General features: G+C 36.2%; 1 protein-coding gene across 1 annotated transcript; it reads left to right on the forward strand.

Annotated features, from left to right (window-relative positions):
• Positions 1-12,327: 12,327 nt before the first annotated feature.
• LOC123528471 (rab GDP dissociation inhibitor alpha-like) lies at positions 12,328-72,767 on the forward strand. The gene is made up of 9 exons (XM_053522465.1): positions 12,328-12,464; positions 25,545-25,685; positions 27,906-28,113; positions 40,936-41,073; positions 51,586-51,757; positions 53,133-53,235; positions 65,193-65,337; positions 68,208-68,262; positions 69,344-72,767. Exons 1-9 carry the CDS (start codon positions 12,383-12,385, stop codon positions 69,485-69,487), a joined length of 1,188 nt encoding a protein of 395 aa, XP_053378440.1. The 5' UTR covers positions 12,328-12,382; the 3' UTR covers positions 69,488-72,767.
• The last annotated feature ends 65,134 nt before the right edge of the window (positions 72,768-137,901 follow it).

Here is a 137,901-nt window from a genome sequence, read left to right on the forward strand (position 1 = left end):
TCCCATGTGTAAGCCCTTTGGTTTTTATTGCCCCCCTTGGCGGCGCTCTTGTTGAAAATTTTGGGCCCCTTTTTTTGGGTTTTAAGGGGGGAAAATTTTACTTAATTTGGGGGTTTTTTTTTACCAACCCCCCCCTTTTTCCTTTATCCCCTTTTTTATTTTTTTTTTATTTTTGAAAAACCCCCCCCACTCGAGTTTTGTGCAATATTTCATTTCCCCCATTGGAGTCATTAAACACTCCGGGGACAGCTCCAACTTCTTCAGATTCCCCTATCCCAAAAACGAAAAAAGTCGAGCGCGCTGTTCCTGTGGGCAGTTCTTGGTTTGCTTACCTGGAAACAATTTTCTCATGGGGTTGGGGCTATTGTGATCACGCTTTTGTCTGGCATGGTTCCCCTCCATCTGTAAAAATTTTTGTTTGTGCTGTAACTCTTTCCCCTCATTAAATGGGTTTTTTGCTGACTATATAAAGTTAAAAGGGGGTATCCTACTGCCCCTGGGGTCGGAGGTTTTTCCGCGGGCCCCACCTTGGGGTTTAAAATTTTTTTTACACTTTCTCTTTTTTCAAAAATTTTCTCTTTTAAATTTCTTGATGGGTTTCCCTTCAAACTTGAAATTTTTATTCCTCATCCCTCTCCCATCTTTTGACTAAGGGGAAAACCTGGCACCAATATTTCCTTTAAATTATCCCCCTTTTCACTTAGATTTTTAGATTTTTTGTTTTGATGCACTTTCACTCTTCTTGTTTTTTCTGAATGGATTTTTTCAAACTTAAAAAAAGGGTTTAGCATATCCCCCCCAATTTTTATATGACAAAGGTTTCATAACTCTGGCCCAAATTTTTTTATGAAAATTTTTTCCCCTTTTTTTTTTTAGAATTTAGGTTAAAAATTTTTTTGCACTTTCACTCTATCTCTGTTATTATTGAATGGATCTATTTCCCCAAAAAAAAACAAATTTTTCAAAATCATTACCCTTATTTATGAACAAGGTGCATAAAATCTGGGACCCCTTTTTCATGAAATTTTTCCCCTTTTTATTTAGAAATTTTTGGGTTTAAAAATTTTGATGCATTTCCTCTTTTCTGTTATTACTGAAAAGGGGTTTGATTCAAACTTAAAAAAAGTTGTTTTAAACCCCCCCCTCACCCCCCATATGACGCAAGGTGCATAACTCTGGCACCCAAATTTTTTAAAAATTATTCCCCCCTTTTTACTTAGAATTTTTGGGGTTTAAAAATTTTTATGCACTTTCACTCTGTCTCTGGTTTTTACGAATGGATTTGTTTTAGGGTTAAAAAAAAAAAAGTTGTTCAACATCGTTTAACCCCTTTTCCATTTACACAAAGGGCATAAAATTTTTGCACCAATTTTTTTAATGATTATGCCCCCTTTTTTCTAGGATTAATTTTATAGTGTTTTGATACATTTTTTCTTTACCCTCTTTTTTACTTTAAGTTTATATTTTTGGGTTTGGCTAAGCTATTCAGGAAAATTCCCCCTACGTTAAAAAATACTAAAACAATAATAAAAATAAAAAATTTACGCAAGTATTTTTACCCCGGGGCGAGATCCGATGGGGTACGAAACTGCTGGGGCAGAATTTCCCCTTAAACTGGAATCCCACGCTATGTTACAAAAATAAACCTTGGAAAAACTTTCCCCAGTGCGTCTCTGCGAAACGATTTGGGTTATAGCTCTTGGTCAAAAAATGTAGGGCGAGTTGTATCTTTTTTAAAGCATTGGTAATTTAATGTTCATTTCTTAAAAGGTTACCCTTCTACATCCCGGGGCCCCGGGGGGAAATGTTTTGTTTTGCAAGAATGTTTTGTTAAGCTTTTTGGCGTTTGATTCACGGCAAAAGTGCACAAAAAAACGATGCTCGGCATGGGGAAAATTTTATTTTGAATTTTTTATACCCCCAAAATTTTTGTTTTACCCCCGTTTTTGTACCCAGGGGGGAAGTTTTTCCCCCGAAAAAAAAAACTGGGGGTGGGGGAAAACTGCTATTGTGCAATATCTTATCCCCAATTTGGGAAACGTTTTAAAAACTCCAAATGACAGCTTAGTTTCCCCAGATGGTTTCCCAGTTAGGGGAAATTTTTTAGAGCAGAAATTTGCAGGGGGCCCGCCCCCCTGCCCATTTTTAGCGCCGCCCTTCTGCCCGAAAACGCCACCCTTTTGCCCCTTTTTAAGCGCCCCTTTGCCCTTTTGCCCGCCCCCTTTTTAACCCCCTTTAAAAAGTATTTTAAACGAACTGCCATCAATCATCTGTCAAAATACCATTTCCCCGGGTAATTGTCGTCGATAAGTTAAGACAACCACAGACTATACACAGGGGCTGTGTATTTGCCCCAGGGATGTAGCAGTACGGTATTTCAGAGGACGATCGACCGAATGAAACAAACAACAATTAGATGGTCAGCAATTAAAACCCAAAAAGCAAAAAAAATTAAAAAAAAGGGGAAAAAAAAAATCTTAAAAAAAAGGGTTTCTGCTTAAAAAAATGCCGATTAATGGCCGTAAATTATCGGCAATTAGCATGGGCCCCCTGTGCAATTTTGTTGTTCACAGTTTGATCTCAGTTGAAGATAACAATCTACTTTAAATTGGGATCATTTCCCATCAGAAAATCTATTTATTTTGTTTTGTTTATTTCATCAAAAATACTATTAAAATTTTTTATGATATTTTAAACCTGTTTAAAAGAAAATAAACCCCTCGTTTTTACGGAACGTAACGGCAATCTCAGAAATTTTGTGTAGACAGTCAGCGCGTAGGGTGGTTTCCCTTTACCAAAAAGGGCGAAAATCCCTTAAAAAAAGTGTTTTGTTAATTTGTAGTTGGAAAAATTTTTCTACACCTTTGGGTTAAAAATGCCCCATGATTCCGGGGGGGGGGGGGGGGGGGGGGGGGGGGGGGGGGTTTTTCCCGGGGAAAAAATTTGGGCATTTATTCCGGGTATCAAAGGTACGTTCAGTAATATAAAAGGAAGGGATTTAAAGAAAAGAAATTTTTGAAATTATTCAATAGTAAACTTTTTTGGTTTATTTCTAATCAAGCAAACCCTTTTCCCGACAAAAAAAAATGTATGCAAAAAATAAAAAACCCAAAAGCATATTTTTAAAATTTCAACAAAACCCTGGAAAATTTCCTTATTTATTTTTGTTTTTGACTAAGGGGACGCAAAATGCAAAAAGCACCCTGCCCTTTTTTGCGCACCCTGCCCTTTTTTTCAGGTTTTAGAAAAAAACCCTATGCCCAGTTTCATTTCCAGCATCGAAATATTTTGAGCCGCGGGCTCCTGTGGGCAAACCTTTTTAAAAACTTGGCCCCATTTTAAAAGTTACCATAATGGGGACGACATGTCATGCACAAGGGCTATTTACCCCTAAATCCAAGGTCAAAGGGCAAAATTAGAGGGGTTTAAGGTTAAGAGGTCTGTTTTTTTGTCAAGTCTTTAATTCTGCCATTGATGAAAGGATGGCCCCAAATTTTTTACCCTTTAATTTGAGGATGTGTCATGCACAAGACCCAGACCCCTAGCTCCAAGGACAAGGTCACACTTAGAAGTCAGAAGTTAACAGGGTCTGTTTCGTGTCTAGCTCATAACTGCCCTCGTGACCAAGGTCAAGGTCACACTTAGAAGTCAAAGGTAAAAGGGTCTTTTTATTGCCCTTTATAACTTGCCCTTCTTCAATTGTTTTTTAAAAATATTTGGCAATTTTGTTCCCCTTAATGAGTTGATTTTGTCTTTCGTAAGACTCAGGGCACCCCTTTAAAGGGCAAAGGTTTTGTGAAATATTAATTTTCGTTGAGGGAATTATTTTTTTGGAATTTTGTGGTTGAGTCAACCCCCGAACAAAGGGAAAAATTTCCCTTCATTTTTGTTCTAAAATTGAAACCCCCGGGAAATTTAATCCCCATGAAATTAAAAGATTTCACAAATACCCTTTTTTTGTCCCCTGTCACATAGTGACAGGGTGAGCTTTTGTGATCGCCCTTCGTCCGGCCGTTTGTCCGGGCCACAATTTCTTGTGAACAAGTAGAGGCCACATTTGCAAGCAATTTTTTATCAAATTTTACAAAACTTTTAATTTTGGGAAGATATCCAGGGCCCCTTTTAAAAATTGGGCCCGGGTCCCATCATGTGTTCAGAAATTTTTTTTCCCTTTTTAAAGGGGCCCGAATTTGCTATTTTTTTTGCGTCAACCCAAATTTTTTGTTTTGCGCAAAAAGGGTTTCATTTTTTGAAATTTTTTTTTTAAACCCAAATTTCCCCACAACCCTTTTATCCCCATAAAATCTTGGTTTTCCCTTTTTTGAAAATGGCCAGAAACCCGGGTTTTGGGTTCCCGTGTTATGGCCCCCCGAAAACCAGAATGAGTATTTTGAACCCTTTTCTGCACAATGCAGTTTTATTTATGATTTGATTTCTACCAAAAATTTATTTCAAAAAAGTATCACCATAAGATCTTAGTTTTCCCTTTTTTGAAAATTTGGGCCCGATTCCCGTATGGGTTCCAGGAGTTTTTTTGGGCCCCGAAAGGGCCAGGGGAGTATTTTGACCTTGTTGCACAATAGCAGCTTTTATTTTTGGGTTTGAATTTTTAACCCAAAATTGCACAAAAAACTTTTTGTCACCATAAGATCTTGGTTTTTGTTGAACCAACCCGACCCACCCAAAGGGGGCCAGGTTATGGCCCCGAAAAAGGGGCCCAAAAATTTTTTTTTTGAAACCCTTTTCTGCACAATAGCAGCTTCATTTATGATTTTATTTTTTACCCCAAAATTGCAACAACTTGTATTTACACAAGATCTTGGTTTCTTTCTTCAATGGCCCGATTCCATTATAGGTTCCAGAGTTATGGCTTGATAGGACCAGAAATTTGCTATTTTGACCTTGTCTGCAAAAAATTTGGGAGCTTCATTTATGATTTGAATTTAATCAAACTTGCACAAAAAATTATGTCACATAAGGGCTTGGTTCCTTTTTTTAAAACCGTTCCCCTAATGGGTTCCCCGAGTTATTTGGCCCCGGGAAAAGGGCCCAAAAATTTGATTTTGCCCTTTTCTGCACAATAGAGCTTCATTTTTGATTTGATTTTAACCCCAAAATTGCCACAACTTGGATCAACCCTAAGATCTTTATTCCTTTTTTTTCGCCCCCAAGGGGCATATTTTGTTATCCCCCGGGGTTTTTTTTTTTTTTTTCCCTCTGTCTGTTAAAGTCTGTTGGTTTTGCAATTTTCCCTTCCCCTCTGTAACACCCGAACCCCCCTTTAAGGATTTTTAAAGAAACCCGAAAAAATGTTTTACCTCATCGAAACAATGTTTCAGAGGCTTTTTTCGGATTGTTTACTTCAAGGTCAGGGGCCCACTTAGGGGGCAAAGGGGTTTGATTTGTTTTTTGTATATATTGCTCTGCATTTGGGTTTAATTGCAATGTCTTGGTTTTTATTTGGCAGATCCTTTTGTTCGCTTTCAATAATTTTTTTTTTTTTAAATTATTCCCTTTTATTTAAGAAACTTTTTAGCTCATCTGATTTTTTGAAAAAAAATGATGAGTTATTGTCATCACTTGAGCGGTTGTCGGCATCGGCGTTGCCTGGTTAAGTTTTATGTTTAGGTCAGCTTTTCTCCTAAACTATCAAAGCTATTGCTTTGAAACTTGGAATACTTGTTCACCATCATAAGCTGACCCTGTATAGCAAGAAACATAACTCCATCTTGCTTTTTGCAAGATTTATGGCCCCTTTTGTACTTAGAAAATATCAGATTTTCTGGTTAAGTTTTATGTTTAGGCAACTTTCTCCTAAACTATCAAAGCTATTGCTTTGAAACTTGGAATACTTGTTCACCGATCATAAGCAGACCCTGTACATCAAGAAACATAACTCCATCTTGCTTTTTGCAAGATTTATTGCCCCTTTTGGACTTAGAAAATCAGTTTTCTTGGTTAAGTTTTATGTTTAGGTCAGCTTTTATCCTAAACTATCAAAGCTATTGCTTTAAAACTTGCAACACTTGTTCACCATCATAAGTTGACCCTGTATAGCAAGAAACATAACTCCGTCCTGCTTTTTGCAAGATTTATGGCCCCTTTTGGACTTAGAAAATATCAGATTTCTTGGTTAAGTTTTATGTTATGTCAACTTTTTCTCTTAAACTATCAAAGCTGTTGCTTTGAAACTTGCAACACTTGTTCACCATCATAAGCTGACCCTGTACAGCAAGCAACATAACTCCATCCTGCTTTTTGCAATAATTATTGCCCCTTTTGGACTTAGAAAATCATTCTCTTGGTTGAGTATTATGTTTAAGTCAACTTTTCTCATAAACTATCAAAGCTATTGCTTTAAAACTTGCAACAGTTTTTCAACATCATAAGTGGACACTGTACATCAAGAAACATAACTCTATCCTGCTTTTTGCAAGAATGATGGCCCTTTTTAGACTTAGAAAATCATGGGTAGGACAATATTTCTATTACACAAAAAAAATCAGATGAGCGTCAGCACCCGCAAGGCGGTGCTCTTGTTTATTATTGGCCGTAGGGAAAAACCGAGACCACTTTTCTGTGGTACAACATGGATGGTACCTCCAATTTTTAGGTGTATTTTGACATATCTGTACCTTGTAAGAATTTAATTTTGGTTAATTTCTTCCCTTTGTTGTTCCTGTCCTTTGGACTTAGATTTTTTTTTGAGGACTTAGATTTATTTTTAATTTCTTCCCTTTGTTGTTCCTGTCTTTTGGGCTTCATCAGTCAAAATTTTGCTCCTAACATCCTCTGAAATAATCCTTCAGGCATGAAACTACTGGCCTGATTTGAAAATAATTTTATTTAGAGTAACTTTAAGAAAATTTCAACTATATTTTCTCATAATTCTTTTGATTGATCTTGATTATGATTTTTTTACCTTCTTGTCCTTAAGTGCTTAAGGTGAGCGATATAGGGCCCTCTTGTTCTTTTGTGGGTCTGGTCACAAAATGATTCATACCTAAACTTTTTCTGGCTTATTTTGCGCAGACAACTGTCATTCTTGGGCACGCTTCCGGGGGGGGGGGGGGGGGGGGGGGGGTTGCATTTGTCACTAATAGTGACAGCTCTTGTTCTTTCCTTTTGTGAGGGGGGGGGGGGCATAGTTAGTTTCAGGAATATCCAACTAATGACCTTCAATCAAGAAAAGGTTACAGTGATTTAGAATGAGTGACTCCAACAGCTCGACCACAAATCAGTCCCGTTTTATATTATCAAAGCTAAACACAAGATACATTATTTAAAAGAAAAGTCTGCAGCGAAAGGCACTGAAAGTTAGGCAGGACAATGCCCATAAAGTATTAGAGGGTTCTATTTTTTTCACAGCCACAGGACTTAACTGTAGTGTGCATGCTCAACGTAATATTTAAATCAACCTTTTGTCTTGTAAAATCCTTAGTCGCATGGCCAATGTAAACAGGTTCATTCAGTGTATACCGACTTGTTGCGTAAATTAATCTTACCTTGTATCGGAAGAAAGTTTGCCGAAAGGGCCAAGTTTAACCTGTATAGACGAGATCCAAAAATAGCTTCAGCATCGCAGCTTTTGTGACGTAAAGGTAAAATTCTGTCGATTTAAAAAAAGGGAATGGGGCAATTTGATCCGCAAACAGTAGTATAAATTTCAGGGCTAACCGTAACCCTTTAGGGCATTTAGAATACTATTGCTTCAGGATAGGGGTGCATCGATAAATATTAAAAAAACATCTCTTTGTTTCAATCTCATTTAGAGCTTGCATAAAGAAATCTGACTGACCTTTTCATTAATTAGTAATTAGTTAACTGCTTTCAGACAACTTGTTAATTGCTCCTTTTGACATTAACAGAATCAATACTCTTATCATTTGATTTACATTTCATCAATATCTTACATCTTATATCTTAGAATTACATCAAGCTCTCCCGCTAAGCTCAGTAAGGAGAGCGCAGATCCATGGATCTCGGGGTTGTGAGTTCGATCCCGGGTGGGGTGTACGTTCTCCGTGACAATTTGATAAAAGACATTGTGTCTGAAATCATTCGTCCTCCACCTTTGATTCATGTGGGAAAGTTGGCTGTTACTTCTAGAGAACAGGTTTGTACTGGTACTGAATCCAGGAACACTGGCTATATATCTGAAATACTGCTTAAAAAACAGCATTTAACCTAAACCAAACAAACAAAGAATTACTTGTATCAGACTTTGTAGCATCTTGGCAAGGTGCTCTCTCAAGTTGGTTGAAATGTTTTTGCTTGAACTTTTTAGGGGCTGCTTGTACTAAAAATAGAAAAACCTTTAAATGATTTTTAGCTCGACTATTCAAAGATTAAGTAGAGCTATCCTACTCACCACGGCTTCGGCGTCACACCTTGGTTAAGTTTTTCGTACCAGTCCACATTTTGACAAAGTCTTTTGAGATAAAGCTTTGAAACTTTCAACACTTGTTTACCATCATCATGGCCAGTTATAGGCAAGAGCACATAACTCCATCAAGGATTTTGGCTGAATTATGGCCCCTTTTGACTTAGAAATCATGGTTAAGTTTTTCGTACCAGTTCATATTTTGACAGAGTCTTTTAAGATAAAGCTTTGAAACTTTCAACACTTGTTAACCATCACCATGGCCAGTTATAGGAAAGAGTACATAACTCCATCAAGGATTTTGGCTGAATTATGGCCCCTTTTGACTTAGAAATCATGGTTAAGTTTTTCGTACCAGTTCATATTTTGGCAAAGTCTTTTAAGATAAAGCTTTGAAACTTTCAACACTTGTTTACCATCACCATGGCCAGTTATAGGCAAGAGTACATAACTCCATCAGGAATTTTGGCGAATTAGGGCCCCCTTTGATTTAGAAATCTTGGTTAATTTTCTTACCAGTTTCATTTTTGACAAAGTCTTTTGAGATAAAGCTTTGAAATTTCAACACCTGTTTACCTCACCATGTCCAGTTAAGGAAAGAGTCAAAAACCTCAAGGATTTTTGGCTGAATTTGGGCCCCCTTTTGACTTAGAAATCTTTGTTAAGTTTTTGTACCGTTAATTTTTTTTTGAAAAGTTTTTGACAAAGGTTTTAAAACTTTTATCACTTTTTAGTAAAATGCTCTATTTTTGGAAAGGAAAATGATCTGTCATCTATTTGGTGAATTAGGGCCCTTTTTTTGGATTTTGAAATTTATTCTGTTTTATACAAGTCCATGTTTTGTCAAAACTATTGACATATGGCTTTTAAAACTTTGAACATTTGTTTATATTTGATTTCCATCTGTAGGAAACAGTACAAAAATATTTTGATGAATTAGGGCCCTTTTTGGACTTTGAAATTGCCTCATATTTCCCTTTTTAGGAAAGACTTATCGAAATAAAGTAATACAGGAACTTGTTTTTTAAATCTTTTTATTTTTTTGTTAAATATGGGGAAAAATTTTTTGACCCCTTTCTTCAATAAATTTCTTGAATAGACGAGCGCGCTGTCATCAGACAGCTCTTGTTCATGAACAGCTTGGTCAGTATTCATGAAAAATTTTTAGCTACTGAGCCGGGCTCAAAAGGGGGTTTGTGATCACCCTGTGTCCGGCGTCCCTGTTTGTCCCTCGTCCCCCCGTCCCTCCGTCCGTCGTCAACAAATTTTATGTTAACACTCTAGAGGTCCCCTTTTTGACCCCAAACTATGAAAATTGGGCAGAATGTTACCCCCAAAAAAATCTTGGACGGTTCGATATTGGGTCATCTGGATCAAAAACTAGGTCATCAGGTCAAATCAAAGGAAAAGCTTGTTAACACTCTAGAGGTCACATTTTTGGCCCAATCTTAATGAAACTTGGTCAGAATGTTACCCTCAATAAAATCTTGGACGAGTTCGATATTGGGTCATCTGGGGTCAAAAACTAGGTCATCAGGTCAAATCAAAGGAAAAGCTTGTAACACTCTAGAGGTCACAATTTTGGCCCAATCTTAATGAAACTTGGTCAGGATGTTACCCTAAATCAAATCTTGGACGAGTTCGATATTGGGTCATCTGGGGTCAAAACTAGGTCACCAGGTCAAATCAAAGAAAAAGCTTGTTAACACTCTAGAGGTCACATTTTTGGCCCAATCTTAATGAAACTTGGTCAGAATGTTACCCTTAATAAAATCTTTGACGAGTTCGATATTTGGTTATCTGGGTTCATAAACTAGGTCACCAGGTCAAATCAAAGGAAAAGCTTGTTAACACTGTAGAAGCCGCATTTATGACTGTATCTTCATGAAACTGGTCAGATTGTTAATATTGAATGATCTTAAGGTCCAGTTTGAATCTGGGTCATGTAGGAAAAAAACTAGGTCACCAAGCCAAATCAAATGAAAAGCTAGTTTACACTAGAGGCTACATTTATGACCATACCTTAATGAAACTTGGTCAAATCTTGATGATCTATAGCTCAAGTTCAAATCTGGGTTAGGTGGGGTCAAAAACTAGGTCACTAGGTCATATCAAAGGAAAAGCTTGTTAACTCTCTAGAGGCCACATTTTGACTATATCTTCATGAAACTTAGTCAGAATGTTAAACTTGATGATCTTTAGGGCAATTTTGAATCTGGGTCATGTCGGGTCAAAAACTAGGTCACCGGGTCAAATCAAAGGAAAGCTAATTAACACTGTAGAGGCCACGTTTATGACCATATCTTAATGAAACTTGGTCAGAATGTTAATCTTGATGATCTTTAGGTCAAGTTTAAATCTGGGTCAGATGGAGTCAAAAACTAGGTCACTAGGTCATATAAAGGAAAAGCTTGTTAACACTCTAGAGGCCACATTTATGACTATATCTTCATGAAACTTAGTCAGAATGTTAAACTTGATGGTCTTTAGGTCAAGTTCGAATCTGGGTCATGTCGGGTCAAAAACTAGGTCACGGGGGTCAAATAAAAGGAATAGTTAGTTAACACTTTAGAGGCCACATTTATGACCATATCTTAATGAAACTTGGTCAGAATGTTAATCTTGATGATCTATAGGTCAAGTTTAAATCTGGGTCAGGTGTGTTAAAAAACTAGGTCACTAGGTCAAATCAAAGGAAAAGCTTGTTAAGACTCTAGAGGCCAGATTTATGACTGTATCTTCATGAAACTTAATCAGAATGTTAATCTTGATGATCTTTAGGTCAAGTTCGAATCTGGGTCATGTGGGGGCAAAAACTAGGTCACCGGGTCAAATCAAAGGAAAAGCTAGTTAACACTTTAGAGGCTACATTTATGACCATATCTTAATGAGACTTGGTCAGAATGTTGATCTTGATGATCTTTAGGTCAATAGGTCAGGTGAGCTATACAGGGCCTTCATGGCCCTCTTGTTCTGTAGCATTGTTATAAGGTTCTCTCACAAATTTGCTGAAATGGGGACACTGCCCCTTTGATTGCGCTATAACAGCTGTCAACAGAAATACCTTGAAACAACTTCTTCTTATAAACTGCTTGATGGATCTTCATTAAATATGTTCCCGCTCGTGATGAAATAATGCACAGAGGGGCACATGGGGTCTTCCTCCACCATCAAAGCTGGAAGTCGCCATATGACCAATAATTGTGTCGGTGCAATATTAAACCCAAAAAAAACAAAAATAATAATTCATTAAATATGATCTGTAGCAACATTATAAGGCCCTCAGTAGACACTTACAAAAATGAAGATTATGAAAAGCTTAGCAGTGTTACATTGAACATGTTAGGAGCAGTCTCATGACCTTTGACATTTGGTTTTGCATGATCACGTCTAAAATATAAATAATGTTGAAGAAATTCCACCTAGCGTAGGATATGTTCTCAGCTATTCAAGGTGACTCAGTTACTCATGAATAATTGTGTGATGCAATGATAAATCAGTATCAATTACGGGTGGATGGATAGCTCAGTGGTTTGCACACTGGCCTTCCAATCCTGAGGTCGGGGGTTCGATCCCCGGCAGCTACTCGGGAATTTTCAGAAATGCTTTTCAGTGTTTCCCACCCAACTAGAGGTGTACTGGTCAGGAACCCAGACAATCCTAGCGTGTATCAGTGCTATACACTGGGCACGTTAAAGAACCAGGCTGTCTATTCGAAACGAGCTAGGCTAAGTTAGCCAGACAGGCCTGTATCTGATTTCTGATCTCTCTGTCATGGGGGCTTTGTCTCACTCTGTCCCTCTGGTCAGATCGCTCTGTGTCTGTACTAGTAGAGGATGAATTATTCGCCCTGTGTGGCTGCATTTGAACTATGTAAAGCGCCTTTGAATGTGAAATTGATCATGAAAAGGGCGCTATATAAATCTGGTATAATAATAATAATGATAAATGATAATAGTTTTGTTTGTTTTTTTCATTTAGGTCTACGAACATTTCGGTATGGGTACGAAAGCGCCAGAATCATTTGGTCGAGGTCGAGACTGGAATGTGGATTTGATTCCTAAATTCATTATGGCAAATGGTAAGTTTAAGCAGCGTGGTGTGTTGTTTTACCTGAAGATACTGTATTTCTTTACTAGGTCAAGAGGGTGAGGTTTCCTAAAAATATATTGAATTAAAAAGACATAATTATATTGTTATTGTATACCTGTACCTTGACATTGGAAATGAGGAAACCCTTGAGCAAAAAGCATCAGTTCTAGTAGTAGTTAATCAATCTGCACACACAGTAGGACATACATGCCATACGTCCCGGACTGTCCGGGATTGTCCCGGAAATCACATGCTCGTCCCGGTGTCCCGGACAGTGTTAAAATGTCCCGGAAAATTAAAAGTACAGAAAAACAAAAATAACCCTAAAAAAAAACTAGTTTTTCTTGCCTATAAATTGTTGAATTTTACATGAATAAAAGATAATAAACAGTCACCGGTGTCACATTGTTTATTCCTAATTATCCGATAATCAGTTTCATGCCCTCGAGCGGGACACATGTTGATTGAGCTAGCTCCGATCACCACTCATAATGCCACCGCCATCTTGTGATGACACAGATTAATTTACAGTCAGCTATTTTGATGACCCTGATTATGAATTGCCAAAATTATGCAATCAATAACAGTTTTATGATTATTTAATATTAGGAACAATAGCCGAAAATCTCGTTGTTTTTAGCATGTGGGCGGTGAAGCTACATGTAGCCTTGATTGGAAGAAATGGTTGAAAACGGTCAATTAAACGATAATTATTTTAAAAGGTTGTAATCTTTTAAAATGTAGATTGATTGTCACACATATTCTAAATTAAACTTCTGATTATTGAATGCCTTTGCAGGCCGATCCTTGAAAATTGACCCAACCCGAAATATTCGGAAAAATTATGGCATGTATGCAGTAGGATAATTATGTGGCTAGGACAACAATAGATAAATAGATTGATTTATTCTGTTATTTCTATGTGGCTAAATTGCTTTAATATAGGTAAAAAGAACAATAGAGAGTAAAAAGAAGGAGCAATAACAAATTTATTGCGCTGTGCATTTCATGAATTGCGCAGGCTTACCAAGCTTGCGTAACATCAAGAGAAAGACAAAATATAGTTCCAGAACATACTGCTAGTATTTTATTGAGTCGGATACCTCTGAAAGCATTGGAATGTCTCTTATCAAAGAGTTTACCACATCGGTGAATTTAAATTATGACAGCTTCATTTTAAATGACCCGAATAAGATATGTGCAGTACGTTAATTCTTTCGCGAGACTTTGCGGATGCATCCTTATTACATTCTGGGCACTTGTCGGCGAACACACGTGACCTGTTTATCACACTGCTTCTACGACTTTGCGCTTGAAAATACGGACTTCGGTTCACCAAAAAAATACTGCGAAGTTTGGCCATATCAAAATGATGCAAAATCGCAAGTGGCGAAAAATGCAAACGTCTACATACAACTTCGTTCTAAATCGTAACCTTTCTGGAATGTTGACTGGTTCGGATAATTTGCTTCGATTCAAGTCGCAAAAAAATGAAACCGTCACCCATTCTGCGTTTCATGATGACACATGGGTTGAATTTTGCAGTCAGTAAGCAGATAAATTATCGGGAAAAGAAGCTCTTACTGGTTTGTTTAATTACTACTGATTTTATTTCTTATTTTTCGAGAAATAAACAAATCAGCGAAACATTAAAGTGTAGTTTTTTGTAGTTTTTGAAATCGAAAGTAGATCGTCTATGTTAGACTGCTTTGACGAAACGAAACAATTTTTTATGCCCCCGGCATCTACTGCACTTGCATATAAGTTAAACTATAAAGAAGTATATATCTTTAAGGGAATTTCGTTTTTTAGCTCACCTGAGCAATGCTCAGGTGAGTTTTTCTGATCGCTCGATGTCCGGCGTCCGTCGTCTGTCTGTCTGTCGTCTGTCGTCTGTCGTCTGTCAACATTTGGCTTGTGTATGCAATAGAGGCTGTATTTTTCAACTGATCTTCATGATATTTGGTCAGAATGATAACCTTGATGAAATCTAGGCCGAGTTCGAAAATGGGTCATCTCGGGTCAAAAACTAGGTCACTAGGTCAAATCAAAGAAAAACCTTGTGTATGCGATAGAGGCTGTATTTTTCAATTAATCTTCATGAATATTGGTCAGAATGATAACCTTGATAAAATCTAGGCCGAGTTTGAAAATGGGTCATCTCGGGTCAAAAACTAGGTCACTAGGTCAAATCAAAGAAAAACCTTGTGTATGCGATAGAGGCTGTATTTTTCAATTGATCTTCATGAATATTGGTCAGAATGATTGCCTTGATGAAATCTAGGCCGAGTTCGAAAATGGGTCATCTCGAGTCAAAAACTAGGTCACTAGGTCAAATCAAAGAAAAACCTTGTGTATGCGATAGAGGCTGTATTTTTCAATTATTCTACATGAATATTGGTCAGATTGATAACCTTGATGAAATCTAGGCCGAGTTCGAAAATGGGTCATCTCGGGTAAAAAACTAGGTCACTAGGTCAAATCAAAGAAAAACCTTGTGTATGCGAGTAGAGGCTGTATTTTTCAATTGATCTTCATGAATATTGGTCAGAATGATTGCCTGATGAAATCTAGGCCGAGTTCGAAAATGGGTCATCTCGGCTCAAAAACAAGGTCACTAGGTCAAATCAAAGAAAAACCTTGTGTATGCGATAGAGGCGGTATTTTTCAATTGATCTTCATGAATTTAGGTCAGAATGATAACCTTGGTGAAATCTAGGCCGAGTTCAAAAATAGGTCATCTGGGGTCAAAAACTAGGTCACTAGGTCAAATCAAGGAAAAACCTTGTGTATGCGATAGAGGCTGTATTTTTCAATTGATCTTCATGAATTTTGGTCAGAATGATAACCTTGATGAAATTTAAACCAAGTTCGAAAATGGGTCATCTGGGGTCAAAAACTAGGTCACTAGGTCAAATCAAAGAAAAACCTTGTGTATGGAATAGAGGCTGTATTTTTCAACTGATCTTCATGAAATTTAGCCAGAATGATTACCTTGATGAAATCTAGGCCGAGTTCGAAAATGGGTCATCTGGGGTCAAAAACTAGGTCACTAGGTCAAATCGAAGAAAAACATTGTGTATTCAATAGAGGATGTATTTTTCAATTGATCTTCATGAAATTTGGTCAGAGTGATTGCCTTGATGAAATCTAGGTCAAGTTTGAATATGGGTTATCTGAGGTCAAAAACTAGGTCACTAGGTCAAATTAAAGAAAAATCTTGTGTATGCGATAGAGACTGTTTTTTTTCAATTGATTTTTATGAAATCTGGCCAGGATGATTGCCTTAATGAAATCTAGGTCGAATTTGGATATGGGTCATCTGAGGTCAAGAACTAGGTCACTTGGTCAAATCAAAGAAAAAACTTGTGTATGTGATAGAGGCTGTATTTTTCAGTTGATCTTCATGAATTTTGGTCAGAATGATTGCCTGGATAAAATCTAGGTCGAGTTTGAACATGGGTCATCTAGGGTCAAAAACTATGTCATATCTAAGAAAATGCTTGTTTTATCGCAAGAGACCAATTTTTTGGTCCAATCTTAATGAAAATTGGTCAGAATATTTGTTTCCATGAAATCACTAGGTCAAACATGTTTTACACTGTTACGGTGTGTTTCTTAGGTGAGCGACCTAGGGCCATCTTGGCCCTCTTGTTTTATAAACCGGAAAACCTTGATCAGAAATAGAAGCGTATTTTGGGGTGTATTGGTCGCGGTAATGTATAGTTTGCACCCAGTTTTTGCTCTGGAAATGGTCAGAAAATTTAGCTGCCAGTGTATAAATCGCTGTTAAATTTCGGATTTTTCCAAGCAATATTTACTGTCATGGTGGCGGCCATGTTGTTGATGCGGACTGAATTATTAACAGAACCTGATTGGTGGAAAGCATACAGTCCTGTCCAGATTTTATCCAACCTGGTGTACAAGTACCTGTCAATGGCATCCTGTAAAACGAAAGTAGATACAAACATAATTCAAACTGCAAGTACGGCATTGAATTGTAGTTTTTAATGGACTGTGTGGGATATTTATGATACACCTTATTGAAAATGACCACTATTCCTTGAAACGTCGTCGAAATTGATCTTTTTATACGCCCAAAGGGAGGTATGTTATGGTCCCGGTGTCTGTCCGTCCATTCGTTAGCAATTTCATGTCCGCTCTGTAACTGTTGAACCCCTTGAAGGATTTCAAAGAAACTTGATACAAATGTTCACCACACCGAGACGATGTGCAGAGCGCATGTTTTGGATATCTCATTTCAAGGTCAAGGTCACACTTAGGGGTCAAAGGTCATATGAGTGTGTTTCGTGTCCGCTCTGTAACTCTTGAACCGCTTGAAGGATTTCAAAGAAACTTGGCGCAAATGTTCACCACACTGAGACGACGTGCAGAGCGCTTGTTTTGGATGACTAGCTTCAAGGTCAAGGTCACACTTAGAAGTGAAAGGTCATATATGAGTTTGCTGTGTCCACTCTGTAACTCTTGAACTGCTTGTAGGATTTTAAAGAAACTTGGCACAAATGTTCACCACACTGAGGGATATGCAGAGCACATGTTTTGGATGACTGACTTCAAGGTCAAGGTCACACTTAGGGGTTAAAGGTCATATATGACTTTGCTTTGTGTAAATTGCTATGCATTGCAGTGCTCTTATTTTTATTTGGCAGATCCCTTTTTGTTCTCTTACAATAATTTTTTTTTAATTACTTTCCTTTTTAGCTCACCTGAGCAATGCTCAGGTGAGTTTTTCTGATCGCTCGATGTCCGGCGTCTGTCGTCTGTCTGTCGTCTGTCGTCTGTCTGTCGTCTGTCTGTCAACATTTAGCTTGTGTATGCGATAGAGGCTGTATTTTTCAACTGATCTTCATGAAACTTGGTCAGAATGATTACCTTGATGAAATCTAGGCCGAGTTCGAAAATGAGTCATCTGGGGTCAAAAACTAGGTCACTAGGTCAAATCAAAGAAAAACCTTGTGTATGCGATAGAGGCTGTATTTTTCAATTGATCTTCATGAATTTTGGTCAGAATGATAACCTTGATAAAATCTAGGCCCGAGTTCGAAAATGGGTCATCTGGGGTCAAAAACTAGGTCACTAGGTCAAATCAAAGAAAAACCTTGTGTATGCGATAGAGGCTGTATTTTTCAACTGATCTTCATGAATATTGGTCAGAGTGATTGCCTTGATGAAATCTAGGCCGAGTTCGAAAATGGGTCATCTCGGGTCAAAAACTAGGTCACTAGGTCAAATCAAAGAAAAACCTTGTGTATGCGATAGAGGCTGTATTTTTCAATTATTCTTCATGAATATTGGTCAGAATGATAATCTTGATGAAATCTAGGCCGAGTTTGAAAATGGGTCATCTCGGTTTAAAAACTAGGTCACTAGGTCAAATCAAAGAAAAACCTTGTGTATGCGATAGAGGCTGTACTTTTCAATTGATCTTCATGAATATTGGTCAGAATGATTGCCTTGATGAAATCTAGGCCGAGTTCGAAAATGGGTCATCTCGGGTCAAAAACTAGGTCACTAGGTCAAATCAAAGAAAAACCTTGTGTATGCGATAGTGGCGGTATTTTTCAATTGATCTTCATGAATTTTGGTCAGAATGATTACCTTGATGAAATCTAGGCCGAGTTCGAAAATGGGTCATCTCGGGTCAAAAACTAGGTCACTAGGTCAAATCAAGGAAAAACCTTGTGTATGCGATAGAGGCTGTATTTTTCAACTGATCTTCATGAAATTTAGCCAGAATGATTACCTTGATAAAATCTAGGCCGAGTTCGAAAATGGGTCATCTTGGGTCAAAAACTAGGTCACTAGGTCAAATCGAAGAAAAACATTGTGTATGCAATAGAGGATGTAGTTTTCAATTGATCTTCATGAAATTTGGTCAGAGTGATTGCGTTGATGAAATCTAGGTCGAATTTGAATATGGGTTATCTGAGGTCAAAAACTAGGTCACTAGGTCAAATTAAAGAAAAATCTTGTGTATGCGATAGAGACTGTTTTTTTTTCAATTGATTTTTATGAAATTTGGTCAGGATGATTGCCTTAATGAAATCTAGGTCGAATTTGAATATGGGTCATCTGAGGTCAAAAACTAGGTCACTTGGTCAAATCAAAGAAAAAACTTGTGTATGTGATAGAGGCTGTATTTTTCAATTGATCTTTATGAATTTTGGTCAGAATGATTGCCTTGATAAAATCTAGGTCGAGTTTGAACATGGGTCATCTAGGGTCAAAAACTAGGTCATATCTAAGAAAATGCTTGTTTTTTATCGCAAGAGACCAATTTTTTGGTCCAATCTTAATGAAAATTGGTCAGAATATTTGTTTCCATGAAATCACTAGGTCAAACATGTTTTACACTGTTATGGTGTGTTTCTTAGGTGAGCGACCTAGGGCCATCTTGGCCCTCTTGTTTGTTACTATAAATAGCTTATTTTGAAACATTTTTATTATTGGCAGTAGGGAAAAACTGAGACCACTTTTCTGTGGTACAACATTGATGGTACATCCAATTTTTAGATGTATTTTGATATAATTTTAAGAATTTTTTTGTGGACTTAGAATTTTTTTTTTTTTTTAATTCTTTTTTTTTTTGTTCCTGTCCTTTGGGCTTCAACAGTCAAGTTCTTTAAATTTTGCTCCCATCCTCTGATGTAACCCTTCAGGCGTATATTGCCCCGCTTGGCGGCGCTCTTGTTTACCCTTTTGTTCGTTCGTAACAAATGCACATAATTTTGGGAGTGCCATGGCTGGAAAATTGGCCCGAAAAAAATTCTACTGACAGTGTTCTGTAGTATAAGGCCCAGGAACTTTTTCAGGCAGCAAAATGAGTAAAAAAAGTGCAACCAATACACCCCAAAATGCGGTAGGTTAATGTATTTATTTTTTATTTATTAGGAAAACAACGATTTTGGACAGAATTCAATGAAAAATACATTGTTAGAACATTAAATATGCAACATAAAGCAGTGTGCGACATTAACGGTAGCCCGATCGCCAATGGCTACGAAAATTTGGTTCGTGCGACAGAAAATCGGCAGACCGTAGCCCGTTGGGCTATGAAAAATTCTGAGGAATAAATTTACCAAAAAGATCAATGCAAACGTGGGAGCAAAATAGTTGCTTTGAAGCTTCAAACTTCGCTCAAATCCAATCTCAAAGCGAATTCAAGTCGCCCGAATTTTTTTTTGGATGCGCACCCGCTAATCTTTTGACAATTTGCACCATGTCATAATGTGCGTTGAATACACATACGCACTCGCCGATAGCATAATTTAAGCTCCGCCTACTTCAGGTATTTGTGAGATTTTCACGAGAAGCGTGAAAGCAAATCAAATTATCGGTTTCACCAGAGGCAATTGTAATAGGCCAATCAGCGCCGCGGTTACGTCTTTGACACTTAGCATTTAATTGTCAACACGTGCGAGTCGTTTTCTGAAGAACTGTCAATTACATATGCGATTAATTGCAATTATAGACACAATTATTTGGTATCCATGGTAAAAGAACGACATGTAAAGTATTAACTTCGTAAAACTAACTTTGATGGATGAATTGATTTTAATACCGGTATGTATTTCTAGGTTTGACACAGTTTACTTTCAGTTTTATTCGAATGAGAAACTGTTCACACAAGTGACTCGGTAAAAATGTGTATGGTAAAATGATGTAACTAAGAAAATGAGTGGTCATTGAATCAACAACGTCGAGGTAGAAATATAAAAATTAATGGAGTCTTCCAACTTCTCCCTAAAGTCTCCCCACTTCTCCTTAAATCAGTTTGAGGGATAATTGACTTCTCCCAAAAAAATGATGGGCCTAGCGAGACCCCTGGTCAGTCTACTGCCAAGTTATTTCTTGTCTACCATGTCTACAAAGCTGTTTAGATCTCTTTTCATGACTGTGTCTTTGACTTTCTGCACAATTTTGTGAACACTATTTCAGATTTTGAAATCAGTTCTGAAAAACTCATACAAATTTCTAAAATATATCGATATTCACCAACCTACAGCAGTATATTGAAAGAAATTAAATATTACTAGAATGAAAGTCTTGTTCATTCTTGAGGGAAAAATTAGTGGGGCTACGAAAAATTCTGTCGGGCTACAAAAAATTGGAAGTCCGTAGCCCCATTGGCTACGGTGTTAAAAAGTTAATGTCGCACACTGATAAAGGTGAATATAGGTAAACGTTTGGTTTTATAACTTCTCTCACCACGATGGTTGGGTTAGTTGCTTTAAGACGAGTCAAGAAACTTGTTAGAACTTGATTTATGGACAAAATTTAAACTCTAATTGAAATTATGCACAACTCTAGGGAATTGTTAAGTAAGTAAGTAAGTAAAGACTTTATTTTCTGTGGATTACACATTTGGCAATACCAATTTACAATATGGTCCACAACATACATGTATACCGTATTTTGGTGTGTATAGGTCGCACTTTTTCTACCCATTTTGCTGCCTGAAAAAGTTCCTGCAACCTATACGACAGAACATTGCCAGCAGTTTTTTTTTTTTCGGGCCAATTTTCTGACCGTAGCTCTCGCAAAATTACGTGCATCTGTTACGAACGAACAAAATGGATAAAAAATATCAATATCGGCGGCTTTTCAACCAATAGCGGTTACTTTCAATAAAATATATCGTAAATAACCCATACAGACTATTAAAATTACGAATGACTTTAATTCAAAGATGTTTTTGCAGTCTGAATTACGTTTGTTTCTACTTTCGTTTTACTGGACGCCACTGACATGTACTCCGGGTTGGATAAAATCCGGACAGATCCGTCCTCCATTCCAAACATTGTTTATACTAATTCTTAGCGTATTAAAAAACTTGAATGATAATTTTTTACTTTTGATTTTTAGCTCATCTGATTTTTTGAAAAAAAATGATGAGTTATTGTCATCACTTGAGCGGTTGTCGGCGTCGGCGTCGGCGTCTGCGTCGGCGTTGCTTGGTTAAGTTTTATGTTTAGGTCAGCTTTTCTCCTAAACTATCAAAGCTATTGCTTTAAAACTTGCAACTGTTGTTCACCATCATAAGCTGACCCTGTAAAGCAAGCAACATAACTCCATCCTGCTTTTTGCAATAATTATTGCCCCTTTTGGACTTAGAAAAATCATTTTCTTGGTTGAATATTATGTTTAAGTCAACTTTTCTCATAAACTATCAAAGCTATTGCTTTAATACTTGCAACAGTTTTTCACCATCATAAGTGGACACTGTACATCAAGAAACATAACTCTATCCTGCTTTTTGCAAGAATGATGGCCCTTTTTAGACTTAGAAAATCATGGGTAGGACAATATTTCTATTATACAAAAAAAATCAGATGAGCGTCAGCACCCGCAAGGCGGTGCTCTTGTTAAATAAAAGAAATAAATCCAAACAGAGATATTTTGTTAATCTTTTTACTCAGAATCAAAAGAATGCGGTTAATTACATGACACGGAAAGGTGTTATAATTGCTGTGCAAACAATTCACACTTAAACTTGCATGATAACAGAATGTAAACGCAAACCGTCTGCTGCCAATTAGTGTCAAAAAGCCGCTTTTCTTTGATGTAGCCTGTTACCGATACTACTGTTGGTACGAAACGGTTGGGAACGAAAATAACACTGTCCGATTTCCACCAATCAGGTTCTGATAATAATTCAGTCCGCGGCATCAATATGGCTGCCGCCATAACTTTTTTGCCGGTAAATATTAAATATTGCGGGGGAAAAAATCCGAAATTTAACTGCGACTAATACGCTAGAAGTTAAATTTTCCGACCATTTCCAGAGCAAAAATTAGATGCAGACTATACATTACCGCGACCTATACACACCAAAATACGGTATACAAAATATAAAATAAATATTATCAACATAAGTCATTAATTACAATTATGTCTTTTGACAAATAATGCTGAAAAGTAGAAAATTGAAATAAGTAAACACAAGTACATATAAAAACAAAGTATACAAACTCAGATGTCTGAACAGATGAAGATATGATATTTCATCTGCTGTAGAGTGCTAATAATTATGTACAGTACACAGAGTTTTTCTAGGATACATAGTTTTATTCATTACTAAAATGCCATTTGAGATACTCTTGTTTGAATTTTTCCAAGGTGTCAGCTGATCTTATACGATTAGGGATATCATTCCAAATGACAGACCCAGAGTAATACAATGATTTTCGAAAAAAATCCTTTTTAGGTTTTGGTACAAGAAGTTCATTATTATCATTTGATCTAAGAGCATAAATTGATGAATTTTTGTGTTTGAATCTAGATGTAAGATATTCTGGACACTGATTGTTTAAAGCTTTGTAGACCATGATAGCTTTTTTGTATTTTATTCTGTCTGAGAACTTCATCCACTTAAGTTGTTTAAACAGATCTGAGGATGGGGCAATATAGTCTTGGTCTAAAATTATTCTTGCTGCCCGTTTCTGAAATTTTAGCAGTGTATCTAATTGCTCTTCGTTGCAATTTCCCCATATTGTGCAGCAGTAATCAAGATGTGGCAAGATGTAAGAGTTGAAAAATAGCTTTCGTGGATTTAAACTCAAAAAATGTTTTATTCTTAGAAACAGATAGAGATTTGTGTTGCATTTTTAGCTCATCTGATTTTTTGAAAAAAAAATGATGAGTTATTGTCATCACTTGAGCGGTTGTCGGCGTCTGCGTCGGCATTGCCTGGTTAAGTTTTATGTTTAGGTCAGCTTTTCTCCTAAACTATCAAAGCTATTGCTTTGAAACTTGGAATACTTGTTCACCACCATAAGCTGACCCTGTATAGCAAGAAACATAACTCCATCTTGCTTTTTGCAAGATTTATGGCCCCTTTTGTACTTAGAAAATATCAGATTTCTTGGTTAAGTTTTATGTTTAGGTCAACTTTTCTCCTTAACTATCAAAGCTATTGCTTTGAAACTTGGAATACTTGTTCACCATCATAAGTAGACCCTGTACATCAAGAAACATAACTCCATCTTGCTTTTTGCAAGATTTAAAATTATTGCCCCTTTTGGACTTAGAAAATCAGTTTTCTTGGTTAAGTTTTATGTTTAGGTCAGCTTTTATCCTAAACTATCAAAGCTATTGCTTTAAAACTTGCAACACTTGTTCACCATCATAAGTTGACCCTGTACAGCAAGAAACATAACTCCATCCTGCTTTTTGCAAGATTTATGGCCCCTTTTGGACTTAGAAAATCAGATTTCTTGGTTAAGTTTTATGTTTAGGTCAACTTTTTCTCTTAAACTATCAAAGCTATTGCTTTGAAACTTGCAACACTTGTTGACCATCATAAGCTGACCCTGTACAGCAAGCAACATAACTCCATCCTGCTTTTTGCAATAATTATTGCCCCTTTTGGACTTGGAAAATCATTTTCTTGGTTGAGTATTATGTTTAAGTCAACTTTTCTCATAAACTATCAAAGCTATTGCTTTAAAACTTGCAACAGTTTTTCACCATCATAAGTGGACACTGAACATCAAGAAACATAACTCTATCCTGCTTTTTGCAAGAATGATGGCCCTTTTTAGACTTAGAAAATCATGGGTAGGACAATATTTCTATTACACAAAAAAAATCAGATGAGCGTCAGCACCCGCAAGGCGGTGCTCTTGTTTTAAAGTCTGATCTACTTGGTGCCTCCAGTTAAGGTGTTCATCCACATGTACACCAAGCAGTTTCTCTGAAGTTGAGTATGATAGATTCTGGCCTTGCATTTGAATTGTTCTTGATTCTTTGTGATCATTTAGATGTTGATTGCTATAAGATGCTGTGATGTACATGGCTTTAGTCTTTGATGTGTTAGGGATCATTGAATTATTTTTGCACCACTCATCAACGGTTTGAATATTTGTCTGTAGTGTAGTATGTACTTGTGATACAGTTTTACCATAAGCAGACATTGTAGCATCATCTGCAAACATGTCGAGCGATGAGTTTGTTATATTTAGAGGAAGATCATTGATATATATGATAAACAGCACAGGGCCCAAAACAGAGCCTTGAGGTACCCCTGCGGATATGCCTTGTGCAGAGGAAAGTTGTTCAGAGATACTAACTCTTTGAGTGCAGTTCTCAAGGTATGATTGGAGCCACCTAATGCTTGATTCACAGAAATTATATAGTTTTAACTTTTCAATAAGAAGGGAGTGTTTCCCTAAATCGAACGCTTTTGTCAGGTCTAAGAATATTGTTCCAACAATAGAGTTATCATTAATTGCATTTATCCATTCATCAGTGATGCTAGTGAGTGCAGTTTCGCAAGAATGTTGTGATCTGAATCCTGATTGGTGTGAGTGAATAAGTGTATTTTTTTCTAGGAAAAGTTTCATGTGGTTTGAGACATGTCTTTCTATTAGTTTAGATAGTATAGGAAGAATCGATACAGGCCTGTAATTACTCTTGTCTGATTTAGAGTTTTTCTTGAAAATAGGTGTTATTTTAGCAGTTTTGAATTTGTCTATGAATTTGTTTTGTGAAATACTCAGATTGAATATTTTTGTTAAGGGTTTTGAGATTATGTCACAACTTAATTTAAGTATTTTTGAACCAAGCTCATCTAGACCTGTTGCCTTTGTTTCGTCTAGACATTTTAATTCCTTTATTATGAATTCTTCAGTGACTGGGGGTATCTCAAATGATGTATTTCCCATATTGGTTTTAACAAAGTCCTCAATTAGTTCCTCAACCCGCCCGCTTAGCTCAGTAGGTAGAGCGTCGGTCTACGGATCGCGGGGTCGTGAGTTCGATCCTCGGGTGGGGCGTATGTTCTCCGTGACTATTCGATAAACGACATTGTGTCTGAAATCAGTAGTCCTCCACCTCTGATTTATGTGGGGAAGTTGGCAGTTACTTGCGGAGAACAGGTTTGTACTGGTACAGTATCCAGGAACACTGGTTAGGTTAACTGCCCGCCGTTACATGACTGAAATACTGTTGAAAAACGGGGTTAAACCCAAAACAAACAAACAAACAAACAATTAGTTCCTTATTTTCAGGTTAATGTAGATATATCTTTAGAAAATTATCCTTACAGGTAAATTGGTGAAGCTTTTACTTCATACTAGTGTGACTCGATACCTGGAATTCAAGGCTATTGAGGGAAGTTTTGTGTATAAGGGACAGAAAAAGACAATCCACAAGGTCCCAGCCAATGAGAAGGAAGCTCTTTCAACTTGTAAGTAGTCTGAACTTGTTGTTTTAGTAGAATGACTTTACTTTTGTAAAATAAATGCGTTTTTAGATCGACTTTTCGAAGAAAAAGTAGAGCTATTGGTTAAAGTTTTTTATAAAGTCAAATATCTCTGTTACTATCAAAGCTATTTACTTGAAAGTTATAACAGTTATTTACTATCAAAGTCTACACCTGGAAAAACAATCCCCATAACTCTGATTTGAATTTTGAGTTATGTCTCTTTTTAACTTAGAATTTTGCAGTTAAAGTTTTTTATAAAGTCAAATATCTCTGTTACCAGGCTTGGGCTGATTACATGTGTCAGTAATTGATTACATTACAATTACTTTTATATTTTCTAATTACAGTTACATTTGATTACTCTAAATTTGCATCGGTAATTGATTACATTACATTACTTGCACTCAAGTAATCATGATTACATTTGATTACTTTCAATATAACCATTTATTTGGACGACATTGATATAGGCATATGTAACTGAATATATGGTTTCTAACTTTATTTATAGTTCAAACATCTTTTTTATCCAGTGACAATCGAAGGATTTTCAAAAAAGTAACCAACTTATTTTCATATTATTTTATAACTGAAAAAAATGATCCACTTAATCATGAAGTGGTACAAAATTAATTATTATTCATTGTTCCGCCTACTATGGACTTCCCACATTCAGGGAGATGGAGCAACTGCCCAAACAGGGACTGCATACAAAAAATAATTTGTCTATATAAATATCATATTGTGTTTTTTTTTTCTTTATAATGCAAGCTGTACTTTCATAGTTCAAGTTTTACCTTTCTGCATCTTTCACTCTTTGTATTAACTCCACGATTTAAATACAGCATTGACCTGGAAGTGCACTAATTGTTGCTATTTATACATATCCAAATTTTCCTGTTGTTCATTAAATTCAAATGTAAACCGGAGGTCAATTAACCTCTACTGGTCTAAACATAAACCAGAATGCATAAAGTTAAACCTGCATATTATATTTTCATTGAATATGAATGTAATATTGTGTTCTACAAACTACTGGATAAGTGAGTCATCTGCTATGTATTTATAACTACATCCGCATGATTTTGTGTACAGACTAATGTTGGCCACACCTCCCAGGGAATCTTAATAAATGCACCTTTTAACTTAGAATTGTTTGGTTAAAGTTTTTGATAAAGTCAAATGTCTCTGTTATTATCAAAGCTTTTGTCTTGAAACTTAAAATAGTTATTTACTATCAAAGTCTACACCAGGAGAAAAGCTCCTCATAACATAATTTTGACAGAGTTATGCCCCTTCTTAACCTAGAATTTTTTGGATAAAGTTTTATAAAGTTTTTACTGGCAAAGCTCTAAGTCAGAGTCAAGCTCTGAGAAAGTCGAGTGTGCTGTCATCAGACAGCTCTTGTTGATTACTTAGAAATTTTGATTAAGGGTGATCATAACCCCATTGTGTTTTACTTTGGTGGTCATTTTCAAATTCAAGAGGTAATTTGCAGCTTTACTTCTAGAACAAGGAGGGTGATTGTACTCACCCTGTTGCCATTGTATTCTGATTAAAGGTCTATGAGAAGCTTCTCAATTTTGCTATATCTTCCTCATAACAGCCCATGTTATCATCAACCTTCACATACCAGTGTAAGGGGCAAACAGTAATTTTTTTTTGTCAGGAAAAGGCATATCTAACCCTTGTAATTTGTTCTCTTCTTTGTTCACCCTACGTGGTTCTGGGACGAACTGTGTATGAAAAGAATTGGAACCACTGCCTTACCCTTGCATGATCGTAAGAGGCGACTGATAGGGTCTTGGCATTTGGTTTTGCAGTAACTCTTTGTGATTCCAGCAGGTATGCAAATTTTGATTCCATACCTCATGTTTTTATTTCGATGTAAATGAGATGTGGAACCAAAATTTGTAGTCCTGTTTGGTGCCATATAACCTATACTGTGTTGTTGCGCCGTAAAACCCAAATACATAAATAAATAACTTGTTCACCCTACACTGTCAGACCAGTAGCTTGTAATTTGTTAAACTCCAGGAGCTTTCATGGGGGGGGGGACCCTGGCCAGAGTTTTGCCCTGCACCCAGTGGGGGCACTAGCAGCCCCATGCCCCCAGCTCATTTTTCAGGTTTTTCAAAATTTTCAACTTTCACCCATATATTAGTGAAAGATACACATTTGATATCTTTATTATGATTTTAGCTTTGATGGGCATATTTGAGAAGAGGAAGTTTCGAAACCTTTTGATGTTTATCCAAGGATTTGACATTAATGATACAAATACATGGAAAGACTTCAAAGGAAAAGATCCAAGGACAACCACCACGAAGGAAATGTTTGATAAATTTGGTGTAGATGTAAATACACAGGATGTTTGTGGACATGCATTGGCCCTTTACAGAAATGATTTGTAAGTACATTGCAAGTTAGGTTAAAATAGTAAGTGTTTATAAGAAAGTTTTTAGCTCGACTATTCGAAGAATAGTGGAGCTATCCTACTCACCCCGGCGTCGGCGTGAGCGTCACACAAATGTTAAAGCTTGCGTACCACCCCAAATATTTTCAAAGTCCATTGAGATATTGCTTTCATATTTTGCATACTTGTTTACCATCATGACCCCAGTCTGTAAAAAGTAGGAGGCAACTCTATCAAGCATTTTGACTGAATTATGGCCCCTTTTCGACTTAGAATAAATGTAAAAGTTTGCGTACCACCCTAAATATTTTCAAAGTCCATTGAGATACTGCTTTCATACTTTGCATACTTGTTTACCATCATGACCCCAGTCTGTGAAAAGGAGGAGGCAACTCTATCAAGCATTTTGACTGAATTATGGCCCCTTTTCCACTTAGAATATGCTTATTGTAATGATAAAGTTTTACTCATAGCTTATATTATACTATCAAGCACTGAGAATAGTCGAGCGCGCTGTCCACTGACAGCTTTTGTTATTGTATCTCTTCAGTATGTGAATTTACCTTTGTCATATATCTTGTATGTATTTACTGTGAAATCATTATTATTTGTGGGGGATTAATTTTTTTGGATTACGTGGTTCAGCTCAACTACGAAATTAAGTCCCAACGAACAAATTGTGCCCAAGATAATGTAAATTGTACTCAATGTCACCAAAAAAAGACACCATAGCCGTCTGATCTGGTCAGTAGTTGTGTGCATGCGGCAGTATTGACCTGCAGCTTTTGTGTAGTTTATGGAGGCTCTAAAGCTTACTGTCACTGAGTGGCTGCTTTTTAATTTCTGACAGTTTGACCTGTCACAATATAAAACAAACTGAATTGACACTAGCCTTTATTTTTACTGACATATAGTAAACTACTAGTACTTTGGGACTACTAAATATTATAAATTAATTGCTAGAATTGCGTCCAATGCATTATTACTCAATTCACTTTACACGTTTCTTGGCAGGAAATAACACGTTGATAATGAACAAGCGTGTAATTTTAGATGCAGAGGCGCATTCATTTGGCAAAAAAATATTCGGATATTTGTTTCGATTATGAATGCTAATTGTGCAAGACTATATCCCAGGTGCTAGGGTTTTGACACTTTTATTTGGTGTCGTCTTCTCTTATTGAATATTTCACAGTTTCATTTTGTTTTGCAAATTAGTGGTCGTATAAGATAAGCGGTTGTTAATTGGCACATATCACTCGCTAATCTCCCGCGGCGTAGATTGCAAATTCGGTAACCATGGTAGTGCTGTTTGACACAGTCATGTAGGTTTCACATGTAAGAACAAAATGATATACTGGATCTAGTTGTGTGGAAATAATAAAAAAAATCAAAGATTTGAAATCCACGAATTTACGTCCCAACAAAACAGCCGTTTTGTCCAAAACCATGAAATTTGTGCCGACGAAATTAAATGGTTTCACAGTATTCATTATTGGGCACAATGCCAATTGATATGATTGAAGAACAAAATAATCTCAAACCACAATAATGACCAGTGTCCCAATCCTAACGGACCAGAAAAATGTCTAAATTCTAATTTATAAAAGAAGCGTATTTTGCAGCTGAACCTGAAACACAATAAATTATGAAGAAATTATCATAACTATATTTAGTTGTTGTCCAAAATTCTCATTTAGTGATTTTTCCCAGTTTACTAGAACTTGAACCCATTTCCAAATGGTCAGAAAAATTGTAGATATTTATGGTAAGGTGTGACTTGTGTAAGATTCAGACCCATTGCTTAAAGACGGGGCTTCCATTAGGATTCACTTTTGTGGAGTCAGGACTGCCTAACATTCAGATTTTGGAGTCCCTCAAATTTTCCTGGGAGTCCTAGTAAAAATCCATAAAAATCATGCAGTTCTTTTAAATCAGTAGTATAATACACAAATTGTACAAATCGAGTAGATATAGGTCAAATTACATCTCATACATCGCAACAGCTAGGTTCCTTTTCAGCCTACATCAAAGGACTAATGCGGAGCATCACCTTTTCTTTGATTATAAGTTGACCCGTGCCCGTGTGTATTTCAAGATGTTATCAATATTTTGTCACCAGATATGTCAGTTTCAGTTAACACTGGGACAAACAAGTTAATTTTTTTTTGAATATACAGGAAATTAGGATTTATGAAAAAGAAGACTAGGTTAGTGGCTTTATTACACTGCAGTGTTCCAACTGGCATTTAATGTTGAGGGTGAAAACTGAGTTTTTCTTGCACTTTTGCACCCCCTCACTAAGAGATATATAACAGCTGTCTCCAAAACTGGGGGTGCAAAGTACCATTCTGGGGGTGAAAAACACCCATTTAAAGGTTTCTGGAAACACTGCACTGTCTCAATTAATACATGATGAGAAGTTGCGGATTATTCCATTGCATGATCAAAAATGTTGATAGTGTGTTTTCTAAACTTTGAACTTTAAATGAAAAATGACAGCTTTTATACCGTAGTCCTGCTGACTGACTCATCGGTCAATTGAGGAGCGCCTTCCGACTTCGGAGCAAACTACTTACCAACTTAAGGTAATATGCGCCACCTAACGAAAGTCAATGGACCGTTATGAAATTTTGCCGAATCAATATTGACGATATTTCCGATTGACTGGTATTTTTTCTCATTTTTCTGTTATTCTCCATTTTGCTGCTGTAAATCATCAAAAATGGCCACTAACGTCATTTTTTCAGCAGAGCGCAAAATGACGTACTTGACTGGTTTTTCGAGTATCGTTTTTATATACAACTAAAAAACGGCAAAAATTCTTTATTTTCAAGTTTATATCAAAATTATCTTTCCAGTGATTTATAATTTGTCATGTTTATTTCAACGTCACATCAGAGGCAAACGATTTATGAACGCAAAATACGTAAAACTGACGTCGAGTTTCACCCGAAATTTCGCGTAAAAACGCCTATATCTTAAAAACTATGAGATAGTTTTTTGAATAATTTTCAACAGAAGTACAAAATTTCAATTGCTATCGATTCCTTAAAAGAAAAATGGGGGTCACCGATTTAGATTTCGCTCTATTTACCGTTGCGCTTCCCCTACCCCCATTAAAAATAACGACGTTTTCATACTTATTTCGTAAATTTCCATTAATTCAAATTCAGTTTCTTCTTCTGTTGGTAGATATAATGAAATAATATCGGTTTCTGCTGTTGGATATAATGAAATGATATCACAATAATGATAAAATGAAGACGTTTTTTTGTTTATTAAATTTTTCAAACAGATGAATGTTTTCTAGATAATGTTCTATACATGACAAACAGACATGCTTTATTACAGACAATTTTGCCTAAGTGCCTGTGCACTTTATATAGTTTTTCGAAGAGTGCGCAGTTAATGATTCCATCTTAACATAAAAACAGTTTACAGAAATTTAGATTACGCATACAGTACTCTAATGAGGAGAGAAACGGATTTGTTCCAGAAGTTTATTTAGGGTGTTAAGAATCACATGTACCTTCAAGACGTTCACACTGCAAAGTTTCGCTCATGCAGCGTTTTTTTTTTCACCAAAATATTCGGCGAAATTCGGCCCCATTCCCCCCTCGAAATAGTATGTTTTTTCCCCCTTTCCGATGCCTAAAATTCCCTCCGAAAATAAAAAATAAAATGCCAATTAATTAAATCATAATTCACTAGTTTATTTTATTTATTTTCATATAGAAAACAGTTCACCGCGGTATCTTGCGTTTTGTTTACATCGACACCGTTTGGAGTAACTTCCCTTGATAAATCAATATCATCGAAGCGCTTTATTATTCTGCACAACAACGCTGTTGAATGATAGTCTGTAAATGATTTGCATTCTATTTGTTTGGCCGGGTAGTGTTGAGTTTTCCATCTTCTAGTCAGTCAGGATTTGATTTTATGCTTTGGGAAGGGACTAGTCCAACGCAAATTTTTTTACAGTTTGTTTTTTATTGTGACAGGTCAAATGTAACAGTGACTGCAAATGTCAGAATTTGACAGAAATATAAAAAAAACGGCCACTCACCGACTTGTTTAGGAAGGGACCAGATGTCTGCTGTAAATTTTGGTAGTCTAATGGATGTCTTATCCTCTACATTTGAAAAATTTATTCAGATATTTGGTATTGATATGCTACATTGTGTTATATGCATGATATGTCATGTCACAATGTTCTTATGGGCCCTGAATTTATCAATAAACTTGAAACTATAGTTTATTTACACACAAATGAAAATTCCCATTTTCTTAGTTTTACGTCGTATTTTTCCCCCTCCAAAGGGCACCGACCCCCTTCCCCCAAAACTGAAAAAAATCACTGTCATGGTACTTTTGATTAATGTTGAGTACTTTAACAAAATACTTGTTTTGTTTATATATCCCGGTAAACAAATGTTACAAACAAAACCGAGGATAGTTTCCGCCTGATATCAGAAGACACAGGTTCATACATGTGCTATATATCCCAACAAAATTATAAACGTCTGCTGGAAATTAAGCAGTAAATCGAATAAATGCTCACTAAACGTGAGCACGGCTTTATATATTACCCTATTTTATAATTTAATTTTATACTACAGTCATGTTTTACAAATTCTCCATTTTATTTTCTGTTCACATTTGCTTAATTAAACTAACTACCATGCGCATGTTTTCAATGCCTTTAAAATGAGACATTTGAAATTGTGGTATTTGTTTGGTTTGGACCTACGTCTCCTGATATCAGACGCAAACTTTCATCGGTGTAGTCAGTCTAGATGACGATCTTAACATTTGAGCCAAGCCATGAGAAAACCAACCAAGTGCGTTTGCGACCAGCATGGACCCAGACCAGCCTGCGCATCCACGCATTCTGGTCATGGTTCATGCTGTTCGCTAACAGTTTCTCTAATTGCAATAGACTTTGAAAGCGAACAGCATGGATCCTGACCAGGCTGCACGGATGCGCATGCTGGTCGCAAAGCCACTATGTTGGTTTTCTCATGGCGCGGCTCATTTATGTTTTGACGTTTAAGTGACAGATATTGAACAGTCACTGTAGTAGTAGCATGAATGACAAAGCAACTAAAATATAAAAAAGAATGTGTAAGAACAAAGAATTAGTCTTTATATTTCCAAACTGCACTTTTAGCCCCGATAATCTATTGCTTTAATAGAACCTATGTAAAAACTGCACTCATTTATCGAAATAACTACATTTTTATTAAGACCGCACTGTCTTCTGCGTTTTCTTATAAACCATTTCATCTTGTTTACCTCACACAAACGGGCCAACTGAACTTCCAGCGGGGAAGTTCGAACTTTTACCTGTTTCCTCTCCAGATAACGGTTCGTGCACACAAGTCACGTGCAGTATTATTTTCTAGAACGGTTCCTTCTGTCCCTATCATGCGTTGGACAGAATACCAAAGTAAGATAAAAATACACTGACATGGAAATATCCAGTACTGGCATGAAGCATACTTGCGTGAACATAAATTTAAAACGAAGTCTTAGATGAACACCAAAATATCCGGTAATAGAATCTCTTTAAGATTGACTACAAACATTTTGCTTAGAACTTTAACATTTGATGTGCTTCACTTTTCTGCTAAGGTTTTAGCGTTTTGACAAATATTTTAATTTTATTAAATTTAAACAAAGTTTGCTTAAGAATTAAAGCTGCAACTACAAATAAAATTCAGCGTATTCTAGGTGAATACAACTTTCTGCTAAAATGCACTTTACCGATACGTATATCCTGTTTCAATAAAAATGACTCTTTGTGTTTCTGTGTCATGTATAGGAGAGCAATTTCCTGAAATCATTCATTTATTTCAATATTTTCATTTAATCATATCTTCTTTTTATCATAACTGGAAATTAATAGCATTATATCCACCAACAGAAACAGAAACGGAATTAAAATTTATGAAAACTTACGAAATAAGTATAAAAACGTTGTTATTTTTACTTGGGGTAGGGGTAGCGCCACGGTAAATAGAGCGAAATCTAAAACGGTGATCCCCATTTTTCTTTTATGGAATCGATAGCGATTGCAATTTTGCACGCTTGCTCAAATTTTTTCAAAAAACTATCTGGCAGTTTCTGAAATATAGGCGTCTTCACGCAAAATTTTGGATGAAGCTCGACATCAGTTTTGCATGTTTTGCGTTCATAAATCGTTTGCCTCTAATGTGACGTCGAAATAAACATGACAAATTATATATCATTGGAGAGATAATTTTAATATAAACTTGAAAATAAAGAATTTTTGCCGTATTTTAGTTGTATATAAAAACGATAATCGAAAAACTAGTCAAGTACGTCATTTTGCGCTCTGCTGAAAAAATGACGTTAGTGGTCATGTTTGAAGATTTACAGCAGCAAAATGGAGAATAACAGAAAAATGAAAAAAATACCAGTCAATCGGAAATATCGTCAATTTTGATTTGGCAAAATTTCATAACGGTCCGTTGACTTTCGTTAGGTGGCACATATTACCTTAATCCGAGCCAATTGCATGTAATTTTTAGCTCACCTGAGCACAAAGTGCTCAAGGTGAGCTTTTGTGATCGCCCTGTGTCCGTCGTTTGTCCGTCGTCAACAATTTGACTGCTAACACTCTAGAGGTCACAGTTTTGACCTAATCTTAATGAAACTTCAGAATGTTACCCTCAATAAAGTCTTGGACGAGTTCGATATTAGGTCATCTGGGGTCAAAAACTAGGTCACCAGGTTAAATCAAAGGAAAAGCTTGTTAACACTCTAGAGGTCACAATTTTGGTCCAGTCTTAATGAAGCTTGGTCAGAATGTTACCCTCAATAAAATCGTGGACGAGTTTGATATTGGGTCATCTGGGGTCAAAAACTAGGTCACCAGGTCAAATAAAAGGAAAAGCTTGTTAACACTGAAGTGGCCACATTTATGTCCATATCTTAATGAAACTTGGTCAGAATGTTAATCTTGATGATCTATAGGTCAAGTTTAAATCTGGGTCAGGTGGGGTTCAAAAACTAGATCACTAGGTCAAATCAAAGGAAAAGCTTGTTAACACTCTAGAGACCACATTTATGTCTGTATCTTCATGAATTTTAATCAGAATGTTAATCTTCATGATCTTTAGGTCGAGTTTGAATCTGGGTCATATGGGGTCAAAAACTAGGTCACTGGGTCAAATCAAAGGAAAAGCTAGTTAACACTTTAGAGGCTACATTTATGACCATATCTTAATGAAACTTGGTCAGAATGTTGATCTTGATGATCTTTAGGTTTATAAGTCAGGTGAGCGATACAGGGCCTTCATGGCCCTCTTGTTTTATTATCATCAACTAGCGCCTTCTCAACATGTCAACTGATCTGGATGACGGTTACAGACGGTCTCTTTATCAAACACGATGTGTTCACACTTCAAACATGACTTCTAAAGAAATGTTGACAGTCTTTACGAAGCTGTCAGTCATCAAGAGTTAAACCGCTTTGATTAGTTACAGGGCAGAGCTAATCACATCATTCTCGGTGAATCCTAGTTATTGGGAAAAAATTGAAGTTACGTCACGGTGTATTGATTTTGTTGTCCTTTGAAAATATTGGAAGTCCTTTGTACGCCTCCGACTTTGTGTATTGGCGTTCGGATCATAATTTTTGGGCGTATTTTACGCCGGGACGCCGCTTAATGGAAGCCCTGTAAAGATCGTAGGCTCAGAGTTTAAATATTTAAAGTCTGTCCGTCCATCCATCTGTACGTCAACATTTTCGTTTCTAGACTCTAAAATTCTTAGTGTTATAGCTACAGCTTTTAAACTTTTACATGATAAATAAAGACCACTTTAGGAGGGTTCCTATTGTTTTTATGGTAAATAAGTGAAGGTCAAAGTCACAGTGAAATGGAGACTGAAAATGGTTTCTGAACTCTCAGTCATAATATATAACCACTATGGCTTTCAAACTTGATACATTGACTGCATGCCACTAGAGGAAGATCCCTCTTGATTTTGGGGTCAGTGGCTCAAAGATCAAGGTCACAGGGACTTTACTCAATTTCTTGTATTTTTAGCTCACCTTAGCACTAAGTGCTCAAGGTGAGCTATTGTGACTGGTCATTTTCCAGCGTGCCTGGTGTGTCAACATTTGCCTTGTCAACACTCTAGAGGACAATTAATCTTTATGAAACTTGGTCAGAATGTTTGTCTTGATGATCTCTAGGTCAAGTTCGAAACTGGGTCATGTGGGGTCAAAAACTAGGTCAATAGGCCAGATCAAAGGAAAATCTTGTTAACACTCTTGAGTCCACAGTTTAAGTTTGAAACTCTTAAGCATTGGTCAGAATGTTTGTCTTGATGACCTCTAGGTCAGGTTAGAACCTGGGTCATGTTGGGTCAAAAACTAGGTCACCCGATCAAAAATCAAAGAAAAAGCTTGTGTGTACTATGGACTAGGGACTGCATTTTACTCATGTTCTTCATGAAATTTGATCAGAATGTTTGTATTGATGAAGTCTAAGTCAGGTTTGAAACTGGGTCATGTAGGGTCAAAAACTAGGTCACCCAGTAAAATCAAAGAAAAACCCTTTTGTATGCAAAAAGGGCTGCATTTTTGACTGAATCTTCATGAAATTTGATCAGAATGTTTGTCTTGATGAAATCTAGGTCAAGTTTGAATATGGGTCATCTGAATCAAAAACTAGGTCACCTAGTGGAATCAAAAAAAAACCTTGTGTATGTGATAGGGGCTGCATTTTTAACTGAATATTCGTAGAATTTGATAAGAATGTTTGTCCGTAAAGTTGGAATACATGTCATCTGGGTCAAAACCTAGGTCACCTGGTCAAATAAAAGAAAAACTCTTGTGTGTACAATAGGTGCTGCATTTTTCACTGGATATTTATGAAATTTGATCAGAATGATCTCCTTGATGAAAAATAGGTCAAGTTTGAATATTGGTCATCTGGGGGTCAAAAACTAAGTCACCTGGTCAAATCAAAGAAAAATCTTGTGTATGCAGTAGGGGCTGCATTTTTCACTGGATATTTGTGTAATTTAAACAGATTGTTTTTCTTGATCAAATCTAGGTCAAGTTTGAATATAGATCATCTGGGGTCAAAAGCTAGGTCACTGTCAGATCAAAGAAAATCAAAGAAAAACTTGGTGGGTGCAATAGGGGCTGCTTTTTTCATCTGATGTGCATGAAACTTGGTCAGAATGTTTGTCTCCAGGAAATCTCGAATGAATTTTTATCTGGGTCATGTCGGGTCAAAACTAGGTCATTAGGTCAAATCAAAGAAAAGGCTTGTTTAAACTCTAGGGGCCACATTTTTTATTCTATCTTCATAAAACTTGGTCAGAATGTTTATCATGAAGTCTTGGACGATTATGAATCTGGGTCATGTGGGGTCAAAAACTAGGTCACCAGGTCAAATCAAAGAAAAAGTTTGTTTACACATAGAGGCCACCTTTTTTTTGCTCCAATCTTCACTAAACTTTGTCAGAATGTTTGTTTTCATGAAATCTTGGACGAGTCGTAATCTGGGTCATGTGGGTTCAAAAACTAGGTCACCAGGTCAAATCAAAGAAAATGCTTGTTTACACTCGTTAGGCCAACATTAATGGTCCAGTCTTAATGCAAATTGGTCAGAATATGATATATCACTAGGTCAAACATGTTTACACTGTTATGGTGTGTTACTCAGGTGAATGACCTAGGGCCATCATGGCCCTCTTGTTAATATTTTCAAGTCACTTAAGTATACATGTCAGCTACAGCCTTCAAACTATACAGGATGGCTAAGAACTACTAAAGGAAGCCTGCCCACTTAGCTCAATAGGAAGAGCACAGATCTATGGATTGAGGGTTGTGAGTTTGATTCCAGTGTCAGGAAATGTTCTCCATGAAGATTTAATAACATACATTGTTCCTGAAATCATTAGTCCTCCATCCCTGATTCGTGGGGGGAAGTTGGCAGGTACTGACAGTGTTGTACTGGTACAGAATCAAGGAACACAGTTTAGGTTATCTGCCCACCATTAAATAACAAATACTGTTGGAAAAATGGGGTTAAAGGCAAAACAACCATATAAACTTACTATTTACGAATATTGTTTTGGGGGTCAGTAGATCAAGGGTCAAGATTATAAAGTCCTGGAGACTGAAAATGCAGGAACCTGACTAAATTTCTGGTAATTTTTAGCTGGACTATTCGAAGAATAAGAAGAGCTATCCTACTCACCATGGCGTTTGTATCACACCTTGGTTAAGTTTTTCATACCAGTCCACATTTTGACAAAATCTTTTGAGACTTTCAACACTTGTGTACCATCACCTTGTCCAGTTTTAGGCAAGAGTACATAATTCCATCGGGGATTTTAGCTGAATTATGGCCCCTTTTAACTTACAAATGTTGGTTGAGTTTTTCGTACCAGTTCATATTTTGTGTAAACTTGGTCATATGGGGTCAAAAACTAGGTCACCCAGCCAGATGAAAGGAAAAGCTTGTTGACACACTTGAGGCCATATTTGTGACCCTATCTTCATGAAACTTGGTCAGAATGTTCATCTTGATGATTCCTAGGCCAGGTTTGAAACTGGGTCCTGTGGGGTCAAAAACTAGGTCACCCATTTAAATCAAAGGAAATGCTTGTTAACACTCTTGAGGCCACATTTATGACCCTATCTTCATGAAACTTGGTAAGAATGTTTATCTTTATGATTTCTATGCAAAGTCGGAAATGGGGTCAAAAACTAGGTTACCAGGAAAAGCTTGTTAACACTGTAGAGGCCACATTTATGACCCTATCTTCATGAAACTTGGTCAGAATATTTATCTTGATGATTCCAAGGCCAGGTTTAACAGGTGAGCAATATAGGGTCATCATGACCCTCTTGTATGAGTTATATAGGAAAAAATACATCAAAAATTATCTGATCATATTTCCTAGACTGTTAAATTATAATAACCTGATGACACCAAGTAATTTGGGGGTCACTTGCTGTGGCCTTGACCTACTGACCTACTTTCTTGTTTTTTAAGAGTTTTGCACACCGACCTTAAAACTGACTTTCAGTGAATGTGACCTTCTGACCTCAGGGCCCTCACTCTACTTTGGGGGAAGGGGTCCGCAGCCCTTAGGCGGGGGAATTTTCGCGTCGTTTTAGCCAAAAGGGGGAATTTTCATTACCTTCAAAGAATAACATACTATGTAAGAACTATAACATGTATAACTCTCATTACACTAAAGTTGTTTCTTTTTGTCAACATACTACTGGTAACTGCAATTAAATCATGTCAAGGTCAGCTTTTAAGGGGACAAGCTATACTGTTATTAATGAAACTTCGACAAACTTTATCTAAAACAAGTACATTGATCATTACACTTTTTTTTAATCAATTTATATTTTAGTTGTCTAAAAGTGGGTGGGGTTTGGTGCCTTTGCATTTTATTATTAAAAATGCTTCAAAATAAGGGCTGCTTTTGCAACAGTGATCATATTTTTCTTAAATGCAGACTTTCAAATGGCTTTTTATTTAGATTGTACTAAAAAATCTTGTAAGAAATGATGAAACTGTCCGAAAATCACGGTCGCGAAAACGGGTGACAAATATGGAAAACGAAAGTAAACATTTAAAATTCTAGATGAAATACCTGTTTTAAATTTCTTTTTTTTACCATACCTATTCAATTCTTATAATTTCTGCTTATTAAAGCATTTAATTTATTTGGACCAAACAAAGCCTCGGCAATGATAATAAATTTTCTATAGACCGTAACGGTTGACCGGCTCACGTAATCGTTCAAGCAAACAAAATAATGATTTCAATTATCCAATTTGTGCAAAGACGATAATCTAAAGCTGCATTGTTTATCAATTAATTTTTACACATTGATCAGTAAACACCTTTGATAATGACAGGGATTATTGTACTAAATATAAACCGCGAGATGACCACGTGTCAATCGGCGCGTGGCGTGATTGACATCTGTTAGCAGCTAATTAACATATGATGCTCCGCCTACTGCCATACTTTCACGTATGACGGCGAACAATATTGAAATTGACTGTGATTCTGATTGACAAGGGGCAGAACTTTCGAACTCGAGACCATCAAACAAAATTTCCGCGAGTCAACCCGACGCACGGAGCATATTTTGTGCGGGTCAAATACGAGTTTTTCTCGATTTTCGCGGTTCAAAAACTCGGGTCAACCGAATGCCCAGTAAGGGGGAACGTATCAATCGGCGCGTGGTGTGATTGACATCTGTTAGCAGCTAATTAACATATGATGCTCCGCCTACTGCCATACTTCCACATATGACGGCAACAATATTGAAATTGACTGTGATTTTGATTGACATGGGGCAGAACTTTCGAACTCGAGACGCATCAAACAAAATTTCCGCGAGTCAACCCGACGCACAGAGCATATTTTGTGCGGGTCAAATACAAGTTTTTCTCGATTTTCGCGGATCAAAAACTCGTGTCAACCGAATGCCCAGTAAGGGGGAATTTTTTTCTCTGGAGGGGGGAAAAAAGGATACTATTTTGGCGGGGGAAGCAGCCGATATTCGGCGGCAAAAACGGCCGATCGAGGGCCCTGGACCTACTTTCTGAATATTCTAGCATCAGTTTGACATTTGAAACATGTAGCTCATATTACTCAAGTGAGCGATCCAGGGTCATCATGGCCTTCTTGTTAATATGTCAATTGATACATATTGGTACAAAATTTTCAAGCAATAATAACCCTAGTATATCTTGAATGCAAATGATTTGATGATATATGTTTTGTTTTTTTGTAGGTACACACAGTCTCCAATGATAGAAACTATAAATAGAATAAAGCTATACTATGAATCCTTGACTAGATTTGAAAACCAGAAATCCCCCTACCTGTACCCCTTGTATGGTCTAGGTGAGCTACCACAGGGATTTGCAAGGTAAGTCATGAAATTTTTAAAACCCTTATGGAGCAAACTGCTTCCACAGTTTTAAATAAAACTTCATTCACATGATCACCATGATTTTTGTTGGCCATAGCACAAAGTACTCGAAGTTCTTCAAATGGTTTAGAACATTTGTGCCTGGTGATTTTGAAATCCTTTTCTGAATGGCAGAGGTATGGACCAGACACGAAATAGACCCAGTTAACCGTTTACCTCCAAGTGTGACCTTGACTTTGGAGCTATCAGCCATTATTGGGAAAATGTGTGCCAAGTGATTTTGAAATGCCTTGAATATTGATGGGTCACATAGTGTGATGAACAGATAGATGCAGTCCATTTCAATGAAACTTTTTTTTAAAAATGGGAAGTCATCTTTTTATTCTGGTTTGTCCTGTGAAAACTAGTGAGCAATCTAGGGTCATCATGACCCTCTTTGTTGTATTGTTACTTTATTTTGTTTCTCAGTTCTTCTGCAACTGCTCCGATACCACTTGGAGGAATTACACCAGATTTCACATAAGTGATCATTGCCTAGCCTAGTTATATCATGGGCATGTTTAGGTTTGTTGTTTTTCAGCATAGTTATGGCCCTTGATTCATCAAATTTTATGGTGTTTAAGCTACTTCTCTAATATAACAGGAAGGATTTCCAACAAAGGTTGAGTGATCAGTGCCAAGTCTTATTATGCATGTTATCGGCATGTTTATTTGTCAAATTTTATGATATCTTACACCATTTGGCAGATGTTCACCAAACCTTACAGGAGTTATCAGTGCTAAGCCTAGTTTTACATAATATCGGCATCATGGCGCATGTTCTGGTTCAATAATTTTCAGCAGAGTTACGGCCGTTGATTTGTCATATTTCACAATGTTTACACTACTTGATGTATTAGGCTGAAGTTCACCAGACGTCACGAGTACCTTCAAACTTCATAGGATGGTAGGGCTTATGGAGTAGACGACCCCTACTGTTTTTGGGGTCACTCCATCAAAGGGGCCTGAACATGCAAAACCATTTCTGATCCATAACTTGAACCACTTGACCCAGAATGTTGAAACTTCATAGGATGATTGGACATGCAGAGTAGATGAACCCTAATGATTTTGGGGTCAATCTGTTAAAGGTTAAGGTCACAGGGGCCTGAACATTGAAAACCATTTCCGATCAGTAACTTGAGAACCACTTGACCCAGAATGTTGAAACTTCATAGGATGATTGGACATGCAGAGTAGATAACGGTTAAACCCCTATTGATTTTGAGGTCACTCAATTAAAGGTCAATGTTACAGGAACCAGAACATTAATCCATTTCCGTTCAATAACTTGAGAACCGTTTGACCTAGAACCTATAAACATAATAGGGTGATAGGACTTACAGAGTAGATGACCCCTACTGTTTTTATTAGCTCACCTGTCACAAAGTGACATGGTGAGCTTTTGTGATCGCGCGGTGTCCGTCAGTCCGTCCGTCCATCCGTAAACTTTTGCTTGTGACCACTCTAGAGGTCACATTTTTCATGGGATCTTAATGAAAGTTGGTCAGAATGTTCATCTTGATGATATCTAGGTCAAGTTCGAAACTGGGTCACATGCCTTCAAAAACTAGGTCAGTAGGTTTAAAAATAGAAAAACCTTGTGACCTCTCTAGAGGCCATGTATTTCTCAAGATCTTCATGAAAATTGGTCAGAATGTTCATCTTGATGATATCTAGGTCAAGTTCGAAACTGGGGCACATGCCGTCAAAAACTAGGTCAGTAGGTCTAAAAATAGAAAAACCTTTTGACCTCTCTAAATAGGGCTGTCATTGATTGGGTCTTAGGCGTATCGACGATACCGATATATCAGAAGACAAATATCGACGATACATCGATATATTGATTATTAAGTTAGATTAACGACCTATTTGTTCATATGCATACTATATACCTTCCTGTAAACATGGTAAATGCTATTTTAAGTTTTATTGCCTACTTTCCATATTTCTGTTTGATTGTGTTGTATTTGTATTTATTAAATAAAAGAAATACATAAAAATTAATAACATTTTTCATTTTTATTTTGCCTTCACTCCTTTTTTGCATTTATCCAAATTTACAACTTTGTGAACTTTAGTTGTTTTTTAGGGTCTGAGTGTTTATTTGGGTATTTTTTTCTCTCTGTAAAATATCGATTTTTGAAAATGGGAATCGATAATCGATCGAAAAGAAAATATCGTTGATACATCGATATCGTTTCTATCGATGACAGCCCTATCTCTAAAGGCCATGTATTTCACAAGATCTTCATGAAAATTGGTCAGAATGTTCATCTTGATGATATCTAGGTCAAGTTCGAAACTGGGTCAGGTGCCGACAAAAACTAGGTCAGTAGGTCTAAAAATAGAAAAACCTTGTGACCTCTCTAGAGGCCATATATTTCAAAAGATCTTCATGAAAATTGGTCAGAACATTCAACTTCATAATATCTAGGTCAAGTTCGAAAGTGGGTCACGTGCGGTCAAAAACTAGGTCAGTAGGTCTAAAAATAGAAAAACATTGTGACCTATCTAAAGGCCATATACTTCATGAGATCTTCATGAAAATTGGTCATAATGTTCACCTTGATGATATCTAGGTCAAATTTGAAACTAGGTCAACTGGGATCAAAAACTAGGTCAGTAGGTCAAATAATAGAAAAACCTTGTGACCTCTTTAGACCCTATAATTTTCATGGGATCTATATGAAAGTTGGTCTAAATGTTCATCTTGATAATATCTAAGTCAAGTTCGAAAGTGGGTCATGTGCCGTTTAAAAAACTAGGTCAGTAGGTCAGATAATAGAAAAACCTTGTGACCTCTCTAAAGGCCATATTTTTCAAAGGATCTGTATGAAAATTGGTCTGAATGTTCATCTTGATGATATCTAAGTCAGGTTCGAAACAGGGTCACGTGCGGTCAAAAACTAGGTCAGTGGGTCTAAAAATAGAAAAACCTTGTGACCTCTAGAGGCCATACTTGTGAATGGATCTCCATAAAAATTGGTCAGAATGTTCACCTTAATGATATCTAGGTCAGGTTTGAAAATGGGTCACGTGCTGTAAAAAACTAGGTCAGTAGGTCAAATAATAAAAAAACCTTGTGATATCTCTAGAGGCCATACTTTTCATGGGATCTGTATGAAAGTTGGTCTGAATGTTCTTCTTGATGATATCTAGGTCAAATTTGAAACTGGGTCAACTGCGGTCAAAAACTAGGTCAGAAGGTCTAAAATTATTAAAATCTTTTGACCTCTCTAGAGGCCATATTTTTCAGTGGATCTTCATGAAAATTGATCTGAATTTTCACCTTGATGATATCTAGGTAAGTTCAAAACAGAGTCACGTACCTTCGAAAACTAGGTCAATAGGTCAGATAATAGAAAAACCTTGTGACCTCTCTAGAGACCATATTTTTCAATGGATCTTCCTGAAAATTGGTCAAAATTTTTATCTTGATAATATCTAAGTCAAGTTCAAAACTAGGTCTCATGAGCTCAAAAACTAGGTCACTATGGGAAGAGGTGAGCGATTCAGGACCATCATGGTCCTCTTGTTAGCTCACCTGAGCAGTGAGTTTTTCTGATCACTCGATGTCCGTCGTCTGTCAACATTTAGCTTGTGTATGCGATTGAGGCTGTATTTTTCAACTAATCTTCATGAAATTTGGTCAGAATGATGACCTTAGTGAAATCTAGGCAGAGTTTGAAAATGGGTCACCTGGGGTCAGAAACTAGGTCACTAGGTCAAATCAAAGAAAAACCTTGTGTATGCGATAGAGGCTGTATTTTTCAATTGATCTTCATGAATTTTTGTCAGAGTGATAACCTTGATGAAATCTAGGCTGAGTTCGAAAATTGATCATCTGGGTTCAAAAACCAGGTCACTAGGTCAAATCAAAGAAAAACCTTGTGTATGCGATAGAGGCTGTATTTTTCAACTGATCTTCATGAAATTTTGTCAGAATGATAACCTTGATAAAATCTAGGCCAAATTTGAAAATGGGTCATCTGGGTTCAAAAACTAGGTCACTAGGTCAGATCAAGGAAAAACCTTGTGTATGTGATAGAGGCTGTATTTTTCAGTTGATCTTCATGAAATTTGGTCAGAATTGGGTCATCTGGGGTCAAAAAACTAGGTCACTAGGTCAGATCAAAGAAAAACCTTGTGTATGCGATAGAGGCTGTACTTTTCAATTGATCTTCATGAAATTTTGTCAGTATGATTGCCTTGATGAAATCTAGGTCTGATTTGAATATGGGTCATCTGTGGTCAAAAAGTAGGTCACTAGGTCAACTCAAAGAAAACCCTGTGTACGGAATAGAAGCTGTATTTTTCAATTGATCTTCATAAAATTTGGTCAGAATGATTGCCTTGATGAACTCTGAGTCAGATTTGAATATGGGTCATCTGGCATCAAAAACTAGATCATTAGGTCATATCAGATAAAATACTTGTTTAAACTCAAGAGACCACATTTTTGGTCTAATTCTAATGAAAATTGGCCAAAATATTTGTTCCCATGAAATCCCTAGGTCAAACATGTTTACACTGTAATAGTGTGTTTCTCAGGTGAGCGACCTAGGGGTTTGGGTCACATTTGATCTAGAACCTAGGGGCACCAATGGCCTAGTGGTTAAGGTCAAATCACTTGCCCCTCATCGATGTGGGTTCGAGGGTTACTCGGGGCGTTGAATTCTTCATGTGAGGAAGTCATCCAGCTGGCTTACGGAAGGTTGGTGGTTCTACCCAGGTGCCAGCTTGTGATGAAATAATGCACGGAGGGGCACCTGGGTTCTTCCTCCAACATCAAAGCTGGAAAGTCGCCATATGACCTATAATTGTGTCGGTGTGACGTTAAACCCAACATAATTAATGAACTTCATTGGGTGATAGGGCTTACAAAGTAGGTGACCCCTATTATTTTTGGGGTTACTCGGTCAAAGGTCAAGGTTACAGGGGCCTGAACATGGAAAACCATTTCTGATCTATAACTTGAGAACCACTTGACCCAGAATGTTGAAACTTCATAGGATGATGGGAAATGTAGAGTAGATGACCCCTATTGATTTTTGGATAACTTGATCAAAGTTTAAGGTCACAGGGGCCAGAAAGTGGAAAACTGTTTCTGATCAGTAACTTGAGAACCATTTGACCTAGACCCTTCAAACTTCATAGGGTGATAGGATTTACAGAGTGGATGACCTCTATTGATTTTGGGGTCACTTGAGCAAAGGTCAAGGTCACAGGGGCCTGAACATGGATAACTCTTTCCAATCAATAACTTGAGAACCACTTGGCCCAGAATGTTGGAACTTTATAGGAAGATTGGAAATGCAGAGTAGATGACCCCTACTGATTTTGAGTTCACTCTATCACAGGTCAAGGTCGCAGGGGCCAGAACATGGAAAACCATTTCCAATCCATAATTTGAGAGCCACTAGTCCAAGAATGCTGAAACTTCTTGGAATGATTGGACATGCCGAGTAGATGATCCCTATTGCAGCCAACCATTGGTGTCTCTTGGACTTTTGCTCCTGTCGCGTATTGACATCTTGCCTATTACTACTATGCATTGGGGAGACATGTGCTTTTCTACAAAAGCATCCTCTAGTTATCATCCTGTTCTGATTAAATGATTTTGAGTGGAGCCATGATGCTTGATTTGTCACATTCTTAGATCAATGCTTCAGAATAATAAAAAAAAATATGGGAAAAACCTCAATAAAATATTCTGATGATGAAAGGAAGACAATGTTTTCTGGCAAGATGAGTAGCGGTGCCAGTATATAGTCATTTTTAGCTCAACTGAGCACTGGTGAGCTCTTGTGATCCCTCACCGTCCAGCCGTCCGTCAGTCCACACTTCCCTTTAAACAACATCTCCTAAACCATCAGGCCAATTTTGATGAAACTTTACAGGGATGTTCCTTAGATGGTCTTCTTTAAAAATGTTCAAAGAATTGAATTCCATACAGAACTCTGGTTGCCATGGCAACCAAAAGGAAAAACTTTAAAAATCTTGTCCGAAACCACAAGTCATAGCTTTTTAATTCCTCGCCACAAGTGGTGGGGCGTTATAGGAATGGTCTCAGTCCTTCCGTCTGTCCGTCCGTCCGTAACATTTCGTGTCTGCTCTGTATCTCCTAAACCCTTGAAGGAGTTTCATGAAACTTGGGTCAAATGATCACCTCATCAAGACGATGTGCAAAAACCATGAGTCAGCCATGTCAGCTCAAGGCCAAGGTCACAACATGAGGTCAAAGGTTTGAGCCTTCCATTTCGTGTCCGCTCTGTATATCCTTAACCCCTTGAAGGATAATCATGAAACTTGGGTCAAATGATCACCTCATCAAGACGATGTGCAGAACCCATGAGTGAGCCATGTCGGGTCAAAGTCACAAGTCAAGATCAAAGGTTTGAGCCTTCCATTTCATGTCTGCTTTGTATCATCTAAACCCTTTGAAGGATTTTCATGAAATTTGGGTCAAATGATCACCTCCTCAAGACGTTGTGCAGAACTCACGAGTCAGCCATGTTGGCTTAAGGTCAAGGTCACAACTTGGGGTCAAATGTTTGAGCGTTCCATTTTTTGTCCGCTCTGTATCTCCTAAACCCCTTCAAAGATTTTCATGAAACTTGGGTCAGTTGATCACCTCATCAAGACGATATGCAGAACTCATTAGTCAGCCTTGTTGGCTCAAGGTCAAAGGTCACAACTCAAGGTCAAATGTTTGAGCCTTCCGTTTATGTCTGCTCTGTATCTCCTAAACCCCTTGAAGGATTTTAATATGAGTTGGCTGTAATATTCCCCTTATCAAGACAATGTGCAGAATTCAAAATTCACCCCTGCCAGCTTACGGTCAAGGTCATAACTCTAATGTTTAATGGTTCCACCCAATACCATCAACCCTTTCACTATCCATAACAGTGGTGGGGCATATAGCTGTCTTTCAGACTGCCTTGTATATTTGGTATGTAGCATCATCTAGTGGTGCTCTACCAAGATTTTTTTTCAAATTATATCCTTATGGTCAAATACGGCCCAGCCTTTGGGATCACATGGTTTACATAGACTTATATAGGGAAATTTTGAAAATCTTCTTGTCCAAAACCACAGGTCCTAGGGTTTTGATATTTGGTATGTAGCATCATCTAGTGGTCCTCTACCAAGATTGTTTAAATTATCCTGCTAGGGTCAAATATGGCCCCGCCCCGGGGTCACATGGTTTATATAGACTTACATAGGGAAAACTTGGAAAATCTTCTTGTCCAAAACCACAGGTCTTAGGGTTTTGATATTTGGTATGTAGAATCATCTGGTGGTCCTCTGCCAATGACAATTACAATTCTTTATTTGCTTCAAGGCCTCCGCCAAATCTCTACCAAGATTTAAGCCTCAAATTATCTCGCTAGGGTCAAATATGGCCTGCCCTGGGGTCACATGGTTTACATAGACTTACATAGGGAAAACTTGGAAAATCTTCTTGTCCAAAACCACAGGTCTTAGGGCTTTGATATTTGGTATGTAGCATCATCTAATGCTCATCTACTAAGATTTTACAAGTTATCCCCTAGGGTCAAATATGGCCCCACCTCGGGGGTCACATGGTTTATATAGGGAAAAACTTTGAAAATCTTGTCCAAAACCACAAGGCCTAGGGCTTTGATATTTGGTATGTAGCATCATCTAATGGTCCTCTACCAAGTTTGTTCAGATTACCCCCTAGGGTCAAATATGGCCCCGCCCTGAAGGTCACATGGTTTATATAGACTTACATAGTAAAAAACTCTGAAAATCTTCTTGTTCAAAACCATAGGGCTAAAAATTATTCTCCTAGGGTCAAATATGGCCACGCCCTGGGGATCACACGGTTATATAGACTTATATAGGGAAAGCTTTGAAAATCTTCTTGTCCAAAACCCCAGGGCCTAGGGCTTTGATATTTGGTATGTAGCATCATCTAGTGGTCCTCTACCAAGATTGTTCAAATTATCCCCCTGGGGTACTATATGGCCCCACCCGGGTGCTCGCATGGTTTATATAGGGAAAACTTGGAAAATCTTCTTGTCTTGGCGTGGGGGAGGTGGGGGGGGCATGGTTTAAATAGACTTGTACAGGGAAAAACCTTTAAAAAAAGTTTGTGTCTTAAACCATAGGGCCCAGAGCTTAGATATTTAGTATGTGTTATGCTCTAGTGGTTCTCTACCAAGATTGTTTAAATCATGACCATGGGGTCAGTATAGGCCACACCTGGGTTGTTTTACATAGACTTATTTGTTTTTGAAGCAGTAGCAGAGAAATTTGGACCACAAGCATAATGTTTGATCCAGATTTCAATATTCATCTTGAATTGTCTTAATCATGACCTACTGGCCTACTTTCTTGTTTTTGAAGGTACAGCATAGAAATTTGGACCACGTTTATAACTTTTGATACTGATTTCAATATTCATCTTGAATTAAACAGATTTCAGTAATTACCTTAAATAATTTTTACCATGACCTACATACCAGACACCTGATTTTTGTTAGTGAAGCTTAAGCAAAGAAATTTGTTTAAGCAAGCATCTAAACTCAGGTGAGCGATATAGGGCCATCATGGCCCTCTTGTTTTTAGCTCACCTGTCACAAAGTGATAAGGTGAGCTTTTGTGAATGCATGATGTCAGTCGTGCGTCAACAATTTCTAAAAAAAAATCTTCTTGAAAACCACTAGGCAGAATTACACCAAACTTCACAGGAATGATCCTTGGGTGGTCCCCTTTCAAAATTATTCAAAGAATTGAATTCCATGCAGAACTCAGGTTACCGAAAGGAAAAACTTTAAAAATCTTCTTCTTAAAAACAAGAAGCCCTAGAGCTTAGATATTTGGTATGAAGCATTGCCTAATGGACCTCTACCATTTTTGTTCAAATCATGACCGTGGGGTCAAAATTGACCCCGCCCCAGGGGTCACTTGATTTTACATAGGAAAATCTTAAAAAATCTTCTTCTCAAAAACCAGAAGCCTAGAGCTTGGATATTTAATATGAAGCATTGCCTAGTGGACCTCTACTAAAGTTGTTCAAATCATGACCCCGGGGTCAAAATCGACCCCGCCCCAGGGGCCACTTGATTTTACATAGGAAAATCTTCAAAAATTTTCTAAAAATAAACCAGAAGGCCTTGAGCTTAGATATTTCACATATAGCATTGCCTAATGGACCTCTACAAAATTTGTTCAAATCATGACCCCCGGGGTCAAAATTGACCCCGCCCCAGGGGTCACTTGATTTTACATAGGAAAATCTTAAAAAATCTTCTTCTCAAAAACCAGAAGCCCTAGAGCTTAAATATTTGACTTGTAGCATTGCCTAGTGGACCTCTACTAAAGTTGTTCAAATCATGACCCCAGGGTCAAAATTGACCCCGCTCTAGGGGTCAATTGATTTTACATAGGAAAATCTTCAAAATTTTCTAAAAGTAAACCAGAAGGCCTAGAGCTTACATATTTCACATGTAGCATTGCCTAGAGGGCCTCTACAACATTTGTTCAAATCAAGACCCCTGGGGTCAAAATTGACCCTGCCCCAGGGGTCACTAATGATTTTACATAGGAAAATCTTCAAAAAATTTTTTTAAATAAACCAGAAGGCCTAGAGTTAGATATTTGACATGTAGCATTGCCTAGTGGACCTCTACAAAATTTGTTCAAATCATGACCCTTTGGGTCAAATTGACCCCCGCCCCATGGGGTTACTTGATTGTACATAGAAAAATCTTCAAAATTTTCTAAAAATAAACCAGAAGGCCTAGATCTTAGATATTTGATATGTAACATTGCCTAGTAGACTTCTAAAAACTTTGTTCAAATTATGACCCCCGCCCCATGGAGTTACTTGATTGTACATAGAAAAATCTTCAAAATTTTCTAAAAAATAAACCAGAGGGCCTAGAGTTAGATATTTGACATGTAGCATTGCCTAGTGGACCTCTACAAAATTTGTTCAAATCTTCACCCCACAGGGTCAGATTGACCCAGCCCCAGGGGTTACTTGATTGTACAAAGGGAAATCTTCATAAATTTGCTAAAAATAAACCAGAAGGCCTAGATCTTAGATATCCAGACTTCTAAAAACTTTGTTCAAATCATGACCCCCGGGGTAAAATTGGCCCCGCCCCAGGGGTTACTTGATTGTATATCAGAAAATCTTCAAAAAAAATTCTAAAAATCATCAGTTTGACATTTGAAACATGTAGCTCATATTACTCGGGTGAGCGATCCAGGGTCATCATGACCCTCTTGTTATATTATAGCTGGCAGACAACAAGATAAATGTAGATGAATGCAAGATGCATACCTCTGTATCAGTATTTTCCATGCAGAAATTTTCTTTTTGTGACACATATTTCTGTTTTCTTAACTTTTGCAAATAAAAAATTTAAGCATTAATGTTACAGCCAGTTTGCAACTGTTTTTCTGAAAACCTTTAGATATCTGTTTTAGATTAAGTGCAATATATGGAGGAACATACATGTTGGACAAAAAAGGATGTAATATTCAGTATGGAGAAGATGGTAAAGTGATTGGTGTAGAGTCCGAAGGGGAAGTAGCCAGATGTAAAATGGTTATCTGTGATCCTTCCTATGCCCCAGATAAAGTGAGAGTTGCAGGAAAGGTAAATCTTTATTACCATAAATATTGTTGAGTGAGCCTAAGGTTAGTTTGGCATAGTCTGAATACTTTTTATGCTCTCCGAAGGGGAACCATATAGTCGTCGGCTCATCCGTTTGTCCATCCCACATTTCTTGTCCGAGATTTTCTCAGTGCTTTATTGTCCTTTGATTATTCAGCATTAGTAAGCTAATATTTCTCAGTAACCACTGCTTGGAATTCAGCAGAAATTCATAGGACGCTTCACTCTCAAGAGGAGGTGCGTATATTTTCTTCATTATCCATTGGTTTTCTTCATTATCCATTGAAATGAGTTTTTAGTGAGATATTGCCCTTTAAACTATATGTCAGTCAGTAAATTCCACTTTTGTTCCTTTAATATGCAAATTTCAGGGAGCATCCATCGGTTTTACCGATATTTCTTGTTTTTAGCTCACCTGAGCCAAAGGCTTAGGGTGAGCTATTATGATCGCTCACCGTCCAGCGTCCGTCCACACTTTCCTTAAAACAACATCTCCTCTTAAAGAACCAGGCCAATTTTGATGAAACTTGACAGGAATGTTCCTTGGATCGTCTTCTTTAAAAATAATTCAAAGAATTGAATTCCGTACAGAACTCTGGTTGCCATATGGCAACCAAGAAGTAAAAACTTAAAAAATCTTCTTGTCAAAAACCACAGGGCCTAGGGCTTTGATATTTGGTATGTAGCATCATCTAGTGGTCCTCTACCAAGATTGTTCAAATTATCCCCCTAGGGTCAGATATGGCCTTGCCCCGGGGGTCACATGGTTAACATAGACTTATATAGGAAAACTTTGAAAATCTTCTTGTCCAAAACCACAGGGCTTAGGGCTTTGATATTTGGTGTGTAGCATCATCTAGTGGTCCTCTACCAAGATTATCCAAATTATCCCCCTAGGGTCAAATATGGCCCCGCCTCAAGGGTCACATAGTTTATTAGACTTATATAGGGAAAAACTTTGAAAATCTTCTTGTCCAAAACCACAGGGCCTAGGGCCCTGATACTTGGTAAGTAGCATCATCTAATGGTCCTCTACCAAGATTGTTCAAATTATCCCCCTAGGGTCAAGAATGGCACCGCCCTGGAGGTCACATGGTTTATATAGGCTTACATAGGAAAAACTCTGAAAATCTTCTTGTCCAAAACCACAGTGCCTAGGGCTTTGATATTTTGTATGTAGCATCATCTAATGGTCACAAAACAGATGTTCAGCCTTTCTAAATCAAGTTCAAGTTACTGCTAGCTAAAGTATAATAACAAGAAAAATGCTTTGTGCACAATAAAAAATGATTATATGACTTGTGTTCAAGTTCAGTGATTATTGATGATAAAAACTGATAAATTGTGTACATTGCAGGTGGTACGAGCTATATGCATATTAGATCATCCGATACCAAATACAAATGATGCACTTTCTTGTCAGATCATTATACCCCAGCATCAAGTGTGTAGAAAACATGGTATGTTTCTTCAGTTCTTTTATTTTTGTGCCCCCCACACCATGAGTGGTGGGGGCATATAGATTTGCTCTTGTCCATCTGTCCGTGCCTCTAAACTGGGATAACGGGCCATTTTAGTAGCCCAGAGGTGACTAGGGGGCTGTTATAAACAAGGGGCCATGGCCCTTTGTTTTTACCTCACCTGTTACATAGTGTCAGGGTGAGCTTTTGTGATCACCCTTCGTCTGTCGTCCGTCCGTCTGCAATTTCTTGTGAACAAGTTAGAGAACACATTTTGCAAGCAATTTTGATTAAACTTGTACAAAACTTGTATTGGCATGATATCTCAGTTCCTTTCAAAACTGGCCAGATCCCATCATGGGTTTTAGAGTTATTGCTGCTTAAATGGCTAGAATTTGCTATTTTTGTGCGTCAACAATTTCTTGTCTGCACGATAGTGGTTTCATTTATGTTTTGATTTTAATCAAACTTGCACACAACTTGTATCACCATAAGGTCTTGGTTCCTTTCTTGAACTGGCCAGATCCTATTATGGGTTCCAGAGTTATGGACCCTGAAGGGCCAAAATTAGCTATTTTGAAGTCTGCATAATAGCAGCTTCATTTATGATTTGATTTTTACCAAACTTGCACACAGCTTGTATCACTGTAAGATCTTGCTTCCTTTTTTGAACTGGCCAGATTCCTTCATGGTTTCCAGAGTTATGGCCCCTGAAAGGGCCAGAATTAGCTACTTTGACCTTGTCCGCACAATAGCAGCTTCATTTATGATTTGAATTTAATCGAACTTGCAGAAAACTGGTGTCCCCATAAGATCTTGGTTCCTTTCTTGAACTGACCAGATCCCATAATGGGTTCCAAAGTTGTGGCCCCTGAAAGGGCAAACATTAGCTTTTTAGCTCGCCTGTCACATAGTGACAAGGTGAGCTTTTGTGATCACCCTTCGTCCGTCGTCAGTCCGTCCTTATGTTAACAATTTCTCGTTATCGCATCTCCTCAGAAACTACCAGGGTGATTTTGACCAAACTTTGTCAGAATGATGTATTGGTACCCTAGTTGTGTCCCCCTGAAAATCAGATTGGTTCAACAATTTTTAGCTCACCTGACAAGGTGAGCTTTTGTGATCGCGTGGTGTCCGTTCGTCCGTAAACTTTTGCGTGTGACCACTCTAGAGGTCACATTTTTTGTGGGATCTTTATGAAAGTTGGTCAGAATGTTCATTTTGATGATATCTAGGTCAAGTTCGAAACTGGGTCACGTGCCATCAAAAACTAGGTCAGTAGGTCTAAAAATAGAAAAACATTGTGACCTCTCTAGAGGCCATATATTTCTCAAGATCTTCATGGAAATTGGTCAGAATGTTCACCTTGATAATATCTAGGTCAAGTTCGAAACTGGGTCACGTGCCATCATAAACTAGGTCAGTAGGTCTAAAAATAGAAAAACCTTGTGACCTCTCTAGAGGCCATATATTTCACAAGATCTTCATGAAAATTGGTCAGAATGTTCATCTTGATGATATCTAGGTCAAGTTCGAAACTGGGTCACGTGCCATCAAAAACTAGGTCAGTAGGTCAAATAATAGAAAAACCTTGTAACCTCTCTAAAGGCCATATTTTTCATGGGATCTGTATGAAAGTTGGTCTGAATGTTCATCTTGATGTTATCTAGGTCAAGTTCGAAAGTGGGTCACCTGCCGTCAAAAACTAGGTCAGTAGGTCTAAAAATAGAAAAACCTTGTGACCTCTCTAGAGGCCATATATTTCATGAGATCTTCATCAAAATTGGTCAGAATGTTCACCTTGATGATATCTATGTCAAGTTTGAAACTGGGCCACGTGCCATCAAAAACTAGGTCAATAGATCAAATAATAGAAAAACCTTGTGACCTCTCTAGAGACCATATTTTTCATGAGATCTTCATGAAAGTTGGTCTGAATGTTCACCTTGATGATATCTATGTCAGGTTTGAAAGTGGGTCACGTGCCTTCGAAAACTAGGTCAGTAGGTCAAATAGTAGAAAAACCTTGTGACCTCTCTAAAGACCATATTTTTTTATGGGATCTGTATGAAAGTTGGTCAGAATGTTCATCTAGATGATATCTAGGTCAAGTTCGAAACTGGGTCATGTGCGGTCAAAAACTAGGTCAGTAGGTCTAAAAATGGAAAAACCTTGTGACCTCTCTAGAGGACAGACTTGTGAATGGATCTCCATAAAATTTGGTCAGAATGTTCATCTTGATGATATCTAGGTCAAGTTCGAAAGTGGGTCACGTGCCTTCAAAAAGTAGGTCAGAAGGTCAAATAATAAAAAAACGTTGTGACCTCTCTAGAGGCCATATTTTTCATGGGATCTGTATGAAAGTTGGTCTGAATGTTTATCTTGATGATATATAGGTCAAGTTTGAAACTTGGTCAACTGCGGTAAAATCTAGGTCAGTAGGTCTTGAAATAGAAAAACATTGTGACCTCTCTAGAGGCCATATTTTTCAATGGATCTTCATGAAACTTGGTCAGAATGTTCACCTTGATGATATCTAGGTCAGATTAGAAACTGGGTTATGTGCCTTAAAAAACTAGGTCAGTAGGTCAAATAATAAAAAAACCTTGTGACCTCTCTAGAGACCATACTTTTCATGGGATCTGTATGAAAGTTGGTCTGAATGTTCATCTTCATGATATCTAGGTCAAGTTTGAAGCTGGATCAACTGCGGTCTGAAACTACGTCAGTAGGTCTAAAATTAGAAAAATCTTGTGACCTCTCTAGAGGCCATATTTTTCAATGGATCTTCATGAAAATTGATCTGAATGTTCACCTTGATGATATCTAGGTCAGTTTCAAAACTGGGTCACATGCGGTCAAAAACTAGGCCAGAAGGTATAAAAATAGAAAAACCTTTTGACCTCTCTAGAGGCCGTATTTTTCATGAGATCTTCATGAAAATTAGTGAGAATATTCACCTTGATGATATCTAGGTAAATTTCAAAACAGGGTCACGTACCTTCGAAAACTAGGTCAGTAGGTCAAACAATAGAAAAACCTTGTGACCTCTCTAGAGACCATATTTTTCAATGGATCTTCATGAAAATTGGACAGAATTTTTATCTTGATAATATCTAAGTCAAGTTCAAAACTGGGTCACATGAGTTCAAAAACTAGGTCACTATGTCAAATAGTAGAAAAAACGATGTCATACTCAAAACTGGGTCATGTGGGAAGAGGTGAGCGATTCAGGACCATCATGGTCCTCTTGTTTAGTAAGTTATGGCCCTTTGTTTAGTTCTATACTTTACATAGATTTATATAGGGAAAAACTTTGAAAATTTTCTTGCCCAAAACCACAGAGCCTAGGGCTTTGATATTTGGTATGAAGCATCATCTAGTGGTCCTCTACCAAGATGATTCAAATTAATTCCCTGGGGTCTAATATGGCCCAGCCCCGGGGGTCACAGGGTTTATATAGACTTGTATAGGGAAAAACTTTGAAAAACCTCTTGTCCAAAACCACAGGGCCCAGGGCTTTGATATTTTGTATATGACATCATCTAGTGGTCTTCTACTAAGATTGTTCAAATTATCCCTCTAGGGTCAAATATGGCCCTACCCCGGGGGTCACGGTTTACATAGACATATAGGGAAAAACTTTGAAAATCTTCTTGTCCAAACCACAAAGCCTAGGGTTTTGATATTTGTAATGTAGCATCGTCTAGTGGTTCTCTACCAAGTTTGTTAAAATTATCCCCCTAGGGTCAAATATGGCCCCGCCCTTGGGGTCACATGGTTCATATAGACTTATATAGGGAAGAGCTTTTAAAAATTTCTTGTCAATAACCTACAACATTCAAATTTGGACCACATGTATGGTTTTGAGTGGCAAGATGAACCTTGATATGAGTTGACCTTGATTTTGACCTAGTGACCTACTTTCACATTTCTGTAGCTACAACCTTCAAATTTGGACCACATGCATAGTTTAGTGCACTGAAATAAACTTTGACCTTGACATTGACCTAGTGACCTACTTTTACATTTTTGAAGGTACAGGCTTCAAATTTGGACCACATGCATACTTTTGTGTTCTGAAATGAAATTTGACCTTGATTTTGACCCAGTGACCTACTTTCACATTTCTCAAGCTACAGCCTTCAAATTTGGACCACATGCATGGTTTTGTGTACCAAAACAAACTTTGACCTTTACATTGACCTAGTGACCGACTTCCACATTTTTGAAGGTACAGGCTTCAAATTTGGACCACATGCATAGTTTTGTATTCCGAAATAAAATTTGACCTTCATTTTGACCTAGTGACCTACTTTCACATTTCTCAAGCTACAGCCTTCAAATTTGGACTGCTTGCATAGTTTTGTGTACCGAAATGAACTTTGACCTTAAGATTGACCTAGTGACCTACTTTCACATTTCTGTTGCTACTGGCTTCAGATTTAGACCACATGAATAGGATTGTCAACCGAAAAAAACTTTGACCTTGACATTGACCTAGTGACCTACATTCACATTATTGAAGGTACAGGCTTCAAATTTGGACCACATGCATAGATTTGTGTTCTGAAGTGAAAATTGACCTTGATTTTGACCTAGTAACCTGCTTTCACATTTCTCAAGCTACAGCCTTCAAATTTGGACCACTTGCATAGTTTTGTTTACAGAAATAAACTTTAACCTTAAGATTGACCTAGTGACCTACTTTCAAATTTCTCAAACTACAGTCTTCAAATTTGATTCACATATGCATAGTTTTGTGTAAAGAACTTTGTCCTTGAAATTGATCTAGTGACCTACTTTCACATTTCTCAAGCTACAGCTTTCGAATTTAGACCACATGCATAGTGTTGTGTACGGAAATGAAATTTGACCTTGAGCTAGTCAATAAGTCTTGAAATTTGGAACACACAAAAATGGCGCATTGGTGGGCGCCAAGATCACTCTGTGATCTCTTGTTAGCTCACCTGTCACAAAGTGACAAGGTGAGCTTTTGTCCGTCGTCCGTCCGTGCTTGCGTCCGTCCGTAAACTTTTGCTTGTGACCACTAGAGGTCACATTTTTGATGGGATCTTTATGAAAGTTGGTCAGAATGTTCATCTTGATGATATCTAGGTCAAGTTCGAAACTGGGTCACATGCCTTCAAAAACTAGGTCAGTAGGTCTAAAAATAGAAAAACCTTGTGATCTCTCTAGAGGCCATATATTTCACAAGATCTTCATGAAAATTGGTCAGAATGTTCATCTTGATGATATCTAGGTGAAGTTCGAAACTGGGTCACGTGCCTTCAAAAACTAGGACAGTAGGTCTAAAAATAGAAAAACCTTGTGACCTCTCTTGAGGCCATATTATTCACAAGATCTTCATGAAAATTGGTCAGAACGTTCATCTTGATGATATCAAGGTCAAGTTCAAAAATGGGTCACGTGCCATCAAAAACTAGGTCAGTAGGTCAAATAATAGAAAAACCTTGTGACCTCTCTAAAGACCACATTTTTCATTGGATCTGTATGAAAGTTGGTCTGAATGTTCATCTTGATGATATCTAGGTCAAGTTCGAAACTGGGTCACGTGCGGTCAAAAACTAGGTCAGTAGGTCAAATAATAGAAAAACCTTGTGACCTCTCTAGAGGCCATATTTTTCATGGGATCTGTATGAAAGTTGGTCTGAATGTTCATCTTGATAATATATAGGTCAGTTTCGAAAGTGGGTCACGTGCCATCAAAAACTAGGTCAGTAGGTCAAATAATAGAAAAACCTTGTGACCTCTCTAAAGGCCAAATTTTTTCATGGGATCTGTATGAAAGTTGGTCTGAATGTTCATCTTGATGATATCTAGGTCAAGGTCGAAACAGGGTCATGTGCGGTCAAAAACTAGGTCAGTAGGTCTAAAAATAGAAAAACCTTGTGACCTCTCTAGAGGCCATACTTGTGAATGGATCTCCATAAAAATTGGTCAGAATGTTCACCTTGATGATATCTAGGTCAAGTTTGAAACTGGGTCTTGTGCCTTAAAAAACTAGGTCAGTAGGTCAAATAATTAAAAAACCTTGTGACCTCTTTTCATGGGATCTGTATGAAAGTTGGTCTGAATGTTCATCTTGATGATATTTAGGTCAAGTTTGAAACTGGGTCAACTGCGGTCAAAAACTAGGTCAGTAGGTCTAAAATTATTAAAATCTTTTGACCTCTCTAGAGGCCATATTTTTCAGTGGATCTTCATGAAAATTGATCTGAATGTTCACCTTGATGATATCTAGGTCAGTTTCGAAACTGGGTCACATGCGGTCAAAAACTGGGCCAGTAGGTATAAAAATAGAAAAACCTTGTGACCTCTCTAGAGGCCATATTTTTCATGAGATCTTCATGAAAATTAGTGAGAATGTTCACCTTAATGATATCTAGGTAAAATTCAAAACAGGGTCACGTACCTTCCAAAACTAGGTCAATAGGTCAGATAATAGAAAAACATTGTGACCTCTCTAGAGACCATATTTTTCAATGGATCTTCTTGAAAACTGGTCAGAATTTTTATCTTGATAATATCTAGGTCAGGTTCAGAACTGGGTCACATGAGCTCAATGACTAGGTCACTATGTCAAATAAGAGAAAAAACGACGTCATACTCAAAACTGGGTCATGTGGGAAGAGGTGAGCGATTCAGGACCATCATGGTCCTCTTGAAATTTGGGTACTAAACAAATTAATCATAAATCTACTAGGGTAGACCATTCACTGCTGAGGTGTAATAGAAAAATAATGAACAACTTGAATCATTATCTCATTAGTGTCTGCAGACTTTATGACCCTTCTACAGGTAAGGCCATAAAAAACCAATTAACTACCTGGAGGGCCACTGGATATAAAATTATATTAGTAATCAAAATAAACAAAGGGCCATAACTCACTCAAAAATTGTTGAACCAGTCTGATTTTCAGGGGGACATAACTAGGGTACAAATATATCATTCTGACAAAGTTTGGTCAAAATCCCTCCAGTTTTTTCTGAGGAGATGCGATAACGAGAAATTGTTAACGGACGGACGACAGATGCAGAGTGATTTGAATAGCCCACTATCTGATGATGGTGGGCTAAAAACTACAGAATTATGAAGAACTAGATGTGTGTCCATACAGGTGCACCCCCCACCCCCCTCCTGTCACTGTACATGGTTTTATGACTCACGGTTAAACATTTTTTAACACAAACTTTTAACTTTATGTGTATTTTTCACTTAGTGAAGGACCATAATTCTGGACTAGCTGAGTAAAATTCCAAAGAAAACACCCAGTGCAAAACTTCATAGGTTACTACTAGTACTAGAAGATGCTTTTGTAGAAAAGTGCACGTCTCCCCCAATGCATAGTAGTAATAGGCAAGAAGTCAATATGGGACAAGAGCCAAAGTCACCGAGACACTGGTGGTTGGCTGCAATAGGGATAATCTACTTGGCATGTCCAATCATCCCAAGAAGTTTCAACCTTCTGGTCCCTGGGATCATGACCGTTGATCAAATGACCCAAAAATCAATAGGGTTTATCTACTCTACATGTCCAATCATCCTATGAATATTCAGCATTCTGGGTCAAGTTATTCATCAGAAACGGTTTTCAATGTTCAGGCCCCTGTGACCTTGACCTTTGATCTAGTAACCCCAAAAATAGTAAGGGTCATCCACTCAGTAAGACTTATCCTCCTATGAAGTTTCAACATTCTGGGTCAAGTGGTTCTTAAGTTATTGATTGGAAATAGTTTTCCATGATCAGGCCCCTATGACCTTGACATTTAACAGAGTGAACCAAAAACAATAGGGGTCATTTACTCTGCATGTCCAATCATACTATGAAGTTTCAACATTCTGTGTCAAGTTCTCAAGTTATTGTTTTCCATGTTCAGGCCCCTGTGACCTTGAACTTTGATGTAGTGACCCCAAAAACAATAGGGGTCATCTACTTCATAAGCCCTGCTACACTATGAAGTTTGAAGGTTCTAGGTAAAATGGTCTCCAGTTACTGGTCGGAAATGAAGTGTGACAGATGGACAGGGCAAAAACAACATGTCTCCTCCAGAGACATAAAACAGTCCTCTTAATGTTTTATGACTCTAGGTCAAGTACATTTTGACATACATGCAGCACAAACTTTTATTTTTTTGACTAAGTCAAGGGCTATAACTCTAGTCTTGCAAAGTGAAACAGGAGCTATCACTATTAGTGACAATAGTGACAAATGCCCCCAAAATGTGCCCAAGAATGCTACAATTACTGTGCAAAATATGCCAGAATAGTTAGGTACGAATCAAAAAAAAAAAGGTTCTCCAAAGGTAACCTTGACCTTGGAGCTGTGGGTCTGGGTCTTGCGCATGACACATCAACTCATTGTAGGGAACATTTTTGCCAAGTAATTTTAAAATCCCTTGATGAATGGCAGAGTTATTGTCCAGACAAGAAACAGACCCTGTTAACCTTTGACTTCTAAGTGTGACCTTGACCTTGGAGCTAGGGGTCTGGATCTTGCGCATGACATGTCATGTCAGTATAGGGAACATTTATGCCAAGTAATTTTAAAATCCCTTCATCGATGGTCCAGAACACAGCAGATCAACTTTGTTGGTTCTGGTTTTCTGTCAAGTCGAGAACACAGTAGTCAGACTTCGTTGGTTCTGGTTTCCTGTCAAGTTGAGATCACAGCAGTCAGACTTCGTTGGTTCTGGTTTCCTGTCAAGTCGAGATCACAGCTGTCTAACTTTGTTGGTTCTGGTTTCTTGTCAAGTCGAGACCACAGCAGTCGAACTTTGTTATTTTTGGTTTCCTGTGAAGTTGAGACCACAGCAGTCAAACTTTGTTGGTTTTGGTTTCTTGTCAAGTTGAGACCACAGCAGTCAAACTTTGTTGGTTTTGGTTTCCTGTCAAATTGAGACCACAGCTGTCAGACTTAGTTGGTTCTGGTTACCTGTCAAGTTGAGATCACAGCAGTCAAACTTTGTTGGTTTTGGTTTCCTGTCAAGTTGAGATCACAGCAGTCAAACTTTGTTGGTTTTGGTTTCCTAACTTTGTTGGTTTTGGTTTCCTGTCAAGTTGAGAACACAGCAGTCAAACTTTGTTTGTTCTGGTTTCCTGTCAAGTTGAGACCACAGCAGTCAAACTTTGTTTGTTCTGGTTTCCTGTCAAGTTGAGACCACAGCAGTCAAACTTTGTTTGTTCTGGTTTCCTGTCAAGTTGAGAACACAGCAGTCAAACTTTGTTTATTCTGGTTTCCTGTCAAGTTGAGACCACAGCAGTCAAACTTTGTTGGTTTTGGTTTCCTGTCAAGTTGAGACCATTCTGGTTTCCTGTCAAGTTGATACCACAGCAGTCAAACTTTGTTAGTTCTGGTTTCCTGTCAAGTTGAGATCACAGCCGTCAAACTTTGTTGGTTTTGGTTTCCTGTCAAGTTTAGACCACAGCAGTCAAACTTTGTTGGTTTTGGTTTCCTGTCAAGTTGAGATCACAGCAGTCAAACTTTGTTGGTTCTGGTTTCCTGTCAAGTTCAGATCACAGCAGTCAAACTTTGTTGGTTCTGGTTTCCTGTCAAGTTGAGATCACAGCAGTCAAACTTTGTTGGTTTTGGTTTCCTGTCAAATCGAGAACACAGCAGTCAAACTTTGTTGGTTTTGGTTTCCAGTCAAGTTGAGACCACAGCAGTCAAACTTTGTTGGTTCTGGTTTCCTGTCAAGTTGAGATAAAGCAGTCAAACTTTGTTGGTTCTGGTTTCCTGTCAAGTTGAGATCACAGCAGTCAAACTTTGTTGGTTTTGGTTTCCAGTCAAGTTGAGAACACAGCAGTCAAACTTTGTTGGTTTCCAGTCAAGTTGAGACCACAGCAGTCGAACTTTGTTGGTTTTGGTTTCCTGTCAAGTTGAGACCATTCTGGTTTCCTGTCCAGTTGAGACCACAGCAGTCAAACTTTGTTGGTTCTAGTTTCCTGTCAAGTTGAGATCACGGCCATCAAACTTACTTGGTTTTGGTTTCCTGTCAAGTTGAGACCACAGCAGTCAAACTTTGTTGGGTTTTGGTTTCCTGTCGAGTTGAGACCTCAGCAGTCAAACTTGGTTGCTTGAACACTAGTGGTCAACAGTTGACCCTACTGTTTTAGGGGTCAATAGGTCAAGGTCGTAGTGAACCAGATACTGAAGATGCTTTCAGATTAATATATGCGGAACCCATTGACCTACAGTGGTATAACTTAATAAAATCAGGGATAAGATTTTTCCGCAGATTTCCTCAGTTTTTACGAGGCCAGGGACCATTTCTGAATTTCTGAGATTGGTGTAGATCCAAGGAGAAAATTTTGGCCGGGGGTGGGGGGGGGGGGGGGAGGTTTTACCATTTGCCGCTCTACGATAACGATATTTTCCTTCGCGGTAGCCTTATTTTACGCTATTCGAGCACCTGCGCGAAGGGAAACAACTCGTTACGCTTAGAGTTTTCCCCCTTCGTGCAGGTGCTCAACTGGTCCACGTTTCAGTACTTTTTGAACCGACTCATTGTTGAAAATAACTACAATGTTGCAAATCAATCAAACATTTTACGGACGTGAAAATTATCAGCATTTAATAGAATATGTGAAGAAAAACAAACAATCCTCCAAAATCTGGTACAAAACATTGATGAAGTGTGACGTAGTATGGATTAAAGAGGTCGAAAGCAGTGTTAAAAACAAATTTGCATGGGGTTGGATGGACAGTTTTGTTTTGTTTGTTTTGGGTTTAACGCCGTTTTTCAACAGTATTTCAGTCATGTAACAGCGGGCAGTTAACCTAATCAGTGTTCCTGGATTCTGTACCAGTACAAACCTGTTCTCCGCAAGTAACTGCCAACTTCCCAACATGAATTATCAGAGGTGGAGGACTAATGATTTCAGACATAATGTCGTTTATCAAATAGTCACGGAGAACAAACGCCTCGCCCGAGGATCGAACTCGCGACCCCGCGATCCGTAGACCAACGCTCTTACCTACTGAGCTAAGCGGGCGGGCTTTGATTAAAACATTGATTAAGTGTGACGTAGTATGGATTAAAGAGGTCGAAAGCAGTGTTAAAAACAAATTTGCATGGGGTTGGATGGACGGAGAAATTGATGTTGTTGTGAACAACGATCGGAAAAAAACTCAAACTGTCTGACTGCATTAGTTTTGCAACTAATTAAATTGAACATTTTCTCTAAAAAGGCAGGCTTGTGGATGTCAGGAGAAGCATTCTAGTGTGTTGAAAATGCCTATCCCCTTATGTTTTCCAGGGGCTTCGCTCCCTGGACCCCGATAGGGGGCCTGCGCCGCCCCCAAACCTCCGGCGAAAATTTTCAGGGATTTTTACTGAAAGCCATTCTCGTCCTTGTGAAATGATTACCTGTGGTCAGAAAATTATTCTCCTGTTTATGGTTCAAGAAGTTAAAGGTAAATGTAAACTCTAGACTGAAAATGTTTCTTGGCAATAAATGGAGAGCACCAGTTTAAGGCAGTCAAAATGCATAGGCTGATTAAATGTGATCAGTAGATGATCTTTATTTTTTGGGAAGCATGAAAATTATGGAAACATATAGGTGCTGCTTCTTCCACGCATCCAGCCTACCATTCCTGACTGCATTATTGTCAACAATGTATCTGTCAGCTACCAAGGACAGTTTAACCTCGGCTATCTTTAATTTACTACATGCAGTTTCCAAAAGAAACTGAACAGAAATGGTTTTCAGTTGTAAAAGAACATTTTCCTGAACTTTTGAAGGATTGTCCTATCCTGTATATAATCTAGAATGGTCCCTGGGTTATAAAAAAATGTGCCTTATAAACATGGGCATATACTGAAGAAATTTAAGATACTGTTAAACTTGGTACAAATATTAAAGGTAATTTATTTGAGATATATTGAAATAATCTTGTTTGTATCACTAAAATGCCTTTGTAATTTCTTTTCAGACATATATGTGAGTGTAGTATCACACACACACCAAGTGGCTGCTAAAGGACATTTCTTGGCTATAGTCAGTACCGAAGTAGAGACTGATAAACCTGAGTCAGAGTTACAACCAGGACTTGACCTACTTGGACCAATTGCACAAAAGTATACATGCTTGTATATAGTCACTACTAAATAATTCTATTTTTCCATTCAAATTTCTCTCTATTTGAAGAATAAGCTCACTATTATACTCGTATCCTGTTTGCTTCAAGGGGTAAGTTTTATAGCAAGCTTCTCAATTTCACTATATTTTCACAGCTACTGTCTATCATCACTCTTCACATAAAAAAGTTTAGTCTTGGTTTAGGGCAGACATTTGCATTTGAGAGTCAAGAATCTTGAAGGTCAAGGTCACTGAGGTCAAATAATTGTAATAGAGTAAGTTAAAACTTTCATGTTGGAGTTTTCTATGGTTCTTCTCAAACTCTTCCCCCACGCAAACCCCGCAATAGACATGAAATTAGTTTTTAACTCTGAGCACAAAGCCCTCAAGGTGAGCTATTGTGACCGGTCATTGTCTGGCGGCGTCCGTTGTGCATCAACATTTGCCTTGTTAACACTCTAGAGGCCACAGTTTTGACCCAATCTTTATGAAACATGGTCAGAATGTTTGTTTTGATGATCTCAAGGTCAAGTTTGAAACTGGGTCGTGTGGGTTCAAAAACTAGGTCACCCAATCAAAAATTCAAGAAAAACCTCGTGTATGCAATAGGGGCTGCATTTTACACCATATCTTCATGAAACGTTATCAGAATGTTTGTCTTGATGAAATCTAGGTCAAGTTGGAATATGTGTCATCTAGGGTCAAAAACTAGGTCACCGGTCAAATCAAAGAAAAACCTTATGTATGCAGTAGGGGCTGCTTTTTTCACTGGATCTTCATGAAGTTTGATCTTGATGAAATCTAATTCAAGTTCGTATATGGGTCATCTGGTTTCAATAACTAGGTCACCAGGTCGAATCAAAGAAAATCATTGTTTATGCAATAGTGGCTGCATTTTTCACTGAGTATTTGTGGAATTTGATCAGAATGTTTGTATTGATGAAATCTAGGTCAAGTTCGAATATGGGTCATCTCGTACAATGCCATTTTGATTATGCGTCTTCTGCTTGGTTCTATAGTTTAACTAAGGAGTTAAAACAGAAGTTACAGGTAACCCAGAACAAATTAATCAGATTTATTTTTAATTTAAACCCAGGTCACGTATTGATAAACAACATTTTGCATGCCTTAACTGGTTACCTGTGGCAGGTAGGGTCAATCAAATAACTCTGTCATGTCTTTAAGATGCACTCTAACATTGCTCCTGCTTACATGACAGAGCATTTTATTCCTGTTAGAGCAGTACATAAGTACCCCACAAGATTTAGTGTAAAAGTTTTGTTCTGCTTTTCCAAAAGTGAAAGGTTTCGGTAAAAATTCTTTCGCATATAATAGTTGTAACCTGTGGAACAGCTTGCCACAAACTGTTAGGGATGCAACAGAAATTTTGACGTTTAAGTCAAAGGTCAAAGAACACCTGATTAGTATTATCTGAATTTGTTTAAAATTGTTTTAATCATTTTTAAGGTTCCAGTACGATTTTATTCAGTTAGATTTATTCTCTGCTAGTCATTTTTGTCAGATGTTTCATGGCATGATTTTACCGTAGTAAGTTTCATATCTTACATTCATGATTTAGCTTAAAGTATTACAAAAGGTGCAGTTCTGTGCGCTTGGACTGCCCAGGCAGCATACTTGTTACCTTATTTTACCAAATAATTTAGCAATTTCAGTTATGTAGAATAATATATTAGATGATAATATATAATACTTATTTTTAGCCCACCTGTCACTAAGTGACAAGGTGAGCTATTGTGACCGCTTGATGTCAGTCGTGCATCGTCAGTCATGCGTCGTCCGTCAACAATTTCTAAAAAAAACCTTCTTCTTGAAAACCACTGGGCAGAATTACACCAAACTTCACAGGAATGATCCTTGGGTGGCCCCCTTTCAAAATTATTCGAAGAATTGAATCCCATGCAGAACTCTGGTTGCCATGGCAACCAAAAGGAAAAACTTTGAAAATCTTCTTGTCCAAAACCACAGGGCCTAGGGCTTTGATATCTGGTGTGTAGCATCATCTAGTGGTCCTCTACCAAAATTGTTCAGGTTATCCCCCTAGGGTCAAATATGGCCCCGCCCTGTGGGTCTCCTGGTTTATATAGACATATATAGGGAAAACTTTGAAAATCTTCTTGTACAAAATCACATGGCCTAGGGCTTTGATATTTGGTATGTAGCATCATCTAGTGGTCCTCTACCAAGATTGTTCAAGTTATCCCCTTAGGGTCAAATATGGCCCCGCCTTTGAAAACCATTTCTGATCAGTAACTCAAGAACCACTTGATACAGAACTGCATAGGATGACTGTACAAGTAGAGTAGATGACCCCTAATGATATTTAGGTCACTTGATCAAAGGTCAAGGTCACAGGGACCAGAACATGGAAAACAGTTTCTGATCAATAACTTGAGAACCACTTGACCCAGAATGTTGAAACTTCATAGGATGATTGGACATGCCAAGTAGACTATCCCTATTGTAGCCAATCATCAGTGTCTCTTTGACTTTCGCTCCTGTCCCCTAGTGACTTCTTGCCTATTTCGACTATGCATTGGGGGAGACATGCGCTTTTCCACAAAAGCATCTTCTAGTTTGTATAATATTGTTACTTAGGTCATGGTCACTTTTACGTAGACCACAGACAATTTTTAAAAGCCTAATTTTCATGGAATTTTAGCATGTCCCAACCCACACCCACACACTTCTACTTTAATTTTCAATTGTTAATATTTTGCTGTATTTTTTCTTGTTAATACCCAAGCAGCATTACACCCCTTCATAGACACTCGTACACATATAAAGCATTGAAAGTAACATGAAGCAGGATATATGAATTGTCACTTTTACTTCTTTTCTTTTTTTCCAGGTTTGTCAGTACAAGTGATATGTACGAGCCAGTAGCTGGCTCAGAGGATTCCAATGTAAGTTTTTCAGAATACTTTGTACTTTTATGCCCTACTTTTTAGCTCGACTATTTGAAGCAAAGGTAGAGCTATTGGACTCAACTGTGCATATGTGTCAGGGTCCTGATTTGGTTAATTTTTTGTATGTAAGCTGTTATCTCAGTAACCACTTGTGGAAATGAACTTAAATTCACACACTTATTAATTTTGATAAACTGACTTACACTGCACAGATTTTAATTACTGTTGCTTTTTAGCTCACCTGAGCACAGAATGCTTGAGCTGAGCTATTGTGGTCACCCAGTGTCCGTTGTCAACAGTTAATAAAACCTCAAGTTAATGGGTCATCTGGGGTCAAAAACTGGGTCACTAGGCCATGTTTTCTACTTGATCTTCATAAAACTTGGTCAGAATGTTTTTCTGTATGAAATCTAAATCAAGTTTGAAACTGGGTTACCTCACCTGAGGTCAAAAACTTCATAAAACTTTGTCAGAATGTACGTCTTATGAATTGTATGATAAGTTTAAAATTGGTTTCCCTGAGGTTAAAAACTAGGTCAAATCATACAAAAACCTTGTTAACACTGTAGAGACTGCATATTCCATTTGATCTTCATAAAAATTGTCAGAAGGTTTGTCTCTATGAAATATAGGTCAAATTCAAATCTGGATTACCTGAGGTCTTAAACTAGGTCACAAGGTCAAGTCATAGAGAAAAACATTGTTGACACTCTAGAAGCCATATTTTCTTTCTTGATCTTCATAAAACTTTGTCAGAACATTTGTGGGGCCTCTGTGGCCGAGTGGTTAAGGTTGCTGACTTCAAATCACTTGCCCCTCGTTGATGTGGGTTCGAGCCTCACTTGGGGCGTTGAATTCTTCATGTGAGGAAGCCATCCAGCTGGCTTAGGGAAGGTCGGTGGTTCTAGCCAGGTGTCCGCTTGTGATGAAATAATGCACGGAGGGGCACCTGGGGTCTTCCTCCACCAACAAAGCTGGAAAGTCGCCATATGACATATAATTGTGGCGGTGCGACGTTAAACCGCAAAAAAATAGATTTATTATAAGATGTGCATTTTCTTATTTTTACTTTCTTCAGGTGTTTATTTCCAAGTCATACGATGCCACATCCCATTTTGAGACAACTTGCGATGATATATTAGATTTGTATAAAAAAGTTACTGGTGCGGAATTTGACTTTGAGAAAGCAAGTGTTCAACAGGAACAGGCAGAAGATGAATAAAAAGGTGATTTCTGCTATCAACAGACTTGGAAAAGTGAAACAAAATACTGACTGATTTAACTTTGTCATTTATTGTTTGTATACATACATGTACTTTATTTATGGTTATTAATTTCATAAGCAACTTCAATATATAGGGATCATTAGAGTAAAGAGCTAGGTGCAAAAGTGTCATTTCCGAACTGAAGTGGGAAAAACCTGCTTGAAATATTCCAAAGAGCCACAGAACAATTGCAGGAGTTTTTTCAATTTCTGTAGAGATGATATTACCTTTCATTGTTGATTAATGCTTAATCTGAATCCCAGTTTTTCTCTTAGAGTGACAGTTTTGCACAGAGTTCTTATATGTGTTAAAAGTAGTTGAATAAGAATGCTAGGTGAAATTCATTTCAAGGGTTTGCCAGAATAAGAGTTTAAGTGCTATATGTCTAGTCGAGATAAATAATTTTTAATTTTCATGACATTGTAATCAGTTAAGTGTGCATTTTCAAACAGAGCAATAAGGCAACAATTAACCAATTTATTAAACATGGGCTTAAAAGATATTCAGTAAAATCATTTCATTTCCTTTTGTTGGCATAAACTTTTGTGGTTTCAGCCAAATGTATTATTTTGTGGGGGTTTCAATTAGTGGAGTTCAGGTTTATGGAGATAGAATCAATAGGAATTGTATTTATTGTCAGAGATTTTCCACAAAGTTCATTGAGATTTAATTTTTTAGATTGACACAGTGAAGTCCATGAAAATTAGTCTGCCACGAATGTTAATGATTTTTATGATATATCCTGAGAAACACAATACATTATGTAAAAAGTAGGAAATGAACTCTTTGAAATTACATCCTTTTTGAAATACACATTGCACACATTATAAAATGTTTGTGGAGAACAGCAGTTTAGATTCAAGCCTTCATAGTTGCAAATAATTTGTACTATTATTTTATTATCAAAACTCACCTAGGTAGCTGAGTAGGTTATGTGTTAAACAAATGGAGAGCTTATAAATTTGGTCCCGCTCCAGAGGCTTATGTTCTCCCTGACAATTTGATGGAAGTAGCTCGTGGCCCCCTGTGTGGAGGAGTTGTCAGTAACTTGTGAATAAGAAATCAGTATTGGTGTGAATCCAGTAACATTGGTTAGTTAGCTGGCTGCCATTGTGTACCTGAAATACTGTTGGAATATATTGTAAATTTCATTAGACAAACAGTACTAACTATAGTCTGATCATGAGTGTGTAATTTCTGTAGAGAAATTATGAACAGCTGACTGCAAGATTCTGGTTTTAATTTTTGTTGTGTAACATGTGGCATTATTCAAAAAAAAAAGTCCACAGGAGCTTTCTCGCAAGAATATAAGAAATAGCACGCAAATGTAGTTTCTGTCGTCATTGCAAGCTTATATGCATTTGCTTGATTGTTTCATAAGGTAATCTATGTTGTGATTTGTGTATGTGTAGTTATGTGTATTTATGCGAAGGATATGTTCTAGAATATGCGCTGAATTTCAACCACCGAAACACAAACTTGAATTTTTACATTTTTTAATAACGAAGTAGAACAATTATTGCTTGAAAATGATTTTAAGTTTTAGTTTTTTTTCTCCCCATTTGTATGAAAAGTTTAATCACTTTGTAAGAAATAAAAGTTTGCTTGTTTTTTTTGTTACTTTTTATCCCACATTTGAATTTTTACATCTCGTTTTACCAGGAATAACAACATTTCTTTAAAAAAATGATTAAAAGTTTTAGATTATTTTTTTGCTTGTACTTAATCATTAATGACTTTGAGAGACGTAGGACTTTGATTTTTGGTCGTACAGATTTCTTTTTTTTCCCAATGAAATATTGATTAAAAGAAAGTAAGAAAAATATTAACTAATTATGTATGAAATTTATTAATGTCACAAAAGCTGATCTGTGAACTGACATTTCAGTATATATTTTAATTGTTCCTGACTATGTATTGTCTTTAAAATAAATATATTATGGTGAATTTGTTGATAACCCATAGAATTATTTAATTAACTCTTGAACTTGAATCATGCCACAACAAAATGTGCTCCAGGAGGTGCTAAAGGATTTCTGCTTTAAGAGTAATTTTTTTTTTGATGAATTAGTGGTAGTATTAAGTTAGTAACATTTCTTGTGTACTGAAGTCTTGATACATCTGGATTGACCAAGTTGCAAAATCATATTGAAGGAAACAAATGGTGATTCTGATATAATGTTTAAGCTTTGTATAAATCTAAATACATGAATAAATGAATGAATATCTCAAGTTGTACTGAACAATATTAGATAGTATTCCATTCTGTGCTTATTTTTTCTTGATGAAAATAGAAAATCCGTTAAGATGGCCACAAGCTATAGATGCAAGTTATTTAATGAGTATTAACATAAACCTATATTGAACATTGTGTTAGGTCTTTGTTGACCTTGAATTCCATCCAGAAATGGTGTGCGTTTTTTTTTTTTTTGGTCAAGTTAACATAGGAAATTGTACGAAATATGGAATAAATATTCTTCGGTACGGAAGTTGTACATTTACACGACATTAATGGGATTTGGACACGAGAGTTGGCTATGAAAGAAATATTTGTATTTCTAAAGTACACATAAATTGGAGTTTATCTCAGTTAATATGAATAAAAAATACAGTTTATCTGTATTAATTTATAACAAATCCTTAGTAATTTTAAATGTTTATTTCTTAAAATCTTCAAAATATACCTCAAGGTCGTTTTGTAGTGGTGTGATTCTTTTTATTTTCTGTGCAATAAAAATGATATATCTGTAAGTGCTTGGAAAAATGATATATCTGCAAGTGCCCGGATGGGAATGAAATAAATGAACAGATGAATTTTATTGTTGCTTACTTACACCTGTTGAATTAGTTGTATTAAACATACATACTTTTTTGTTACGAAAATGTTATTGAAAATTTTTGATAACTTGACAATATAATTTAGTATAGTTGAAAACGTGTCATTTCTCCGAGGTTTAATGTAAAAGAAGTGGAGTATTTGGTTTACATGGTCACATGAAAAACATTGTATACCATGGTAATAGAGATTTCATGAAAAATGTTGCATTTATTTTCAAACAGAACTAACTGATAATTCATAGTGCAGCATTTATTTACTTGGTAATTTGTTGTTAAGAATGCTTTTGGTATAGGAATTCTGTTTTGCAAAACTATTATTGGAAATTAAATTTGGTTTGTGGTACTTGCCTGTAAGTGTATTTGTGGCTCATAAACTAATAAATTCTCTTAAGTATATAATAGGTGTTTGTTCTTTATTATTTTTATGCCCCCAAAAGTGGGCATATTAAAATAGCACTGTCCGTCCATCCGTGTAAATTCTTGTCTGGACTGTAACTGCCATCCATAAAGGGATTTTGAAATTACTTGGCCTAAATGTTCACCATAATAAGATGAGATGGAGTGTCATGCGCAAGACCCAGACCCCTAGGTCAAAGGTCACACTTGGAAGTCAAAGGTTAATAGGGTCTGTCGTGTCCAGTTCATAACTGCCATTCATCAAGGGATTTTGAAATTACTTTGCATAAATGTTCCCCATAATGAGACGACCTGTCATGAGCAAGATCCAGACCCATAGCTCTAAGGTCAAGGTCACACTTGTAGGTTAATGTGGTCTGTTTCTTGTCCGGTCCATAACTCTGCCATCGATGAAGGGACTTTAAAATTACTTGGCATAAATGTTCCTTATATTGAGATGACATGTAATGCAAAGACCCAGACCCCTAGCTCCAAGGTCAAGGTCGCACTTAAAAGTCAAAGGTAAACAAGGTCTTTTTCATGTCCGATCACTAACTCGGCCATTCTTCAAGGGATTTTGAAATTACTTGGCACAACTGTTCCCTATAATGTGTTGATTTGTCATGTGCAAGACCCAGACCCCTAGCTCCAAGGTCAAGGTAGCCTTTGGTAAACATTTTTTTTTTTTTTGAGAAAATGATTCATACCTTGACTATACTAGCATATTTTGCGCAGACAACTGTAGCATTCTGGGACATGCTTCTGGGGCATTTGTCAATAATAGTGACAGCTCTTGTTAAGTTTTCATGCTGCAGTACATGAAACAACTTAAAATGTTTTAGCCACTGTAACTTTTCACCAATTGGCTGTGAGAGCTTTTGTCATTCTGACATGATCTGTTCAGCTCACAAAAAGCTTCTATTTTTTTTAGCTTGACTATACAAAGTACAAATGTATATGGAGAGCTATCCTGCTCAACCTGGCATAGGCGTCCTGCGTTAAGATTATTCCTCATCATCATCGACATCACATGGCACAAGGGTCATAACTCTTGCACCATTATTTTATGAATTATCCCCCCTTTTAGTTAGAATTTCAAGTTAAAGTTTTGGTGCACTTTCACTCTATCCCAGTTGTTACTAAATGGATTTGATTCAAACTTAAAAACTAGTTGTTCCACATCATTACCTACATCACTTGACAAGGTCCATAACTGTGGCATCATTTTTTCATGAATTATTCCCCCTTTTTATCCCCCGCTGAAGGCGTAAGGATATTGTTCTGGTGATGTTCGTCCTGCTGAAATCAAAAATGCTTCTAATTAGTCCCCTACCGGTGGAACACTGGAGGGGACTATAGGATTGCCCTTCATCCGTCTGTCCATCCGCAAATCTGGATCCTGAGATAACTAAAAAAATAATCAAGCTAGGTTCATAAAACTTGGTATGTGAATAGAGGGCAATTATGCATGTACAAGACATATGCTTGTAGGTCAAGGTCACTATTAAAGGTGAAGTAAAAATTGTTTCTGCTCAGTAACTTGTATATGCATTGAAGGATTATCTTAGTATACAAACGTTCTCCATAATGAGACAATGTGCCAACGCATTATCTATGCTTGTCGGTCAAGGAAAATTTGTTTCTGCTCCATTACTTTTAATTGCATTGAAGGATTTTTTTAATACTGCACAGAAATGTTCCCCATTATTAGACTATGTGTCAAGCACATGACCCATGGTTGTCGGTCAAAGGTCAAAGTCACTATTGAAGGTCACATAAAAAAAATGTTTTCCCGGTAGGGGACTTCTGTATTGCCGCTGCAATATTCGGTCACTTGTTCAAAAAGTATTTCAGCTAGAATCACCAAACCTCATAATTATTATTTAGTAAATGGCATTTGCTCACACATATTATCCTCTTTGACTTAGTGAAAACAGAGTTTTCCTCCTTGATGTCTTTGAAAAAAAAAATGAAAATGCTTATAATTCAAAAAGTATTTCATCTAGAATCATCAAACCTCATATAATCATTAATTAGCATATGGCCTTTGCTCGCATATAGTATTATCCTCCTAGAACCAATAAAAGAAGAGTTTTTTCCCGTGATTTTTAGCTCACCTGTCAGGTAGGGACAAGGTGAGCTTTTGTGATCACCCTTCATCCGTCGTCCGTTCACAATTTCTTGTGAACACGATAGAGACCACATTTTGCTATCACTTTTAATCAAACTTGCACACAACTTGTATTTGCAAAATATCTCGGTTCCTTTCGAAAACTGGCCAGATCCCATCATGGGTTCCAGAGTTATGGCCCCTTAAAGGGCCAAAATTTGCTATTTCGGCTTTTGCAGCCATATAGGGACTTCGTTTATGGTTTGATTTGACACAAACTTGCAAAATATCTTTAACAACAATAAATCTTGGATTCCATGATGAATCCTTTAGATCCAATCATAGGTTCCGGAGTTACGGCCCCTGACTGACACCTGAAAGAGCCAGAATTTGTTAATTTTTACCTTGTGAACATGTTAGAAGTGACATTTTACATTCGAATTTAACCACATTTACATACAACTTAAGTCACAATAAGATCTCGGTTTCTTTCGAAAACAGGCTAGATTCCATTATGGGTTCTGGAGTTACTGGCCCTGAAAGCAGCAAAATTTTCTGTTTTGTCCCTTTCAGTCATATAGAGGTTTCATTAATGCTTTGATTTGATACAGTCTTGCATAGAATGCTTATCTTGATGATCTCTAGGCCAAGTTCAAAACTGGGTCATGTAGGGTCAAAAACTAGGTCACCCGCTCAAATCAAAGGAAAACCTTGTTAACACTTAAGGCCTCATTTATGACCCTATCTTCTTGAAACTTGGTCAGAATGTTTATCTTGATGATTCCAATGCCAATTTTAACAGGTGAGCGAAATAGGGTCATCATTACCCTCTTGTTTGAAAAAAAAACTGAAAAAAGTATCACCATGCCTCATATAATTATTAACTGGCACATAGCCTTTGCTCACACATAGTATTATCCCCATTGACCAGGTAAAAGCAGAGTTTTTCCCCTTGATGTTGAAATGCTTATAACTCAAGTCTAAATAAGTCTTTCAATTAAAATGCATATAGTGATCAATTAGCACATGACCATTGCTCACAGCTAGTATTATCCCCCTTGACCAAGTAAAAGCACGGCTTTTCCCCTTGATTTGATAAAAAATAGGCATTTTTGACTTTATTTAGGAAACGCTTTGATGGATCTTCATGAAACTTTACACAAATGTAAATCATCATAGGGCAGTGGTGCAGGTGCAGTTTTGTCGGGATCACTTCATTAATCAGAGTTATTGCCCGTTAATCAATTGTCTACAACAAAGTAACCAATGCATGATTCTTTTGCACATGACTTGTGAATATCTGGAAATTTAATATCTTTCAAAATATAGTCCCCTCATTCACAAAACAACTTATTCGGCGGGGGATATAAATTTACTTAAATTTACTTAGAATTTTAGGTTAATTTTGATCCACTTTCACTCTATCTTTGTTATTACCAAACGGATTTGGTTCAGACGTACGATAGTTGTACCACATCATCCCCAACATCATATGACACAAGGACCATAACCCTTGCACCTATATTTCATGTATTATGCCTCCTTTTTACTTAGACTTTCAGGTTAATTTTTTGTGCACTTTCTCTTAAATTTAGATAACGAAATGTAAGAAAGTGCAATAAACGGCGCATGAAGAGGGTCACGTATATTTTAAAAAAGAGATGCACTATTTCCACTTAAAGATTCGTAAAATACAGATTTGCGTCTAAGAGGCTCATGACTCGTTTGCCATTAAAAACTCCTAAACGAAAATGTTTTACAAATAATGTACGATGGACTGTCCTGACTGGACTGACAATGATACGATTGCAAAACGATTTCTGAAATGAGGTATTCTGAAGAAACTAAAGAATTTTTTCGGACAGGCCAGAGATTATTGGGAGGATTATTGGGAGGACAATTTGACAGATTATTAGAATATTTCCCATCCCGTACCAAACGTGTCAAAAATGAAGTCGTCTCATTATTTACTTAAAGTTTGTTGATATTTTTCACTTTTATCAGTGCTGGTATATGTATTATTGCTTGCTGAAGATACATTATTAATTGTTACAATTTCTTCTTCTTCGATTTTATTTGAATGATTTTCGCTTCCAAAATATTCTTTTGTAGTTTCCACTGATTCCATTTTATTAGTACCACTTAAGGTTTAGGCAGTCCATGGTATATTTTTACTAAACATTTTCGTTTTGTTTTTGCGTTATTTAAATGGCAAAAAAGTCGTGTGTCTCTTAGGCAAAAATCTGCACTTTATAAAACTAAGAGATATAACAGTTCATCTTTTTAAAAAAAAGAAAGAAAATGTATATCCGTCACCTCTGCATTGCGCCGTTTATTGCACTTTTTTGCTTTTCGTTTGCAAAATTAAGGACATTTTTATATTTTTGCACGTTAGAAACTCGTCTTCAACCTCAATTATGAAAAGGACACTAAAATTATTTTCAACTTGTTGTGTTTTATGAGATTTATGAGATAATGTGAATTATTGAGATCGTCTTTTAGAGTTTAATAAAATAGAAAAAGTGGAAATTCTACAGGTCGCTCAACATGATTCAATAAAGTCGGTGCATTCAATTGTTAGTCGCACATTACACTCTAATTTAATGAAAATATGACAAGCTTTTTATCAAAACAAATTTATATTTCAAAACATCAAAGGGCCACGTGACACTGCACAAAATGTATTACCCCAGTCAGGACAGATTGTGTACATGTAACATAACCGACAGGTTATGCCATCATGTCTTTATATAATATACGACAGAAGTAAAATGACTCGAAATATTCACTGCTTTTGGAATTTTCACGTTACTGTACCCGATGAAAAACACTCGCAAAATAACAATATTACACATTTCTTCGCAAACTGGGCGTGGATGTGTTGGCAAGATACAACTACATCCCGCTTCATTCCCCGATTTCTTAAAAGTGTTTACTGTAAAAAGAAAATAACCAAAAACATTCAATTTCACCTCACCTGTCAACATCCTGCTCATTGACTGCGCCGTCGGAATTTCAGCGGGGCACCTTTTGTGCCGCAGGCAACGTTTCATACCCGTAACTCTCGGAACATATCGATTTTGTTACATGTACAAAATTTGTCCTGATTGGGGTTGTTCATTTTGTGCAGCGTCACAGATAACGACTGGTTATATATAGAGTTATCTGTAGTGGTACTGGGTCCAGCCCCAGATAAACATAGAATAATCCACAAGGGCATGAAATTTTTACTACTGGCACTTGTAGAAACATATTTTTCCTTTTATCGGTTTGATGTCAGCAGCCTGGCGGGCTAGCGATTTGAAGTTGGCAGCCTGGTGACCTGGCATACTGGTGTATTACTTGTAAAAGAATTATTTGTATGATAAGATAAATATAACGAACACTATGAATACAAACGTTAAAACTCAATAAAGCATAAAATGAATATTGCTGAACATTGAAAAAATTGCAACAGTCATGTTTGTGGTTAAGCTATGTTCAATTAAATATACAAAACAACATTTTAATTACTCTGAAATATCCAATCCAGCGGCCTAGTGACTAACTGCCTAATTTTTTTGCGGTTTGGCGGCCCAGCAGACTTCGGTAATGATTTGGAATATACGATAAATGTAACGAAAGATATTAATAGACGTTAAAACACAAGAAATCATAAAAAGAATGTTGCTTAACTTTGAAAATATACAACACAGCCATTGAGAGCACACTTACTACAGAGACACTGAGAGACAGTCATGTTTTTGGTTAATCTATGTTCAAAGAAATAAACAAAAAAGCTGAAAATTTCCTATCCAGTGGCCTGGCGACCCGACATACTCATGTATTTATTATAAAATAATAATTTGGAATATACGATAAGTATAACGAAAACTATGGATACAAACGTTAAAACCCAATTAAAGCATAAAAAAGAATGTTACTGAACATTGAAAAATTGCAACGCAGCCTTTGATAGTAAACTTACTACACATTATCTATGTTCAATAGAAAAAAAAAACATTTTTAATTCAGCTGAACATTTCCTGTTTCTTTTTAACACTTTAAGTTTATTTAATTCAAAGTGATTTGCCGTTAATAAAACAAATGGAGCATGACTCTGCAAACAAAATTAACTTTAATACTACAATACACTGAAACTACTTCTGGTGTTAATGTTTTGAGTAGCATGTACAAGGCAGCCACTTTAAGGAGATTTAAATAGCACTGTTTCGAAAAGTCTAACCAGATTACGAGGACAAATGACATTGAACTATCAGACTTTTAAACAAAAGGGTCATGATGGCCATTTATCGCTCAGCCGACTCAAATTGGTACATGATTTAACAAACTTGGTAGAGGATCTCTGCATAATGTTAAATGCCAAATATCTAAGCTCTAAGCATTTACGTTACAAGAAGTTTATTTTCCTATAGGCCATGAGCCAAGACCCCAAATTTAAGAAATTGGTACCAATCAGACTGGCAAAAAGTTTTGGTGTTTTTTGGAGAGATACATGTCTGTAGCCTATGAAAAAGTTGGCGGGGGGTGGGGGGCTCTCATCGGCACAGCTTAGTGACCGAATTTAGTGTTTCTATGACAACCATAATTTTGCTGAAATCTTGAAAAAAATCTTAATTTATATATATTAGAATATGTTTGTATAGACTTGCAGATATATGCAATGGCTGTTATCAAATCATACTAGAATAAGAACAAAGACCGTAAAGGATGTAAAATAACAAATTTAATTCAATTTGTTACAATATTATAATTTACGTGACTTATGTATGTAACGTTACTTTTAGAAATGATATACAACATTTGAATATATCTTTTCATGACAATTTTCTTTTTAATTTGCACATAAACTTTCAATTGATATAAATACATTTTATCAAAGAACATAGAACACTTCAAAAAGTAAAATAACAGCTTTCTTCTTGTTTACAATGTAATTTACGTGTCATTTATCTAATAAAAAGAACTTAGATAATTGTCTTAATCAGTGTTTTCACTGTTGTTCTTCGTAATAGCAACAAGAAAGATGTTCATATTTCCCTTATACATTTTATCATTTGCTTACTACAAAAATATGTTTAATTTTAGTTCATAGTTATACTTCCATCAATGTAACTTACGTTACATACGTTACATTTGCTCATTTTCTAAATACAGTCTCAAAACTTTAGAACATTTTCTTTGTTCATATAATTGTCATTCCAAAGCATCTATAATAGTCATATCTTCAAAACAAAATGATAACAATGAAAAATGGTATTTTAATATGTGTAACCAACAAATAGACAAAAATAAAAAAAAACTGACAATGTGTGCTTTTCCCAAAACACAACTTTGTTGTTACTTAAAAATTCGTTACCAAATTGTGTAACATTTGATTAGTTGTTTGGTAAATTTTGTATGTCGGATATATAATCCATATAATCAAAATGTAAAAGATACTTATAAAGATACACTATGTACATATTTCATTTAAATATTTCATCGTTAGGTTGTGAATTTAAATATATTAACATCAATATCATATGTTCGAACATAACGTTGACATACAAAAACCAAATGTGTATACAGAGTTCCACCACAATTTAACATATTGTAGCAAAGTCATTTCTTAACAAAGCTGTTCAATTGTATATGTCAAAGTATAAATTCATACTTTGGATGTATATTGTACTAGTTTGAATCAAACACAATATACCGTATATATACAGTGAAACATGTTTATTTTCTATTTACATGGATGCTGTATGATACTTGTTCATTACTTAGACATAATCTAACTTTAAATTCAATAGTCATTTATCGAACAGAAAATGATAATGAATTATACCTTTACACAAATGCGATCATGAAACTTCAAATTGAACAATAACAGTAACAAACTGGACTTGTTTAAATGCTTAATACTTGTAGAACAAGGGCCTGTTTGTTAGTAGCACCCATTCAAAGTAATGCTATATTGCTATTATTAACACATGGAATAAGATGTCCTATATGTATGTATATGCATTCATATCTATTTCCTTCCATACATTTCCTGATACTACATTTGAGTTACTTGATGGACAATGATGTTAAATAACATCATCAGCTGCATTATTTTCTTCATCAGAACTTTCTCCGTTAACGGATTCAATTTCTTCCTCATACATGTTAGTACAATTCTGGATTTTGCAAGCCGGTGAGCGTTTCAGGGAATTTCTAGGGACACTGACAGGTTGGTAAGCTACATTCTTTGGCACACCTGCATGACATGAATTCCATAACAACCTGAGGAGCAGGTAGTCCCTTCATCCATTCCACTACCAGGTTTCCATCTTTTATGAACCAACCGTGATTTTCAAGACTTGGAATTTCTGGGAAATTTATTAGACTCCTTCGCCAAATACATGTCTGATAATTTGCTCGTAATGTATGCAAATACAGTGTTTCTTCACATGGTGGAAGTTGTACAGATTCAACATCACCCTTCTTAGCCCGAAACATCTGGTAGCGCAAATCATTGACTTTACTTTCATTAGTGTTGGCTGCGTACATTCTACAAGTGAAGTCTTGAACAGATAGGAAAAGGTCATGAGGTACTATCCAATCTTCGCCTAACTTGATCATAGTTGACTGGAATACACCTGGTTTCATAACAAGGCGCAGCGCAGACATTTTTCCACGACCACTGAAAGCACTGACTGAATCGCATCCAGTAAAGGCATGAAGAGCTAACAATGCTTTGCATACACTATCATCAAGGGAGTCTCCAACTTTATTGACATCAATGTATCTCAGTCTGTTCTTTGTTCCACATCTGATGTTTATCTGGCCTATTTCCTTGTAAAATGCCAAACATAATATAAAAACATCAGTATCTTCCGATACAATAACAATTGAGTTATAGTGTTGACTTGCATGTTATGTATGAAGCAGCATCCGAGTGTCTGCTTCTTCGTGCGAACATGCCAGCTCTTCCACCTCACAAAATGAATCACTGGCTAGTTTAAAACATTTGTTTTCTGACGTCACATACATCTCCTTTTCACCAAGTTTTGTTAGGAAGGATGTATCTTTCCAGTTGTCAAGGAGGAATTTGATCAATATCGTCTTACTGTCTGCAGAGCCTAAGAGACGTCTCCACTGCTGAACCCTTTGCCCTCTGCTGATATGGCAAAAGCGTAATCCATTGTCTGAACCTCTGTTTCCCCTTTCTGCATTTTTATTGATATGTTTCTGTAGGTATCAAACACCACGTCAATTCTAGAGCAGTTCTTGCCACATCGTAATACTGTGTCAAATACATTCTCCGACAGATCTTCAAATGTTCGGTTCCCACCATTGATTTTGTTAACAATCATCATAGCATCAACAACGCAAGCTGACGATTGTGGGACAGTATCTCCTGAATCAGCCCTTTTCTCAAGCTTTCGTGCAAGTGAAGATTTGTTTGTTTTCTTCAGGGTACCACCACAATTTGCCAGAGTCCAGGGTAATGGTCCCTGTGGGTGGCGAAGAACTTCATTCATGTCCAAGTGTCTGCTAGATGCTACCAGAGCCATATGTCCAAATAACTTGTTATCAGCCTTAAGAATATACACGTTGCCAGAGATTTTAGTCTTTTTCGTTTTTTGAATGCTGCTGAATGTTTTAAGCTGTTGTCTTGGTAATCGGTCATAAAACATCTCTGATGGCTGTTCTGTCAAAACTCTGTTTTCTTTGAAAGCTTGATATGCATTCTCTCCCTTTTTTAGCACCCAAAAGATCATTGCATATGTCCATAGATGCTGTCATACCTGTTGACAGAGATACAAGTTCACTGTTTCCAACAAAAGGGTTTAACCATTTATCTTCTAGGAGATCTAGTATTGCCTGTACAGCACACTCGTCTTTCTTTACTCGCTCTGGCTCAAGATCTACATGAGATAAGCCTGTCACCTTGATGTCTGTCATCTCTCTAATGTTTCGGAAGCATATGCTTCTGTATTCTGCTGTAAGGTAATACCGGCTTATAGCTTCCGGATTCAGACTGAAACCTTTAGTCCCACCTTCTGTCTGTGTGTCTCTATTGACAGTTTCTTCTATTGTTTGGTCGGCAGGAATTCTATTCAGTGTTCCATTCGCCTCGCTGTACAGAAACTCACCATGTAGGAAATGATCATATGTGTCAGGATGGGAAATATGGAGTCTTGTCATATCTGTAGAATATACTGACAGGTATCGTGCATAATTCTGTCTGTCATAGGAAAAACACCAGAATATAATATTTCTCGAATCATTGCAAGATGAAGCTGCCAATGTCCTTCCCTTGTTGCTCTTATAAGCCCAAGAACTACTTTTACTATGTCAAAATAGCTCATCCAAAATGCTGTAAGCTGACCGCAATCCTTCTGTAAAACATTCTTGTACATCATAAACAGTTCGTGTATGTGCTTGAATGAGAGGCTGCTGACAAATTCATGCAGCTGTTCATGGCAAGTATTTGCATGTAGTTTATCAATATTCAGAAATGTGTCATCCATGTGCTGCATTTCTTCTGGGTGATTCGCTTCTATCCATGAAAGAAAGCATTTCCATACTAATCGCATCATTGCTTCGTAGACAAGTTTGTGAGTTCTTACTGCCCTATTGTATTTTCTGCCTTTCAGTACAGCATCAACAGAACCTTCTGCTACTACAAGTAATTCAACAGCAAGGTATCTTAATCCAGCATCCTTGAACGTTTCCCAATTATCCCCATGAAATTACAAATGATGTGGAAAACTCCCAGTCGTATTATTACTGACTTGAATGTTTCCGCATTCTTCCATATAATCTCGGCTGCCTTGGCATACAAAGCTTGGTCAAACACGCAAACAATTTCCTTCACATCTAACATTGCAGTGATCTTCAGACATTGCTGCAGGATCTCGTTAACTGTTGACATATCTGTTGCTGGAGCATTAATGGTAGGCAAATAACCAACCTTGTCTTGCTTGATGTCAACTGTGTCCCTGACTTGTATACCAAAGCCTGTCCATGAGCTGACCTTCTGGTTTATTGGATCTTTCTGTCTCAACATACACCAAATCAAGTTTTTTGTATGAGCCGCTTCAACTGCATCAACTAGTTCAATGTTATTGTTATCATCCATTTGATAAGATGCAGTTTGAGGGCCAACCCTCTTGGTACTTGTTATATATGGTTCAACTGGTGTTGATAGGACATGACTTATACTTCTGCGTTTTGTTGTGTTTAACACTGTTCTAGTTGTCTTACACATGGTAACTGTTGGAACCTGCGGTTGAACAATTATACCATTGACTCTGTGTGAGGCACCCTCACCACTTAATGTTTCCTCAAATCTATCAATTATTGTCAAATGCTACTGTAGTTGGGATACATGGCAATATATTGGCTGGTAAAGCTACATTGCTTTCGTCAGTTTCAGCTAGTTTTTGTAAACAGAGAGCTGTGTCCAGTTCCTCGAGGACACTGTATGATATTCCATGGCCTAGTCTGGTCAGAATTTTGATCAACTCGACATTTCCAGCCATCGCTTTAACAGTCCAGGGTAACAATATATGTTTCAGAGGTTTCTGTCTGCCACCAGATATAGTAAACACACAGTCCTGAGCAAAAGACTTAGCTAGACTTTTTACTCTTTTGGATGTCTGGCCTGTATCAATATTACCTGATATCATCACTTCGAAGAAGCCAGTCAAAGGCTCGATAAATTTTCTGAGGTCAAATTTTCGGGATTCGGTGGCCATTCCTGTTCTGTATCATGACTCTTGACATCGTTGCGAATTTTCAAAGCTGTCTGTTTTAAGTTGACTCGTGGATATTCCGTTTTCAAATTTTCTAATTCAGACATGATCCTCACATTTTCTTGTACCAACATAGATCTTGACATATTACTAGGTAAAATATAAAGCCTTCCATTACTAGCTTTCACAATTTCAATACTAGAACCAAATTCTGCCTCTATCATTCTCCGTAAATGCTTTTTAGTTTGTGGCTTTACTTCTTTAATACCAAATGATATCATACTACTTACTAAAGTATCAGTAAGACTTGTCATTGCAACTACACGAGGATTCTTAAATACATCATTTCTTATATAGTCAAACAATAAAGAATATGAGTCTGCTTCTTTTACTGAATAGACATCAGTTTCTCTGTACCTGTTTGACCGGACTTAGCAGATTTGGTACTACCTGTGCCTTGTAACCTATGGTAGCGTGCTTCAGCAGCTACAAGTTCCTGTGAAGTTATTCTTGATATCTCTGAGTCCATCTTTGTCACTGCTGCATTTCTCACTGCCATATTTGACCTTAAGTCTACAGATTTACACAATATTTCTCTTGTATGTGTACCTTTTTTATATTTGCTTGTCTTGTCACAGAATATACAAATTTCGTTTACTGACAATATTCCCGAATGGACAGTTTTTTCTCTCCACTTTTAAGTTTATATGAAACACGATCGTTAGTGTAAGTGTTTGACGATGTCGATGCATGATCTTATATGCGTTTCAGTTTTTTCTTATAGGTAAATAACTTTCTACACTCAATATGATGATAAATATTTGGAATACTTTGCGAATTCCTGTACTGTAATATTTTATCATGATTACGAATCTCAGCTTCTGTCAGTAATATTTTCCAAGAATTTTCATCCTTTGGTTTAAACATGTCACTGCATGGTCCATTTGTGTCAAAATAACACAATTTTCTGATGAAGTCATTTTTACGCTTAGGTGGTGTTTCTGAATCAGAGTCTGTATCCATAGCTTTTTGTAATGTAAATTCTTTCTTAAATCTTACAAGAAATTACATATACTTAAAGTTAAATACTGAAAACATTAACACTTTCTTAGTCTATGTCTCTCACTAAAACTAGTAGCCATGACTTTCAATAAATTCTTTCCTTTTCTTCCATTTGTTCATACCATGAAGGGATACTTGCCAACACTGCAAAAAAAAAATGCACTCCTAAATACACGAAAACAAACAGTCTAGGTTCAATTTTCGCTGATGTTCATGTTTTAAAATCTTAGTAATATATATTATCTGACAGTTTACATCTTATGAACAAATATTTACTATACATGCTTAGTGCCAGTTAATTTTCTATTTCAATTAAAGAGACATCAAGAACAAAATTATAACCCCTTATAATAATATATTAATTTATGATAATTCATTTATTTAGTAAAAATAAGCTCTTATGATAATATATTAACTTGGTATAAATATATGTTTGTATGTCAGTGAAATATTTTTTTTCTGTTTACCTTTATAATCCATCTGCATAATTTTTTGATACGGCAACCAATCTTGATGTCTTCTTGCACAGTAGTCTACTACTCTGAAAAAGGTAATTGTTTACACCACTTCTAATATCAATGGCAATTGGCTGATACTAAGCAATTAAAACATATGTGTATAATATTATATCTGTAAGTATACTAAGCAGTGTCTAGTAAAATTAGATTCTACTAAAGGTACTTCAACAAATTAACAATATTACATTTATTTTCATGTCGCAATAAATAATTATTTCATTGTGATAAAAATGTTATATACTTAATATTAGTAAACTTACTTATGTTAAAGTGGTTTAGCGATTTCTGCACACCATCACGTCTGTTTAAATATCGGTCCATTTGTTCTAGATGAGTATATCTGAAAGAAACAAACATTTATAACAACTTTGTATTATTAAACTACTTATATTGCATTTGAAACTTCTACTTTGTTTATGGGATCACAATTTTAAAAACTGACCAGAAGGTTTTATTTGAAAAAAAAAGATGCATGCCTCCATTTGCACTTGCTTTTTATCAACGGGCTTTCACGCTGTTCTGAAAATATTTTATGCATCCCAGGTAAACAGTCAGATTGTAAGATGGATGAGTAAGACGGAATTGATACGTTTATTACCAGACATGTGTTTTATATTATACAGCCATGGTCGGAAGAAAAATAGATTGAAATATTTCAGTTAGTGTAAACATATATCGAAATACCTTCAAGAAAATTCTCTTTCTTCAGCTGCCATTCAATCCCTCAAAACAGCTAAGTTACCACATCTGCAAATACAATATAAGGTAGTGTTTATATTTTATTGTAATAACAAACTAAATGTGAGTGTTGGTAACTGTATTTCAAAGTATAAAATGTTTAGTTACCACAGTTTTTAAGTAGCCGTCTCCATTAATCATGATATATATCCGGTTATTAGTGACCATCCGAAGACTATTACACTTTTACTTTTCTTTGAGCATAGCTCTGTTACATTCTATTATTTTCATATTTTGACAGTTATTTACTATCAATCAAATCTAGTTATATTTATACATATCAACTCGTTTACATTTTAAATATCTTAATTATAAATAGTGTTTATTTTATATGGCTTTGTTGCTTTTTACACAACACTTAATTGTTTTCTTCGTATTCTGACTTTTTTATTTAAATGTATGTAAGTATGTATTATCAAACTAAAGCACCAATTGTAATACAAAATATTACTTACTGTTTTGGTCACCCTAAAATCACGACAATCTCCAAAAACAGTAGTAAAGTTTACGTTTGTTTTGGTGTGACATTGCTGTCTGCTAGAGTACAAATGGCGTTGAATAACAAAGGGGAGTAACTATTGTAGCAAATTATTATCAAGCTATTAAAAACCTAATAGATCTACTTGCCTTCTCATAATAAAGCTTTCTGTAAAACCATTTAATTTGAAATAAAATGTGAACAGCTCAAATCTTAACACTTAATTATTATACATATGTATTAGCCTACAATAAATTAGAAACTGTATTTTACCGTATTTTACTCCCACCAATTCATTTTGCATGATTCATGTAAATGAGATTTCTTAGGCTTATCTAAGGGAGGAATATAACCTCTTGTAGTATTTTTTGTAAAAATATTAACATTTATTCAATTCCAAATATATAAAGAAATTAAAAAATACATTAATTCAATGAAAAAATCTGTTGTTGTTGTTGTTTTAGTTTGTTTAGGCAGAAATTCATATTGTTTAAAGCAAAAATACTATTTTCTTTAATTAAAATGCAAGTTCTATGTTTTCAAGTGAAGAAATGTTTTACAACTATGTGCTTAAAAATCTAGAAGAGGTAGAAAGGGTATATATAACTGTTATGTGCATTTTCAAAAAAAAACTGCGCCGCCATCTTGGACACCATTTTGAAAATCGCCCAGTTTCAAGCCTTAAGCAGTGCCCGAGACAGCCCCCCACCCCCCCCCCCCCCCCCCCCCCCCAACACACACACAATTTTTTTTGAGGTACACATATTAATGTTTCAAACAATGACAGTGAGAATTTGCCAGAAAATTGGTACCAATTTTTTGTCCTGCTCATGGCCTACTATACAAGTTTAAACCCAGAACACATTTTGGTAAACAATCACTACAGAAAGCTACATGCCAAATACCTAAGCTCAAGGCCTTGAGATTTTAGACAAGAAAAGTTTTTCCCATATAAGTCTATATAAAACAAGTTGAATAAACTTGGTAGAGGACCACTATATAATGTTCAAGCCAATTAAATATCTACGCTCAGAACATTATGGTGTTGTGTGTGTGTGCGTGCGTGCGTGTGTGTCTGCATGCGTGTGTGTTGTACAGTGTAATATTAGCATTTACAGAGTTTGAAATAACCATACAAATAAATGTTAAACAATTACTACTTTTTTCAAAGTGCAATCTAAGGTAATATTTCATCATTCTAATTCGCCTTATCAAATGTAAGGAAAATATACCAAGTTTACCGTACACTGCTGAGTTACTTGTAGAATTTGTAACATTTAACAATGACTTCAAATGTTTTCTATGCACACGCCCTATGTTTCCAGCTTTTAGAAAGCCACATACTTCACAAGAGTAATTTGATATTGAAGCTACATAAGCATCAAACAAATTTAACATAATGTTACTTGGTATTTCTATTGTTTTAGTAACCGAAAATAGTGCACTCATTTCTCTAAGAGCCTTTACTGAAAGAGTTTTTGCAGCATTCATAAATGAGCAACCGTTAGAAAGAACTATGCCAGGGTTAGGTTAGGGTTAGGGTTTAGAGGGTTAGGGTTAGGGTTTAGGGTTTAGGGTATTAGTGAGAGGAAGATTCCGTGCATAAAAGCGTTCACGGAAGTATGTTTGCGCATGCGCGAGAAATGCATTATTGGTAAAATATGTCATCATGCGATGGCGTGCTCTGATTGGCTGAATTCAAAGTTGTTGATAAAGAAGACGCCATTTTTGTTACATAGTGAATGCAGTAGGAATATAGAAGCGTAATATTTTTGATATTTTGCATTAATGAAAAGGTATGAAATGTATAATTAATTAGAATTTTACGAGCAAAGATGTTTCTGTTTGTCCGCTGCATTTATTTCCGAAAGAAATATCATAAGCAGGTGTTATTGAATGTACATGCATGACGGGTGGCAATGCTGATTTGGTTGTTTTAATCATTTTTATATAGGAAATCAGTGCTCGAACCCGTTTTTGGGACGAAAATTGCACTTGTGGGACCATTGTCCGTCCGTAGGTCTGTCTGAACGAACTCGCCGTGCGTTCGTGCGTTCGTACTAGTCTCATTGCATATAGAATACGTCATAAGGTCACGTGAGTTACGGAGCTATAAATAGATGCCATATGTCACATGACGTGTGATACTACACCATATTCTTAAACCCTGAAAGTGAAAGAAAACCCAAACCCATGACTCTTACCCAAGACCGACAATTTTGCTCGAACCTAAGTCGGACTCAAATCCCAACCCAAACCCAAACCAAACCCAAACGTTTACCTAATGTCAAACCCAAACCCAGTAGTCAATTGAGGAAGACACCCGACCTTTTGATATTGAACCAGTTCAAAACAACCCCAAAGAGAAACCCCCCACTCTCGAACCCAAACCCAAACTTTAATCCTAACTTTAAACCCACCGCAAATTCAATCACAAACACAACTGAAACCCAAACAAAAACCAAAGCCTAACCCAAACTCTCAGATCCAAACCAAACCCGAAGTAAACTTAATTCAAACCCAAACCAAACCCGAACTGTGAATTGACAGTGACCTTTACCCCAGACCGACTATTTTGCTCAAACCAAAGTCAGACCCAAACCCTATCCCAAATACAAACTGGAACGAAAACCCAAACCCAAACCCAACCGAAAGTCAAACCTAAACCCAAACCTTGTAAACCTTTTGATATTGCACCAGTCCAAACCAACCCCAAAGAGAAACCCAAACTCGAACCCAAACCCAAACTTTAACCCTAAACTTAACCCACCCCAAATTCAATCCCAAACACAACTGAAACCAAAAACAAAAACCCAAACTAAAGACCCTTACCCCAGACCGACTATTTTGCTCAAACCAAAGTCAGACCCAAACCCAAACCCAACTCCAAACTGGAACGAAAACCCAAACCCAAACGCAAAGTCAAACCTAAACCCAAACCCTGTAACCCAAACCCAAACCTAATGTCAAACCCAAACCCAAACCAAATAGTCAATTGACTATTACCCCAAACCCAAACACAACCCAAATTCAAACCGAAACCGAAACCCAACCCCGAACCAAACCCCAAACGGAAACGTAATGTCAAACCTAAACCCAAACCCAATAGTCAATTGACCAAGACACCCGACGTTTCGACAATGCACCAATCCAAACCAAACCCAAAGACAAACCCAAACGCAAACCCAAAACCCAAACGCAAACTTTAATCCAAACCTAAACCCAACCCAAATTCAATCCCAAACACAACTCAAACCGAAACCCTCAAACCCAAACCCAAACCAAACTTCAACACAAATCTAAACCTAAACACAAACCCAAACCTAAACCCATCCCAAATTCAATCCCAAACCCAAACGAAATCCAAACAAAAACCAAAGCCTAACCCAAACTCTAAGATCCAAACCAAACCCGAAGTAAGCTTAATCCAAACCCAAACTAAACCCGAACTGTCAATTGACAATGACCCTTACCCCATAACGATCCACTATTTTGTAGAAACCCAAGTCAGACCCAAACCCAAACTCAAATCCAAACCGGAATGAAAACCCAAACCCAAACACAACCCAAAGTCAAACCTAAACACAAACCCTGTAATCCAAACCCAAACCAAACACAAACGAAAACCTAATGTCAAACCTAAACCGAAACCCAAACCCAAAAGTCAATTGATCAAGACACCCGACCTTTTGATATTGCACCAATCCAAACCAAACCCAAAGACAAACCCAAACCCGAACACAAACCCAAACCCAACATTAAAGCCAAACCTAAACCTAGGCAGAATTAAATCCCAAACACAACTGAAACAGAAACCCTCAAACCCAAACCCAAACCCAAAACCCAAACCCAATAGTCAATTGACCAGGACACCCGACCTTTTGATAATGCACCAATCTAAACCGAACCCAAAGACAAGCCCAAACGCAAACGCAACCCCAAACCTAAACCTAGGCAAAAGTCAATCCCAAACACAACTGAAACAGAAACCCTCAAACCCGAACCCAAACCCAAAACCCAAACCCAATAGTCAATTGACCAGGACACCCGACCTTTTGATAATGCACCAATCTAAACCGAACCCAAAGACAAGCCCAAACGCAAACGCAAACCCAAACGCAAACGCAAACCCAAACCTAAACCCAACCCAAAATCAATCCCAAACACGACTCAAACCGAAAGGCTGGAACCCATACCCAAACCAAACTTCAACCCAAATCCCAACCTAAACACAAAGTCAAACCTAAACCCATCCCAAATTCAATCCCAAACCCAAACGAAATCCAAAGAAAAACCAAAGCCTAACCCAAACTCTCAGATCCAAACCGAATCCCAAGTAAGCTTAATCCAAACCCAGACTAAACCCGAACTGTCAATTGACAATGACCCTTACCCCATATCCACTATTTTGCTCAAACCAAATTCAGACCCAAACCCAAAACCCAAATCCAAACCGGAATGAAAACCCAAATTCAAACCCAACCCGAAGTCAAACCTAAACCCAAACCCTGTAATCTAAACACGAACGAAAACCTAATGTCAAACCCAAACCCAATAGTCAATTGATCAAGACGCCCGATCTTTTGATATCGCACCAATCCAAAGACAAACCCAAACCCGAACACAAACCCAAACACAAAATATGGGCAGTCGTTCGGATGCGAATATTAAACCGCTCCTGCTACGCACTCGTGATTTAATTATTACGCATCCGAACTCCTGCCCGTATTTTATTAACTGATAAAATATAGGCACATGTTTATTATTTCTTAATTAAGACGCTTTAAAACGTCTGTGTTGCTATGGGGTCACTTCTTGTAGTGTAAGGAAACACGCTTACTTCGGTAAGAATTCTAGGTTCAAATCCTAGCAGGAAGCCCTGGCATACAGACAGAATAGTACTTACTTATTTCTGTTTTTGATAAAAATTAATAAAACGTTGCACGAGTCTTTATCATGACATGAACTTGCACAACTCCTACTTTTCATCTAGCTTCGTCCCATGTTTCACTAAGCCTTACAGTAGAAATCGGACCGGATTCAAGTTGGACTTTACCACAAGATTGTAGCATGGACCCTGCCGAGTCTAACGGTACCTCAGTCTTACCTCTAGCACAACCGGTTGTGAACTTAGAGCCTTCTCAACACGCTCTCCTATATAGCTTAATGTAGACAAATCAACGACAAGTCCGGTAAGAGGGTTCCATGTTCGAGCCTATTTTGTTAGAGCTTGTTGGATGTGAACGAGGCGTCGGAGCCGAGGGTTCTCGATACCGTTGGATAGGTCTTGGGCTTCGCTTTCCAAAGACACCAAAACCATCTCGCTGCGCCCAAAGACGAACGCTCTAGAGCCGTTTTTGTGTTCTAGAGGTAATTGTAGCAGTTGCGTCCCTTGGACCAGAGTTATAGGACTCTGGAAAATGATAGGCAACACAAAAATAGCCATAACTCGGAAACGGGAGGTCGCAGCGGGCTGGTTTGAAAAGTCTCCTCAAGCCCTATCTCATGGCATAGGATACGACCTGGTGGGGGACCATGCAGCCGCTACAGCGGGCCCAAAACCTCTGAGAACCGTTCTCTAAGGGTTATAATCGGTCGCCACGGGCAAACGACACATCGCAGCGCCTTGGTTATGGTACCGTTGGAAAGGTCTTTGCAAGACCTACAAGATGGCATCGAGATATCTTCGCCATCCTGTCCGGTTCTCGCGCAGTGGCCGGCCGTATACTTGAGCCTCGGTCCGACCCCACTTTGCCGGTACCTAGAGCGGTGGTCGGGTGTCTCAGGCCGTGTTGCTTGGTACCAGTGGACAGGGCATGCCGAGACCTTTCCAACAGTATCAAGATCATGCATTTGCGACCTCTGGTTCGGCCTTGATTGCCGTTTATCTGCATTTCTCACACGTTTCCGCGATTATAAAGCACTGAATCGGCTGTGGAGCGGCCGTACGGCGGCCCAGCGACATGGTTCCGGTACCGTTGGACAGGTCTGTTCAGGCACCGTCTATTGGGACCTAGGTTGGCCATCTGACGGAACAGGAAGTGCATGCAATGCGGCGTAATAAGGGGCTAAAATTGATCCGGCTACCACGGCCGAACCGGAAATCGCAGCGGCATGGTTCAGGTATCGTTGGAAAGGTCTCTTTAAGAGCTACAACTTGAAATCACACATTTTCAAACGGTCCGTCCAGGGTAGAAAACGTGCAAACCGGAAGTGGACCAAATGGGTGTGGAATCAAGTTTCAGATCTGCCCGAGCTCTTTCCAACAGCACCACATACATGTGGCTGTGCCCACGAGTTAACAATCTACAGCCGTTTATTGTGCTACGGCTTCGCGAAAACTAGTGACATACTACTGTTCATACGGCGTTAAGCCTTGTGTTTCGGCACATTATTGGCCATTGCGGGTGTTCTCGATACCGTTGGATAGGTCTTGGCCTGCGCTTTCCAACGACACAAAAACCATCCCGCTGCCAAGACGGCCGCTCTAGAGCCGTTTTTGTGTTCCAGAGGTAATTGTACCAGTTGCGTCCCCTTGACCATTGGCCTCTTGATTTATCGGACTTTGATAAATGAAGAGTCAACACATAAATGGTCATAACTCGGGAACGGGAGGTCGCAGCGGGCTGGTTTTGGTACCGTTGGAAAGGTTTCGTCAAGCCCCGTCTGTTGGTGTATAACACATCCTAGTGACGGGCCGTCCAGCTGGCACAGCGGGCCCGAAACCCGAAAACACATAATCAGTAGCCACGGGCTTACGACACATCGCAGCGCCTTGATCTTGGCACCGTTACACAGGTCCTCTCATGTGCTTTTCAACGGTATATAAACCTTGCCGCTGTAGTTAGAGACGGTCGCTGTATAGGCATTTAAGTGTATACTTACTGTTATTCTTAATCACGTAAAGACATCGCTGCTTGATTATACCCACAGTAAGAAAGTAGAACGAATGTTAATCATACCCACATAAAGAAAAAGATGCATTTTCGTACTTTGTCATTTCTGGGACCTTTTCTTGGCGACATTACCCACATGAAGAAAATCATGCATTTCCGTACTTTGTCATTTATTACACATTTCTTACGCCAACGGCCATTTTAGCCTTAGCGACAGCGCATTTTACATTCATTGCCGCCAGTGCGATGGTGATATCATATAATGTAATATGTCTTTGTTTGCTAAACAGACTTGCCTACAAAGCGATACTATAAACAGCTGCGTTTGCATGCTTTCAGTGAGCACAGGGACAAAAGTTCGAGACCCGTCCCCGCCGAAACCGCAAAAAAGGCCATTGGACACTTATTAGCAGCGCGATTTATCTTCATGACTGGTTATTTCACGGTGATATCATACTTTGTAATACGTGTTCTTGTAGGTATGGGAGTCAGCTAAACAGTCATACAGAAAACAGCCAGATATTCGTTGTGCCCGCTGATAGAAGAACAAAAGTTATAGCCCCTTGCCTTCCGATTAGGCAAAAATAGCTATTTCAGACTTATTTACAGCGCGTTTTTATCTGATGGCCGCTTATATCTTTCGGATAGCGTATTATTCTATACCTGGATTTGTAGGTATGGCACATAGGTAAACAATCATACCGTAAACAGCCAGAGATCCGTTGTCTCCGTTGGGAGAGGAACAAAAGTTAAAGCCCTTTGTGTTCTGAAAGTGCGAAAACAGCTACCTTGTTCAACTTCTTATAATCGGCAATTCGCTGGTTGTATCGCTTCAACAACAAATAAAATGCACTAAAATCAAGATCAAGGCAGTCTCTACATACATAGAAAGTCTTGTAAAAGCTTGTTTCCGTAGAACACAGGGTATATAAATTTAACTTCCCGATCAGGAAGCTCATTATTCAATTTATATTGAATTGCCTGTCTAAAACACCTTTTAACATTGCCCTGATATATGATTTCTAAAACAAAATTTCCAGATGGTTCAACAATTACCTTTCAAAGCAATTTCAAAGCATGCAGTTCTTTTCTTTTTTTAATCATTTAAGTTGCTTAAAAGTTTACTGGTCCAATATGACTTTATGAAATAGTAGTTTCATAAACTATGAAGCTTGCTAATTGCAAACAAATGGCAGCATCTCTCAAATATTATTGTTTCAGTTATTGGATACACGTTAATATCACATTTCGGGCAAATGTACCCGAAATACTATTTTGATGTTTTCGGAAAACGCAATGTGATGAATTGTCCAAAATGGCTCAGTAACCCAACATAGTTATGATAACTGAGCCACCTTTATCATGTGGACTAAGATGAAGAATAATAAACTAATATATCCATTTGGACTTAAATACAGTGCCTCAATCGGGCAATCGGGTATTGTTACAGTCCATCAGCTTTCCCAGAAAATATGCGTTTTATATTTGATTGTTTTCAATATTTATTATACATATTGCAACAAAGTTAACATCTGTTAATTTTTTCAATAAATGAGTTAGGATTTAGAAAAAAATATACTACTTGTTAAGACATTATAATCAATTATTTTGATATAGTCTGAAGAAAATTACCATATATATGGCTACTAATTTGGTCAGTGAGCCTCCCATTAACAACATGATGCTGGGATTCTGCCTCTTTCAATCTGTTAGCGAGAAACTGGTTCCTGATATTATCATAAAGACTGTCTGCATATTTCACATCTGAATATATTTTTTGTAACAATTCGTTGTTGTTATGAATGTTGTACAACCAGACATTTGGTGATAGATTTTCTATCATTTGCAAGTTTGTGCCATCAGATGGGTTTATATGAATAAGTGTGGTAACTACACTTGCTTTACATTTATAATTATATGTAATCCGCCAGTTCCTTACAACAACTTGATTATTGTCAAAAAAGGTAATGACATCTTTATTAGAATCATCAGCTGGTAAAGGGTTCAAAGAAGTATCAGTCAACCAAGATTTCAAGCAAGAATAACTTCCTGCTGCAGAGTAGGTGCAATTTAACCTTGTCAGGTAACTACTACCGCTTATATAATAATTAATGATGCTTTTAAAAAATGGGATGGGAGTTACTAGATTTAAAAGTCTGGCCTTGTACAAAGAGTCAACTGCGCCCGTTATACATACATTCGTTTTCTTGTTTCCTAAATTATCAATATCAGCACATGCCATGAGGAAACATGACAGTTTCATTTCGGTTAAATTCTCATGCACAGACTCATCTTTGTATAATGTACTGATACTATTTGCATCTTCTAAGATGTCTTTAGATAACTTTTTTCCAATTGCTTGAACAATTTTTTTTAAAATACCGCCAGGAACTTCACCCCATTTTCAATATTATCGATTAAAACTCCATACTCATCAGATTTAAATCTTTTGTTTTGGAAATTTATCATTGTTTCTGCATACTTTCTACAATCTTCACAAATTGCCATAGCATGGTTCGGAATAAAACCTTCTTTTTTCATAAAAGTTATTGTATCAACTTTTATGTTTTTACTTGCTAAGCGTACTATTTTTACGCTCTCGCCAGTAGATATCTGTCTATGTTCCACACATGCACAGAAAGGTCCTATCTGCAACAATGAAGTAAAAACTTTCAGGAGAAAAAAAAAAACAAACAAACATGTACTTATGTCAATAGAACAAAATATTGCGAACTATATTTTTGCAAGTGAGGTTACAGTATGTTTTATATATGTTTTAAAAATGGACATAACTGATTTATCACAAATGAAACCTATAACTATATTCACACCACTTGATACTTTAACTATATTGAAAGTTTCATTTGAATTTGACAGAAACCAAAATATATGATAAACATACTGACATTGTAAATTGATCAGGACCCTGGGTCTTCAGCAATTAACATATAAAGGCAATTACATGTTGGATCACAAATTGTAACAACATGTCATTAACTAAAACAGAAATGATAGGGTTGGGGGCTTACTTTCGACGCCATATTGAAAAATGCACTGTCTCTCTTTCATACACAACCTTGAAATGACATCTATAAATAATAACGTAACAAGAAGTATACGTTGAAAATTCACGAAGTTCACGGGACTTACACAATCAATAAGTTAAAGGTACTGGAATTTAGATATACAACAAAACAGGTTTTAAATGCTATAGTTTATTTCATAAAGTAAAGGTGTCTACATAATATACATATGTTTATTTATATTCCTATTTAACCAGCACTCTCGCTTAAAATGGTCAGACATGTCGGACTCATTACCTTCAAAGTAAATTTTAATTGCAGTAAATAATTTTGGCACAGTCCGTACTAATTAGTAAGACGATACATGTAGATTACAATAGTCGTAAAGGTTATCAATAAAACCCGGTCCAGCCCGGTCCGGCTGACGGAAGGCTAATATAATTATGAATGGTGATACCGTCATCTTAATCAAGGCAAGTTTATGTGTATTTTATTTCATTATTACAAAAGTAGAAGCAAAGTATTTAATATTGATGATACGTATGTTTGATGAAGTATTGCACTTGACATAAGCAAAGACCTAAAATTACAATATATTTGAATCACACTCAATCAAAGAAGTAATACGTTCGGCAGTCGATGTGTCATTTTGTGTACCGGACAGACACGAGACAGCAGTTTGCAGGATACTTTCAACAGAACTGGACAGGCTAGTTAATGGTACGTCGTTATTTCACACCTAACGATGTGACATTAGGTTGTGTAGTACGGCGAAGGGGTCTATACCGTGCTCTGGAGGTATTTATAAAATTTGGTTGCCCGACCAAGATGGCGTTTTGGCATATTAAGTATTAATTTAATGAAAATATCTTGCCTTAGGGAACATATGAATATAAACACTCTTATATTAAGGTTGTCAAAAATACGCATTGATAAGTACACATTTTGCGAAAATTAACTAGAAATGTAAGTTCATGAAATTATTATTATACTCCTTTTGCCTATCTCGGTTGCGCAACCAAGATAGATCGAAAATAGATGAACTTCGAAGCTATGCGCTGTTTTCATACTTGCCATTTGTTTCAGGTTGTTGAAGTATTCAAATTTGAATATAAAACTAAATAAACTAATAAATTATATCAAAAGCTAAAAAAATAGTCCACTTTTTACATTTTTTTTTTCATATTAAAGGGAAGCAATTGCAAAATTTCATAAAAAATATCAAAGTAAACATTTCCAGAAGAGGTATTACTCTATGTAATAGGTCTTTGTTCCTGAAATACAAGAAAACTGAAAAAAAACAACAACAACATAAAATGTTGCTCAAATGATAAATCATATGGTTTAGCTTTAAACAAAACCGGGTGATATGTATGGAGATGATACCTGGTGTTACTGTAAGTTGTAAAAGATGAATGAACTGGAGTATAAAATATAAAAGATCGGTCGCAAAATTTCGAACTCGGACCCCGCTCTCCCCCCCCCCCCCCCCCCCCCCCCCCCCCCCCCACACACACACACCCCGAAACATGTCCGCTCAGTCTGTTTAAAACAAAACAATAAAAAAACGGTAAATATCTAATATGGATAAATGGGAGGGTAGTGATAGCAATGAACTTCCGTGTTTTAACAATTTACTGCTATCGTTATTTTTGTTTTTAGATTATTTAATTTTTGATTTCTCTTTCTTTTATATTTGAAATAATACTAGCATATCTTTTTAACACAGAATTAAAAAAAAAATTGGTCCGGTCGGACTACGAACTATGCTTATGCTATTCTTATACAACTATTCACACAATGTTAACTTTTTTGTTTTAAAATGAACATTTTTAAGCATGGATTACCAATGTGTGCAATTCAGATGTTAAATTATTATACTACACACAATGTCCAATGCAATTTTCCCATTAGTTTAATTTGAATAATATATCAAAAGCATTTTTATATCTCGTGCGCAAAATCGTTATTTTCAATTTCTGCGCATGTGATATTATACAATAATTGCCTTTTGGTGAGGTCGATATGAGCCGCGCCATGAGAAAACCAACATCCGCGCAGTCTGGTCAGGATCCATGCTGTTTGCTAACGGTTTCTCTAATCGCAATAGACAATGTTGGTTTTCTCATGGCGTGGCTCATATGTGGATTTATCGGCCTGATAAAAGCAATATCAACCTCGGGCGAATTTATCGACTTGATATCGCTTTAACAGGTCGATAAATCCACATATCGACCACACATAAAAGGCGACAATTGTTTTATTATTAAATCCAGCCTACTCATAAGTATAAACATTAGATACAGATGTCTGCAGCCTTAGGTCATCTTCCGTGTTTAATTGTATATGACGTCGCATTGTTTTAACGTAATAACGTGTGGACGTCACAGCTGGAGGTCAATATGTGTGTTGGCTCCGCCTTCGAGAAAATACGACTTTTCAATCAGGGCTGTTATATTTCGATCTTCTCAGATTGTTCAGCACGACTTTTATGTCGTGTTTTGGTACTGTTTAGTTTCTCAACATTATCATTTCGGCCTGAGTGGTTCCAATACTCCGACTTTCATAACCTTGGGTATTGTTTAATCACCCCTTGGATATGGTGCCTGCCTTTTAAATTTGTCTTTTGGCAGTTCCTGTGATACGCAGGCTCCATAACCTCAGATCCCCTTCCTAAATTCCAGTTTGTTTAGTTCTGCCCATTTGTTTTCTCGTTTGGGGCAAAGCCTTTACTTTATCTGGGGATCAAACGCCGCTCTTCATGGAATTACACGCCTCAACACGTGTATCATTGGAGGTTCCATGTTCACCGCCGTTTGAATACATCTGTGGATGCCTCTAAATTGCTTTTTGTACTTTTAACATGTGTAAATGTTGAGTTCTGCTCAACCCGGGGCTAGAGGGCGTGGACGGTAGCATGCATTTCCACTACCGTCCATGAACAGGCTCAATCAAACCGAGCCTGCAACATTTTCGTTTTTGTTGTGTTGAGCGACCTGTGAAGTTTCTACTTTTCTTTATTTTTTAATCGTTGAACGTGTGACTACCTCTAGAACAATGGAAAAGACTATAAATATAGATTTAATGATAAAAACAATAATTTCATATCACATGCGCAACAATGCTATTTTGTTTTTCTGCGCATGTGATACTAGTATTACATTTTCATGTCTCCCTATAAGAGATCGATACTTTCGTACTGATTAAAAGACGGTACGCTTATTTATACATAGGATTAAATTACTTTATCCTGTGTTCATACATGTGTGAACCCGGCCTATTTTTTTCTGCTTTTGAATGATTTGTTCTACATGCAACATTTTGAAAACAATTTTTCATCAAATATTAAACTGAAACTATCACCATCAGATTGGAAATTAACTAACTACTAACTACTAAGAAAATGAGTGCTCTCATTATATGTTCCGTAGTTATCGCCGTTTTTCGAATGTTACTGCTGCTGATTTTGTTGAAGTATGCCTATAAATACAGCGTTATGTAACCTCAAGACCATACCTATCAAAAAGTATTTTTATACAGCAAAGTTGCGACAATTTCTAAGTGCTTACTAGTAAAGCCTCCTTAATTCTGTCTTCATTATTTGGTAAGTAATAACTTTTTAAATGTTAAATAAAACCATTTCATTAATTTTTTGATATAATAAAAAAAATAATGTATTCCTGAGAGGGTGATCCCTCGAAATAACTCTATCCGTGACTAATATTTTTCAATGCGACAATTGTATGTTACTGTAGAGAAAGAGTTTAGTATTTAAAATGTAAATGTATAATAAAATGTTGACGAAAATGGGCTTAAAATGCTAAAAGGCCACAATAGGAAATAATTCTTCCCGGCTAATTCTGACTTTTAAGTTGGTCGGGACTTTGATATGCACAATCAAACAAAATTTTCCTAGCACCGCAGCATGAAAATGAACCCGGTAGTCATTTTATAATTTTATTTTATTCAAAAACATTTCAGGAACATTTTCAAAAAATAAAAGATACATACTAAGTGGCGAACGATCAGTAAAATGTTTAATAAGAAGTACTATATTATGTTTTTCATTACGCCGCTTTTGTGTGTAACATATGTATTCAGGGATACACGCATAACAATAAAGATCGGAAAGAAATCGAAAATTGCTAACAAAATAAGAATATAATTTAAATGAAATTTATGCTGTTGTAAACTTTTTGTGTGATTAACTTATTTTTCCCTTAGATACAAGCATCGGTATGTGAAAATTGAGTGTGCAATAGCTGCGCGTGAAAATAGGGTAGGAGAAAATTAAGACAATACCGCGAAAACGAAGAAGGAGACCCCTGTTTATTTTTCGCTCATATTACAATTCAATTTTTTTTTTATCATAATTGTATTTGTGAAAAAAAAGAACACACTACTTAGTCATTCCATTTGAAAACATATAGGTTTCAATGGGCCTGTTATACCAAATGAAACATAATTACTTTTTGGATATAATGGACAACCCAAAAAATAAATTAATCTTCGTTAAAACAGAAACGTCACAACTATATATATTTAGGGTTGAGCTAAAATGTGATTCCTCGACGCGATTTGCGTAAGGAGTACGAATTTTACCTTTTCAATACAATGCAATATCGGGTGGAGATCAACTTTTACTATCATTTAAACAAGTTATGAAGGATGCAACTTGTTTTTGGAAAATCCCGCTCAATACACTTTCTTTACCGTAAAGCTGAAAAAATTTGTAAGGTTAAAACTTTTCTGAGATGCTTTATGGATTTGGCCACACATGGGCAGTTTAACAAACCATTTTAGCTGGAGAATTACACTCAGATTTTTCGTAAAAAACTGCAAACCATCGTACAGTTACTCTGTATACAAAGGAAGAGCAACAGTTTTATTTGCATAATTAAAATAGGTTTGGTTCTACGAATGAAAAACTCACAAAACGTAAGGTCTCAGAATGCGACAGCATTAAAGCTCCAAGTACAGTTCACTTTCGGTGTGGTCACGTGACCATAATAAAGTAAGCAATGTTAGAGTAAATCGTCTGCAGTATATTGTGATATTGATAAATTTACAAAAAGAAATCTTAATGAAGAAATTTGTGAGATTTGAAGAAACAAGATTCATTCAAAGTTTTATTTTGCTTTTTCCAGGCTTATTTGTAAATTATGATTAGCGGGCTCAAACGATTCTTCAGTTGTTATGTATCAAAAATGCCGAGCACTAGCAAACTGACTGAAAAGGCATTCTGTATACAATAATATATCAAATCAACCTAAATAAATAGCAAAGTTTTGCAAGATATGTCTAACCATTGAAGTTTAATCTTGAAGTATCTAAATTCATAATCTGAAATTGTAGAACACTGGTAAATATCCAAACGAACCTTAACAAGTTTTTACTTGGTATTTTTTCACGAAACAGTGTGAATCGTTCTGTATATTGAATGCAGTTACATGGTAATTTTGTTCCCATTTAAAAGATTTCTTTTTCTCGTTGAGTTTTGGTTCACTAACTAATGTGAAATACACTCGATGACTGCTTCCTGGAAACCAACCAGTACTCGTACCGAAAGAAGGGACTGTTGGAGTCACGGTCAAAATCCGCTGACAGGATTCGATCCGGCGACCTCCGGTTTACGAGACATATGTACAAAAATGAGAAAAGGTAAAATTTGTATCTCGATTCTACTCTATATAGTTTTGAACTAAATTGAATATAACTTAAGTAAGTCAGTTTATACAGAGATTATATGCAAACTTGAAAAAAAAAATAAAAATATGTTAAAACATCATAGCAACCTGCCGAATATGAAATCGATTATCGAAAGTGCAAAGGCTATGCCACAAACTGCAATGTACCACAATATATTCAATTTGTGACTTTCATCGTACGTCAGTTAAGTCGACTAAGTTCAAGAGAATAGTTCAAGTTCAGAATACTGCGTGAACAAACCTATCTCAGTATTTGTTTCTATATATTTATACAGGAATATTTTAAAAATATGGGATACCGTGTATAAAACTTTTCAATATTCAACGCTGCATTCTTCGTGCGTAATCGGTATCCCGACCTATCCTAAATTTTTTACATGACCCTAAATGTTTTATGGTCTTTGAGATTTTTTAAAAACTTTTCATTAAAAAGTTTTAAAAAACTGCTCATTCTATTCTTTAAAACTTGTCAGTGATACTAGAAATTATTCGTATTCATTTTTTTTTTACATAAAAATAATTTCCGTAAAGTCTCATTGAACAAAAAAGTATAAAAAATCCTGCCTATTTACTACCTATCTTTTAGGCATGTTACCAGACACAAAGAATTATTTAGGCTTTGGGAATGCACAGGTGAAACAAAAATTCTTTGAGGCCCGAGAGGAATTCCTTTCTTCGAAATATAACAACTTTTTGGACAAAACGTGATTATAAAATAGTATATAATGATAACGATAAAAAATTTCGGGAACTAATTAGAAGGCTCGTCAAAACAACGCTATGTATAACGACTTCCTGTGTACAAGTTTACAAATTATATTAAGACGTTTTTGCAACCAGAAAGAACACGCAGTTTTAACCCATTCATCAAAGAAGATCCTCGCGGGCATCACAAAGTTCAGTGTTTTTTTTTACTAAATTCTAAATATGTAAGTTGATATCGACACCATATCATTCGTAATTATATTAGCCTTCCATCCGTAAGTTTCCGGTGGTTTCCGTACAATCGGAATCGGCTTTTTCCGTGGTTTGGGCCGGGCCGGGCCGGGTTTTATTAATAACCAAAAAAGGTTAAATTTTTTTTTAGCATAACTCGGAAGTCAAGATGGCGGCCTCCTGAAAGGTTCAGAATTTTCAAAGATATCGTTGTTTAGGTTAGTTGCTATATGTTTATATGGATTAAAAGGTAATTTTCAAGCATAGCTGCGCATCAAACAACATATTTTTTAAAGATACTTTTTTCATAAATGTACTCATTTAGTCAAAATGTACCAAGTTTAGGACTTTGAAGGATCGCCGTCAAAAAAAAAAAAAAAAACAAAGAAAAATATCAAACAGGGAATGCCACGCACCAAAAACGTAGCCTCCTCAAAACGAAACCCCCAGCGTGAGACGCGTGCCCCACGCCATTGTATGTGATATGGACATAATTTCACACTTCCTTTCATAAAATTAAGCCCGATCGGGCAATAATAGGTCGATTTGGCTTATAAGCCCGATCGGGCAATGTGACCAGCCTGTTATAATAAAAACAAAGGGACTTAATTCAAAAAACAATGGTGTCTCACGGTGGCGAACATTTGTGCCAAGTTACATCAAAATCCCTCCATGTATGAGGAAGAAATGCTCCGAACAAGGTCATTCTTGTATCTGACATTTTGTCTCTATGTGTGACTTTGACCGTACTGGGTGCCTACCAGTCACCGGATAGGAATATATACCGGACAAACGTAATTACGGCTTTGCTTCGATTATATCGGAGTAATCGGCTAATCGGAAACATTCAGCACTATGTTTACATTTTCATATATCGACATTGACTGGCAAATAAGTATAAACGAGGAATATCGTACCAATTCTCACCCGTGTTTACAAAACTGCTGTCCTCTGACCTTGGGGCATTGAAATGGCAGCGCGCATGTGCAACTTGATTTATTTTTTTTGGGGACACCAAGTGGGTCTCAAACAATTACATGTATAGCACTGACCCCTAGAACTGCAGACGACAGTTTTCTTTCTGATTCATTTGCTAGGTCATGTGTTAATACCGCAGGAGTGAATGCCCTTGCATATGAATATATATATTTACATCCATTCCGAGCCTCATTTCTATAAAAATATATTTATAGATAGCTTGGGTTTTCCGAATTTAACAAAAAACGGAAATAGATTCGATTGTTGGCTCCTTATGGTTGCATAAGCACCGAGGTATTTTCTGCAGACAGTATTTCATTTAAAATGGTGACATGGGTAATTCACTGCTGTTATATAGTTTGACCCCGAGGATAGTTTAACACTTTGAATGTGCATGTAAACATGTTTCTAGAAGGCGTAGAAGTCTGATGGACATAATCAGTCTTTTTCGGTACAATTGTCATCGTCAAAAAAAATCAGTCTTCGAAATATTTGTCCGGTGACTATTCCACCTTGTTGTTTGATGTAGTGCATTTCATTATCCCTTTTGAGCCTCAAATTATCCGATGTTTTACGTCCGATTGTTAGAGTTTTTTATATTTTCGGAAGACAAATGAGCTGAAGTTTTATCGGGGCAAATTTCATGTTTTTGTGTTCATTTTTTATAAAACGGCAATGGAAAAACTACGATTTCTTTCCGGTGACTGGTCGACACCCAGTATACTTATGGGCCAGGTTCTTGCCAGTGATTCTATTTGCCCTTTTGGGAAAAGGTCCTGTACCGGATAAATTGGGAAAAATAGCGGGGTTTTTACTCAGATTGGAAATTTTTATAGTTAATTAATAACCACATTTAGAATGCTTCTTCCTTTAATTCCATGTAAATAGCATCAAACAAACTGTTTAAATGGTTAAATTATGGTGGATGTCAATGTAACTAAGTTTTCCTTCTGCAATCATCAAAATGCAAACTTAATTTTGTCATTTGGGGAATTTTTGGATGATAATTGGGAACAAAGATTTTAGGGGTACTTTATAAAGAAGGAAAAAAATCGCTGCTTACGCATGACACTCCATCTCATGACGTTGGTGAATATTTGTGCCGAGTAATTTCAAAATCCCTTTAAGGATTGCTGAGTTAGACTGGACAGGAATAAAACCCTTTTGGCTTTTGATTTCCAAGTGTTACATTGACCTTGCAGCTAAGGGCTCGGGTGTTGCACACAACACATTGTCTCATCCAGGGGAATATGTGCAAACTGATATTTAAATCCTGTTTTGCATGACAAAGTTATAGACCGGACAGGAAAAGACGCCATTGACATTTGATCTTAAAGTGTGACCTTGACCTTTAAGCTAGGGTTCTATATATTTTATCTAATATTAAAATCCTTGGTGGATGACAGAGTTCTGGATCGGACAGGAAAAAAAACCTATTAACCTTTGACCTCCAGTTATGACCTTGACCTTTGAGTTAGGGATCCGCCGGTTTTGTGTATGACACATCGTCTCGTCATGGGGAACATTTGTTCCAAGAAATATTAAAATCCTTTAATGAAAGACAGGAGTTATGGACCGGACACGAAACAGACCCGGTTCATGCTTTGTAAACATTTCACTGCCAAGTGTGACCTTGGTCTTTGAGCTGGGGTCTGAAAGTTGTGCATGACATATCGTCTTATTAGCTCAACTGATTTTTTGAAAAAAAAAATGATGAGTTATTGTCGTCACTTGAGCGATTGTCGGCGTTTGCGTCTGCGTCGGCGTTGCCTGGTTAAGTTTTATGTTTAGGTCAGCTTTTCTCCTAAACTATTAAACCTATTGCTTTGAAACTTGGAATACTTGTTCACCATCATAAGCTGACCCTGTATAGCAAGAGACATAACTCCATCTTGCTTTTTGCAAGATTTATGGCCCCTTTTGTACTTAGAAAATATCAGATTTCTTGGTTAAGTATTATGTTTAAGTCAACTTTTCTCATAAACTATCAAAGCTATTGCTTTAAAACTTGCAACAGTTTTTCACCATCATAAGTGGACACTGTACATCAAGAAACATAACTCTATCCTACTTTTTGCAAGAATGATGGCCCTTTTAAGACTTAGAAAATCATGGGTAGAACAATATTTCTATTATACAAAAAAAAAAAATCAGATGAGCGTCAGCACACCCGCAAGGCGGTGCTCTTGTTATGAGATACATTTGTGCCAAGTAATATTGAAATCCCTTCAAGGATGGCATAGTTATGAACCAGACAGGGAAAAAGCCCTGTTTTACCTTTGACCTCCAATTGTGACCTTGACCTTTAAGCCAGGGGTCCGGGTTTTGCATATGACACGTCGTCTCGTTATGGGGAACATTTGTGCCAAGTAATATTAAAATCCCTTCATGGATGACAGAGTTACGGACCGGACACGAAATTGTGGATGGACGTACGGAATGACGGACAGAAAAGCGCATTCCTAGAGTCCCCGAAACTTTTTTCAACCAACAGGGGACTAATAAAAAGACAAATTTATCTCCCCTGAAACACTAAGATCAGGCCATGGAACATAACAGATTAGACCTGTAAATACAGGTTTGATGATTTCACCCTCATTACAGTTAGGCCAACGTTTTTTTGTGATTTTTACTCAGACCCTCCTGCCCTATTTTCTGTCATTTTCAAGAAAAAAGAAAAAGTGAAATTTCAAAAATTGCAAATATTTTTAAGAACAGTGATTGATGTTTTGCTGAGTTCTGATGATGACAACTCCCTTATCTGTCCGTGTCATATAGGCGAGATCGATTTCCTCTCAAATGAAAGCGTCTTCCACATGTAAAACAATTGTGTGAAATTTAAGTTTACCTTCGAACCATTTACAATATGCAATGAAAAAGCGAAATCCTGTATATCGACAATTAAACAATGAAACGCAAGTTCTGTAAAGGCCATTCCAAGAAGATGAAAGCATAAAAACTTTACGGTGTCTCAGATATATGCTAGATGTAAGCGAATGTAAATAACAATGGCAAAACTGAATGTGAATTTGACATGCATTTGGAAAATAAAATATGACATGGGAAGAGGTATATTGAGGTGACTCTAGGAGCAACAAAGTGTTGCCGAACAAAGGAGTCATCCAATAAAGCTTTTGCTCACTTAATGTCTGTTGTTTTTCTGCCTTTTTCCCCCCTCCTCCTGTCAACATATTTGTGCCCAGAATCCCAGTAACAAAAAATTGAAAATCTCTGGCCTTATGTTATCAGTTCAAAGGTAGTAAAGCTTTTGGCTCATTCAGTGTTTAGTCTTGTTTGACACTTTGTTAATATTTTGAGTAAAATACGTCTGTCATAAAATTTTAATGGTAGTCTTTCTTATATCACTGCCTCATTTTCTATAATTTGCACTATAAACCAATTAATCTTTTACAGACCTCTAACTAGATCAATGAGTATCTGTGCTGTGCTGTACTGTGCTTAGATATTGTTATGAAGTAATGCAACCTGGTAAGAATAATTTACATTTTTAACCTAACCTGGTAGTGTAATTAATTGTGCGTAACTATGTACATGTAAGTTTACACACTACCTCAAGTATGCAGTAATATGCCACTAGGCCCACTACACACACATGTATGTTTGAGACTGAAATGTTAATTATTATATGCTTAATGTGAACTGTACAGTATTATGTGTAACAACTATACAGGGCTCCAAGTAAGATGCGTATTAGCGTAAATTACGGTTTGAAATAATGCATATACACATGTCTGCTAAATTTTTAGCGTATAAAGACGTACATGATATTACAGAAACGCATGCAATGACTTTTTACTAGCGTAAACAAAATCTGAATCGTCTGGATGCTTTACATAACAGAGCACGATCGGCATTCATTCTGCCACATCGAACGTATACAGGCATTGAATGGTACTCTATAAACCTAAGTTAAACTATATTATACACTCAGTTCGTGCGTAAATCAAATTGTTGGGAATTAATATTGATGGTAAGGTAGTGTATTTTAAAGCGGTGTCGATTTAAAATATCAACTTCCGGTGTGGAGTAAACAACAACACGTCTCTTTCAAAGAATGTATGAAGTGAACAAACGTGCTATGTATTCTTTAAACCAACAAAAAATGATTCCCAAAACATTGTTAAAGGTATATTGAATAATCTATTGGATTTGGCAGTGAGTGTGAAGCTAAAGCAAACCAATGGAGAAAAAGAAGCAAAAACTTGAATGCTGAAATGAAACTGAACTGCAAACAAATTCATGGGTGTTACACCCAATAAATACGCTATAAAACTCATTTCTGTTTTTTTTTCTCATTTAAAAATTTTCAGGAGTAAAAATACTCCTAGTCAATTTCAGATTTTACCATTTTACTCATTCGCAAGAATTACGATGAGTAAACACTCGTAGGCCAAAAGAATTATCTGGAGCCCTGACTATAGATGTATCTTACAAGTATTAATTTTTATATTATTGAGTATTGTTCATATCGCTTAGGAAAAAGGAAGGCAGTAAAACCAGTTTTCCAGCATTATATTTCAGAGCATTCAAAATGCAGTTTTTAGCTCTTATTTGTCTTCAAAATGAACTAGCAAGCAGGAATTTTACTTTTTAATTATTCCAAATTAAATGTAACTACAAGTTACCGTGTCCGAACGTTTAAATGATTCTGCTTATTTAGTTTATATAATTTCATTTAAGTTGAGCACAACCACACTCATGCACCAAGCATCATCACAATCTGACAATTCATCATACAAAATTTTATTCAGAAATAAAATTTCCATGAAGTCTGTATTTACTGTATTCTTAAAGGCTTTTCAACAATGTATTTACATCCTTGAATAATTATTATAAAGATGTATCAAGCTTGAAACAGAATTTTATGTCCTGTTACTAGAAGCTTTTTACCTTAACATTGTTTTTAGGTAAATGCTTTATTTTAAAGAAGCCATACTAAGGCAGCAATTTGTATATATTTCTAAAGTATCAATTTTAAAGGAAAACAAAATAATGTAAAATAAGGTGGCATGCAACCTTAGTCAGCACTGTGCTGGCACATCCAAAGCCTGTTATATGACATTATACAGTACATGTGAAAATGTACTAGTGCTTTAAACATGTTTTATTCAGCTGAAACATTCAGTACTTTAAATTTCACATATTCTTAAAGGTCCAATACTAAGGAAAGTGAACATTTTAATTTCTTTTAAAAAGCACAGAAACTATTTCATTTTATTGGAAAATGAAAGTTGGTATGTAGAAATTCAAAATAAATCGCAGTATATGTACAATTATTTTTCTATGAAGTATGAAGAAAGTTAAAAAGACCTGGGGGTCATTCTGTCGATTCATTGAAATTTCAACATAATACACATACATTTCTTTGAGTTCCAAAGACCTTCTGTAAATTTTGACCTGCCAATCTTCATTATTTAGTGTCTTGCAGAAGTCTATGCACTGGCTATGAAAAAAATTGCCAACTCACTTTCCCTTAGTAATGGACCTTTAATGTAATCAGAACACCTGACATCACTGACTAAGGAGAAGACACAAACAAAGGATAACAGAATCTGTTTATTTCATAGATCAGGGCTCCATATAAGATGCGTATTAGCATAAATTACGCTTTGAAATAATGCATATACGCATGTCTAAAAAATTTTAAGCGTATAGAAACGTATATGAAATAACAGAAACGCACGCAATGACTTTTTACTGGCGTAAAGAAAGTCTGAATCGTCCGGATGCTTTATGTAACAGAGCACAGTCTACATTAATTCTCCCACAGTGAACGTACACACGCATTGAATGGTACTCTATAAACTAGGTTAAACTATTTTTTACACTCAATATCTGCGTATATCAAATAGTTGTGAATTAATATTGTTGGTACGGTAGTGTATTTTAAAGCGGTGTAGATTTTAAATATCAACTTCCAGTGCGAAATAAACAAAAATGTCTCTTTCTAAGAATGCATGTATAAGTGAACAAACACTCTACGCATTCTTAAACCAACAAGACTGATCCCCAAAACATTGCTAAAGGTATATTGAATATTCTATTTTATTCGGTAGCGAGTGTGAAGCCAAAGCAAGCCAAGGGAAAAAAGAAGCAAAAACTTAAATGATGAATTGAAACTAAACTGCAAACAAAAGCATGGGTGTTACAACCAATAAATATGTTACAAAACTTATTTTTTTTTTTTTTTTTCACATTAATAAATTTTCAGGAGTAAAATTACATCTAGTCAGTTTCAGATTTTACCATTTTACTCATTCACAAAAAAATATGTTGAATATTGGCCAAAAAAATTATCTGGAGCCCTGATAGATTTAAGCTTTTTATATTTATTTCAGCTGTAATGCACGAAGTACATTGATAATTTCCTTTAATTTCAGTTTCCATGTGTTGGGACAATTACAGAAAAAATATCTATCTATATGGTTAAGTTTCTCTATGTGTAGATGTAGATGGTGTTTTTCTATAATTTTAGTTTCCATTTGTATGGGCAGTATCAGTTGACATTTCTATTTACATCTGTTAGTTTCTCCGTTTATAGAACGTACTGCATTCAATACAGACAATGACCTTTACTATTTAGTATCTCTTTGTAAAGGTAGGTCAGTTTTTAGAAAATTCTAACTATATTTTTACCTCACCTGAGTTTTTCTGATCGCTCGATGTCCGGCGTCTGTCTGTCTGTCGTCTGTCCGTCAGTCAACATTTAGCTTGTGTATGCGATAGAGGCTGTATTTTTCAACTGATCTTCATGAAATTTGGTCAGAATGATTACCTTGATGAAATCTAGGCGAGTTCGAAAATGGGTCATCTGGGGTCAAAAACTAGGTACTAGGTCAAATCAAAGAAAAACCTTGTGTATGCGATAGAGGTTGTATTTTTCAATTGATCTTCATGAATATTGGTCAGAATGATTGCCTTGATGAAATCTATTCCGAGTTCGAAAATGGGTCATCTCGGGTCAAAAACTAGGTCACTAGGTCAAATCAAAGAAAAACCTTGTGTATGCGATAGAGACTGTATTTTTCAATTGATCTTCATGAATATTGGTAAGAATGATTGCCTTGATGAAATCTAGGCCGATTTCGAAAATGGGTCATCTCGGGTCAAAAACTAGGTCACTAGGTCAAATCAAAGATAAACCTTGTGTATGCGATAGAGGCTGTATTTTTCAATTGATCTTCATGAATGTTGGTCAGAATGATTGCCTTGATGAAATCTAGGCCAAGTTCGAAAATGGGTCATCTCGGGTCAAAAACTAGGTCAAAAACTAGGTCAAATCAATGAAAAACCTTGTGTATGCGATAGAGGCTGTATTTTTCAATTGATCTGCATGAATATTGGTAGAATGATTGCCTTGATGAAATCTAGGTCGAATTCGAAAATGGGTCATCTCGGATCAAAAACTAGTTCACTAGGTCAAATCAAAGAAAAACCTTGTGTATGCGATAGAGGCTGTATTTTTCAATTGATCTTCATGAATATTGGTCAGAATGATTGCCTTGATGAAGTCTAGGCCAAGTTCGAAAATGGGTCATCTCGGGTCAAAAACTAGGTCATTAGGTCAAATCAGTGAAAAACCTTGTGTATGCGATAGAGGCTGTATTTTTCAATTGATCTTCATGAATATTGGTGAAAATGATAACCTTGATGAAATCTAGGCCGAGTTCGAAAATGGGTCATCTCGGGTCAAAAACTAGGTCACTATTTCAAATCAGAGAAAAACCTTGTGTATGCGATAAAGGCAAAAAATTTTCAACTGATCTTCATGAAATTTTGTCTGAGTAGTTTCCTTGATGAAATCTAGGTCACGTTCCAATATGGGTAGTCTGGGGTCAAAAACTAGGTCACTAGGTCAAATCAAAGAAAAACCTTGTGTATGTGATAGAGGCTGTATTTTTCAATTGGTCTTCATGAAATATGGTCAGAATGATTGCCTTGATAAAATCTGGGTCAATTTCGAATATGGGGCTTCTGGGGTCAAAGAGTAGGTCACTAGGTCAAATCAAAGGAAAAGCTTTTATATGCGATAGAGACTATATTTTCCAACTGATCTTCCTGAAATTAAGCCAGAATGATTATCTTGATGAAATCTAGGTCATATTCAAATATGGGTCATCTAAGATCAAAAAGCAGGTCACTAGGTCAAATCAAAGAAATCTTTATGTATGCGATAGAGGCTGTATTTTTCAACTGATCTTCATGAAATTTGGTCAGAATGATAGCCTTGATGAAATCTAGGTCAAGTTTCAATATGGGTCATCTGGGGTTAAAAACTAGGTCACTAGATCAAATCAAAGAAAATACTTATTTATACTCAATATTTTTGCTCCAATTTTAATGATAATTGGTCAGAGTATACTTTTCCATGAAATTACTAGGTCAAACATGTTTACACTGTTATAGTGTGTTATGGTGTGTTTCTCAGGTGAGCGAACTAGGGCCATTTTGGCCCTCTTGTTAGTTATTCCCTCTGTAGGATGTTGAAGAGAATGAAACACCCATGCATTGTTTGTCTTGATATTTCTGCACACACACATTCAAAGACTTGCCTAAATAACCACATGAAGACCATTTTCATTGTATGGGTTATTAGATGCTTTAGACAGGGCGTCCACCAGACTTTTGGTGTGGCGGTTTTTATACCCTCTAGGTTATCAAGCTTGGGGTGGAACTTCAAAAGTTTGGGGTTTTGATATAAAAATTTCAAACTTTATTTCTACTATAGACTTTATTATAAAATTTAAGGGTTGGTGCAAAACTTGTTTATTTCATACTTTATCCATAAAAGTTTTGCACAAAGCTCTAGAAGTTTCTACTTTTTCTGTTGTAATATTAAAATGCAATAAAACTAATATCAGAAATATTTAATTAGAACTATTCAGGCCTCGATCTTGACGGTAGCCGGAGGCTACCAGTTTTTCAGACAGACTACCGAATTTCCCAAGCTGGGTAGTCCATCAGGCTACTAAGTTTTCAAACATGTTAATAACAGAAGCGTGAAATTTCACCGATTTATCTGATGTTTCCTTTTAAATGACGATATTTTCGGTCCAAATAACACTGGTCGGCCATTGTTGTTGTTGTTGTTGTTCTATACCTGCAGCTGTTGCTTCTCCTTACGATTCTAGCAGCAATTTCACGGTACAGAACGGGTTGGTAGAACAATTATCGCAGTCCTGATAGACGCTTGCATTTTAGCGCACACCTAAAACGAGTTTGTTTACATCACGAAGGTAACAACTCTGGCGAATGCGACAGCAAACAAGCTGTTATATATGCAGTCATGTGGCAATATATAAACATTAATAAAAATATTGTAAAAATAAGGTAGTAAAAAGATGCGCATTAATATATTTTTCTCTTTTTCAAAACGGGACTACCAGAAACCTGGTCGGGCTACTTGATTTCACAAGTTGGTAGCCCTACTAGCTACCAGCAAAAGTAGCTTAAGATCGAGGCCTGCTATTAGATACTTTTTCTTTGTTTACATGCTATGCAATTACTGTTATTTGTTGCCGACGTATCAGTCTTTGATATTAAGGATTCAGACGTAACACCCCTCGGCTCGGCTGTTGACATCGCCTGCCCTCTCTGCTTATTAAATAAATCAGTTAGTACAGGGCACTAGACAACTTTTGGGGACAGGTACCCATACCCTCAGGAAGAGGAATTTTTCGACGTTTTAAGACAAAAAGAGGAAGATTTTAGCCATATATATGTTACTACTTTTCACACTTATCAATACTGTTTTCAATCATTTCTAACTAATGTAACTATATTGCAGCAGTAACCTTCCTTAGAGTAACTAAATATAGCTTGATAGAGAGTTCATATTTAGTTGTGTCAAACAACCTGTTATCAGGGGAATTTTCTTCTGTGAAAGGGGAAAAAAACATATTATTTTATGAGGGGAATGGGGCCCATATTCGGCCCCAAAAACGGCCAAACGAGTGCCCTGTAGTAATTTAGTTCGGTTCATTTTTCTCGCATATCATTATGCAGACAACAATCGATTACGTCACTCAAAAATTACCACATGCTAGACTGTCTCTATAATTTTCCATTGATAACTTAACTTGCGCGTTAAATATTTTACACGGAACCAGTCGAGTAATACCCAACACAACTAAAAATAAACACTGGAATTCCACAAACTGTTCATGTTTAAGCTACTTTCGGATTGATTGCTTGTAAGTTCGCCGTCATTTTGATTTAGAACATTTTAGCATCTTCCTGTTCGGCAATTTGGTTGCGTGAAAATATGTACCGGAGCAATTTTCTGTACGTTTCAGATCATTATATTTATATGTGAAAAACATACATATTTACGTGAACGGGAACCCTGTTAGATCTTTAAATGCCCTTTTAATAGCAGGAAGGAACACTTTCAATATCCTCATCCTTTTTTTTATTTTGATTATTGAAATTCTGCTCTTAAAAAGAAAAATCGTGCTCACAAGAAAGAATAAGTCAGGAGTGTAACACTTTGTAACAAATCAGTTAAATGCCACCTTTAACAGGTTCATACCTGGTATATTTAGTTATTTCATGCTCTTAAAATCTCTTAAGACTGTACCATTTGTACAGTAATACATATCAACAATTCAGATAATAATAGTACTTAAGGTTTTATAATATTTCTATCAGCAATTAGAAAATTTCCCATTTTTCCCCAAAATAAGAATTATTTCAACCTTACTGACATTTAATTGAAGTAAAAAAAATCATTATCATTTCCTATTCCAACAAGAGCACCGCCTTGCGGGTGCTGACGCTCATCTGATTGTTTTTGTGTAATAGAAATATTGTCCTACCCATGATTTTCTAAGTCTAAGAAGGGCCGTCATTCTTGCAAAAAGCAGAATAGAGTTATGTTTCTTGATGTACAGTGTCCACTTATGATGGTGAAAAACTGTTGCAAGTTTTAAAGCATTAGCTTTGATAGTTTATGAGAAAAGTTGACTTAAACATAATACTCAACCAAGAAAATGATTTTCTAACTCCAAAAGGGGCAATAATTATTGCAAAAAGCAGGATGGAGTTACGCTGCTTGCTGTACAGGGTCAGCTTATGATAGTGAACAAGTGTTGCAAGTTTCAAAGCAATAGCTTTGATAGTTTAAGAGAAAAAGTTGACCTAAACATAAAACTTAACCAAGAAATCTGATATTTTCTAAGTCCAAAAGGGGCCATAAATCTGGCAAAAAGCAGGACAGAGTTATGTTTCTTGCTGTACAGGGTCAACTTATGATGGTGAACAAGTGTTGCAAGTTTTAAAGCAATAGCTTTGATAGTTTACGATAAAAGCTGACCTAAACATAAAACTTAACCAAGAAATCTGATTTTCTAAGTCCAAAAGGGGCAATAAATCTTGCAAAAAGCAAGATGGAGTTATGTTTCTTGATGTACAGGGTCTGCTTATGATGGTGAACAAGTATTCCAAGTTTCAAAGCAATAGCTTTGATAGTTTGGGAGAAAAGTTGACCTAAACATAAAACTTAACCAAGAAATCTGATATTTTCTAAGTACAAAAGGGGCCATAAATCTTGCAAAAAGCAAGATGGAGTTATGTTTCTTGCTATACAGGGTCAGCTTATGATGGTGAACAAGTATTCCAAGTTTCAAAGCAATAGCTTTGATAGTTTAGGAGAAAAGCTGACCTAAACATAAAACTTAACCAGGCAACGCCGACGCCGACGCCGACGCCGACAACCGCTCAAGTGATGACAATAACTCATCATTTTTTTTCAAAAAATCAGATGAGCTAATAAATGGTACTGCAAAACTAATATCAAACTGGAATTTACTTGTGACATATTCAAAATCAGACCATGGTAAAACAATAAAAAAAAATAGTGTTACACTCCTGACATAACTTATAATCATGTTTGAAGAGCACAAGTGTAAAAAAACAGGAACTTATGTCACTGATGATATTTTCTTGGCAAGCACTTCTGAAAAAGACAGCAAGTAGTATTCATAAATGTACGATGAGTTAAGCAGATATTGCTAAATGCTAGTTCAAGACATCAAGTTCTTTTATGATTACTGAAGTCATTTCCTTTCCCTAACCTTTCAAATGATGCAGAGCTTTTAAAATGTCATGCAAAAAGTGATACACTCCTGACAAACCAGCTCAATTTCATTGATACTTTACAAAAAGTTTAACACTAGTAGGTACACTATTTAGCTCATATTGAACATTTAAATATAGATCTATTAAAATATAGGCCCAAGAAGTCTTGATATATTTTGACTCATTATTTTTTACTTTACCCAAATCTAAAATTTCAGTTCAAAGAGTTGAAAATTCACAAAACATTTGAGTCTGAAATTGACGTATATTGAAGGAAAGCAGGCAGAAATAAGTTACACACTAGACTTGCATAGTGTCTGCCTTTCGTCATTCATTGAGTATAAATCATCATATCTGAATTCCTTATTTTAATACTTTATATTTATTTACTCTGTTGCATTTCTTACATTTTCAGTATCTAAAAGAATGAAATGAGAGTGCTCCTGCAATGCTCATATAGATGGAAATTTCAAATTGGCTGCCTCTGTATACATAGCTGAGATTTGTTGGTGTGCTTTAACTAATACTCTTTACGGACGTAACTGTGTACAAATGCTTATAAATAAATTCCAGTTCCAGATTGTTATAAAATAGTCACTTAAATCACAATAAATACATTTCGTCTCTAGTATGTCATGATATATGCATGCAGTTACGCCATTTTCTTCGATTGTTGCAACAAAAATCGGATTTATTTCATTGAAAATTGGATGAAAACTCTCACTAATTTATTTCATAACATCAGTCTACATTATTAGTCCCCTACTGGTTGAAAACCAGTTTCGGGGACTATAGGATTGCGCTTTTCCGTCATTCTGTCTGTCCTTCCGTCAGCAATTTCATGTCTGGTCCATAACTCTGTCATCCATGAAGGGATTTTAATATTAATTGACATAAATGTTGAGACGACATGTCATGCGCAAAACTCGGACCCCTAGCTCAAAGGACAAGGTCACATATTGGAGGTCAAAGGGGGCTTTTTGTCCTGTCTGGTCCATACTCTCCCATCTATAAAGGGATTTTAATATTACTTGGCACAAATGTTCCTCATAATAAGATGATGTGTCATGCACAACTTTCAGACCCCTAGCTCAAAGGTCAAGGCCACAATTGGCATGGGGACTGTTGCTCCCGGTGTAGACTTTAATAGTAAATAATTATTTTAAGCTTCAAGTCAAAGCTTTTTATTTTAGCAGAGATATTTAACTTTATCAAAGCTTCGAAACTGGAAAGTGGAGCTAAAAATGCTACATTTTCATAAAAGTAAATACATATATTCAAGTCACATATCTGTTTCATGATTATGGGTTTAGGTTATGCAGTGTTGTATATTACATATTTTCTATCAGCATTTTCAAATGCATACATTAATTGATTACACTGTTACTGTACTGTATGCCAATGTTATTAACTTATTACCTTTTTTCACGAGTTCGCTTTGTTGTGTGCCTTCAGGTCAAAACGTACCCAACCCAAAATGTACCCATGTTTTCTCAATCCCTGTGAATTATTTCTAATGTAAAAGGGCTGTACATTCTATTTCAAGGTTTTTATTAAACGAGAGAAAAAAAAACAAGACAAATATATTTCTTCACTCTTAAAATTCACTCCCTGCTGATTTTCTCCAAAAAAAATTTTTTTTTTCTCTTGCCGCATAATTTTTTTTCAGACAAAAATCCGATGAACAACTTTTTTTTTTAATTTGATGTGGCCTAAAACCTTAATTTTGTACTTTTTGTGATATTGTAAAGTTTAATAGACTTTGTTTAGCTGCAACATCTACTGTCAGAAAAAAACAAAAGCAACCCAGATTATTATTGTAGAATAACATTAATTCAGCCAGTTAAAATGTCATTTATAAGGGGCTGACAATTTGATATGAGGGAGGTTGGTACTTTCTTGGATTTGTTTTAATTCTGAGTAGCTTTGCTTGAAAAAAGTATTCTAGCTTCAACATAATGAAAACAAGTCTGGACTTTCAAATCCCGGAAGAAACTTTAATTTTTTGAAAAGGTCAGAGTAATTTATGATATAAATGTTCATGGTGAAGTTGCTGTGAAAGCCAAAGGCACTTTTTAATTATGTATATAATTTCACATTTTCTTGGCAGTCAGATTGTTTTGACACTATTGTACAAACATATGATCATTTAAGATGTTCCTTTATTTAATGAAAGATAATAAGACTGGCTTCCATCATTTTTCAGATGTACAACTACAGGACTCTCAATCTCACACAAGTTGATGGGTCAGTTGCACGAATGGTAACTGTAATTCACACTGGTCACGGGAAAAGGTGCCGCTGTGTGGGAATCAATTGTAGTTTCTCCGGTTTGTATTTCGTATGTTTTTACAGCAATGTAGCGAGTTTGAAAAATTCTGCGTTCTGTATAACACTTAATTCATACCTTACATAGACAGGAACTGTTTTTGCCAGAAAGTTCAGCTGTGTTACACAGTGTAAGAATTTGTGCAGGGTGAATGGTGCTGCCATGGTGCTGGAGATTTATGACATAATTTTGCACTTAATGTCTATAAGTTCTGTAGATTTAGGTATGACTATACATGTAGGAGAACAGTCTATTCTTATATTTAAATAATATATTATAAAACCAGTAAGAGGGACAACAGGTCAAAGGCAACAGTTAAATATGAATGATTTTAATTTCTTATATTTGCACAATTACTAGGCTGCTTAAAAATGGCAAGATTGACAGCTACAGGATTTTTTTATAACCACAGTGTTAATGATATGAAAACTATCAGTATTACGGGGCGTCAAATTCAATTGTCCGTATTGCCCAGGTTTGTCCCAAAGCTTGTACGGACAAGTGAAATTTGACAAGAATTTACTATATACTATTCATACGGACAAGTAAAAAAAAAGCAAATGACAAAACAAAGGAAAAGCAAGTTAAAAATCAGATTTTGCCGCCCCTGTATTAGTGTTCAGTTATAAAAATGAAACAACTGTCCTACATCAAAAACTGTTTCAGACATAAAAAAGTCATGAGGCTTTTGTAAACAAATATAATGATTAGATAATGATTGAATAATCTTTAAAAATTTTGAAATGTATGGACTATAATTATGTCCTTGATGTAACAACTTTTATGACCTAAAAAGTAATACTGGCATTACCTCAGGTACCAAGTGTGACATATTTTACCTAAATTTTAGATAATATGATCTTAACAGCTAGGTAATTATGAATCACATACCATTATATATGATAAAATAAATAAAGATTGATAAATAGTAAAATAACCAAATAAAATACAGTTTGTAAATAATGGTTATAGTAATGTAAAGTATCAAATGTCGAGGATCTGTATGTTGTGTGTATGAATGTTATTAGCTCGACTATTCGAAGAATAACTAGAGCTATCTACTCACTACGGCTTTATAGAAATGAAAATTTAAAAATCTTCTTTTCTGAAAGTTCAAGGCTAGGACTTTAATTTTTGGTTTGTGTAGCATGCCTTATGAATCTCTTAACAAAATTTATCAGATTATGCCCCTGGGGTGAAAGGGCCCAGCCCTGGGGTCACTTCTTATGACTTATGTGGGAAAAAAAAGTAATCAAACATTATCAGATCATATTTCCTAGACTTTTTAAATTTAAAATTTCCCTGATGCCCCCAAGTGTTTTGGGGTCACTTAACTGCGACATTGACCTACTGACCTACTTTTTTGCTTTTTTAAGATACAGCCTTGAAATTTGGATGACTTGTACAGTTTAGCACACTGATCTTAAAACTGACTTTCTGTGACCAAGAATGTGACCTAATGATGTACTTTCTTAATATTTTAGCGTCAAATTGCCATTTGAAACATGTGGCTCATATTACTCAGGTGAGTGATTAAGGGTTGTCATGACCCTCTTGTTTTTAATGTACTAAAATGTTTGAGTCATTGAGGTGGTTTGTCCACAAGTAACAGGCTCAACATTATAGTACATGTACTATTTCTATCCAAAGGGATATTAAATGTTTTTGATATCTCGGTATTGACATGAGTTTTCAACTGTTTACAAAGGATATTTTGCAACCAAAATGTTTCAAAAGAAATAGCTCGACTGTCAGGAAAAAAAAAAACGCTTTTTAGCTCGACTATTCGAAGAATAGGGGAGCTATCCTACTCGCCTCAGTGTTGGCGTAACGTGAGCGTGAGCATCATCTTCGCACAAATGTTAAAGTTTGCGTACCGCCCCAAATATTTTCAAAGTCCATTGAGATATTGCTTTGATATTTTGCATACTTGTTTACCATCATGACCCCAGTCTGTAAAAAGAAGGAGGCAACTCTATCAAGCATTTTGATTGAATTATGGCCCCTTTTCGACTTAGAATAAATGTTAAAGTTTGTGTATCACCCCAAATATTTTCAAAGTCTATTGAAAAATTGCTTTGATATTTTGCATACTTGTTTACCATATGACCCCAGTCTGTAAAAAGGGGGGATGCAACTCTATCAAAGATTTTGACTGAATTATGGCCCTTTTCGACTTGGAATAAATATTAAAGTTTGGTCCCACCCAAATTTTTTTCAAAGTCCATTTAGTTTATTGCTTTGATATTTTGCATACTTGTTACCATCATGCCCCAGTCTGTAAAAGGAGGAGGAAACTCTATCAAGCATTTTGACTGAATTATGGCCCCTTTTCGATTGGAATAAATGTTAAAGTTTGCGTACACCCAAATATTTTCAAATTCCATTGAGTATTGCTTTGATATTTTGCATACTTGTTAACCATCATGACCCAGTCTGTAAAAGGGAGGAGGAAAACTTATCAAGCATTTTGACTGAATTAGGGCCCCCTTTTGGGACTTGGAATAAATGTTAATGTTTGCGTCCCACCCAAATATTTTCAGGTCCATTGAGATATTGCTTTGATATTTTGCATATTTGTTTACCATCATGACTCGGTCTGAAAAAAGGAGGAGGCAACTCTATCAAGCTTTTTGGGACTTAATTTGGCCCCTTTTAGACTTAGAATATGTTATTGTAATGTTATACTTTTACTCATAGCTTATATTATACTATTCAAGCTGAGAATAGTCGAGCGCGTGTCCTGACAGCTCTTGTTTATTACTGTTGTTGTACTTCTATTTTTAATGTTATTTGTTGGCTTGTGTTTTCGGGGAAAAGATGTTACAGCCAGTGTATAAAGACTGAACTTTTGATAGGTCACAGGTGCTCTTGCAAAGATGATGGCTGGCAGCAAAAACTATTCTATGGTAAATAGGGCCTGACATAATTTGTGTTATGTTTTCAGCTTTTTATACACCGTCTCTGGAAGAGCGGGGCGTTATTATGTAAACACCGTGGTTTTTGAAATAACTTGGCATAAATGCTCACCATAATGAGATAATGTGTCATGCGCAAGATTCAGCCCCCTAGCCCCAAGGACAATGTCACAATTAGAGGTCAACAGTTAACACGGTCTGTTTCGTTTTCCAGTTCAGGGATATAAACTAGCTATTTTTAGCTGACTATACGAAGTATTGAGGGCTATCCTACTCGACCAGGCGTCGGCATCCTTCCGCGTCGGCACTTTGGGTTTAAAAGTTTTGATGCACTTTTTTTATCTTTGTTATTACTTGATGGATTTACTTCAAATTTAAAAGTAGTTTTTCCTATCATCACCCACTTTAATATGGACAAGGGTCATAACTCTTGCACAAATATATCATGAATTATCCCCCCTTTTTACTTAGAATTTCAGGTTAAAGTTTTGATGCATTTTCACTTTTCTCAGTTATTATAAATGGATTTGATTCAAACTTAAAATAGTTTTTTCAACATCATCAGTCACATCTTTATTACACATGGCCATAACTCTTGCACCGTTAATTCATGAATTATCCCTCCTTTTACTTATAATTATAGGTTAAAGTTTTGATGCACTTTCACTCTAACTCTTGTTATTACTGAATGGATTTGATTCAAACTTAAAACAGTTGTTCCACCTTATCACACACATCATATGACACAAGGTTCATAACTCTAGCACCAATTTTCATGAATTATGCCATTTTACTTAGATTTAAAGGTTAATTTTGATGCATTTTCACTATATCTAGGTCTTTTACAAAATGGTTTGATTTAACATGACACAAGGTGCTTTCACTGTTGCACCAATATTTCATGAATTACGCCCCTTTTTGCTAAGAATTATACTTAATATTCAGTGTTTAGATACACTTGATCCTTATACCTCATATTACTTAATACCTTTGACACAGACTCGAGTTGTTATCCAATGTTTCATCCACGTTGGAGTCATTAAAAACTCCAGTGGGCAGCTCCAGCTTCAACAAATGTGCCCAGTTTCATATCCAGCAGCGAAATGTAGAGTGGGTGTCTCCGTGCGCTCTTGTTATTTAGGGCAGACTGTCAAAAATAATTGTTTAACGGGTTTGGTATATGGGCATTTTTTCAACAATTTAGGGGCCCCGCCCAAAATCAAGGGGCCCTGGGTATTGGCTCCTGCTAATTTATATCCTGCAGTCTATAACTTGCCAACCATGAAGGGATTTTAAAATAATTGGATAATGTTTACCATAAAGAGACAATGTGTCATGCACAAGAACCCGGGCCCAGGCCCATGCTCCAAGGCCAAGGTCACAGAAGTCAAAGGTTTAACAGGGTCTGTTTTGTGTCCCGTCCATAACTTGCCATTCATCAAGGGATTTTAAATAACTTGGCTTAAATGTTCCCTTAATGTCAGTGTCGTCCCTAGTTCTAAGGTCAAGGTTTACGATTATAGGTTAAAGGGTTTAAAATTGTCTGTTTCTTGTCCAGTCCTTTAACTTGCCATTGATGAAGGGTTTTTGAAATTACTTGGCTTAAATGTTCCCTATTTATGAGATGACGTGTAATGTACAAGACCCAGACCCCTAGCTCCAAGGTCAATGTTACACTTAGAAGTCAAATGTTTATTTTGTCTTGTCCATTGAACAGCCTATAAAACAGGTATGTTACTCGACACAACAACTGACAGTTTGAATTCTGGAAAAGGGCAGCATAAAGGGGCGACACTTACAAACAGTTCAGCGCCTTTGAAAAATCAATAATATCAAAGAACTGTTACATATCTTTGTTTCAATGCATTTGCAATAATCACCCCTTGCTGAAATTTCACATAATAAACTTGATGGGAAAATAGTTTTATTTTTTATTTCTTTACAAATGGTATTCATTTTTTTTTATTTGGGAACAACTTTTTAGCTCATCTGTCACTAGTGACAAGGTAAAACTTTGTGATCGCCCCTTTGTCTGTCATCGTTGTCCCGCCCCAATTTTTTTGAACATGATAGAGACACATTTTGCAATTGATTTTAATTTAAACTCGTACATAATTTGTGTGAGTATAACAACTTGGTTCCTTTGTTTTGAAAACTGGCCAGATCCATCATTGGTTCCAAGTTATGACCCTTAGAAAAGGGCCAAAGTTGCTATTTTTTCTTTTGCAGCCATTAGTCACTTCATTATGTTTTGATTTTATACAAACTTGCAAAAAAAGTTTTCACTAATATATCTTAGATTCCATGATGAAACTGTCAGGGTCCAATCATAGGTTCCAGACTAACAGCCTGAAGGAACCCAAAAATTTTTAATTTTACCTCAGGGAAATCGATAGAAATGACATGTTACATTCAATTTTAACCACACTTATATACAACTTGTCAAAATAAGATCTCAATTCTGTTAAAAAAAAATGACTAGATTCCATCATTGGTTCTAGAGTTAATGCCTCTAAAGTTTGGCCCTTCTAGCCATATAAAGGTTTTTGATACGCCCGTTAGCTCAGAAGGTAATGCGTTGGTTACAGATCCTGGGGCATAAGTTCGTTACTCAGGGGGGGGCTATTTTCTCTGCGGCAATTTTTATAGAAGACGTTGTGTCTAAGATCGTTCGGCCTCCACCTGATTTTGTGGGGAAGTTGGCAGTTACTTGCGGGAGAATGGTTTGTACTGGTTACGAATCTAGAAAAACTGGTTAGGTTAAACTGCCGTCGTTACAGGGAATGAAATACTGTTGAAAAAAATTGCGTTAAAACCCCCAAAAAAACTTTCACAAAATGTTTTCTTGTGATCTCTAGGCAGGTTAAAAATGTGTCATATAGGTTCAAAAAAATAAGTCACCCAGTCAAATCAAAGGAAAAGCTTGTTAACAATCTTGGAGAAAGAATGTTTATCTTGATGATCCCTAGGCCAAGTTTGAAACTGGGTAATATGGGATCTTAAACTAGGTCACTACTCAAAGGAAAAGCTTGTTAACCACTGTAGAGGCAACATTTATGACCTTATCTTCATGAAACTTGGTCAGAATGTTAATCTTGAATATTCCAAGGCCAAGATGTGGATTCAAAACTAAGTCACTTATTCAAATCAAAGGAAAAGCTTGTTTATACTTTAGAGTCAACATTTAAGACCCTATATTCATTACACTTGTTCAAAATGTTTATCTTGATATCTCTAAGCCAGTTTCGGGTCATGTGGGGGTCAAAACTAGGTCACCTGCACATTCAAAGGAAAGACTTATTAACACTGTAGAGGCAGCATTTACGACCCTGTCTTCATGAAACTTGGTCAGAATATTTATCTTGATGATCCCTCGCCAGGCAATTGTTTGAAACATGGTCATTTGGGGTAAAAATCAAGGTCACACACTCGGGTCAAAGGAACACTCGATAACATTCAAGGGGCAACATTTATTACCCTATTGTCATGTAAGTTGATCAGAATGTTTATCTTGATGATCCTTTATGTCAAGTTCAAACCTGGGTCATGTGGGGTCAAAAACTAGTTCAAGTGCTCAAGTCACACGTTTATTCAAATCATGACCCCTGGGGTCACATAGATAAAGTACCAGGTAGTAGTAAACTTAAAATTTTCTGCAACCACAGGGCACAGACCTTACATATATTGCATTTAGCATATTTAACAGGTGGACAATACAGGGACATCAGTACGGTATCCATCGTATGGGACAGCACAGCAGAACATGTAATGGTCAGGTAGATTAATTGTAAAGATATTGTTCCTTTATCAAATATTTCTGTGTTTTGAAGATACAATTTAAACCTTAATTAATAAGCATTTATCTGTTTGTTAACCCTTATCAGTGTGATTTAAAAAATACTTAAACATTTTATTTCACTGTATTTTTGCTGAATTAAATGAAAACTTAACAGTTTCATGATTGTGTATTGAAAGGGTGTTTAGGTCACTACTTGGCTGTTTTCAATGAAAATTTTGTTTAAACAATGATATGGAACAATGTTTTAATTATTTTTTTTATTTTTAATAGGTTATAGGGGTAATGTCTTTAAACAGAAGCATGCTGTTGTGGAGTGAAAGTGCACAAACCATTGATAACCCTTTGGAGAATCAGTACCAGGTAATGAGAAACCAAAACAATAGTCTAAATGTTTCAGTGAAAAACAATATAATGAATTATAGTGCAGGCTGTCAGTCTGAATTCAGGATTAAAACTATCTGGCTAGTAAAAGGCCTTGCTTAATTTTCTATTGGCAAATTACATTCCACAATGGTCAATCTTTTTAGCTCGACTATTCAAAGAATAGGTAGAGCAGTTGGACTTACCCATGCGTAAGCCAGTATCTCGGTACCAATCAAGGGAATGGATTGAAATTCACACATGTTCACTGTGATGATCTGACATGCAGTGCACAGGTTCCATAACTCTACTTTGTATTTTTCAAAATATTATGCCCCTATTCCAACTTTGCAGTTTCTTGGGTTTTTGTATGTAAAGTTAAAACTAGTCTCTTAGTACCCACTAGTTGGAATCATGGATTGAAACTTAACACAAATTTCCATTGTTATAAGCTGATATGCATTGCACAGGTTCCATAACCCTGTTTTGCAATTTTACAAAATTGTGCCTCTTTTTTTATTTTCAATATTCAATTGACAATATTGTTGAACACTAGTAGTCGAGCGTTGCTGTCATCTGACAGCTTTTGTTAAGCGGTTAGGCCTTTTCTTTGCTGTGATATGAATGCATTGTCGGCTTGTTGATGTATATTGCATAAGTGGCTGTGCTATCCTTAAACTTGGACACTATGTTAATGGACATAATATCTTGGCAAATTTCATTTTCAATTAAATATATGGGCTTTTCACCATACAAACAATATAACTAGGTTGTTTAAATGGAAATTTTAAATGGAATTTCAAAAGTGTAAACTGATTAAATATTTACGTATATATACACAGTATGATAATACGATTTTTTATGATTTTATATTTTTAGATGTCTTTTCAAATGTTTGCCATACTGAAGTTTTTTTGACTGAGCAGTATCAAACAGTCTCGGATCCTAGAGAATCAGTCCCTCCAAATGAACAAATCACCACAGTCATAAAAATTATGGGCAGAGATATTTCATGGAAGAGAGATAACATGACAATACAAAAATAGGTACGGTATATAAAGTATAGGATGGCAACCATTTTCTATACACAACCTTTTCATAGTTCATAATGGGCTTCTTTTGTTATACCCTGCCGAAGGCGGAAGTATATAGTTTTGGCTTTGGCAGACCATCTTTTAAGCCGTCCTTCCATAGTCATTTCTTGTAGTATAAAATGCGGTAGTACTGTTTACTGCTGTAAAGAAATATGTTCCTGCATGTTTCAGTTGCATCAAACTGATTGAGGGACCAAGGACCATTTGGTCTTCTTGTTTTTGTACCCCCCCCACCCAGAGTTACGGGACTTTGTTTTTTGTTACTATACTATATACATAGACACAATCTTTTGCGCACCAACTCTCCTCATCCCCTTGAAACAATTTAATGAAACTTCACACAAGTGATCAGTAACAACAGTAGTTGTGCATGGGGCATGTTAGGTTCTTTCAGAAAAAAATTTTTGCAGAGTTACGGGACTTTGTTTTTTGTTACTATACTATATACATAGACACAATCTTGTGCGTACCATCTCTCCTCATCCCCTTGACACAATTTAATGAAACTTCACACAAGTGATAAGTAACAACAGAAGTTGTGCATGGGGCATGTTAGGTTCTTTCAGAAAAAAAAAATGCAGAGTTACGGGACTTTGCTTTTTGTTACTTTACTATATACATAGACACAATCTTGTGCACATCATCCCTCCTCATCCCCTTGACACAATTTAATGAAACTTCACACAAGTGATCAGTAACAACAGTAGTTGTGCATGGGGCATGTTAGGTTCTTTCAACTACAAAAATTGCAGAGTTATGGGACTTTGTTTCTTGTTAACATACTATATACATACAGTCTGCATATGCAGTCTTGTGCGTGCCTAATCTTCCGAACCCTTGTATACAGTTTAATGAAACTTCACACAAGTGACCAGTACTAACCCTAGTTGTGCATGGTGCATGTTACGTTCTTTTAGATAAATATTCTGCATACTTGTGGGACTTTGTTTTTGTTACTATACTGTATACATACAGTGTATATATTTACAGTCCACATAGTCATGCAATCTTGTGTGCGTCAAATTGCAATGTACTGTGTCAGTGCATGCGGGGGTACATTCATCACCTTTAGTGATAGTTAGAGGTAGCTCTAGTTAGAATTACTGCCCTTTGTTATTGATATAAGTAGCTTATATATTGTAACCTTTTTATTTCTGGTCTTAGGGAAAAGCTGAAACCACTTTTCTTTAAGTATAACTTGCATTTTACATCCTATTTTTAGCTCACCTGAGCACAAAGTGTTCAAAGGTGAGCTTCTGTGATCGCCCTGTGTCCGTCGTCGTCCGTCCGTCCGTTGTCAACAATTTGACTGTTAACACTCTAGAGGTCACAATTTTGGCCCAATCTTAATGAAACTTGGTCAGAATGTTGCTCTCAATAAAATCTTGGACGAGTTCGATATTGGGTCATCTGGGGTCAAAACTAGGTCACCAGGTCAAATCATAGGAAAATCTTGTTAACACTAGAGGTCACACAATAAAATCTGAATGTCAAAATGACTGGAAATGCTTAGACTGTGGTGAAACTGGACATAAACGCGGTCAGTGCGAAATACAAAGCACACTACCGGAACCCCCACGTACCGATAGTGAACCTTGCCCAAATACTGGCGATACACAAACTTGTGTAACGAATAACGCGGAGTCCGAGAATAACGGTCCATCAAGTGACCACGAGGATGTTCCCGTTATAAAGAAACGGCAAGGAAAACATAATCGTAAAGCCAACAAAGAACCCATGAGTGGTCAGAAACAAATCGAATGCTACATGAAAAGCATGGATAGTAATTGTGAAACGCCGAACAAGGGTAAACAGGGTCATGCAGTAGATCGGTCACCTCCCACGCCGGCGGAGGTTTTAAATGACGATGCTAAGAAAATCAGAAAGGACCCAGATACTCGTCTATGATTAAAATGACTCGCAAAACTGCCTTCATTTCATTCCTTAGACACATGTATGTGCCTTTATGGACTATGAGTAACGTATTAACGGACATGCATTACGTAACGGATCTTCATCGTGACCTATATGATAGGTACGATATATTTAAAGCTATGGTATAAATGAATTATCTATAGTTATATAAATGGACGGTATATAAAAAAATACGTAGAAAATATAAGTACATTTGTATCACAAAATATAAGAACATGTATTGCACTAATAATGAAAATGGCGCAAATAGATAAAGATTTTGCTTTACACTTGTTAACAGTACTGATTTTCACGATTACATCGTGCTTTGCTATACATAATCTTGTCAATTATGTGGATCTATGTTTTGAAAGAGTACTGCTATCTTTATTAACTGAATGGTCAGATATTAAACTTGACAACTGCTTGAAGTTTAAATCACGTGTTTTATATACTGTGGTTCTATTCTTTGCTAAATACTGTTGTCGGTCAATGTGTTTATATAAGCAGGACAATAGAAAATTATGCTATATACTTTGCACGGAAATTTTAAGACTTCGTGTGGATATAAGACATGTACTTATCATATGAAATTTATATGTTATAACACACGCATGTTACTTTATTAAAATTTAGTATGTATTTTATAAATTTAAACGGTATGCAAAGAAGTTGATATGTGTTTGTATAATTTTTTTGCACATGTGTTTTTCTTTATATTATAGTGCGCGCATGTTACTTCTTAAAAAATACAGATGTATCTTTTTTTTACTTTTTTTTTATTTAGATGGTTATATAGTTATTTTAACTATTTTGTTAAAACTCTGTGTCACAATTTTTTAAAATCAATTACACAAACATTATGAATAAAAGTACTGACACATTACACATGATATCTCTAAACTGCCAAGGTCTTAGGGATAAAAATAAACGCAGTCGTCTTTATACAATGGTTAAATCATCAAAAGTGCAAAGTTGTTTTTTTGCAAGAAACACACTTCACAGTAGATTTAACTAATAGTTTAAAGAATGAATTTGAAGACTGGGAATTTTATAATTCATATGGAGAAAGTAATGCTAGAGGTTGTTCAATTCTGTTTCATAGACAGCTTAATTATAATATACTAGACAGTTGCACAGACACAAATGGAAGATACGTTTTAGTTAATGTGGATACGCATTGTAATATATTTTGTTTTTAAACATATACGCTCCCAATGACAAAAAGTCACGTACTCTTTTCTATACTAACTTAGCTGATGAGTTATTTGTAAAAGCGCAAGGCATTAAAATAATTGGCGGAGATTTTAATAATATATTGCAGGCAAATGATAGAATAACAAATGCTTCGAATTCAAACAAGTTTACAATTAATTCAGGTTTACTTAAACTGCTAAAAAGTCATAATCTAATAGATTATTGGAGAAAATTACATGAAAATATAAATCAAATACGTGGCGAAGAAAGAATGGTACAGAAAAAAGTCGTATAGACTTTTGGTTAGTTGAAAATAACTTTTTCCACTTATATTCTCATGTGATATTAGACCAGCAGTTATACAAAGTACTGATCATTTAGCAATATCTATTAAGTTAAAATCACCATTTAAACGAGGTCCTGGTTATTGGAAAATGAATAATTCATATTTGAATGATAAAGAATATTGTGAAATTATTTCAGAGATTATCGAAAAATGTGAATGTTTAGAGGTCGACAGTATTCTAAAATGGGAAATATGTAAATATGAAATAAAAGAAGCATCTATAAAGTATTCGATACAAATGTCACGTAAAAGGCATAATAGATTACATCACCTTCAAAAACAACTCACCCAACTCTATTCTGAAATAATGAAACTTTAAATAGTAAAATAGCTGAAATAGAACATGAAATATCTCAAATATATGATTTCCAAACCCATGGAGCCCAAGTTAGATCAAGGGTACAGTTTTTAGAAGAAGGGGAAAAAAATTCCAGATATTTTCTAAATCTGAGAGATCCGTCAAAATAGGAAATTAATTTCATCTCTAAAGATTAATGGAAAACACGTTACAGACATAAATTCGATATTACATGAACAGGTAATTTTTATGAAAAGTTATACGACACAATCTAAGACATACGACGAATCAAATTATTTAAATAATATTACACTAGAAAGCAAATTAACACCGTACGAAGCAAATTTATGTGAAGGACCTATAACCATTCAAGAATGTACTGACGCTATAAATAATATGAAACTTAATAAAAGTCCAGGGCTGGATGGACTCACAGTCGAATTTTACCAAGCGTTTTGGAACAAAATTGATAAACTGTATTAAATTCCTTTACACAGAGTATGAATGCAAATAGGTTATCAAGGAGTCAAAACAGTGCATTTTTTCACTTTTATATAAGAAAGGTGACCCAGAAAACCTAGAAAACTGGCGCCCTATTTCTTATTAAATATCGATTATAAAATACTGCAAGAGTTTTGGCAATGCGTCTACAGAAAGTATTGCAAAAATTTAAACCTAGATCAACAAGGTTTTTAAAAAATCGTTTTATTGGTTACAATATTCGCCAAATTCAAGATGTTATTGATTATGTGGAGTTTTTAAATGAAGAGGGCATTGTTTTATTTCTCGACTTCAAGAAGGCTTTTGATACAATAGAATGGAATTTTATGTTTGATGTTTTGCGTAAATTTGGCTTTAAGAATACTTTTGTTACATGGGTTAAAATACTTTACAATGATATTTATTCTTCCGTAATTAACAATGGCTTGAAGTCTCGCTTCTTCTCAGTTACACGTGGTAGTAGACAAGGATGTCCATTATCTGCTCTATTGTTTATTTTAATTGCTGAAATTCTGGCGACTAAAATGAGATCATCAGTTTGTTTATCTGGCATTAAAATCAAAACAGGCACACAGATTAAAAGACTTTTAATCAGCCAGTTAGCTGACGATACAACATTATTTTTACACAATACAGATGAAATACCAATTGCACTGAAAATTCTGGATACCTTTGGAAAACATTCTGGCCTTAAGCTAAATCGTTAAAACAGAATTAATTCTTATCGGAAAATGCAAAATGATAACAAAACTGAAATCTATGGAATAACAATTAAGAAATATGTAAAAGCACTGGGTGTCTATTTTAGTACAAATAAGACTGAATGTGAAAAAACTTAATTGGATAATAAATTAGAAGACTGTCAGCTTATGATAAACAAATGGAATAGTAGAAACTTAACATTTTATGGAAAGACAACTGTAATAAAATCGTTGTTTTTGCCAAAACTAACATATCTAATTCAATCGTTACCGACACCAAAATACGTCATTTCAAAATTAACACAATGATATTTCAGTTCATTTGGTCAAATAAAAAGAAAAAATCAGAAGATCTGTCTTAATTGGGCCTAAAGTTAATGGGGGTTTAGATATACCTGATATTGCATCCTAAAACAAATCTCTGAAAATGAAATGGATCCAAGCATTGAAACAAAACAACAACGCTAACTGGAAAGTTATCCCTAATGTAATTCTTAACCAATTTGGTAAAAATTACTGATTTTATATATGAATATTGACTCTATAAAATCCTTTCCAAAAACTAGATTACCATTGTTTCCATTTCATTACGAACTGTTAGAGAATTACATAGAATTTAATAATACTCTCAATTCTCAAAAGCCAAAGACATATTATGATATTACAAAAGAAATCATATGGGGAAATAAATACATCAAATGCAGGAAAACCACTATATTTTGAAAGCTGGATTAATTCCAATATTGTATTTATTAATGATATTGAAAGATGGAAAATGACGAAAATGTTATTTAAATAATTGCAAATAAATGACGGGCACTGAACTTTCAAATAGAAAGCATACTAGAACATGGAAAACATTATAGATACTATGATCAAAAGACAAAGATCAGAACATTTATCGTGATAACTTAAAATAGATGCAAGACTAAAAACTATACTGCAATTTTCTGAGAATAACAGAGAACCTACCAATAATTACTGGAGCATATTTAAACAAAAATACTGGCAAGTGTTTACTATATAATAAACAATGTAATCGCGATAAAGGGCAAACAACTACGAATGAAAATAATCATAGAATAGTACATTTGTATCACAAAATATAAGAACAATTATTCTAAGTACAAAAATAAAAACTTATATCTGGAAAATTTGACAATCTTATGAATTGTAAAAAAGAAACGCGAGCATTTTTTTCTTGACTGCTAGTAAAACTTATGGGAAATATTAAAATTTCAGGCTACACATCAATCACCTTTAAAGATGAATTCTGTTATTGGTTTACCGACATACATAAATAGCGTTAAATCATACTCGTCATACCTATATATACAAGTCGTATTTTTAAGTAACAGGCGTCAAATTTATTATGTGACTAAAATTTTATATACCTCTGTTTAGAACAATACAAAAACAAATGTCGTAATTATCTTTGTCCAAAATGATCTTATAGTTGATACAAATATAAATACACAAGCTTTTTCGCTTTCAAAATGATGTATTTGTTTATTATTTTTATTTGATATCGCAAGCTTCAAAATTATTGGCGCGATTGATAAGTCAACTCGGTTTGAAATGTTATGTATTTTTTTTTAAAATTGATATAAATATCATAGAAATAAATGTATTATGAACAATAACGATTTTAAATAATTATTACATACTTTTATTTTCACGATTAATGTCTTTTGAATTGTTTTAAGAGAAATAACGACTGCTTCAGTTAGTCCAAAAAATAAACACGAAAAAATTAGACTATCGAGTTCATATGTGTTTATCAAACAGGTACAATCAATTGCAAAATTTTAAACCTTGTTAACTAGAGGACAATTTGCATTATCTTATGAAACTTTAAATGTTATCTCAATAAATCTTAACGGTTCGATTATTGGGTCACTTGGGGCAAGACTCTTAATCACAGAGTATATATAGAAAATCTATGTTAAAACTCTAGGTCACAATTTCAATCACGTATGAATAAATTGGACCATTAAATGATACTCTCAATAAAACTTGCAAGGTGCGTATGTCATGGGATAAAAAATAAACGCAGGTCTAACAGGTAAATCAAAGAAAAGTTGTTTAATTAGAGAGACACAATTTGAATTTGATGAAATTGGTCAGAATAATTTGAATGAAATGGAGAATATTGGTGTTCAATCTTGGTCAAACAGATTAGTACCTGAGTCGAAAAAATGTGAATAAGCTTTTTAAGCAGTCTGACAAGGTACTTTTTCTTACTTCATAATTTTGTCAGATGTTAATTTGTAAAAGGTTCAAGAGGCTAATTGGGCATGTAGGGTCATTTAAAATAGGTATCAGGTCAAATCTAGAATAAAAGCTAGTTAAACAAGTAGGAGCAATTTAATGATCTATATCTTAATACATTGGTCAGAATGTATGAATTACTATGAATCTTAGGCAATAATACAACGGTGAGCTATACAGACTTCATGCCTCTTCATTTATAATTGCAATAAAAATCACATTAAAATCAGTGGAAAATGAAATTCTATGACGAGATAGAATTATTGAGACATTCATGAATTTTTTTTTATTATGAGTACTTCATAAAATGGGTATATGCAAATTTAAATAAAGCATATATGATCAACAATTGTCATAAAAGATAATGATTAATCACACTCACAACTTATCTGAAAATACTTATGTAAATAGTGAAATGAACATAAATTCAAAAATATGTTTCCAAAACCATGGAGCCCAAGTTAGATCAAGGTAAGTTTTTAGAAGAAGGGGAAAAAAATTCCAGATATTTTCTAAATCTTGAGAGATCCCGTCAAAATAGGAAATTAATTTCATCTCTAAAGATTAATGGAAAACACGTTACAGACATAAATTCGATATTACATGAACAGGTAAATTTTTATGAAAAGTTATACGAACACAAATCTAAGACATACGACGAATCAAATTATTTAAATAATATTACACTAGAAAGCAAATTAACACCGTACAAGCAAATTTATGTGAAGGACCTATAACCATTCAAGAATGTACTGACGCTATAAATAATATGAATACTTAATAAAAGTCCAGGGCTGGATGGACTCACAGTCGAATTTTACCAAGCGTTTTGGAACAAAATTGATAAACTGTTATTAAATCCTTTACACAGGTATGAATGCAAATAGGTTATCAAGGAGTCAAAAACAGTGCATTTTTTCACTTTTATATAAGAAAGGTGACCCAGAAAACCTAGAAAACTGGCGCCCTATTTCTTTTTAAATATCGATTATAAAATAAATTTCAAGAGTTTTGGCAATGGTCTACAGAAAGTATTGCCAAAAATTGTAAACCTAGACAACAAGGTTTTATAAAAAATCGTTTTATGGTTACAATATTCGCCCAAATTCAAATGTTATTGATTATGTGGAGTTTTTAAATGAAGAGGGCATTGTTTATTATTGCTCGACTTCAAGAAGGCTTTTGATACAATAGAATGTAATTTTTATGTTTGATGTTTTGCGTAAATTTGGCTTTAAGAATACATTTTTACATGGGTTAAAATAACTTACAATTGATATTTATTTCTTCGTAATTAAAACAATGGCTTGAAGTCTCGCTTTTCTCAGTTACACGTGGTAGTAACAAGGATGTCCATTATCTGTCTATTGTTTATTTTAATTGCTGAAAGTTCTGGCGACTAATATTAGATCATCAGTTTGTTTATCTGGCATTAAAAATCAAAACAGGCACACAGATTAAAAACTTTTAATCAGCCAGTTGCTGACGATACAACATTATTTTTACACAATACAGATGAAATACCAATTGCACTGGAAAATTTCTGGATACTTTGGAAACATTCTGGCCTTAAGCTAAATCGGTTTAAAAACAGAATTAATTCTTATCGGAAAAATGCAAAAATGATAACAAAACTGAAAATCTATGGAATAACAATTAAGAAATATGTAAAAGCACTGGGTGTCTATTTTAGTACAAATAAGACTGAATGTGAAAAAAACTTAATTGGCATAATAAATTAGAAGACTGTCAGCTTATGATAAACAAATGGAATAGTAGAAACTTAACATTTTATGGAAAGACAACTGTAATAAAATCGTTGTTTTTGCCAAAACTAACATATCAATTCAATCGTACCGACACCAAAATACGTCTTTCAAAAATTAAACACAATGATATTTCAGTTCATTTGGTCAAATAAAAAAGAAAAAAATCTAGAAGATCTGTCTTAATTGGGCCTTAAAGTTAATGGGGTTTAGATATACCTGATATTGCATCCTATAACAAATCTCTGAAAATGAAATGGATCCCAAGCATTGAAACAAACAACAACGCTAACTGGAAAGTTATCCCTAATGTAATTTTTTAACCAATTTGGTAAAAATTTACTGATTTTATATATGAATATTGACTCTATAAAATCCTTCCAAAAACTAGATTACCATTGTTTCCATTTTTATTACGAACTGTTAGAGAATTACATAGAATTTAATAATACTCTCAATTCTCAAAAGCCAAAGACATATTATGATATTACAAAAGAAATCATATGGGGAAATAAATACATCAAATATGCAGGAAAACCACTATATTTTGAAAGCTGGATTAATTCCAATATTGTATTTATTAATGATATTGTAAAAGATGGGAAAATTGACGAAATGTTATTTAAATAAAATTGCAAAATAAAGTGAACTGGGCAGCTGAAACTTTCAAAATAAAGAAAAGCAATACTAGAACATGGAAAACAATTATAGATACTGATGAATCAATAAAGACAAAGATCAGAACAAATTTATCGTGCATAAACTCTAAAATAGATGCAATGGGCTAATAAAACTATACGTGAATTTTCCTGGAGAATAAAACAGAGAAACCTACCCAAATAATTACTGGGAGCAGTATTTTAAAAAAAATTATCTGGCAAAGTGTTTACTATATAATAAACAATGTAATCGCCGATAATAGGGTCAAACAATACGAATGAAAATAATTCATAGAATAGTACCAACAAATAAAAATCTTTATATCTGGAAAATTCTCGACAATCCTTACTGTAACTGTTGTAACAACATAGAAACTGCAGGCATTTTTTCTTGACTGCCAGTATGTAAAACCTCTATGGGAAAATATTCAAAACATTTTCCAAAGGCTACACATCAATCACTCATTTAAATGTATGAAAATATCTTGTTATTGGTTATAAACCGACATATCATAAATACGCAGCTATTAATATCATACTCAGTCAGTTTAACCTATGTATCTACAAGTCGTACTTTTTAAGTAACAGGCGTTCAAATTTTATTAATGTGACTAAAATATTTTATGATGACCTCCTTGTATTAGAACAATATTACAAAAACAAAATGTCACGTAATATCTGTTGTCCAAATATTTGCATCTTTTTAA

The sequence above is a fragment of the Mercenaria mercenaria genome, chromosome 13 (assembly GCF_021730395.1).
Source record: "Mercenaria mercenaria strain notata chromosome 13, MADL_Memer_1, whole genome shotgun sequence".
NCBI lineage: Eukaryota > Metazoa > Mollusca > Bivalvia > Venerida > Veneridae > Mercenaria > Mercenaria mercenaria.

Excerpts from the sequence above, each read along its gene's own strand:
- LOC123528471 (XM_053522465.1), top strand. The coding sequence starts at position 12,383 with ATGGGTACGAAAGCGCCAGAATCATTTGGTCGAGGTCGAGACTGGAAT. Across the intron at positions 12,465-25,544 it reads TAAATTCATTATGGCAAATG|GTAAATTGGTGAAGCTTTTA; the intron begins GTAAGTTTAAGC and ends TTATCCTTACAG. Across the intron at positions 65,338-68,207 it reads CTTGGACCAATTGCACAAAA|GTTTGTCAGTACAAGTGATA; the intron begins GTATACATGCTT and ends CTTTTTTTCCAG.